Genomic DNA, 117454 nt, shown 5'->3' with positions numbered 1-117454 from the left:
GCCCAATTTCCGATCTTATAAGATTCATTGTTGGAGTATTTGCAATTCTAGTAATGCAAATCGGAGGTTTACCAAGTGAGTGTGCGAGGAGTTACCGAGGGAGTGATATATGCAAGCTAAAAGATCTAGCGAAGGAGCTATAGCTCTAGCAAGGATAGATAGCTTCGGCAAGGCCGAGCTATAGCTCAGGTAAGAGAGAGCTATAGCTCGCTGCTGTTCGCTGGTTGCTGCAAGGCCGAGCTATAGCTCGGATACGAGAGAGCTATAGCTCGCTGGCCATTTGCTTGCGACAGGGGCGAGCAAGAGCTCGAGCGATAGCTCGCACGCTAGCTCGCTGCCTTAGTTGCTCGCTGCTAGGCCGAGCGATAGCTCGCTCGACTGCGAGCGAGAGCTCGGTCGATCAGTTTGCTTTTGGGCGGTGGGCTTGCGTGGGCTAAAAGACCTAATTTCTTGGCTTATTCTTTACTCCATTATTCTCATATAAATACCCTCATACCCCAAATCAATATACGTTATTTTTCATTATTGAAAATTATCTTAAACACACAAACACAAACCTACCTTTGAGATCTGAACAGTTCTTGAGTAATTCCACGCTTCGGGTTCGGGTACACGAATTACGAAGGAGAGTTGCGTTAAACTTGGGGGGCGTGCGTCATCAGGAAACCTGTACCGGTGGTGGCGTATTTCACTTCTAAGGCAGTGGATTATGTTCCATGGCGCAACTGTGAGTTTGAGATCAAGTATTTTTCCCTTTCATCTTCTTTGTTTGTCTTTGGAATCGACAGGTATTTTACCAACAATTTAGAAGCGAAATAGTATTAATTTATTATATTGTTGATTCCTATTCAATTTGGGAAAAAGTATTATTTGGATGAAGAATTTGTATCAAGATTATGTCTTATTAGAGGTGTAATTGACGAAGCTATCAACAAGATTGTAATTTGTTAGGGACAATTGAGTTGATTGTTTGATTTCGGATATTGAATTGGACTTGAAGTATTATGCCATAATGATGCAATTGACTCTTTATATTGGAGTTGAACTAGGTTTCATGAAAACATGCCGAGTTAAGCGAATTGCCAATAAGTTGGAAGATTTAATTTTTATTGATTAAGCAAAAGATTAATGGCACTCAACTGAATAAATTTGATGAGGATTTAATTCTTTGGAATTATCAAGGGAATCAAAGTGGTGCGGCGGTGAGTTGAGGAAATATCATCAATTTTTGATAAGTCAACTATGTCGCATTGATGATTGGATATCATGATTGTCAATTCATGAAATTTAATAGTTGAAGTCCCTGCATCAAGTGGATTAATTTCTAGTTTGTTTAAGCTGAAGGTTGAGTTAACTGACTCTGTTAGTCCGGTGGGTATTGCGATATTGAAGACGTTGCTGCTAGATGTTTCGGAATATAATCTTTAGCTAGGCTCGTCAATAGCTGTGGAACATGCACAAAATCAGATAAGTCCTTCTCAAATAATTATTTTCTAACTTTACATAATATGGTGTCAATTATTATGTGCCCTTGCTAAATATGCATAATTTTATTATTATGAGCTATTCCAATGCAATGTGGGGATGAGATGAGTTAGATCTTGTAACTGACTAGTATGTTAGTTTTACTCTTGTAATTGAGTGGTATTGAGGAGGAAGATCTCCGTAACAGACGTTTATCTGTGGCTATTTGCTTGTTGGTTTGCAAGTAATTTATTTCTGCTAATGTATGTTCTGTCCAATGGTAATTTATTTATTTTCATGATTGGACTTTAATGTGTTTTGTCCTAGTAGATTAGGGATGACATGTATTCTATCTTACGATAGTGTTTTGTTGACCTTATTCCTAATCATGGACATGTTTCGCTGAGCACGGAGTATGTGATAAGCTTGTAAGTGTTCCTTTTTTTTAGATTAAAAAGGGGGACTTAGAATTATTGTTTCTTTTAATTCTTGTGATCTTATTTAGCTTTGTTCACGAACTTGAAATGTACTTAATTTGCTAAAGGTTTAGCAATTATTTCTCTTGTTGATAGTCTAGATGAGACCAGGTTGATTTTTGTGCTTATTAGCAGAATGAAAAGGCTTGACTCAGCAAAGCTAGAATGGTCGTGCAAGTTTAAAGTGTAAGTGCCCCACGTGAGGTAAGGATGGGAATCAACATTCCATATGTCTTTAAATTTATTAATATTCAGTGAATGTTAGTATTGTGGGGGGTTGCAGATATGTTTCAGTTGTTTATTTGTTTAAGTAACTAGTTCACCCAAGAATTTGGTTGATACTCCCTTATTTGTTACCCGATGCATGATTATTCTCATGTGGTATCTGTGATGTGGGGGTTTCCAATAATGAAGAATTGATTTCTATATATGTTTCACGTAAAGCAAGAAGGCTTGTGGGACTGTGGGTGATATGTATACTGAATATGTGCTATGTTTATCATGCATGACCTTGATATGCTAAATCCTGTGAAATGTCTTAAGTATATGATTTCCTATGACATGGCATGTTAGTTTTGCACGTTCATAGAATTTGTTCCTGTTCCTAAGCTTTATTCTGAAACTGATGAGTTCATCACCTAAGGTGTATTTGATTAAAGCTTGAACTAGTTTTGTATCATCTTGGTTTTACTTTCTTGATCGAAAGTTGTATGTAGATGGTTTGTCGTGTGGTATGTTTTCATGTAGTGGTGGATAAAAAAAAAATCATGAAACCATATGAATACGCCTTGATTAACTAGTTGTGGAAAGAAGCATGTTAATGCGAGTTTGCGCTCCTTTGAGTTTATATGCTTGAGAAGAGTATATCTTGCCTTGCTATTAGAAATCCATCTGTTGTAAGTATCTTTCAAGGTGAGTTGAAAGGAGGTTGATTGGAAATGAGTTGAAGGTAAGATACTGTGATGTCAGGATGTATTCTGTAAGTTTGGTGCTGACCCATCTTTGTGACTCACATGGTTTGTTCTAAGCTTGTCTGTTTTGCAGTAAGGTTGCTTAAGCTTCCTAGCATGATTGATTGTAAATCAAGGGTGTGTATTTAAAATGCATGAACAGGGGACAACTTAGAAGATGAGTTTTTCTTGGCATGTGTGTTGAATTTCTTGATGCATGTGTGATGCTACGATGGTTCGCATTGATCGAGTTCATATGCTAGAATGATCATAAGTTGTTAACTTCACATGCATGTTGTTTATTGAGATAAAGATGTATATGCGTCTCAAAGCCAAGAAACAAGTACAAGATAATGAGATAAGCAGAATGGTTCTAGGCAGTAAGCCAATGAACTAGTAAAGGTACGCATTAATCTCAATTTTGTGATGTAGAGAAAGTGTTTTGGTAAATTATATTCATCATGCTTAAGCCAGAGTTATTTTTATGATTTGGCCTTGATGTTTGATTCAAATGTGCTAATGTTTTTGCAATCTAAATGATGAACAAAATTATTCTTGGCGTGAAGTGGTTTTGTTGTGAACTACATTGTTCATTCTGTTTGTCAAGAGAAAAATTACTCAATTATTGCTTGAGTTTCGATTAGTACAGGGATGAAGGTTAAAGTGAGAAAGATTCTCAAGTACCTGTCCAGTAAGTTAGACGATGATTGAATGAACAACAATGATTAGTTGAACCTCTTCAGTGTATGGTTTTTACATGATGAAAGGTGATGCTCTATTTCTAGTGAGCTGCAAAACAAATTGGTGTACACTATCCATTATGAAGCAAAGGTTCATAAGATTGGATGACGTGTGTCAAGAAAATGATTGTTGCAAAAATTAATCTCTGGAAGTTTGTCCATTGTGGGGGTAAGTTAATCCTCATGTATGTTCTCTACATTATTTTTCACAAGTGTCTATGTATGTTGTCAGGAACTACAGATGTAGTGACAGAGTTAGACAGATCATGTGGAGGTGATACTCATGTTAGAGTATGTGAAAGCAAAGAAGAATCAAGCAGGTCCTTATACAAGGATGAAGCACAGGTAAGTGCTTGATTGTCTAAGGGAAGATAGTTAAGATCCTGTGGGGTATTTTAAATTATTCCAGAGACAAAGATTTAAAAAAGATGAGTCTACGTTTGGAAGTGATCTGGCTTGATAACCCTCTAATTTATATGGTTATGAGATGCTTTGGTAGACTTGTTTCTTGATGTTTACAGGTTGAGCTTTAAGTGCTCTTAATATGTCCATAACCCAGGTTGGGTAGTCAATTGAGCCAGCTTACATGGACACACCGAAGTGTTTTAATTTGTTGAACTTTTGTTCACCTGAATGGGTCTAGAGCCTTGTTTTGGTTGATTCATTGTTGAATTTACACCATTTATGTTTATTGAATCTATAACTATTTTCAGTGGTTTGTTGATCAGGTGGATTCATTAAGGTTGAGCGTGGCTCTTAATGTCATTTGTCCAGTTATTCTTTGAGCAGGGATTGATAATGGTTCTTAAGTGGATTTAAGACCATTAGCCCAGTAGCTCTTAGAGTAGGATTGATAATGACACCGAAGATGGGAGGTTGAGCATCGCTTGCTCTTAATACTACTAGCCCGGTTGCTTGAGAGTAGGGAACGATAGTGATCCTTAAATGAATTAGAATCACTAGCCCAGTTATTACTCGAGTAGGGAACGATAGTGGTACCGAATGACTGAGGTTGGGAGTATCCCTTAATGCATCTAGCCTAAGAGCTCGTTGAGCAGTGGATTGATAGATGCACCGACGAGTTGACATGGTTGAACTTTTCGTTCTTAATGTTCTTATTCCATTGCATAGAAAATCTTGGGTTTGCGAGGTGCTTGAATGTGTTTTAAGCCTGCATGGAAATACCCTAGATGTGCTGGGAATGTGTTTATACACAGACGGAACACCTACGTGAGTACGAGGGGTGGCCTCCTTCAAGGGAAAATGTGGTGTAGTTTTCCTGAAGTACTCATGAGAGCCCAAGGTGTTGGCCAAGATTGGCGGAATTACTCAAGTTCAAAAGGTGAAGTATGTGATACATGTTCCTTCCTCGCTCCTGGGAGTTCGAACCTTTGGATACTCACCAGAAGAGTGTTGAATACATGTGTCACTAAGGCGTTAGTTCAAACCTTATGGATACTAGTGCTTAAGTACCTAACCTTTCATTTTACTGTTCAGATTTCATGATCTCATGTCCGTTTTGCATTAGTGGGGGATTGTTGGAGTATTTGCAATTCTAGTAATGCAAATCGGAGGTTTACCAAGTGAGTGTGCGAGGAGTTACCGAGGGAGTGATATATGCAAGCTAAAAGATCTAGCGAAGGAGCTATAGCTCTAGCAAGGATAGATAGCTTCGGCAAGGCCGAGCTATAGCTCAGGTAAGAGAGAGCTATAGCTCGCTGCTGTTCGTTGGTCGCTGCAAGGCCGAGCTATAGCTCGGATACGAGAGAGCTATAGCTCGCTGGCCATTTGCTTGCGACAGGGGCGAGCGAGAGCTCGAGCGATAGCTTGTACGCTAGCTCGCTGCCTTAGTTGCTCGCTGCTAGGCCGAGCGATAGCTCGCTCGACTGCGAGCGAGAGCTCAGTCGATCAGTTTGCTTTTGGGCGATGGGCTTGTGTGGGCTAAAAGACCTAATTTCTTGGCTTATTCTTTACTCCATTATTCTCATATAAATACCCTCATACCCCAAAATCAATATACGTTATTTTTCATTATTGAAAATTATCTTAAACACACAAACACAAACCTACCTTTGAGATCTGAACAGTTCTTGAGTAATTCCACGCTTCGGGTTCGGGTACACGAATTACGAAGGAGAGTTGCGTTAAACTTGGGGGGCGTGCGTCATCAGGAAACCTGTACCGGTGGTGGCGTATTTCGCTTCTAAGGCAGTGGATTATGTTCCATGGCGCAACTGTGAGTTTGAGATCAAGTATTTTTCCCTTTCATCTTCTTTGTCTGTCTTTGGAATCGACAGGTATTTTACCAACATTCATGTCTGTTAAAATGAAGTAAACAACTTGGAATGATGTAAAAATCATGGATAAAGGAATTGTAAGCATGGAAGAATGTATTTGTAGCGCCGGGTCTAAGAACTCTCTAATGGATTTCATTATGCACAACATGATCACGATTGGGAATATCGCCCCGTCAAATGAAATCACCCATATTTTTTTCCCGACCTTGGTGATCGCTGCTAAGTCCGTGTTCGCCCCCGCCAAAAACATGAAAAACATGAACCCTATGATCCCGATATTTTTTATTAGAAATTTTGTGATATCCGGTATGACATACTTTTCAAAGGTCTCGTAGCGACCTAGGAACAATGGTCCGAGGAGTATGCCCGCCTACACACACAAACATATTTAGAGTTACTATTTTTATAGAAAAAAAAAAGTACAGTACCTATTATGATTTTTAATCTAAGGAAGTCATATTACAATGATATATACATAATTTAATCCTAAATGTCAAAATAGTACTATCCTATTAAATGAAAATAATTAATTTATTCATCATCATAAAAATACAACTTAAGATAAATGAACAAGACATACCAAAACATCAGACACGACTTTAGTTTGCTTGAGAGGCTTGAAAAGAAAGCGCAAAATATTGCTGAAAACAAGAACTATTGATATTTGTAAAAGGATAACGGTGAAGGAGGATTCAAAAGGATTATTTTTGCCTTGAAATATTGAGAAGACATTATTTGCATCAACTCCTAAGCAAATTGTCTCATCAACTCTGCCTCGATAATCTATCGCAGTAGTTTTATTTAGCTCGTTTTGATTTTGGTCCATTACAATCACTTTAAAAACAAAAAAACCAAAAGTATGATCCCACTCACAAATAGTTTTTGGAGCATAAATAAATCATTTTTATTTATTTATTGATTGATTTTTGGGGAAAGAAGGAGAGTTAGAGAATATGATTGTTTCCTTGTGCTCTTTTCTTTCCCTTTTTTTTTTTTTTTTTTTTTTTTTTTTTGTTTATCCTTTTGTTTTACATGAACTCGTGTAAATCTCTTTATAATCCTCTTAATTCAAAAAGGGGGAAATTAGGGAGTAACAGTGAATATGATTGACTGTGTTATTAGGATAACACAATATTAACCTATTTTTAGACATCTAAATTTAAGTTTAAAGTATCACATTAATAGGTACATTTCTAATTAAACTAATAGGTGACATTTAAACTCATCTCAAAGTAATTACATGCATTATCACAATCATGATAACTACTAACATGGAACACAATATCAATCTAATTATAGATACCGTGTACAGTTGTACTAGTTTTATTAATTTTGATTATTATCCTTGATCTAATGTCGTAATTATTTATTAATTGCGCAAATAACGTTTAGTCAATGTAAGTCTCTCCCTTGAATAGTTTATCTACTGCCTCTTCTTTTCTTTTTTTCAATGTTTTGGATTTTTATTTGGGCTTCTTAAAACAAAAAATTAACCATCTTTATCTATTTTTATTAGTTATGAAAAAATTTAAACTACTAATTAACATTACCTTAAAAAGTGTAGCAAGTATTCATAAACGAAGGAAGTATATAGATAATCTTATATTTTGTTTTTTTATTAGAAGGACCACATTATACCTCAACACTTCTGATCAGCTAATCTAACGATACAAGTCAACACTGTAAATTATGAATAGTCTACAAGTTACAAACATGCTAGCTAGCTTTACAAGAATAATGAGTCTTTGACCATGTCATTATGCAATAAAAAAAATTTAAAACCATGACCAGAATTAAAGTACTTCGTATATAAGCAGTGGAGTCACGTACGTATAAATGAATGAATAAAAAAATAATAGGGGTAATAGAGTAGTTATTTCTAAGTTTGACCGAGCAGTTTGGTGGAGAATGGATCTTGAGGTTACAAGTTTGAGACCCACCAACTACAATTGTTTGGGAGTACAAGGTTTCCTTAATTTCTTACCTCCTCCCTATACTCTCAAGCGTTAATCTACAGAGCTGGATTGATTTAACCTATGAGAGGTGTCGCTTCACTAGAGTCCTTCATCTTACCGCAAATTTTTAGTTGGTCTCGCGAGCAGTCATAGTTGGCTGGTCCCGCACTATAAAAATGAACATTTGCTAGAAACAAAATGATCATAAACTAGAAAAAAAAAATGAACATTTGCTAGTATTGCGCGGAGAATCGGTGTGACGACGATGATAACGGCGATGGCGGCGGATTATTGCGATTCTTTTCGCCGGCGAGATAGTGTAGCTGGTGGTGCGAGTATTAAAGCTTTTGCTTCTTATTCAACGACGGAAGAAGGGGAGGATTCGAAGAAAGTTTCTAATGGCGAAGCTGGTGATGACAGAATTGATGATGGCGATGAGAATAATGATAGTGAAAGGAATAATTTTGAGAATGGTAATGGTGAAGGTGAAGCTAAGGTTGTTAATGGCGGTGGAGCTCAGGATTTTGAAATCGCGATTCAGTACTCGTATTGGTAATGTTAGTTTGAAAATGAACATTTATTTATTAAGAATGAACATCATACTGCATGAAAATGAACATTTAATTTGAGAAATACAAAATTATTGTAAAATATGTTCAGTTAGAAAATGTTCATTTTTATTATAGTAAACTGGATTAAACCCCGTGCAATGCACGATTGTTAAATAAATCTAATGACAATAAATTTTACCAAAAAAATGAATATAAATATTATAAATAGACTTAGTAGTAAAAAGTATGAAATATTGTGATAGAAATTAATTAAACATATAATAGTTATAATGGGCAATTTGATATTTAAGGACATTTATTTTAGATTTTATACAAACTAAAAGTCATAATTTAATTACAATAAGTTTTTTTTAGTAAGTGGTTTTGGAGGGAAAACTTTTTATAATATTTTGCCAAGTGTTCTCTAAATTTCGCCTTTAGTATATTGTAATTGATTGATGTTTATTTCTGAGCGAGGGACTATAAATATCTACCTAGTCTCGAAACTAGCCTTCAACTACTATCATCTTACCTTCTAAAAAAAATAAAAATAAAAGGTTAATATGTCTAAGTTTGCGTATCCGGTAGACATATTAAGCCCAGCCCACAACAGCCCACTTTCTTTATTTATTTATTTTTATTTTTTTTTTGAGTAAACGCTAGTACGCTACAGCCCACTTTATTGGGTTAAAAGCGATTTGGCAAATGTTAAGGTTAACATTATTCCCAGATTAGAAGGAATTAGCTCTATCATATCCCCTCTGTGTAATTGCAAGTTCGAATCTTGTTTGCTATATACTCAACAAAATAATGTACAATTCAAATTGTATTCCCATAGTACTCTTTATTCACATATACAGTATCTCTTATTTGTGAGCTATATTGCCTACATTAGTTTTATTTTATTGAATAGCTTTTGTTGGTCTAATAATGATTACATTTTTATTACAGCCATTGTAATTTTGCCATTAATTATTATCAATAATTTTAACAAAGTTGAGATCTGGTCTATAAAATTTAAATAGAAGTTTATATAACTAAAATTATGTACGCATAAAATCCGACACTACATTTTGGGGTTATCAATTATAGTACAATTTACAAACCAAGAAAGCTAAGATAAGTTTTTTTTTTTTTCAATGACATTCTTTGAAAGAAAAAAAAAATCTAACAGAAAATTTAATCTACGTACTAACAACCCCATGATAGATTCTGGATTTCTTAACATTTGTTGTTGCACTATCAATACAGATCCTCCTAGGGTATCAACATTCATTGAAATCAAAAAATCGCCTATTAATCCTAATTCGAGATTATCACTCCATTCTGATAGACCATCTAATAAAATGGAATCAATTCCATTTTTTCTTCCCACAATCCAAAGATCTATTGGAATGCTATTATTCAACAATTGTAAAGTCGAAACCGTATGAAGACCATTGTTGACAAAAATTTCCTTGAACTCTACTTTATCATTCCACTCATTTTGTACCTCAAAACAAGCTACCACTCCATCATCCATCTTTCTTTCCAACTTATTATACCCTCTATCTTCACTTGGCAAGAGTCGAAAAACAATCAACGACACATTAGGATGTTCTGCCATGCGGCCCGCCAATGAAAGGGCCTCGCGAGCATCACGCCCACCAAGGAATAGCATGACAAATTGGCAATGTTTCCGAACAAATATTGGACTTGAATTTGTCCCCCATATATCATCATTTTTACATGCCAATATTCCCACAGAGCACGGTGCATTAGATAGTATATTCGCATTAGACGATTGTACCCCTGGCCTTAGTTCAGTTGAAAACTCACTCTCATCTTTAATACTTTTTTTATGGAAAGGTAAAATTATAAACTTAACCTTGTACAACAAGGCCATTTCACATATATCTTGGTACATTGTACGACTAGGGGTAACACTTGTAAAACTTCTCATAGTAATGATATTTGCACGAGCCTCTGCGTAGTGCTTGATGGCATTATGAATGATCTGGTTGTTGTTGTCCCAATAGACGTCGGTATTCTTCGAGTGGTCGATAAGCATCGGGGTGCCTCGGCCTAAGAGTTCGATGAGGTAGAGAGTGAAAACCTTAAATGGGTTGCTTGAAGTTGGATTAACAAAGTCTAAAAGGCTAAATAGGGTAGCCACACTTTCTTGGTCGTAAATGCATGCTAGGATTCGAAGTTCGGAGCCTTGCATTGTGTGTTCAATGGTTCTTTGTATGTTGATCAAGTATGACTTTTTTGGATCATACATGTAGTTAATTATTGGGCAGGATACGGCTGTCACTAAAGTTGACAAAATCACGATCAATGAGAAAGATGATGTTTTTAGGATCTGCACAAACATAGTTTGATCAGTAATAACATAACAGTATAACATAAAAAATAAAAAATAAAAACAAGTGGCCTAAGATGAGATTTAATCATGAAAGCGTACCTCTAAATCCAGCCAGTGAAGACAGAGAAAATAATCAGTTTGACCTTTAAAGCTAAGCATGATGCTTAAAACAAACGAATCTTTATACGACATCTCCATAAATCGGGCCAACATAGCCATTGTAACAAGCTTGGCAAAAATAACAAACAAAAACACTAGAAAGATGGGAACTAAGTCAGTCCAATCTGAAATCATTGCAAACACGTCCGTGTGAAGTCCAACAGAAGCATATGCAAAAGGCATAAGAATGTCATTCATGACAACCTCTGTTTTTTGCTTAATGGCTGCACCCATTGGGGGCCCATTAGGCATAGCGAGCCCAAGCCAAATAGGCCCATTTCCAATTGCGGCCCCAATAAAATCCGTGAGAAACCCAATAACAAAAACTGTTAACAAAGTAGCAACGATATAACTTTGGTCCACAGATTTACCCTCAGGAGTTCGCTTATTAATCCATTTTACTGCTTGTGGTAGGGCAATTAATAATAAGGTGATAATTATAAAAATAGATGACATGAAATACCATAAATAATGCTCACGTATTGCTCCTTGCTTCATTGCTTCAAAAACAACAACCATAAATAACCCAAAGAAATCACTTAGTACCGAGATTGTTAAGGCAAGACGTCCAATTTCGGAGCTCATAAGCTTGATGTCTGTTAGAATGAAGTGAATAACTTGGAATGATGTGAAAATCAGACATGAAGGAATAGTCATGGAAATTATATTATATTTTAGTATTGTTGGATTAAAGCCAACTTCGATGAATCTCATCACTAATGCCGTGGTCGCGAAGGGGAAAAACACCCCGAGAAATGTAATCACCCATATCTTTTTTCCAGCCTTGAGCATCTCTACTAGGTTCATGTTCATTCCCCCAAAAAAACAGAAAAACATGAACCCTATGATCCCAATATTTTATATTACATATTTCGATTTATCTGGAGTCACGTGCTTTGCAAATGTTTCGTACCGACCTAAGAACGATGGTCCAAGGAGTATGCCCGCCTACACACACAAACATATTTATGTAGCTTTTATAGGAAATAATCCCTTGACATTTCCATTATTGGAAAGGTGTATAAATACAAAGGTTACACAAAACACTAAGCTATGATTAAGGAGTGTGAACAGACAAATAATAAATGCAAAGGGAGAAGGGGAGTGAACCTAGAGAATATACACCAAGAAAATACACAAGTATTTACATAGTCTAATACACCCCCGCAGTCGTAGCGGTAGGTTTATGAACGCTTAGACTGTTTCGGAAATCTTCGAAAAGAACTTGAGGGAGACCCTTGGTGAAGATGTCCGCTACTTGGTAACGTGAGGGAACATGAAGAACACGAACTTGACCAAGGGCAACTTTTTCGCGAACAAAGTGAATGTCCATCTCAATGTGCTTGGTTCGTTGATGTTGAACCGGGTTGCCGGAGAGATAAACGGCACTAACATTGTCACAATAAACAACCGTGGCTTTCTTGATGGGGCAATGAAGTTCAAGAAGAAGATTGCGTAGCCAGCAAGACTCGGCTACAACATTAGCAACACCACGGTATTCGGCCTCCGCACTTGACTTGGAGAGAGTGGGTTGACGCTTGGCCGACCATGAGATTAAGTTATCACCTAGAAACACGCAATACCCCGAAGTTGAACGGCGAGTATCGGGGCAGCCACCCCAATCCGCGTCCGAGTAAGAAATTAGGCCGGAAATATGGGATGTGTACAAGTGCAGCCCGTGAGAAAGAGTGCCTTGGAGGTACCGTAATATGCGACGGAGAGCGTGCATATGTTCCTGTCGAGGGTCGTGCATATACAAGCAAATTTGCTGCACGGCATAGGAGATATCTGGGCGTGTGAAGGTGAGATATTGAAGGGCTCCGGCAAGGCTTCGGTATAGAGAAGGGTCGTCAACTGGGGGCCCGGATGTGGAGCTTAATTTTGCTTTAGTGTCGATCGGGGTGGCGGAAGATTTACATGAAGACATATTAGCACGAGAAATAATATCCGCAGCATAAGATTTTTGAGAAAGAAAGAGCCCTCCGGAATGTCGAGTCACCGAAATACCAAGAAAAGAACTCAATGGGCCGAGGTCGGTCATGGCAAATTCGGAGCTAAGCTTGGTCATGATGGACTGGTGAAGAGTGTCAGAAGAGGTGGTGAGCACAATGTCGTCGACATATAGAAGAATGTATGCTAAGTCCTTGCCATGAGAATAAATAAATAAGGAGTTATCGGACTTGCTATGAGAAAAACCAATGGTAGCCACAAAAGAAGCAAACCGATGATACCATGCCCGAGGAGCCTGTTTGAGACCATAAAGAGCCCTTTTTAGAAGGCAAACATGACCCGGATGATCTTTGTCACGAAGACCAGGTGGTTGGTGCATGTAAACTGTTTCCGAAATATCACCATTTAAGAAAGCATTTTTGACGTCCATTTGATGAATGGACCAAGACTTGGAGAGAGCTATGCTGAGGACGGTGCGAATGGTTGCCGGTTTGACAACTGGACTAAATGTTTCATCACAGTCGATGCCAACCTGTTGATTCCTGCCATTAACCACAAGACGGGCTTTGTGCCTCTCAAAAACACCATTAGCATTCTTTTTATGTTTAAAAAGCCACATACAAGGAATCACATTGACATTGGGGGGGCGGGGCACCAACTCCCATGTCTTAGTTTTAATAAGAGCGTTAAATTCATCCATCATGGCATTTTTCCAATTCGGGTCGGAAAGGGCAATTTCTGGATTTCGGGGCAAAGGGGAAGGAGTAGTTTGGCAATTTAAATCAAAAATGACTTTAGGCTTAAATATGCCACTAGAACTACGAGTTTGGACTTGCAAAGGTGGGGGAGGGGGCCTGTTGGGGCGTTGGGCCGCTGGAGAGATGGCGGGAGTGGGCTCAGGGCGGGAATGGGCTGGAGAAGTTGGGCCGCTGGAGGGTGAGGTTGGAATAGAACCAAACATTAGGGGAGTTTGGTGGATTCGGTTGGGCCGAGTTGGAGAGGAGCCCATTTGAGGAGAAGGAGGAGGTCTGTTTGGTGAGCCGAAAATGGGAGTAGTGTGGGCTGGCGTGGAGTGGGCCGCAGAAGTAGGAGAGAGAGTTTGAGTTTGGGCTGGAGGTTGAGAAGTGGGCTGATTGTAGATTTGATGGAGAAGAGAAGGGGAAAGTCCCATCATTTAGGAAATCATAATCAGTGGGTTTTGGGGTGTGAATTTTGGCAAATGGAAATTGAGTTTCGTCAAAAATCACATGACGAGAGATAATGATTTTTCGAGTAGAGATGTCGTAGCATTTGTATCCACGATGATTAGGGGGATATCCTAAGAAAACACATGGTGTAGACCGAGATTGGAGTTTGTTGATAGTAGTGGAGGGTAGAAGAGGGTAGCATAGACACCCAAAAAACGAAGGTGAGAGTAAGATGGATTTTGTTGGTAGAGAATTTTTGTGGGTGAGTCATATGCAAGAAGTTTGGTGGGTAGGATGTTATGTAGATATGTAGCCATTTGGAGAGCATGGTGCCAAAAAGAAGGAGGGACGGAGGAATGAGCAAGAAGAGTACGTATCATATTGTTGATAGTACGGATTTTTCTCTCGGCCTTCCCATTTTGAGGAGAAGTGTGAGGACAAGAGAAGCGAAACACCATTCCATTAGAGGCACAAAATTTTCGAAAAGGATCATTATCATATTCACCACCATTGTCACATTGGAAACATTTCACATCACGTTCAAATTGAGTATGAGCAAATGCATTTAATTGTAGAAAGAGATCATGCACTTGAGATTTTCGAGCAATAGGAAAAGTCCAAAGAAAATTAGTGAAATCATCCAAGAAAAGCACATAATAATGATGTCCGGCACTACTAAGTTTAGGAGAAGTCCATATGTCACTATGCAAAATGTCAAATGGCAAAGTAGTGCATGAAGTAGAAGAATAAAAAGGAAGTTTCACATGTTTTCCAAAAATACAAGAAGAGCACACATTAGATTGTGAAATCCTATTACACTCAATAAAATTAGTCTTCTTGAGGGAACTCAAAACTTGTGTCCCGGGGTGGCCAAGACGTTCATGCCACAAAGAGGAGGAGAGGGCGGCAAGGGCGGTGGGAGAGGAGTGGAGGTTGGCGGTGTTGTAGAAGGGGTAAAGTTCCCCCGAGCTATCACATCTCATACGGGTTGTCCCCGTCCGAAGGTCCTTCACACAAAAACCAAACGGATCAAATTCTATGGAAACATTATTATCACTAGTGAATTTTCGGACAGAAATCAGATTTTTTATGAGGTTAGGAGCATGAATGACATTTTTTAAGGTGAAGGGAGGGAGGGAAGTATGCCCATAGCCACGAATTGGAATACCACTACCATTGCCAACAATAATATTTTGATGATTTTTGCTCAAATTAAGATAAGACGAGAGGTTACCTTGGTGCGATGTCATGTGAGAGGTAGCCCCGGTGTCCATATACCAATTTTCATCGGGAGGAGTGAGAGTGAGAGTATGAAGAGCAGCTTCAACATATGTGGGAGCATATCCAACTGAAGATGGGGCTTGAGCGGAGAAGGCTTGCTGCTGTCCATGTTGAGGTCGAGGCCCAAGAATCCCACTTTGTTGAGGTCTGGGCCCAGCAGAAGGACGAGCCCAAGGAGTAGTTGGGTAAGGGCAAGGAGGCATGGCCCAAGGAGGAGAAGCCCAACCACTCCAAGGGGGAAACTTCCAGGCAGGGGAGGTGCCCCACTGCTAGGCCGACGACGGTGGCTGCTGTTGTTGTGGTTGTTGCGAGCCGCGGCTGCCACCACGACCTTTCCCCTGGCGGCCACCGTTACCACGACCCCTGTTCTGACCACCGCGGCCACCACCGCGGTTGTTGTTTCTTGAATTGGAGCGCTGATTATGGGAAGGAGAAGAGTGAGGGTCGTGCATTTGAGAGGAATTTCCCGCAGCCATTAACGCAGAACCTACAGCATTTGCCTCGTTAGATGCTTGATTTGCTTGCCTCGATTCTTCTAAAAGGAGCATAGAACGAGCCTTTTGAAAAGAAACAGGGGGGTCGGATTGTTGGAGAAGAGCAGCGATGTTATCGTAAGCCTTTGGAAGACCACGAACAAGGGTTATAACAAGGCGGTGATCGGAAACTTTAGCCCCAACATTGGCAAGTTGATCCGGAAGCATTTTAATATGTTGACAATAGGCAGACATATTAGAGAAATTGTTCAAATCGACTTGGGAGAATTCGGTTTCGAGTTGGACAGCCCTGTTGGTTTGATTATCCTGAAAAACGTCCTTCAACCTTCCCCACGCAGCAGCAGCGGTTGAATTAGGGACGAGAATTGTGTTGAGCAAGTCGTTGGATATAGTGCTATATATCCATTGGAGCACAATTGCGTCTAGGCGACGCCAAAGGTTGGAATCGGTGGACTCAAGAGCAGAGGCAGCGGCTTCTTGGTCAGAGGGGGGGAGGATGTGTTCAAGAACTTGGTGTGCTCGAGCGTTAATTTTGAAAAGTTCAACCCAAGAAATGTATTGGGCACGATCCATTTGAAGGGTAATGGGGATAACACTTTTGATGTTGTTTACAGTGAAAGCGGGGTGTAAAGCGGAAGCTTTTGGAGCTTTGGGTGAGTCACCCATGGTGATCAATACACGGCTAGAGAGAGAGAGAAGGGGGGAGAGAAGATAGAGGGACCTAGCCTGATACCATATAGGAAATAATCCCTTGACATTTCCATTATTGGAAAGGTGTATAAATACAAAGGTTACACAAAACACTAAGCTATGATTAAGGAGTGTGAACAGACAAATAATAAATGCAAAGGGAGAAGGGGAGTGAACCTAGAGAATATACACCTAGAAAATACACAAGTATTTACATAGTCTAATAGCTTTTACTTAATTAGTATTCATAATCACAAATTCATAATGAAAAATAAATACATACCCTTTCTCTTTACTCTTTTTTTTTTAATTATTATTATTACAATACTTTTTTTAATCGGTCATTTTCAATTAGTTGCAGCACTTTCTTAAATGGAAATACCTTACGCTACTTTATTTATTACCTAACATGGTCCTACACTCCCACTCCTACTTCACTCATACTTTTTTTTAAAAAAAAATTAATTAATAACTATAGACTAAAAGACACACCAGTCATGACACGTGTCTTCTCCTAGTGTGTCTTTAAGGGTTTTTTTTTTTTTTTTTTTGGGGGGGGGGGGGGGAAACACTAATTAAGTAAAGTTTTGATGAGGTAAAAAAAATTGACTAATAGGTCAATTTCCTTAATTGTTAAAAATTAATTTATTCTCTAAATCTTTACTTTTAGAAAGAATTAAAAAATCAATCACAACACTAGGAAAAATATCATAGATTATAATACAATCCATAATAATAATAAATAATATTATAAATTAGTTTTCCAAGCTAATTACCTTAATAATCAATAACTACATACGAGTAATAAACATTAACCAGTAACTACATGATAAATTGATTGATTACTTATAATTTATTTTATTTTATTTTATTTTTAATATTTAGTGTCCTTTAGGACTTCTTTCAAAAAAAAAATACCAATATTCGTTTTTCAAAAAAAAAAAACCGATATTCAATTAGAGTTCATAACAAGAGAAAGGTTGAATAAAGAAATAATACATTATTCGGAAAATACGGATTGATATTGTAAATGGCTTGATTTGAGATAAAATAATAACGTGATTTTACTAGTGAGTACAAAGGGAATTGAATTATTTCGCGAGATAGATATATAGCTTTAAAAATTTATTTAATTGACAAGAAAATAATGACACCACACTAAAATACATAAATATAATTATATGATCAAATGCATAAAAGCTAATTGGATCTTCCATGATTATATCAATAAATATTTTGGTAGTTTATTTCACAATATTATTAGACAATTTTCTTACACTAATTTTTTTTACATTAACTAAAATAGTGTAGAATTGCTAAATTGATAATAATACTAAAAATCACCGTGCGTGTCATGGGACCTAACCTAGTACTACGTATTAAATTATTCACCCATTATCACCTTTTTTTTAAAAAAAAAAAAGATAATTCTCTTTGATAACACTCAAATTCTTTTTTCTCTTTGGTAAAATGAGAAATATTGTTATTATCATTGGTAATCTTTATTGTATTACATTAAATTATTCATAGCATTACCACTCATTTTTTTTTAATAAACTTTTAACTATATTTAAGAGTTTTCCTTTAATAACTTTTTTATAAACCCTGTCGCCCCCACCCACCCGGCCAATCTCGAACCCCCCTCCCCATGCTGGTTGCCTAGCTTCTCCATCCGGCACGACTTCCCATCCCAACCCTTGCCGACTACCCTCCACCCTCCCATTTCCCCCACCCCAACTCCCACCCCCTCCTGTTCCCCACCCTGAAAACGGCCCCCTCACCAAAAACGACCCCCTTTATATTAAGAAGGTTAAATTCGTCATAACCATAAAAAGTAAGATAAGTAAACAAGACTTACCAATACATCAGACACGACTCTCGTTTGCTTGAGAGGCTTCAAGAGAATTCGTAAAATGTTGCTTAAAACAAGAACTAATGATATTTGTAAAAGGATAATGGTGAAGGAGGATTCAAAAGGATTATTTCTGCCTTGAAATATTGAGAAGACATCATCTTGTTTACGGTCTCCTTGACAAATTGTCTCAACAGTACGACCTCGATAATCTATTGAAGCAGATTTATTTAGCTCATTTTGACTTTGCTCCATAACAACTCTACTTTAAAATGTCAACAATTCGGATAAAATTTAATTTATTCCAATCTCATTTTATGGCTACAATAATAACCCATTTGTGTACCACAACAATTTAGCTTAATCTTTTCTTTCCCCTTTCATCTTTTGTTTTTTTTTTTTTTTTTGTTTTACACATATTCATATACTCGTGTGAATCTCTTTACAACCATCCTCACTCAAAAGGGGATTCATTTTAAGAAATAAAAGTAATTAAGATTGTTTTTGTTTGTTTCTTTTTTTTCTTTTTCAGAAATAGAATATGGTTGATTTTGTTTATAAGATAACACAACATTAACCTATTTTTAGACATCTAAATTTAAGTTTAAAGTATTACATTTATAGGTACAGTTCTAGTTAAACTAGGTGGAATTGATATTCATGTTGAAAAATTACATGCATCATCACAATCATGATAATTAGTCACAGCATGCAAACACAACATCAACCTAACTTTAGGTACCGTGTACAGTTGTACTAGTTTTATTAGTTTCGATTATATATAATTTATCCTCTTTACAATTTATTTATCCTTTATTGTAAAAAAGAATTTCTATATTGGCATATAAATCATACTTTATCCGTGTTTAAATAAGTGTTATACTTACTAAATCCGAAAATATTTTAATAAGTGTTACACTTTATTTTTTAGTAGAAAGTTACATTAAAATATTATATCTCTCTTTTTTCATAGTCTCCACCCAAATCCATTATTACTTTTTTTATTATATATTTCCTCTCACATTCATTACTTTTCAATAAACTATTAACCCCATTATCTTTCTTTTATAATTTTTTAATACTCTCTAATTACCTCACTTACCTCTTATTTAATTTAAATCAATTAAATTGTCTAAAACTATGTGTCGGTCAAACTGTAAGACTTATTAAAACAAGGGGGGAATCAACAAAGTTCATATACTCCCTCCATTTTTAAATACTTGCTCCACTTTTCTTTTTCGGGCGTTTTTAAATACTTGCTCCATTTCCTTATTTGAAATGTTTTTACAATATTTAATTCATTACTCTCACCTAGTGGACCCAACATAAATTATATTTTATTAATTTCATATTCAAACTCCTCCAATTCTCTCCACTATTTTTGGTTTTTACAAATTTTTATTCTTCCACCTACCACACTACCTCTATATTTTATTACTTTCTCCAAATTTTTCAACTCCGCGCATGGAGAAATAGAACAAGTATTTAAAAACGGCACAAATTCTTAAATGAACCTGGTTCACACTAATTTATTGTGAACCACTAGTATTAGAGAAAATATGTTTGTTTTATTAATAAAAAGAAAAAAAAAAGGTCACTATAATAAAAACAAGATCACTATGTTAAAATAAAAGTCATTTTGGTAATATATAGGCTATAAGAGGTTAATTTTTTTAATAAAATACTTTATATACTGGTTAATATGAATCATAAAGGTCACTATGTTCAAATTAGGGTCATAACATCGTATTCAAATTCACAATAATATTAAACGTTATACAAGTTTTAATAAAGGTTATTATGTTAAAATTAAGGTTACTAGGTTAAAAATAAGGGTCACTATGTTCAATATAATGTCAGTTGCGTGTGTATAAATCTTGCATCCACAATAATATTATTATGGACCAGGTCCATGCAAGTCTTTCCGTAAAAACGGAGGAAATATGTCATAAAATGATGGGGAAAATTTCTCGTATAAAAAAGGCAATGAATGAATAAAAAGTAGTCGAAATGGGTGGAAGAGCAGTAAATAGAAAGTAAGCGTATCCGGTGGGTATATTAAGCCCAGGTCAGTGCTCACTTTATTAGGATGCAGCGATTTTGCAGCGCAGCCACAGCCCTAGTCTTTGCTTCCCCCCACGCTTATTTATTGCTTCCCAAATCAATGCCTCCGTTCAAAAAAAAAAAATAAAAAAAATCAATGCCTCTTCATTCTTCATGCATGTCCACCTTTAATTTATTTCTTAAGTTAAGGGGAACTTTGCACAATTGACTCTAAGAGTGTAAGACTTTACTCCATATAATACGGTATGAATAAATTACAGATGTTAGAAATTGATGGATCCATTGACTTTATTATATTCGAAACTAAATTTGATTCGACTTAAGTTAAGGGAATTTTGCATAATTGACTCTAAGAGTGTAAAGACTTTACTCCGTATAATACAGTATGAATAAATCACAGATGTTACAAATTGATGGATCATTAACCTTGTTATATTCGAAACTAAATTCGATTCGAATTTAGTACGAAGTATGTCTCAAATTTGAAATAAAATCAAAGTCGATTAGTCATGTAAATGATACATTGATCTTAATACACTCTGATCAACCAATATTGTAGGTTGAAGCCGGTTTACATTGTTGGATCTCTTCCTTCCTTCACAACTAATTTCCTAGTCTAAAAGTTAAGCTAACACGCATTAATTTAGTATACAACAAAATGTCCAATATAATTGCATATTTCTATCAGCTAGTATAGATTTAATCAACTAATTTATGGTACATATTATGTTACGACATTGCCCTACAGATTCCACTGATGAGATAGAGTTTCTGTTTGTGCTGACTCATAATAAAAATAAAAATTGAATTAAAATATGGTCTAATTAAGTTAATGGCAGCATCTGTTGAAGCAAAGTTGCCACCACTGTTGAATGAATGTTGGGAAACAATATGATGAGCTAAATCTTTATGAAATTCATATCATATCTATTTTACTGTAATTATATTACATATTGCACTACATTATTAGTATTTCCTTTGTTCGTAAATAATTTTTGTATTTCTTTTTAAGATATCCATAAAATGTAGATATTACCATGCGAATTTTATTTATTTTTATACGAGTATAAGATAAGAGGTTTGCTACACTCATTTGATGAAAACTCCTCCACAAACTCAATCTATTACTATTACATTTTTCACCTCGATCACTTTACCAAATTTCTTCATATACTACGACTACTTACATGTTAAAATCTAACAAGAAGATTATTCGAGGAGAATTTGGACAAATGAAGTACTCCATAGTCTATAATCTATATGAAAGAATTTATAGAAGGTGCGACGACTTCAACTCATCAATTCATCATCCCATATTTTTATTATCTTCTGCTACCTTTGTCCCCATACAATATTTACACGCTATGCACCCTAAAGTAGTACATAATTTTTATAGATGGCCCTCTTCTTAGATCTTGAATCTATCCCAACCGTACACGTGGAATTTATCACCACTAATACCAGCCTTACAGTTGCTTTCTACCTGTGGCATGTCCCCATATTACGTGGGTATAGTCATTACTTAACTAAAATTATTTGAAAGTCATGATTTGGCATATAATCCATCTTCATTTCCTCAATTGTATGCCCATCATATCTCTTGTCAACTATTTTTGGTACTACATTTTTTGTTTTTTCTTTTTTTTAAGAATTTTTTTTTTTTTTTGAAGACATTTTTTATAAGAAATTAGGTGTACAAGTAGAGTGTGAGTTTGTGACTTCTACTTAAAAAGTCTTTTGCTTAACAAACACGGAATTTATATTACATAATAGAAAGTTAAAGGTCGATCACACCCTTACTCAATATGTACTCGAGTCTAATAATGATAGAGGGTGTTGCTTATTAAGGATATTTTGCTCCTTGGCTTGTTAGTTAACAAATTAGTTAAGCAATAGACTTTTCCCTAATTATACATTCATCTACCTTTCTTTTTTTTTTAGCAGAAGGGTAGCTCTTGGTCATTAATTACTTATTTTAATTTATCTAGACATTTAAAACTTGAATAAGACAAGCGACAATGGAGTATTAATGAAAAGGAGAGGGAATAGGATGGGTCCCATGAGAAAGAGAAAACCAAATTGTAAATTGAGTCTAGCTAGAACATGACAAAATAAAACCCTAATTTCAATCAATGTATTTAATTTCATGAAACTTAGCTTGATAATTTTATAATCCATAAGTATATGTTTCTAATTTAAGAATGTTCAATTAGCTAGGGTTTTTTTTTTTTCCTCATTTAACTAGCTAGTGTATTAGTAATCTCTTCGACCTTGAATCACAAATCACAACTCAACTTTCAAACTCCTTACTTGGAGATATAGAAATAATAGTATAACACACACATATAAAAATTAAGTTAAATAGAGTGATTCACATGTGCACTATATTTGATTGGTGAAGGCAATATGAAATATCATATCCATCAATTTTAGTTGTCAATATTGTATTAGTGGCCAGGTCAAAAACCACTATTACTAAAACATTGCTAGTGAACTAAAATCAGGATCTTCAACAAGGTAGTTGATTTATGAAATAAAAACATTCATAGCTTTTTTTATTTATTTTATTTTTTTTGACAGGATTTTAGCTTGATATAGAACAAATAGATGAGAGTGTGTGTATATATATATATATATATATATATATATATATATATATATATATATATATATATATATATATATATATATTTCTATTAATTTTTTTTTCATTTTTGTACTAAATTAATCTAAAACCCAGAAACTTGTTGGCTTGATCGGTTTTTTTTTTTTTTAAAATATATTTTTTTTATGCAAAGCATGATGATAAATTAGTTAGATTAGTAATAGTTTTAACTTGTTTCACATGTATTGAGGTTGAATTAGTTAAATAAGTAATGCAATCTTGTAGTCTTTATTTTAAAATCTTATAAAATAGAGCATAGGAAACATTCTTTGTTGGTATCATGTTTTTCATATCCTTTTAGGAACTCCTGGCTAATTTATTTATTTATACTACCTCCGTTTTTTATTAGTTGACACGTTTTGACTTTAACACTATTTACACACCTCCCTTTGACAATGTTTTGTGATATGTAAGGAAAAATATAATCAAGTGGGATCTTGTTAGATTCATCACAATGTATATTTTCATAATATCAACTTTTTTATGATTTTTGCTTATCGATAATTAAAGATATTAATGATTTAATTTGTGCATTGACAAACGTGACTAAAGAAACGTGTCAATTAAAAAGAAACGGAGTAAGTATGCAACAATCATGTTTTGATCCCAATCCTTTTTGAAATTATTTTATTAATGTTTGTTTCAAATTCACTTGTTGGTCGATTTTCCTTTCTTTGACTACCGATATAAGTTCGTACTTTACCCCAATTCAACCATTTATATATCGAATTTTTGTACAAAAAGTACCAATAATTATATAATAATAAATGTTAATTGATACATTAAAATATACCTTTAACAAGATCATGTACAAAAAAAAAATAGTCTAAAAAATCAAAACTTCATGTAATTGAAAAGTTGATCTTGAATACATGGGAAGAGTAAAAATAATACGCCCCAAAAATAGGCATAATCTTCATTTTTTTTTTCCAAAGTAAAATATAACCTCATGCACATAAAAACTCTTAATTTCCATACACAAATGGTCAAATAATATTGTCTTTTTATTACTATCACAAGCATGCAAAAAACTCTTAATTTCCATACACAAATGGTCAAATAATATTGTCTTTTTATTACTATCACAAGCATGCAAAAAACTCTTAATTTCCATACACAAAACTAGACATATAAAGAGTCATACAAAAAGTGAAAAAAGAAAAGGTAAAATAGAGTGTAATTAAGCATGCATACCAAGTTAAACTCGTGCTAAAAGAGATATCGTACCCGTGAGTGAAAAGAATGAATACAGAGTTTCATAGTAAGAAGAACCCGTGAAACTCAGGATAGATAGCGCCACTACTTTTTTTTTTTTTTTAAAATTTAATACTTTCGTGATTTTTCCATTTTTCATACTCCGTAAATAAGTTTAAATGATACACACTTTCGAGTAATTTAAAACGGAAAAAGTATAATAAAAAGTAATACAATCTTAATTAATGGCGCTATCCCTCCTGAGCTTTACAGATTCTTCCATACTTTCTTGAAAGATATATGGGAGATAAGAAAGAGATTTCTCTCGTTTCTTTCTTTCAATTCCTTCCCTTTTTCAAGTAGAAAGAGAAGAATTAGGTATGACTTTTTGTGGGGGATAATGGGGAAGAGGTGGGGAAAGGGAGTGTATTTATAAGGGTAAGCTCAGGAGGTTATGAATGTAAATTTGCCACTACTAATTGTTGGGATTTTGTGCGTGGGAAAATAGCGTGGAGCCACTAGAAAGATTTTATGTTTACATTCCCGTTTACCACTAGTGTTATTATCACTATTTAATTTACTATCACACGATTAAATTGAAACGAGAGTTGTTGTAATTTTACAAGATGTATGTCTATAGTTCAAGTTTTGGAAACAATTTGGAAAGGTTGCTTAGGAGAGTTTTTTTTTTTTTCGGGCATTCGACACCTGATTTCCTTACGGTGGATACTAGATTCAATATTTTCAACTTATATATCTCACGTACATATATATGGTGGATAATGAATTACTCTTGGTTTATTCATTTTCTAAACACGTATAAAATACTCTATATTCTCAGGCCATTACAAATTAATTGATCAATCAATTTTAATTAAATTAATCGGATTCCAATTATTTATCAAAAAAGAAAAAAAAATAATCTCAATTAAAAAATTAATTTTTTTTTAAAAACTAAACTGCTATACTGCATATTAAATTTGTTGACATCCACAAGATCAAGACAGCTATTCATTCTCGCGATAGAATACGAGTATTGCATGCATGAATCCAAAGAATTCTCTGATTTCATGAACTAGCTAGATATATTTTAGTATTCCTGGTTTTGGGGAATAGAAAAGGGGGAATTTCAAAAAGAAAATAGTAAGCAGGTAAAATAGAATTGATTCGCCTGCCGACTACGCTACGTACGTGAGTGTGTGTGTCTGCTAAATCTAGGAATACGGGGATTTTGAGTAGGATTGTGTTTGTGGGTGTATTCAAACTAACTCACACTCACTCACTTACTCACTCACTCCTACTAGTTAGTACTTGTGCCACTACATTATTATTACCATTTTTTGGCCCCGGCTTTTGCTTCACTGTTGTTTGCTTAAAATCTTTTAAAGCTACCATTTCCTCTTCTCATTATCCTAATTTTACTCATCTTGTCGGATCTACTAGTACTATACTCTATTTATTTACTTGTATAATATCTATGTCATCAAGGATTGCCATTATTTCATGCCCATTTTTATTTATTATCTAGTTGTATATGTCATGGAGGAATGCCATTATTTCATGCCCATTTTTATTTATTATGTCATTTTTTTTGGTAGCAATAAATCATCCTCCAAATCCTTCAAAGGTCGTAGTCCCATAGACGCATTGTTGAAGTATAAATTAAACTTCCCAAAACAACTCATGTACTATAAGTGTCCCGCATTGAAAAAAGAAGATAGAGCTGAACATTTTATAGGGCTAAAGCCTAAAGGGTTATCCCTTCTATTGCCATATGGTTTTGGAATAGAATCTTCTTTGGACTTGTGAAGTAGACTCTGACTCTCACTTTTGACTTGCAGGTGCGAACCAAACCCATATTTAACACTATTTAATTCTCAATTCCTAATGCTAGCGTAGATTCACATATGAATTCCCTTTCATGATATATTGTTCAAAGAAATAGAATTAACTCACACGTGAGTAGGTAAAAAGAGAATGACTAACACATAAGATTGATGAAGTACGTTACTCCACCTATCACCAATTGAGTTAAGGAGGGAATAATCTTACTGAGAACTTATATGTAGGGTTGAACATGATCTGGTTTGGTGCGGTTTGATTCCAAACCAAACCAAACTGCAAAATACGATTTGGTCAATATTTCAAACCAAACCAAAACATATTAGTATTGAAATCGAACCGAACCAAACCGTAATATTGCGTACTTACCGTATAGTTTTTTTTTTATTTATCATGTTTTTTATATTTTATTTTATTTTTTATAATACATAATAATTAATTTTTTATTTAAAAATTATACAAATATTAAAATACGGTTTATTGGTTTACGGTAAAACCAAACCAAACCGTAAACCGTATTTACAAAAAAATCGAAACCAAACTATAATTTTATAAACCGTAAAACAAACCAAACCACTAAAATACAGTTTTATCTGATTTGGTTACGATTAAGACCAAACTGTGTACAGCCCTACTTATACGTAGTCATTTTTATCCTTTACTATATAACCTTGTGCTTAATTAGTCATTTTTATCATGGTATTAAAGCAGATAATTTTGGCTAAGTATCAGCACCGTACCCATCAAGAGAGGGCCCAATGATATAAAGAATGCAACAACAATATTGTGATTGCATTGCTTCAAGTAAGGGCCAAATACGAGTACTGAGTACATGATTAAATTAGTATAGTAATTCAAGTGAAGAATAACTCATTAATAAAATACTCATCTTAGTTCGTTTCTCCAACTTTTACATGATTATAGCTTGCATAAATTGAGGGATTTCCCATAGTTTTTTAATTGGTCAATTGGGTCAAAGTCTTAATTATAGAAAGCTGTTGAAAGCAATGCATATTTTATGATATAAAAATGAGAAATCGACCAAATGTAAGAAAGTTAATCAAGTATAAGTGTACGTAACGTAGTAATGCATATGACGGTGTTCCCCTTTGTGGAATTTTCACTCCACAAAACCATAAAAGTTGAGAGGATCAAACTTACCAAATAAAGATCATTTTCTTTTAATTACTTTAATTAAGTTCTATATAATTTATAATTAAACGTTGGTTGGACAAAACTATGGTTACATCATTAACAAAAATTTTTGCTCTTTAACCTCCCAACATCACTACGTGATTTATACTTTATGGAGTCTTGTACTGTATTTTGTCAAAACATTCATCATTACTTTTTTACTTACAATTTTTCTTTATTAGTCGGCAAACCATTCATTTGAAAGTATATTTAATTATTATTAAACCCTACGACGTACTCATATTATTCGCCTCAAATCTTTTATATTCTTGTCTAAATCTTTGACTCTAGGTATTGCTTCGTATAATTTATTTTTGAAATAAAGGTAATGAAAACGAAAAACATTAGAAGACCCTTGTTACAAAGGAAATTTAATGTGAAAATAACTCATATTAATTGTATACGGATTACAGACTATATATCATCAACTCATTCCTTTAATTTTTTACGCCTCTACATGTATAATTTTATCGATGATATATTTTTAAAAAATTTACTCTTACATGCCCCACAAAACAACCCCACTTGCTAGGAAATTCTCTATAATTCTATATCTAATAGCTTAAGTTTTCAATGATTCAATTCTAATAGCGTCGTTGATATTAAATTATGTTTGGTATCCTCTTACTCCCTCCGTCCCTAAATAATAGTTTCTTATTGATAAATTTTAGTTCCAAAATGTTCACCCCATTTGCTTTTTCCAACAACCATTAATATTAATTTTTTTACCAAAATTCCCTCCAATTTGCAACAATATTTGTGCAAATTTAACTTTCCCATGTAAATTTACTTTTATTACTTTCTCTCTCTACTTTTTTGAATACACAATGTCAATTTACCTTTTCAATGTATTTTTACTATTCTTATTTGTGTATATTAATTCCCGTGAAAAATGCCCATAAAGGACTATCAAAAAGGGACGGAGGAAGTAATTAATACTAAAATACTTCATTATTGTTATTAAACTGGCATCATCTAAACACAAATTAATACCAATAGACATTATTATAGTCATTAAAGACTCAAGCTATTGGAGTAAAAGCTAAGAAATCTTCCCACTTATAAGTCACTAACTAGTCATTTCCTTACAAAGGAAAAGTCACTAGTCGTTTTTTTTGACAACAAAGTCACTAGTCGTTACTCATTAATTGACTCAATTTTATGTTTTTGTATTTTTTTACTTAAAAAATGAAATATAAAAAACTACGAAGTACTTTGAATTAAGGAATGAAGATATAGTATGGAATATAAAAATCTTTTTGATAACACATACAATCATTTCAAGTATTTGCTTGATCTAGGAGATATGGTACTTAATATTTTTGGAGTCAAACCTCAAAAGTTTGTGAAACAAGTCAATAAGGTCATTGGAGGATGTATCTCTTGAAATAGTTGATTAATAACTTTTTGACTTAATAATAAGATCTGAAAATGACAATATTTTTCCAAGTTAGTGTTAGTTATATATCTAAATCATTATTATATGACAAATTAACAAGGTGTCTTATGATTAACTGGCTTTTCTTGCCGACTTAAGGTCAGCCTAACCAAGAGTCCAAGAGTATGAATGTATCACACTTAGATCATTTTTCTAATTTTATTTTATGATAGTTTGAAGAATCTTTTTGTAGTGACAGATTATTCGAGAATAACCTTCAATGAGAACAATTAAATAGGTACGGATCGGATTATTAGCCAAATTTTTATTTTATAACCAAATACTACTCCACAATGCACATTATATGCTTAGGGCACTTGGTCCAATTAGGTTGTTTTTGTACTATAAGTTCCTAATGTTCTTTCTCCGATGGTCAAACTGTAAAACACTAATTGTTTTTACTAGTAGTAATTTATATGTTAAAGATGCAAATATATAGTTATGTTTATTATATTTGTATAAACTTCTCTTTAAAAAAATTATATAAAACTTTTAATAGTGTTGATTTAATCAATGTGAGACAACTCACTTGTGAGTGAGTTTACTCATACTATATTTTCAACTTGTTTAATTTTGTGCTCAAACGAAGGTGTACATCAAATACATGTATTTATTCCCTTAACAAGCCCGATTGCATCAAATATATGTACTATTAGCCCTTCTTTGAAATGCTTAATCATTCCTTCATAATTCATAGTCATGATTTATCAATAATGCATGTCTAGCAAAAATAATATAGAAAAGACATATAATTAAAAATATCTTAACTGCTTGTTTTAATAGATACTCATACATAAATAATTTTCACACTCGAGCAATACAAAGGCCTATGCAGGGGCGGTTTTGGCCCGGTGCGAGGTGGTCGACGGAACAGGGCCCCCAAATTTAAGGGGCCCCAAAATCTGGATATATACATTTTTTGTTCTTTAGAGTTATGTATATGAATGGTTGGAGTAGTGGTGAGTGTAAGTTATAGTTTTCTTGACATCACAAGTTCGAGTCTCTTCCTCAACACTTTTTTTTTTTTAAAAAAAAACCTTTATAAATTCATTCACCTCAAACTCTCCGCCCACAATTTCGGTAATCAGCTACATCATAATTACCTTTTCCATTCTTAAACCTTTCATATTCAATTCCAATTTAATTTCCCTCCTTCAATTATTCAATTTTCCTTTTCTAATTTCTACAATATCTTTCAATTACCAAGATTAATACGTAGTACTAACAGTTTTTATCTTTAATTTTTCAATTTTTATCAATTAATCTACAAAAATCCTTTATCTTCCAAATTCATTTCACTCTTATTAATTTTTATTTCTAATAGAAAAATATTCAATTTGTTTTACGAGTATTACGAGGGCCTCATTTTTGAGAAGTTGCACAGGGCCTCTAACGCGTTGCGCCATTGTAGCCCCGACACTGGGCCTATGATAACCTAGATGAACAAAGACTTGACAATATAGACATCAACCCATACATTAGCTTACCTAGGATGTATATACTTGGCGATGATGGCACAAATTTGGTCTTTTTGTAGTAACAAAGGTAAACTCGAATACTCGATGGTAACACACAAGTCTGATGTACGCTCTGCATACATTATTTAGACTGATGATATATAATGAATCTAGTGAATAATTTCAAAAATACAAATGATCGACATATTTTCTTGCACGCCTATTACTTCAATTAGTATGAATTTAGATATCGAATTAACCTCTTGATTATATACAATTTTTTTTTTAAGAGAAACAGAAGCATATATTACGTGGATCTTCTACATTCCACAGCCAACGAAAACCATGAGCATAAGAAGTTACATCTCACCAACGAAGGTGGAGGATGTACTGGGAAGTAACCTCATTCATATCCCCAACCAAAAGCCAAGGAGTAGAAGAGGGTGGAGGATTGCTTTGTAAGGAGTTCCAAAATGCATGTCTCTGAGTAGCTACACTGGGTGCATGCATACCAGTGATAAGCACTTCAGGTTGATGATTGTGAAACTTGAACAAAGAGTGAAACTTCTCCTCAGAATCAGTATATAACAGCAAATTAAGGGTTGATTTCCAAAAAACACAAATACCCCCTTTCAACCCAACAGAAGGTATGACCCTATGATCATAAAACCCTAGCTTTGGGTCTGAACTGAACTGAACTTATTAGAACTGAACTGAACTGAACTTATTAGAGCTGAACTGAACTGAACTTAGAGCTGAACTGAACTGAACTGAACTTTATTAGAGCTGAACTAAACTGAACTGAACTGAACTTTATTGGAGCTGAACTAAACTGAACTGAACTGAACTTTATTAGAGCTGAACTAAACTGAACTGAACTTATTAGAGCTGAACTGAACTGAACTGAATATTTTATAAGAGAAGAAAATTAGGAGCTGAACTGAACTGAACTTATTAGAGTTGAACTGAACTGAATTTATTAGAGCTGAATTGAACTGAATTGAAAATAATTATATGAGAACAGGCCCTTCATCTTCAAATCTGAAGCTTTGCCAGACCCACACTTAGTTTCAAGTAAGATTAAAATATCTGGCTTGTGATTATTAACTAAATCCCATGCATGAGGCAAAAAATCATCATTATTCACCCCCCTCACATTCCAAACAATCTACTTCATTTTAATTAAAGGTAAGGGTTTTTGGAGAGATAATCTAGGAATATCATGAGGGAGGGCATTCTGAGGGAGAAAGAACTCCTCCCAATCCCTCCAATGAGTCTAATGACCTAACCCATGTACATTCTCTCTCATTCTAATTCTCTCCCCTACCCTGCTATTCAAGAGATTAATGATGATGAAAGCACCCTCTTATCTTCTATTCCCGATCTGGCTGAAGTCAAGTCAAATTTGTTTCATATGGATCCAATTAAAAGTCCTGGTCCTGATGTTTTGCAGCCTCTTTTCTTTCAGAAGTTTTGGGATGAAATAGGAACTCACATTCATGTTTTCATTTCACAAATTTTTAGAGAATGTTGCATTCTAAGTGATGTTAATCATTCTTACATTTCTTTGATTCCAAAAAAGGATAATCCCATGTCTATGTCTGATTTCAGACCTATAGGATTATGTAACACAATTTACAAACTTGTTACCAAAATCCTTTCCTCTAGATTTAGGAGTATGTTTCCTAGAATCATCATCCCCTTGCAATCTAGTTTCATCAAAGGAAAATGCATGGAAGATAACATTATCCTTATTAAGGAGGTTGCACATTTATTTCATAAATGTAAGAAGGGTAAGAATGTCATGGCCCTAAAGTTAGACTTGACAAAAGCTTGTGATTGTTTGGAATGGTCTTTCATTCAAGATACTCTTCAGCATCATAAGTTTCCCCAAGCAACAATTGATTTGATCATGCATTGCATTACCTCTACTTCTATTTCAGTTTTATGGAATGGTGAGGTAACTGAAAGTTTTAAACCTTCTAGAGGCATAAGACAAGGAGATCCTCTTTCCTCTTACATTTTTGTCCTATGTATGGAAAGACTTTCCTTGTTAATTAAAGATAGTGTTGGTAAAGGGAAGTGGAAGCCTCTTAAAATTTCCAAAAACTATGGAGATTATATACAGAATAGTTATTAAAGATTGATTCTTTTTATGCTAAAACACAATAACATTTCAAAAATAATGATAGGTAAAATGACCATTATACCCCTATTGTAGTCACTAGAAGCATTGTTGACAACAATGATTAAAATGATGGGTCACACACTACACACATATAGTTTGGAAGAAACCAAGTAACCAACCAAAAAATATTGTTGTGGAGGGGTCATATTCTAATCTACTAGTAATTTTTCTATAGTACTACTAAATACACTATGTTACTACGTGGGGGTGTTGGGGGGGAAGAAAGCTAAGGTAGCTCTGACTCATAGGAATTGGAATGCCTCGGCACTTGGACCCCTCATTAGCTCTCTAACCAATCAATGACCATTTTTTTTTTCATCCCAATTTTTCTCCTCTCTTTCTTTCAATTCCTTCAACTATATACAGATACATCAGTCTGCCATAAAATGTAAGATTCAACATTGAATATCTATTGATGCAGATCATGCAGTATGTCATATGCTGCAGGGATAAAAAAAATATAATTGTGACTGACCCTAAAGTTTTAGGACAGTTCTTACTTCTTATTAGAGGACCCCCACCACCCAAAAAACATAAAAATTTTGACCCACACCCTTAATTATTAAGGACTATCACAAGATTGATCACAACCTTCTTAGACTCTAAATGAGTTTGGTTTCGTGTTCCCTTTACATTGGAATTGGTTGTTTTTACCATAAGGAGAAGGGGTCAAATGGGTTGGAGTCGTTGCAGATTAACCTAGTTCAGCTTTGCAAGTGTTCTTTAGTGTTTACGGTATAATTAAGCGTACATGTTGTGTACGCAGGTTGGTGGACATTTAGATTATTTAAATTACAGGCTCTCCAACTAAATGAACAAGTATACTGTAAACTCAAGTATAAATGTATGTACAAGTATGTTGTCACACTTGTCACAAATGAGAAGAGAAAGAATATAGATTTTCCATCCCTAGCTATTTGAATAATTAAATGTTTGACCTCGTCAGCTCGAGTGGTAAGGTTAAACTCTAACTACTAGCTACAAAGTACCAACCAAGCAATATATTATACAGTTTTTTTTTTTTTTTTTTTTTTTGTTCATCAACTCCTGAGTATTAGCAGAATAGCAGATGCTTTTGACTATTTTGTGAAGATGAGTTTGTTCCGAAAAAGATAGTCATAGCGTTTGCCACATATTTTGGACCCATACTATTATATTTTGTTTTGTGCAGCTTTTTCTCTTACAACTATTCTCTGAAGATGAATATGTGACTCCTGACTTACTGAGCAACTAGCAGTGATTCTTGAATTTTGCTGTTGGAATTTCTATGTGCAACATATGATGGCTTAATTATCTTAACAATTTCATTCACTTTCAATGGAGATTCACTTCTTTTATATCTACACAGTTATTATCAAATCTATCATGTTAGAGATAATTACATTTTCTTTTTATGACATTTACGTACTTAAATTAAATTATTTATATTGATAAAAAAAAAATTGCTTTTACTTATTTAAACTCATGAAAGTACACATTAAACCAAATATGGACTATAAAGGCCTGTTCTGATTTACTGAAAACAACTGAACTAAACTGAACTGAGCTGAGTTGAGATGAATTGTTTAAGGAAATTAGGAATTGAACTGCACTAAACTGAAATTAAGCTGAAAGGGCTTGTTCTCTTCAGCTTAATTTCAGTTCGGTTCAGCTTCAATCAATTCAGTTTAGTTTAGTTCTTAATTTCCTTATCTCATAAAATATTCATTTCAGTTCAGTTTAGTACATTTCAGCTCTAATCAGTTCAGTCAGCTTCAATCAGTTCAATTCAGCTCAATAAATCAGAACAGACCCTAAATATAGATGATCAAAATTTTTATATTAAACTTTGATCAAGTGAATGTTATATTTAGACAGTAGCTCCAAATTTTTTTTAATTGAAAAAAAAGAAAAAAAAACTACCATTAAAAAGGAAATAAATCATGGTCCACTCATTATATATTTATGTTCTCTTCATGTTACTTGTTCACCCACTAGTATACACATAACGTTAGAAGCGGATCACTTGAGAATTTGTGATAATTGGTGCAATGGTGCTACTGTTCAACTTCTAATTATAACATGCGACTCTCATTTTCGGATCTTCAATGTTGAATTAATTGTTGATTGGTTGACCATATTAACTTTTTTTCAATCAAGATCATCACTATTCGCTCAATTAAACCATTTTTTTTTTAATTAGGTGATAAATAATTTCATACAAGCTAAGTAAATAAAAAAAACGAAGATTCTTTAGAACGGATCAAATTTCGACAAATTTAATAGCTAGGGTGTACTTGTGGAAGTACTAGGTAATATAGCATGTGAAACTTTGGCTCATGAATGACAATGCATGAACAAAATTCCAAAAGTCATTTAAAAAAAAAACAGATTCACTAGTATGAACCAAATCCTCTAGCATAAAATTAGTAGTATTCGACCCTGTCCTTCATAAACTTGCGGGAAACCGAAATGGATAGCATTTTAATTAATTGACATGCCAAAATTTGATGTGACTCTTATTTGAGCTACTAATGTCAATCACATGATACAAATATACTTCGTACAATTTATGATTTTGAAACTGGGGTGGTTGCACTATTAGCATACTAAGAAAACGAATGCCTTTTGTGCTAGAATAATTGGAAACTTGGAAGGACTTGTAGTCTTGTACATAATTTAGGGGACGTTTGGTTCAAACAATGGTATGAGTTTGGAATGAGGAATAGTGGTACAGAGTTGGAATTTGATACTTGATTTCATGTGTTTGATTTTTATCTGGAAATGATAATTTTCCTTTTAATTTTAAACCTAAAGGTATGGGTATGAGCCATACCTACCTTCCCTCTTGGGTTTCAAAAACCCATACCTTGGGTTTTTGAGGTATGGATTTAAAAAATGAAATTTCTAGAAACAAATACAAGGTATGGGTTTTGGATTTTGGTCATTACAATCCCATACCTTATACCTAATGTGCTTGAACCAAACACCCCCTTAATAAGTTTCGTTGAATGAAAGGTACACTAAAAGTAAGATTATATGATTTCACGAGAAGTTTCTAATCCTACAAGACTAGATTAAGACGGAGATGCACAAAATATTGGAATAATTGCACGGTAATCTGTATAAATTTGACCGATATGGATTGAAGTTGAGTTCCTTGCAACCATTGTGTCTCACAAAGTATTGGTCTCATGGTAAATTTGCAATTTCTCATTCAGATCCTCAACTACCTAATTTTGTGTCATTTTTCACACTAATCTTATTTAAAAATATTATACTACGTAAAAATAATAAAAGCAAAAGTTCTGACTATACGAAGTATTGTTTGATTTTTCATTACCTTTTCCTTAACCCTTAAAACTTGGCTATTATAATTTCGATTAGAGTAGTAGCAATGCAGTTTCAGTTTGTGCATATATCAATGGGCTGGCCCAATTTTAAAGAGGATACGAAGGAGATAGTGAGACTATTGGTCTATCATCTAAAAGGCCCAATAATGGCCCAAAGAAAGGCCCAATTAGATAGCAGATGGATATTGGACTTGCGTTGACTAAAAAAAAAATCCAAGTGGAACAAATGGCCAATAGAATGTTGAAGCTGAGATAACTCATGTATGATGATAATTTTTGCTAAACACGTGTGGCTCACATAAATTGACAATCTTTAGTGATTTATATTATCACAATTTATTATTGTCAAATTTATAGAGTAAAACTTTACAAACTCTATTCCCAGATATTAAATCATATTTTTAGTCAAAGAATTTAATTCTTAAACTTTACGAGTAATTCATAAGTTCATAACCTATTTTCATGAATACAAATTAATATTCTGTGTAAAAAAAGTGATTTATAAAAATTTTGAGTAAACAAAGTAAAAGCATAAAAATGTATAGATTTCTTTCTTTTATTGTGTTTTTTGAGAGAGAAAACAATAAAGAAGGTAAAAATATAAAATACACATTAATGTTTATAGTTACATAGTTAAAAGTTGAGCCGAATAGTTTAATTGATATCTACAAGCTTAAAATATATGATCAATATTTTGTAAAGATAAGGTAGAATCTAATTTTGTTACTTCATATATCATTTGCATTTCAATCTTTGTGTGGCCGGGTTACTTGTAAGGATTAGTTATTCAGGGGTTACTTAATCAGTCAATGGTTACTTGTTTAAGAGTTATTTAAGGCTTGTTTACATTTACCGAGCTAAACTAAATTGAACTAATTGGAACTGAACTGAACTGAATTGAACTAAAGTGAACTGAAATTAAACTGAAGTAAACAAGCCCTTAGTCGGCCAGGACTTACTTACAAGGGTTACTTATAAGTTATAACCCCGACCATATGGTATGGTCAGATACTCAGACGTATATAAAGAAGCTAATCACTAAACGCACTACATGACCTATTATTAAGCTAAAACGACTATAAGTCGGGAACAACTCTTTTTTTTTCTTTCAAGGGGGAACAACTCTCTTATCAACTGATTCAGTTTTTTTTTATTGATAGTTAGTTAATTTACTTTTAAAACGGAATATAAGAACAAAAGGATGTGCTAAACCTTAATAATTCCTGGTTTGTGTCCTGTAAATTAGCTAACAGTAGCAGTGAGCCAGTGATATGTGGAGTAAACTGAAGAACACCAAACTTCAATGGCTTCTCTATCTCTTTGTTTAAAACCATACAGATTTTTTCCCATCAAATTTTCTCTCTCTCAAAATTTTAAAACCCCAGAAAATTACAATAACATAATCAATTATAGTAATAATGACCCTATTAATTTCAATGTTAAAGGTAAAGATTTGAAGCCCATAATTATCACCGGCAATCCTCCCACTTTCATCTCTGCTCCTGATCGTCGAATTGTCGCCGGTTCGTTTTCTCTCTCTTATTTGTTTTTTGCAATTTTATTTCATAATTTTTTGCTATAATTATTTGATTTTTGAGATGATTTTTGGGTATATTTTGTAAAATTATGATAATTGGCTAGTGGGTTTTTTTTTTTTTTTTTTTTTTTTATTTAAATTTTTTATTAGTATTATTTTTTTTTTATTGTAAAGTGGGAATTTGTGGGAAAATTCTGAATTTTTAAGAGGATGCATATAATTATATGGTTAAAAATTCTGTAAAAAAAGTGTTTAACATTGGAAATGATTACAGATTAGGAGCTTAGTTGTATACTTGTATGTGATAGTTATTTCTTGTTAAAAGTGGTAAAATGATTTTAAGTTTGAAGCTTTAATTTTTGTTGTCATTGAAATCTTGTGAATTGTGTAGTGGGGGATTTGCATGGAGATTTGTCTAAGGCAAGATGGGCGCTCAACATGGCCGGAGTCTTGAGTTCAGATGGTCGAGACATGTGGACTGGCGGCGAGACGGTATGCTCTAATACCGCGTCCTTGTTTGTATAATTCCATGGGAGACGATGGATTGATGGATAATCATGATGAATTGTAATATGTGAATATCTATATGTTACACCTTTCTAGATTTATAATACAATAGTTTTTCATCCAATTTAAAAAAAAAAAAAAAAAAAAAAAAAAACACAATAGTTTTCCATACAAACAGTTTGTGTCCTTGTAATTGCCTTCCAGTTGCAAGGATTGATATTGTCACTGCCAATTTACGGTGTTTCCAGCATTGTGATCAAGGCATGAAGGCGTGTCTTAGTTATTAGTGTTGAGTGTTGATTCATTTGTCTAGTGGTTATCTGATTCAGACTCATTGATTGTTGGTTCATCTGTCTAGTGTTTACGCTGCCATTATATGTACATCTGCATCTATACCTATGTCAGCGAATTGAGTACTTGATATGGTTGGTTAGGAAGAGTATTGGGAATGTTGTTTCTGACATTGTGTATATATAATAGATTTGTTAATTGTTCAATTAGTGTTAATCGTTGATTGTTAATTCATCTGTCTAGTGTTTACACAGCTATTATATGTACTTGCATCTTTTCAGTGCAAGATAATGTGATAAGTATCTATACTTATGTCAGAGTTGAGTACTTGATATGGTTGGATAGGAAGAGTTTTGGGAATGTTGTTTCTGACATTGTGTATATATACGATAGATTTGTTAATTGTTCAACCTTTACGCGACTTCTTGATTTGTGTGAGAGGCAGCTTAGCAGCATATGTGTTGTAGGGAAGTGCCTTACACATCTAGCCCAAATGAAGGCGTTAAAATGGGCTTTGTGCTCCAAGTTACAGTATAATTTATATATTGTAATTTGATGGTCTGGGAAGCCCAATTTTGAGTCTAAATGGGTCACTTATACTAGCTTTGCTTATCATGAAATAGGTGTTGATACAGCTTGGAGATATACTTGATCGAGGGGAGGATGAAATAGCTATCTTGTCATTGTTGCGGTCTCTTGATATTCAGGCGAGAGTGGAAGGAGGAGCTGTCTTCCAGGTATGTGTGTGTGTTTGGATGTGACTGTTGATTTATAAGCCATGGTGTCATGGTGATATGTTTATTTATCTTTGTTTATTAGTGAGATCATGAAATGTCCTTCTGATGTTAAAACCAACCTTTTATGACCTTCATATACCTCTATTTTTTTTTTTTTTTTTTTTTTTTTTTTTTTTTTTTTTTTTTATCATTGTTCACCCTCATACAACATGAATTCCTAGCTTCCCTCTTTTTCCTGCTTTGAAGATGCCATTGTTACAGGTTTAGCCAGTTCATAAATTGATTTTGTTATAATTATTTTGTTGAAACCTTTCTTTATTCCTTGAATAGGTCAATGGAAATCACGAAACCATGAACATAGAAGGTGATTATAGATACGTTGATTCTGGGGGATTTGAAGAGTGCATGGATTTCCTAGAGTACCTGAATGAGTGTAATCACAATTGGGATGAAGCTTTTATTGGTTGGAATGCTGTTTCAGAGAGACGGAAAGAAGATCGTCAAAAATACCAAAATAACTTTGATCCATGGAGTCTAATTAAGGTATTGGGACTTTTTGTTCTGCTTGATATTACAAATCAATTCCCACTTTGTTATGCTAATGCATCTATTATTTGCCGAGTTTGGCATTTCTGATGAAGTTTCAGCAGGCAGTCTCATGGTCTTTATTCATGCTGTGTTTTTTGACGATAGTCTTGTAATAATACACATGTATTAGGACAGAAGCAGAGAGGAATTATTGCCCGGTCAGTCCTCCTTCAACCAGGAGGCCGACTTGCTCGTGAATTAGCACGGCATCCCATTGTCCTTAAAGTTAATGATTGGGTCTTTTGTCATGGAGGACTTCTTCCTCACCATGGTGCGTACTATGAACTCATCCTTTAAATGCTTTTGTTTTGGCGGTTTTTTTAAAGTTTTGATGTTTGACTCTCAACTCATTTAAAAAGAATTTGGTTATTTAGTTGGTTATGGCATAGAGAGGATGAACAAAGAGGTTTCCCATTGGATGAGAGTGGAGCATGACAATGATGAAGATACTACATCCCCTCTTCCTTTCATTGCCACCAGGGGATATGATAGTGTTGTTTGGAATCGCTTATACTCAAGAGATACTTCAGATTTGGCTGACTATGAAATAAACCAGGCAAGAATTTTCTGCTTTCTAAGTTGCATGTATAGATATGTTCAAAACTTCCCTGTTTTATCAAAACCCAAGAATGATGCAGATACCTTCCGGAAATTGAATGCAGCATTCCGATTAACATTTTTTTTTTTTTTTTTTGGTTTTAAGATACATGAAATGCTTGAAGAAACTTTACGGGCTCTTGGTGCTAAAGCAATGGTGGTGGGTCATACCCCTCAGATTGATGGGGTGAATTGGTATGTGCTTAAATTGATAGCATGCAGTATACCTGGGGTGGCTTCCTAATTATATTGCACAGTTGTAATGCCTTCATGAACTCACTCTCAAAATTTCATATATTGTATGGATTTGTAGTGAATACAATTGTAGCATATGGCGCGTTGATGTAGGAATGTCTAGTGGAGTTCTTAATTCAAGACCAGAGGTAAAGTTTCTACTTTGTAGCTTTGTGCTAAAAAAAAAAAAATCGCGAAAGTTCAAATAATAACTCCTTGTGTTCATTGGAAATCTTAGTCTATTTTTTTGGATATATTTGGGTTAGGATTTAGGTTCCATTTTTTTAAGTGTTTGTGTAGTTTTTTTTAGGGTGTCTTACATGTCAATATTTCTGTTAGGTTTTGGAAATCAACGGCGACAAAGCAAGAGCAATTAGAAGCCATGGTGATGCGTCCAATGAATTACAGGTTCTCAGCTACTTATAAAACAAAAGAAAAAGTAACTGGGATGGAAGCAATATGATTAATTTGGCCAATCTTGTAAATATTGAGCCAATATGTTTGTTTGTTGATAATAATGGTTGTGTGTTTATTGCTCATTTCATTAAAAGATCACAATTTTGTTGCTATGTTGATTGTTTTTTTTTTTTGATGCAAACGGTGGGTCAAGCCCAATTTATTAAAAGCAACAGGAATTAAGCAACAAGTCGTGGCCAAGCAACACCGACCACATCCTCCCTAAGAAGATTATTTATCTCGACCGGAGGCGAGTCGAAATAAATCACCCTCTCTTCGTGGATGACTCCCAAATTGGCAAGTCGATCCGCTACTCTATTCCCCTCCCTAAAACAATGAACCAAGCTAAAACAATTACAAAAAATTTTAATTAAACTACGGCAAGCAGTGAGAATGTGAACACATTCTCCTCCTTGAATTGCAACATTGCAAATAGCCTCCAAACAAGCCTTGTTGTCCATCTGCAGAATTAGCTTGGTTATGCCTAGTCCTGCTGCCATATTCAATCCTATCTCAGCTGCCATAAGCTCTGCCTTGTAAGAGTTGCATATACCGAAGTTTGCTGTGAAGCATCGAACGAACCTGCCACTGCTATCACGCAATACTCCTCCCCCACCAGGAGTACCCTTGGCAGCCCCATCAGTGTTAAGACACACCCAATCCATAGGGGGAGCCATCCAACGAATAAGAACTTCACTTTTTTGTTGCTTGCTGCTGCTGCGAGAGTGCAAAGGATTGCTGCTATTAAGTGCTTTCCAAGTGGCTTCAGTTTGGGACCTTATAAAGGTACCCATGTCAACAGGAATGTTAGTAGAACTACCATGTTCTTGACAGTTTCTCCATCTCCAGATCCACCACAAAGCTGTAGCAAAGCAAGTAGGCCACTTTTCAGAATGAATAAGTTCTTCTCCTTTCAAGTTTCTGATGAGCCAGTGTTGTAAATTCCCAGTGAAAAAAGAGGGATACAGGGCAGTCCCTCCAACACTAGCCCAAATACTCCTAGCAGAAGGGCAATCTCGAAGCAAATGTAAGAGAGTTTCGTCTGCATCTTGATTACATTGATTGCATCTTGGGTCATCAGTGAGATGCCTAAGTTTTTTGTTAGCATTGCTTAGGACTCGATCATGTAATAACAGCCACAAAAAGACCCTAATACGTTGTTGTACAGGGGCATGCCAAGCTAAGTCCCACTTATTGTCAGTAGGCTGCAATTCTTCTTCTGTCATAATGCGTACAGCGTATTTAATTGAGAATTTCCCAGACTTAGAGCCTTTCCAGTACCTAAGATCACCTAGATTCGGATCTACAACCACCTTATGACTTGAAATTTTTTTCAAAATTGTAGCAGGGAGGATGTCAGCAATGAGATCCCATCTCCAACCCGAGTTTGCATCCCAAAGTTCTTCAACAATTGCTCCTTCTATAGCAACTGGAATAGGCCCAATCGCCACTTCCCTAAGAGGAACATCACTCACCCAACAATGATCCCAAAAAAGAGTTGAACGCCCATTACCAATAGCCACTGCCGAGCCTTTCTTCAGCCAAGTAACATTGTCAGTGATCCCACGCCAAACATTAGACATATTTTGCGTTGGAACGAACATATCAATATCGCACCTACCTTTGCAATACTTGTGACGAAGCACCCTAGACCATAGAGCGTTTGGTTCCGTGAGAACTCTCCAACCAAGCTTTGTAAGAAAAGCGGAATTGGATTGTCTTGCAGAACGGATGCCAATCCCTCCTTTCTCACGGGGTAATTGTAAAGTCTCCCATGAAAGAAGATGGATACGGTTTTTTTCCTCATCCCCTCCCCAAATAAATCTACGAGCTTTTTGATCAATACTATCACATATAGAACGAGGGATTTTTGCAGATTGCATTGAATAATTAGCCATAGTTGAAACCGTAGATTTGGCTAAGGTAATGCGACCAGCAAGGGATAAATACTTGGTCTTCCATCCAGTCAATCTCCTATCAATCTTCTCACACAAATGAGCAAAGGTCTGCTTAGTGACTCTACTTGTTAATGTCGGCATCCCTAAGTAAAGCCCAAGGTCCTCCGTAACCTCCATGCCAAGATCCCCACTTATACTGTTCTGCTTTTCAGCACTGATGTTGTGAGAAAAAAATACTCGAGATTTTGACAAGCTAACCCTTTGCCCCGAGGCTGTACAGAAACGGTCGAGACATTTCTTGATAATCACTGCTTGCTCAGATGAGGCTTCAGCAAATAAAATTAGATCGTCCGCAAAAAATAAGTTTGATAATTGCGGCCCTCCTCTGCTTGCATAAATTGGTTTCCATTGTTTAGCCACAATAGACTCCTCGATCACTTGGTTCAATCTCTCCATGCACATTACGAAAAGATAGGGAGATAAAGGATCTCCCTGCCTTATGCCACGAGAAGGAAGAAAAGCATCGGTTTTTTCCCCATTCCATAATACACTCATAGATGGGGAGCAAACACATTCCATGATTACATTGATCAAATTGGGTGGGAAATTCATCTCCATCAAGGTATCTCGTATAAAAGACCACCTAAGACGATCATATGCTTTCTCAAAGTCGATCTTTATCGTCATATAACCTTTGCCACCCTGTTTTCTTTTCATAGTATGCAAAACTTCTTGTACAATTACTATATTATCAGTAATTTGGCGACCAGGAACGAAGCTAGATTGAGAGTTTGCAATTAATTTTGGCAGCAGGGGTTTAATCCGATTTACAATCGCTTTTGTGATGATTTTGTACGCGACATTGCAGAGCCCTATAGGCCTGAATTGGGCTGCTGTTTCGGGGTTATCAACCTTTGGAAGGAGCACAATATAGGTCTCATTCAAGGTAGCAGGCAGCCCCTTTCCTTCTAGCACAGCATGAACAAGAGCATATAGATTCGGAGCCACTGTGTTCCAATGCTTTTGGTAAAAAAGCGCTTGGAAACCGTCGGGACCAGGGGCTTTCAAGGCACCCATATTCTTTACCACGAACTCAATATCACAGTTGGTGAAAGGTCTGCAAAGAGAGTTCCACTCAGAAGTTGAAAATTCAGAAAAAACCCCTGAAGGTAAATCATGAGAACTACTCTCCCCTTCATCAGCATACAACTTCGTGAAGTAAGACACTACTTGGTTCTTAACTTGGTTTTGATCATGAATCCACTGACCCTCTTCATTCTTGATAGCCACTATCTTATTTCTCCATCTCCTAATCACTGTACTTAAGTGAAAGAATGTAGTATTCCTGTCTCCATGTTGTAACCAGTCAATTCTTGCTTTTTGATACCAAAGGAGCTCTTCCTGACTAAGAACCAAGTCAAGCTCCCTGCGAAGTTTAGCTTCAAGTTTCAAAAGACCTGACTTCCTCCCACTAGCAAGATCAGCTTGTATTCCCTCAATCCGAGCCATGAGAGATCTTTTTTCCCTGAAAATATTGTGGAAAACTTCTTTGTTCCACTCTTGCAAATCAGCAGATAACGACTTAAGCACAGCCATGAGAGGTTCCTCAGATTTCCACTTTGGGTCTAAAAAATCTGAGAATTTTTCGTGTGAAAGCCACACAGCTTGAAAACGAAAAGGGCGATTTATAGACTCTAATGGAGCAAAACCGTTAGAAGAAATAAGTAAAGGGCAATGGTCAGATTGAATTGCCGGCAAATGCTTAACTCTTGCTTTCTCAAATTTTAATCCCCATTCTGCATTACATAAAGTTCTGTCCAATCTAGCACTCTTCCTAGTTTCAATGGAATTACCACGCGCCCAAGTATGACCAGGACCCGAAAATTCAACCTCAATAAGTTGATTTTGTTCAACCCAATGGTTAAACCTTTCACTCCTCCTCGTTGTATCAGGACAACTAGAGTTCCTCTCCCAACCATAACGAGTGTCGTTAAAATCCCCAGCCAAAAGCCACGGTTTATTGTTATTTTTGGCAAAGTCCGAGAGTTTACTCCAAAGCTCATGCCTTTTCGAGGGGTCAGGGCTTGCATAAACTGTAGTCAAGTACCACGGCTCTTCCCCCCTTCTAGTGATTAGCATAGTAATGTATTGATTATGTTTGACCATAGGATCAATAGAGACCGCCTCCGGCTTCCAATACACCCAAATGCCTCCACTAAAACCTTGAGCATCAACACGCGTGTGTCCATTGTAACCTAGCATCGAGGCTACTTTTTGAGCATGATCTCCTCCCATATGAGTCTCCACCAGAGCAAAGACTAAAGGTTTATTAATGCGAATAAGTTCTCGTAAAGCTACCAGAAACTCACGGCTACCCGCTCCTTGAACATTCCAGACCATACAAGTTATGGGGAATGTATTATTATCAGCTAGTTGTGTATTATTCATAGGGAACATGGAATTAGGAGCTATTGAATTATAAGCCTCAGAAATATGCTTAAAGGCTTGTCTAACCTTCCATGGTAACTGCAACGTTACCACCAGTTCCAGAGTCTCTGGCCTCGACACTGTCCATGAGTGTATCTCCATCTCGAGTTGATGGGTCAGGGGGCTCGCTATTCCCAAATACGGCTCCGTGGGAGTCGTTACGCAAATGATCTTCTCCGGAGGGATGCATAGAGTGACTGTATTCGGGAGAATTAGAGACATGAGTAAGGGAAACAGGGGGGTTGCTTGGGGAAATTGGCTTGTGAGAGAGATTCTGAGGTGGAATATGGTAAGCTTGGATGGCGGCTTGAGTTGTGCTTGAGTTTTCTTTGCCTTGCGTAATAAGGGAAGTATTCAATACTGGAGAGATACTTGACAGTTCATTAGTCCTATCTTGGAGAATATTTTTAGGAACAGAATTATCTTTTTTCCTATATTCCTTTCCTTGCTTCAAAATCCCTTGAAAATTCCCATTAGCAGAGGATTTGGATGTATTTTTGCCTAAATTGAAGGCAAAATATTTGGGTTGATTATTCTGTGATTGAGAAGATTTACCCAAATCAACTGTTTCCACATAATTCTCAATCATATCCAAATTTGAATCATCTTGAATATCTTCAGATTCCTTGTTTAACTCTACTTCCCCCTGATCATGCTCATTCAAAATTTTGAAACGAGATCCTCCTTTGTCAACAAGTTGACTTTGACCCTCCTGTTGACCTTTTCCTGGTGGTTGTCTCCCTCCTGATGGTTGTTTGACCACCCTTTTGCGAGGCGGTGGCTTCTTCACTAGCATCCAGTCCCCATAGTCCTGCACCTCCACAGTAGATTTGACCTGTTCTCGAGGAGTTGGCACCAATCCAGTCCCTGGATTATCACCATCAATAGCAGCCTCTTTCATTGGACACTTACCTCCTTGGTGGCCAATTTTTCCACAATCAAAACATATCATACGAAGGCCTTCATATTGAACTCTCCATATTTTCCCCTTGAGCCAGAATTTAGAAAGGAGAGGTTTAGAGAGATCAAGCTCAATACTAAGCCTTGTGAATTGACCCCTTTGAGCCATTGCATTGTTATTATCAATGCGGACTACCTTCCCTATCTGGCTTCCAATTTTATGCAAGACCTCCTTATCAAAATATTCAACAGCTAGGTGAGGTATACGAACCCAAGCTGTTAAGAACCGAATTGGAGAGTCATCCGGAATGAAATTAGGGATCCATTTACGAATGGTAAGATAATTATCATCTAGCATCCAAGGCCCTTGTGTGAGGACATGATTGTAATCTCCTAAGTTCGAGAAACGAGCAATGAAAAAATCATGACCAATATCAGTTAGAACTAAACCTCCTGATAACTCCCATTTCTTCTTCAGTCGTTTCATAAGAGACATGTAACCTATTTTGCTATCATACATTTTTATGATCAATGTATGTTGCCAAGGTTTGCGAATCCGTTTCTTTTCTTCTTTATACAGCAGGATAACAGGGCATTTGGGGTCATCCAATCCATCTGGAGGAGGTTCATCATCATCTGAAACATCCTCCTCATCCTCGTGACTTGCAGAATGGATATGGTTGCCATGAAGGTTGTTAGTGGCTACCATGTCTCGAAATGAGAAGGTTGCTTGAACATTGTGAATGTTCGATGAGTTTGGAAGCAGGGGAAATTCCTCTGAACGTGTTACCTCCTTACTAATGTTGTTATTTTCTTTATTGAAAATCAAATGGGTGATTTTCCGTTTGGGTTTTTTATTAGATCTAGTAATATGATCTTGTTCTTCAGGGGAAATGACAGGAATTTGTGATTTTTCCGCCATATTGAATTTCAAGCAAATTAAAGAAAAAAGATAAGATCGAGATGACAATATGACTTAAAAATTGGGTTATAAGATCCACCGAAGTGGGTAGCCTTAACCGGATGTGTATGTTACAGGAAAGCCCGAAGGCCATTCCCGATCCTGTCAGGGGAGATGCCAACCATCTCTCCTTTCTACGAACACAAAATTTGGACCATTTCTCGATTTGTGAGTTAATTGTGAATGTTGATTGTTGATGAACGAAAACAATTATACTATCACTTAATATAAATTGTCGTGGTTAACTCAACATATGCAAAATCCATCATCATAGCAAACAATATTATCACATACTTTCTCCGTTTTGTTTTTAGTTGACACAAATTAACTTTTACATTATTTACAAACTACAATTTGACTAGCTTTCGTGATTTATAGAAACATAGTCAAGTGGGATTCTGTTTGAATCATCTCAATATATATTTATTAATAGTCACTTTTAATAATTTACAATACCGAGAGTTAGAGATATTAATCGTTAAAATAGTGTGTTGGCAAGCGCGATAAAAGGAAGGTGTCAACTAAATTAAAACGGAGGTAGAATATAACATGAAAATATAATGTGGCAAACAAATCTAAATTACATAGTTCCTCCGTTTCTATTTATTTGATAAAAATCCCTAAAATGGAAATAATATAATGTGGATTCTAACATTTTAAGTTGTATTCCTCCGTCATTTGATCCTTAAATCTCTTCTCGTGACTCCAAATCTATGTATTTTACTACGTATTATTTCTTTCTTTTCACATTCTAATATCTAATTCTAAATGCAAACCATTCTTACGCCGTATAAAATTCTCCAAACTTTTTTTGATCCAATATAATGTTGCTTGTATTGGATAAAAAAATCTCCAAACTTTTGGTGTAAGATGATACTTGTATGTTGCTTACTGTAAAAAATATATAGTTTGCTATGACTTGTTTAATTATTTGATTTATTATCTTATTAGGACTTCCCTCATTTGCACCATTAGTTTGCTATAACTCATTTTAATTAGTTGATTTTTTTTAAAAAAATTCTTATTAGGGTGTCCCTCATTTGCACCATTTGTTTGCTACAACTCTTTTTTTTTTTTTTTTTGGTTTTTTGTATTTTATTAGGGTTCCCCACATTTGCACCATTAATAAAATAAATAAATGCAAGTTATCACAAAATTTCATATGTAGTTGGTTATACCATGTGGCCGGAATTACATGGATAGGAGTTACTCGATTAGGGATTATCCGATCAGTGTTTTAATTTATGTCAACCGGCCATAGATATTTTTTTGAAAGGAAGACTTGTGGAGTTTGAGTTCAGTATTTCCGACCAAATTAACAACTATGAACTACAAGTCTATACTTATTAAGTGTTTAATCAATTGTTTAACCTTGTAAACTCCGCAATTCCCAAAGGTTGATTCCTAAACTGCCACCATTTTTTCTCTCCTCTGCTACTACTTACTATCTCTCTTCCACTTCTCACACTCTCTCAATCATGGCCTCTTCTCTAATTCTACCTTCAGTCTCGCTGAAGAAGACCCCATTAAACTACTCTCAATCCCTTAAAACCCAAAAGTTTTCAAGCTTCTTTGGGTTTAAAAATGGCGGCAATCTACGAATTAAGCCTCACGGAACTAGGGTTTTTATGAGCGTTTCTACTGGATCCCCTTCTCAAACTGCTGTTGATGACGCTTTATTCTCCGATTACAAGCCTTCTTGCGCTTTCCTCTTTCCTGGGCAGGTGATTGTTCTTTGCAATTTTTTTTTTTTTTTTTAATCTTTGATTTCGCTTAATTCATTTAAAATTTGATGTTTTCTTGTGAGAATTCAGAGAATTGATGTATTAGTAGGTTAAATTGGTATATAAACTTGAGATTATTGATCCGCATTGTAGAATTATAATTGATTAATTGCATCTTCAAGTGTGGAAATAATCAAATAACGGGTTTGTGTTAATTTGGGGGATGGCATTGTTTTCAGGGAGCTCAAGCCTTAGGAATGGGTGCAGAGGCTCAGAATGTGCCTGCAGCTGCTGCCTTGTTTAAGAAAGCTAATGACATTATGGGGTATGCTTAATTGTGATGCTTTTTTCTGCATTAATTTTTTTTCCGGGGCGGAGGCCGAGGTCGAGGCCGGGCTTTGGTTTGCAGTGTTTATCTTTGTTGGTTGAGTTGAGAGTTGTTGTGTGTATGCTTTAATTGAATTATTTCTGGTCCTTATCATTTGTAGCTTTGATCTTTTGGAGATATGCATCAATGGACCAAAGGAAAAGCTCAATACAACTGTCTTAAGTCAGGTATATTCAGAAAAATGAAGTGTATTTTCTGCAACTTTATGAATATATGGCTTAAAATTACTATTTTTTTTTTTTTTTTGTTTTTTTGATGCAGTATATTGTTATATGATAATCTTTGCCTTTATATGTAGAATTGAGCTAAAGCTAACAAGCTTATCTTAGTGGTATATAGTTCTTCCATGGATCTTATTGTAAATACTGCCAAGTATTCTGTATCCGTAATATATACATCCTATGAAAAAACATCTGCTTTATAACTTCCATCACCCTCAAGAAAATGCTAAATGTTCCATGGCAAATTGTATTAGATCTTTGTTTATTGTTAACTACGAAGTACTAACAGCTATTATTTTCTCCTCTTGATCATGAAAACCGAATTTATGTATCTGATTTCAGTTTAAGTTTCTGACCAACTAGAGGTGTTATTTATATATTTTATATATGAATTATACTACGACTGCCCACTCCAAAAAGGGGACATTATTCAATCCTATGTTTTACATGTACAGCCAGCTCTTTATGTTACAAGTTTAGCTGCTGTTGAGATATTGCGTGCTCGTGAGGGAGGCCAACAAATAATTGATTCTGTGGATGTGACATGTGGTTTAAGTTTGGGAGAATACACAGCTCTCGCATTTGCAGGAGCTTTCAGGTGTGTCAAGTTACACTATGTATTTCTCTTCCTATTGTCTGTTGCTTGATACTTATTAGCAATTGATCTTCTAATAATCCTTATAAAGCTTGCCCCTTAATCTAGAGATAAAGCCACGGAATATCCATGTTATTTGATGGAAAATGTTGGTCATAGTTACGTGTTTTTGGATCTTGTTACATCAACTTTATTCTCCCTATGTGTTCCTGCAAGGCCATTGGCTTTTGGTGTTTTGATAACTTAAACATTGCTTTTGCCCCTTTCAAGAGATAGAGAATTGCAAGAATGAAATTAATTACGAGTCTTATCTTCCAAATGTTACGCCCTACATCAGTTGAAATTAGCTCCATGGGAAAAGAAAGGGGGGGGGGGGCTGCTTTGAATCAATAATTATATACTAAAAGACACACCAGTAATGACACATGTCAGCTTCTTGTTTTTCCTTAGTATTTTTTCAAAAAAAATAATTTAATGGAAAATTTATTTAAAGAAATTATTTGTCAAATTTAATTATTATACAAATAGCAATGATATTTACCTTTTTTAATATATTGACATTCAATTACTATGGAAAATATAATATTTGTATAATATTATTAAAAAATACAATCTTCTACTATAAGTTTCTGTGTGGCAAACATAATATTTGTTTCAAGGATACAATTGAGACAGACAAAAATTAATGACTAAAAACAAGATATTACAATATATGATCACATCCTCTCCCTTTTTTTATTCTTCTTTCGATGGTTTTTTAGGAATTTATTTTGTTTTTTTTTTATTCATATAATAAATTTTAATCTATATATATTTAGCTAATATAGATTTTCTTATATGGTTGAAACATTATAATGTCAATTAAGCATGATATTCCATGTTTCATTATGTCAAATACTTTGTTTTTGTCAATGATAATTTAGACAATTTATGTAGTATATTCTTTCAATTAAATATAACATTAATCGATAACAAATAATAATAACAATAATAACCGTGCATGGCACGGGAACTAATCTAGTATTCTTAATTTCCTAGTTACTCTGCACTTTAGGAGTTTAGGACATGGAACTATAGTTCTTCTCTTAAACTTCCAAAACCCTTAATACTTTTTTTACTTGCATCACCCTGCCAATATTCCTGGACTTTTAAAATAATTTTAAGTTACTGAATGAGATTAGATCAAATCCAATGTATTGAGGTTCTGCTAACTATTATATAACTGTGTTTCATTTGGTTTGTTAATCTTCTAGTCATTTCGGCCTTTTTTTTAAGACAATTATAACTTGCTTTCTCTCCTTAGCTATTATCCCTAGCTAGTATTCTGGTCTGGCTCCCACCTAAAAATAATCGACAACATTTATGTATTAGTTAATCTCTGTGCACAATTCTTGAATAATGTGAACTTTGTAAATAGATGATGATGTCATTCTCAAACAGTTGTTAATGCAAATCACGTATCCTTGTGGATCCGTCCTTTTAGCAGCCACAAAATGCTTATAGTTGAGGTTGAAGTTGCTAGCCTTTGGGATGTTGTTTAGAGATAGCAGTTTTGCAGTTCTAATGAATAGCATGCAAGAGCAGATAGTTGAGTTGCAAGGACTCTGGTCTTAAGTGTGACAATAAATGTCTTTAAGGGAGTAGTGATGTACAAAAAGTAGTACAATGGTTAAAAATATTATTGGAAAGCCCAAAATTTGGTACCTGATTTCAGGTAAAATTTCAAGAAGGACAAGACTTTAAGGTGAAGTGTTATCAGGAGTGGTTGTCTTAGAGGTCTTATTAAGATGGTCCATTCTTCAAAGTTTATGAATTTAACGATTACATTAAACTGCATATCTTCTGTAGCATAACTCTTTAGCAATAAAAATTGTACCTAAAACAGTTTTTTGAGCACTAAGTTGGTTTTGTAGAGTGAGTACTAAATATTTCTATGCTTGCTCCATAAGAATTCTGTACTCACTTGTGTTTGCCTTCATTAATTACTGAAGCTTCGAGGATGGCCTGAAGCTAGTTAAGCTAAGGGGTGAAGCTATGCAGGTAAATGATACAAAATTAGCTTAATATACATGCTTTGTATGTTTGAAGATGAAATCATCACTGATGTATGGTTCTACCATATTTCTATTTACAGGCAGCCTCTGATGCTGCACAAGGTGCAATGGTCAGTGTCATTGGCCTGGATGCTGAGAAGGTTCAAACTTTGTGTGATGCTGCAAATGAAGAAGTTTCAGAAGACGAAAGAGTTGAAATTGCGAATTTTCTTTGCCCTGTAAACATCTTTCAGACCCATGTTTTATGCAAAGTCAATTGATCTCCCTAAATGTAAAAAGTTATTAAATGAATCTACTTGGGCAGGGAAACTATGCAGTGTCTGGAGGTGTAAAAGGAATTGAGGCAGTAGAAGCCAAGGCAAAATCCTTCAAAGCTCGGATGACGGTATTATTTTGTGACTCATAATGTGCAGTTGTGGCAAAACTAGCAAAATCCTGTATGAACAATTTTTTTTTTTAAAAAAAAAAATATTCATCTACAACCTTCATTCAGGTACGATTGGCAGTGGGTGGTGCTTTCCACACCAGATTCATGGAACCAGCAGTTTCTAGATTAGAAGCTGCATTGGCCACAACACAGATCAGGACACCACGGATTCCTGTCATATCAAATGTCGACGTTAAGCCCCATGCGGACCCGGATACAATCAAGAAGATATTGGCACGACAGGTAAACTTATCGAAACCATTTTAAAAATTTATTCTCGATTAACTTCTTTTATATTGCAGCAGTGCAGTACTTTGTCTAGAAATTGTTGCCAAAAAAATTCTTATCCAGAGACTGACAACACCTGCGTGTGATAGGCTACATCTCCTGTTCAATGGGAATCAACATTGAAAACTCTCCTGGACAAAGGCTTGAACAAGAGCTACGAATTAGGACCCGGAAAGGTACGCATTTGGTTATGCTGGTAATGCCATATAAATGAAGCCTTGCTTACCTATCCAATATGTTAACTAACATACATTTTATCTTCATTTGTTGTTTCACTTCTGTACGTAAATCAGGTTATTGCCGGCATTATGAAGAGAATCAGCAAAACAGCTGAGATTGAGAACATCAGTGCATGAAAGAACTGAAGTATCGCACAAATTACTTTGTAGCTTATACGTATTCTTAGACATAGATTCATTTGTTTTTTTTTTGATGCAAAGGTGGGAAAACCCGAAACAAGAAACAAAAATTAAACAACTAACCGGGGCGAGGTAACCCCAACTAAGTCCTCCCAAAGAAGGTTTCTTATCTCGATAGGAGGAATATCGAAATAAGTCACCCTTTCCTCGAGGACTACTCCTAAATTAGCCAAGCGATCGGCTACTTTATTACCCTCTCTATAGCAATGATTAACTACAACATTACAAAAATATTTAAAAAGATTTCGACAGTTGTTCAAGATGTGATAACACTCGCTTCCTTGATGTTGTGCTTCCTTGAGCGCTTCAATGCATGCTTGGTTGTCCATTTGAATAACTAGCTTCTCGATGCCTTGATCCACAGCCATTTGTAAGCCAATCTCCACAGCCAAGAGTTCAGCCCTGTAAGAGTTGCAAACACCGCCCTAGCTGCAAACCCCTGCATAAACTGCCCAGCAGCATCTCTGATGAGGCCCCCCCCCCACCAGCTTGGCCTGGTGTTCCCTTTGCTGCACCGTCTGTGTTAAGGGAAAACCAGGTGGCTGGTGGTGCAATCCACCGCACCAAAATTTCATGTTTAGTGCGTTTGCCTCGAGTATCTCCAAGAACAGGGTCAGCACATATAGCATTCCAAGTTTCTTCAACTCTAGCCTTGATGAAGGTGTCTGTATCAATAGGGATGTCATCTCCCCTTCCAAAAACCAAGTTTCTTCCGTACTTGTTTGTGCTTTGCATGGAAAGGCTAAACCAAGTGATCGAAGAAGCAGTGCTACTTCATAGATGGAAACCGATATATGCAAGTCAAGGTGGGCCGGCCTTATCGAACCTATTTTTCGCAGACGATTTAATCCTTTTTACTGAAGCGTCTCCGGAGCAAGCCACTGTTGTCAAGGACTGCTTAGAAAGATTTTGCCGAGCATCTGGACAAAGAGTAAGCCTGCCAAAATCGAGAGTATACTATTCTCGAAATGTCTCTGCCTCTACACAGAGTGATATAAATGCAATACTTGGGATGGATAGTACTGAAGACTTAGGGTTCTACTTAGGTATGCCAACAATTTCAAGTCGGGTGACGAGGGAAACTTTTTCCCATTTATGTGAGAAGGTTGACCGTAGACTTTCAGGGTGGAAAACCAAATACCTCTCTTTAGCGGGAAGGATAACTTTGGCCAAATCCACGCTATCTACTTTGGCTAATTATTCAATGCAAACCGCGAAGATCCCTCGATCCGTTTGTGATGACATTGATAAGAAAACGCGAAGATTCATTTGGGGTGGAACCGAGGAAAAAAGAAGTGTGCATTTGCTGTCATGGGATACTCTACAGCTCCCTAGAGACCAAGGTGGCTTAGGTATAAGGTCGGCAAGACAATCCAACTCGGCTTTCTTAACCAAGCTCGGTTGGAGAGTCCTCACTGAACCGAATTCTTTATGGGCCCGAGTGCTGCGATTTAAGTATTGTCATGGGCGTTGTGACATTGATATGTTCACTCCAAATTTGAATATGTCAAATGTTTGGAGGGGGATAACTGAAAATGCCGAGTGGTTAAAGGAGGGCTCTAAAGTTGCTGTTGGTAATGGTCAAACAACCCTCTTTTGGGATCATTGTTGGGCATCAGATGAACCTTTGAGAGATGTAGCCAATGCTCCCATACCCTCTGAGTTAGATGGTGCTATTGTTCAAGAAATGTGGGATCCTGCCTTAGGATGGAAGTGGGATACCTTTGCCCACCTGCTACCCAATTCTTCCCTGCAATTAATCGCTGCTCACAATTTAATTGAAGATCCAGAGGCAGGGGATCTGAGATTCTGGAAGGGATCGAACAAAGGCAAATTCTCAGTCAAGTATGCTCTCCGAATCATGAAAGCTCAAGATCACATAGGAAAACATCCAAAATGGGATCTGGCTTGGAAAGCGCCTGTACAACAAAGGGTAAGAAGTTTCCTCTGGCTTTGCTTGCATAATCGTGTTCTATGTAATGCAAATAGATTCAAGAGGCAATTAACTGATGACCCTCGCTGCAAGATATGCTCTGATAATTTAGATGAAACAGTAGAACATATGCTCAGGGATTGTTCTAAGGCTCGTAGCATCTGGTTGAGTATAGGTAGCTCTGCACTCTCTCCTACATTCTTTTCTGGAAGTTTTGAAGAGTGGTTCATTCATAATATGGATAGCTTGGATGAAAATCAATCGGATAAGTGGCAGACCTGCTTTGCAACTACCCTTTGGTGGATTTGGCGATGGCGAAATAGCACGGTTTTTGGAAGACATAGATTCATTTGTAAGAGTAGATTGCAAATTTTTTTTAGCAATAGTCATTATCATGATTTCGTGTTCAGATTTAATTTAAAGCTGCTATGAACTTGTAATAAGCGATTATTTTTAGTGCATCAAAAACTCAGTACTCATAATATATTGTCGAGTTAAGCCTATAATTATCAGAAACATAAAATGTACTCCAATTCAGACGATCAATTTACAAAACCAAATCAAACAGAAAACTCCAAAGATCATAGCACAATGCACACACAGATCAAGCAGTAGAATGGGGCGGCTGGCGGAGGCGTTGGAGTTGATGAACCCATCGGTCCTCCGGCAATTCACTAACCCAATCAGGAGGCATTCCAGGGAAGGAAATACCACGCATAGCTTCCATCACTCTCACTGCATTCTCCGATGACAACGGGGCATTTCTCCGGCTCTCATCTTCCTCAATTGCTCTCCTCATCGCACTATCTAAGTCCACTCCCATTCTCTGCTCATCCTCTTCTTCAACTTCAGCTTCACTTTCTCTCTCCTCCTCATCTTCGCTCAGATTCAGCGTTCTCACCCCATTCTCAGCGGCAGCAGAGTAATCATGGCCGTTGCTTAAGCTGCTGTGTTGATTAACTGCGTCATTCGGATCATGATATCCGTTGATATTCAGATTATTCAAATCGCCATCTTCGTTGCCGTCAATTGAAGAGATTGGTTGGTAGTAATCGGCGATTTCGTCGGAGTTTGTGTCGGAATCGCTGTCTCCGGCGTTGTCTGCAAACGACGTCGTTAGGTCAACGGAAAATAAATAAATACTATTTATAATCGAGAAAATTGAAATGTGAAATCACCTGCAATGAAATCGGTTCTGGAATTGGATGCAGCATTCATCGTTGTGTTGTATTTTTTCCAGATGAAATTGGAAATGGTACGATCGTACAAAGATAAAAGCCTGGAAATAATGTTACGACGTCGTTTTTCAATTCTGAAACTTATTTTGTGAGATATAAAATATTCCAAAGTTGCAAGTAATATGAAACTGGTAAATTAAACCCAAATTGAAATTAACAAAAAAAATTACAAAATTTGCACCAGCCGGGAATCGAACCCGGGTCTGTACCGTGGCAGGGTACTATTCTACCACTAGACCACTGGTGCTTGTTAATGATTGTTGACGTTAAATTTTTAAAAACTTTAAGAAAATTGACACAAAACACCCTTACCTTATCTTAGTTTAATAATGTCATTTATGCCGATCTTTCCTAAGCAATTAGAGTTATTAGACTATTAGCTTAGTCACCCTACTCAACTACCAACCGAAAAGATCTTAATCTAGTGGTTAAGGTTAAAAGTCTGTGTACGATGTTACATGTTCAAATTCCTGCACCACCATTTGTTATATGTACAACAGCCTTTGTGGTTTTATCGCACTTAAAGAATCTTATTCACCTTTTAAGAGTATTATCGTACATCCATTGTAAATTTACTTTAACAATATGACAAAAAATGTCAAGGGAGTAGTATTTTCAATTAGATAAATGGAATTCTACCTTAGAACTAAAAAATTAAATTAAATTCAACTTACAATAAATTAAATTTGTCCATCTTTAATCTTTATCAAAATTTATTGGTAGATAATTGTTCTTTTTTTTTTTTTTTTTTTTTTTTTTTTTTTTTGAATAGTAGATAATTGGGCTTTGTATGAATCTAATATATATATATATAAAGGGGAGTTTTTTCCCGAGTTTTTAGAGAGCCACGTAGGATCTAATTTTCTCAACGCGCCATGTAGGATTATAAATCTGAGTAGTAGCCAATTAAATAAGAGATTATTAATTTCTTTTAGAATTAAATAATTCAAATGCCAAATAAGCAAAATTGGCGAATGAGATTTTTAAGTTTAAATTAATTAAATATTATCTTTTAATATTAGGGCTTTTATCTAAATATATAACAAATTTTATCTCATAAATACAAAAAAAAAAAAAAAATCAAAAAACCGTGCATCGCACCGTAGAGCTGTCAATTCGGGTAAATGGGTCGGGTTTGAGTCGGGTTTGTGTGGGTCAGGTCAATACGGGTTAATGTCAGGACCTATGTGGGTCGGGTTCGGGTTGGGTCATGCTTGAGTCGGATCACGTCGGGTCATACATCTTTTCGGGTCGGGTTTAGGTCGGGTCAATAAAAGGTCGGGTTACATTCGGGTCGGGTGAAAAACAAGTCGGGTTAAATTCGGGTTTTTACGGGTTTAAAAGAGTTAGGGTCGTGTTCGAGTCGGGTTCGGTTCAAGTCAATTATTTTCGGGTTATAATCAAGTCGGGTCATTATCGGGTTTGAGTCGGGTTCGGTTCAAGTCAATAATTTGCGGGGTCATAATAAAGTCGGGTCATTTCCAAGTCGGGTCATTATCGGGTTCTATTCAAGTCAATAATTTGCGGGTTATAATTAAGTCGGGTCATTCTCGGGTTCGGGTCGGGTTCGGTTCAAGTCAAAAACTTGCGGGTTATAATCGGGTCGTTTCCAAGTCGGGTCATTCTTGGGTTCAAGTCGGGTTTAGTTAATAATTTGCGGGTTACAATCAAGTTGGGTCATTTAAACTTGTCTGGTCATTCTCGAGTTGAAATTGGCAAGTTAATAATTTGCGGGTTATAATCATGTCGGGTCATTTCCAAGTCGGTCTCGGGTGTGGTTCAAGTCAAAAATTTTCGAGTTATAATTAGATCGATCCTTTTCAAGTCTTTTTATTCTCGGGTTTTAATAATCAAGTCGGGTCATGTTCGAATTCGGGTATCAAATATTGGATTAATATGGGTTTAAGTTTGATATCAGGTCGGGTCATATTGGGTCCAGTTACATTTTTTTTATTTTTTTTAATTTATTTAAAACTCCAAATTAAATTACGTAATTTAAAATATTTTCTAAAAAAAAAATATTAAATAGACAAGTGAATAATAAAATTTGAATTCCCTTAAAAAGATAATAATAATAAAAAAAAGATAAGTCAAGTAAGATGAGAAAGACCTGTTATTGTCTGGGTCTCGTGTATTTTTTATTTTTTTGTTTAAATTTTTTTTTTTGGCTGCTGTCCTGTTCAGTTTTTCTTTGACGAGGATTATGTAAGAGATAAGTCAAGTAAGATGAGAAAGGCCACTTTTGTTTTATAATTGGAATCCATGTTAATAAATTGAAAAAAAAAGCCTAAAACTCAATAGCCAATACGGAGAACTCTTTTTATCCTAAAAATTCCTAAATCCTAAAATTCGGGTTAGTAATAGGTCGAGTTTAAATTCGGGTCGGGTCAATAACAAGTCGGGTAGAATTTGGGTCGGGTCAATAACAAGTCGGGTTGATTTCGGGTCGGGTTTGTAACAGGTCGGGTTTAAATTCGAGTCGGGTTAGGAACGGGTCGGGTTAGTAACAGGTCGGGTTGAATTCGGGTTTTGACGGGTTAAATCGGGTTTGGGTCATTCTCGGGTTCGAGTCGGGTTCGGTTCAGGTCAATAATTTACGGGTCACATTCGGGTCGGGTCCTCTCTAGGTCGGTTCATGGTCGGGTTCGGGTCTCAAATACTCGGGTCAACTCGGGTCTAGGGTTGGTTTCAGGTCGGGTTAGGTCGGTTTTGGGTCACCATTTTTTTCGGGTTCAGACGGGTTAGGGTTAGGGTCGGGTTAGGGTCCGTATTTCGAGTCGGGTCAACTTTTAACAGCTCTAATCGCACGAGTTTTTAGAGAGCCACGTACGATCTAATTTTCTTAGCGCGCCATATAGGATTATAAATCTTAGTAATAGCCAATTAAATAAGAGATTATTAATTTCTTTTAGAATAAAATAATTTAAATGCCACGTAAGCAAAATTGGCGAATGAGATTTTTTAAATTTAAATTAATTAAATATTAAATATTATCTTTTAATATTAGGAATTTTATCTAAATATATAACAAATTTTAACTCATAAATACAAAAAGAAAAAAAGTAACAAAATAATCAAACAAACCGTGCATCGCACGGGCTTCATCTAGTATATATATATAAATGGATAATAATATACGAAGTACATTTTCAAGCCTTTATCGGTTTGATTTAATTCAAATATCTTCAAATAGTAACTAATAATATAGAAATGAAATCATTCAATGGCACAAGTGCATAAAATATGTAACATGATTAGCACACAAAATTAAGGGTTATATTCATTCATCAAAGAGTTCAGATCAAACACAATTTACAATCATTTCTCCTCAAATTCCCACTAAAAAATCCTAAACAAACGCATCACTTTCCGGGAACAAAGTTGGTGGCGTAGGACCAAGCATTGTTGTTAACTGGGTCCGCAAGGTGGTCAGCAAGGTTCTCCAAAGGACCCTTTCCAGTAACAATAGCTTGAACAAAGAATCCGAACATAGAAAACATAGCCAACCTACCATTCTTAATCTCCTTAACCTTCAACTCGGCGAAAGCTTCCGGGTCATCAGCCAAGCCCAATGGGTCAAAGCTACCACCGGGGTAAAGTGGGTCAACAACCTCACCAAGAGGCCCACCAGCAACACGGTAACCCTCAACAGCACCCATCAAAATAACCTGGCAAGCCCAAATGGCTAGGATACTTTGAGCATGGATCAAACTTGGGTTACCCAAGTAATCAAGCCCACCTTCGCTAAAGATTTGTGAGCCAGCTTTGAACCAAACAGCCTCACCAAACTTAACACCATTACGGGCCAAAAGCTCGGGGAAAACACAGCCCAATGCGCCCAACATGGCCCACCTACAGTGGATCACTTCAAGCTCACGGTTCTTAGCAAAAGTCTCTGGGTCAGCTGAAAGCCCAGCAGTGTCCCAACCATAATCACCAGGGAATTCACCAGTGAGGTATGATGGGGCCTCACCGGAGAATGGGCCCAAGTACTTAACACGGTCTGGGCCGTACCATGGGCTGCCTGATGAAACAGTTTTGGGCTTTCCGGCAGTCTTCCTCATGGTGATCCTTCCCTCTCCGAGGATTTCGGAGGCGGTTGGGCCGAGCTTTACGGCCTTTCCGGCTAGGGAAGGGGAGGATAGAGCCATTGTGGAGGATGCCATTGTAAAAGGAGAAACACAGGAGAAAGTAGGAATTAGAAGTGATAATAATGGAGTGGGGTTTGATGGAGATTGTAGTGATGAAGTAAGGTTATATAGAAGAAATGAGGGTATCTACTTATCTAAGGGATATCTTTATCTGAATTCTTATTTGCTAGGGAAGATTTTGGTAGTGTATTACTTGGCAATGTTTGAGCCACCAAGTTGTAGATTTTTTTTAAGCCTTTGATAGATGAGTTTTGTAGGGTCATGGACATGTGGTTGATTTATGGTTTGCTTTATTCTTGTTTGGATATTATGATATCTGTTTTTGTTGTTCTTGTTGCACGATCATCGTTTGAAACTACCGGGCCGGGACCATGAGTTGGCAATGGGAGTGGTGGAATTAAAAAAAATAAGCAATCGAAAGAAATGTCTTGTTTGGTAATACGTAAGGGCCTGTTTTGATTTACTGAATTCAGCTAAACTGAACTTATTGGAGCTGACCTTAATATTTTATGAGAGAAGGAAATTAAGAAGTGAAATGAACTGAAGTGAAAATAAGCTAAAGAGAACAAACCCTTAAGTGGTTAATATTGCGGATTGTATTAAATGATACTTTAAGTAACTCTTTAGATTAACTATGTTCAAAAATTAAAATAGCTTATTACAAGAATTGCTCAAACAACTTTTACAAAAAGTTGAACTGAGCAGCTTTTTCAATCAGCTTAATAAACTCCAAATATATCTTAATACGGAGCATTGGCTAAAATCTCGTCATACATCACTTACCATTAGGGGTGTTCATAAATCGGTCCAGACCGAAAAAATGGACCGAACCACCCCGGACTGCCCCCGGACCGGACTGAATTCAGGTCTTAAAAATTACTTTTTCGGTCCGATTCGGTCCAAAACCCTATTAAAATCGGTCTTGGACCGAACCGATATTTTTATTAAAAACATGCGTGAAACCTTAAATAATGGTTAAGATTATCCTTAATAAACTTAGAAAACTTTAAATTTATAAGTTTTTTTGTACTAAATATACAAAAAAAAGACGTTAATATGTAGATTTTCCTTTACTTTTTTCGAGTTTTCCATAAAATTATTAAAAAAATTCTTAAATCGGTCCAAACCAGTTCGGTCCGAGTTTTGGACCAATTCTTTCGATCCGGTCCGGATTTTGTCTTAACTTAATCGGTCCGGTCTTCAGTTCTTAAAATTCTAATTTTCGGTGTTCGGTCCGGTCCGATCATGGACCGATAAACAGCCCTATTTACCATACAAGAACTGAATGTCTATTGACACTGTTCTAAACATGTTAGAGACTTGGCACGAAAACACAAAATTAGTTCTTAAAATTTAAATCAATTTGCCTAACCTCAACACATGTATCAATATTACATGCCCTAATCCACGACCCGCATTTCTAAAAAGATCATGTTCTCTTCATGATCTCAAAAGTTAATTTTGCTTTTAATACTTACTTTATTTCACGTTAGTGGTATATCACTAATTCACTAGCCTTGTAAAGCTGTATTGTAGATTAATTGGATTGTACGGATAATGGAATGGGAAAAAAAATATCAAAAAATGTTGGGGGCAAAACAGAAAAAAAATAATCAAAGTTGCACCAGCCGGGAATCGAACCCGGGTCTGTACCGTGGCAGGGTACTATTCTATCAGTAGACCATTGGTGCTCATTGATCATAGATTACTTCTTTATATTCTTATTGATAGTAATTACAAAGTTATCTGATGCTGCAAATTGCGTATCCCCTAAAAGAAACGAGTCCACAAGATTGATAAGGTGAAGAGATTTACCGAAGAAAGGAAAAGGAGAAGAGAAAATGGTGATTAGCAGTAGCAGTGCATTCAGATCTTCAATGAGCTCATTTTTATTACCCGCGAAAGTGACGAAACTATCATTAGGCAGCAGAATTACCCTGCTTCCACTTTCTAATGTTGCTGCTGTTTCTTCTCATGTTACTTATCCTATCAAGTAATGTTCTTATTTATGCATTTTTAAAAATTTTAAACTTTCATTAATATATAGTATATGACTGATAGTTGATAACTAAGAAAAGATTATGATTGGATCCTACACAATTCATTCTATGAATTCTACAATTTGAACTTGCTAATTTATGAGATTGGATGCTGTTTAGTACTAAATTCATGATCTAACATGCGTGGGATGAATACTTCATTCTCGATTCTTTGAGTATTTTACAAAAGCCTTTCATTTGATTCTCTTCGATATAAGCTTGATATTTCAAGGTTGTTATGGGCTGTTAGTAGAACGATTAGTTCTAAATCATCAACAGTATTTAAGTTACTACCTGGTGTTTCAGTTGATCAAAGTGATGAATTACATACGGAGTAATAATTTATCTGATGATTGTGATTATATTCATAGGTCAGAGATGTCACTTTGTGTTGGAACACATCTTATAGCTCATCCAAACAAGGTATATGTTGTTTTCTTAAGACTGTTACTGCTTTTCATTTTTCCTGCGGCATTATTTTCTTTGTATTACATCCAAGTGTTGTATAGACTATGTAAGGGACTTGATAGTTCTGCTGATGATTAACTGTGTTCAATTATTTTTGCCTGTGTAGATCGAAAGGGGAGGAGAAGATGCTTTCTTCATAAGCAGCCACGGCGGTGGAGCTATAGCTGTTGCAGATGGAGTGTCTGGGTATGCAGTATGCAACTATGCATAACTCCTTACTCTTTATTAGTTGATACTGCCTGAATATTATATACTTTGTGTTGCGACTGCTGTCATTTAACTTAATTACCTGTGGCAGGTGGGCAGAACGAGATGTTGATCCTGCATTGTTTTCTAGGGAGCTGATGGCCCATGCATCATCAATGGTGGATGACACAGAGGTAGTCACGGTTTCTATAAAAAAAAAAAAGTTAGGCCTGTAGCATGTCAATTAATTAGACGGAGAAGAAAACACAAAGGGAAACACATAGTTCCGATTGAATAATTAGCTCAACCAATTCACATTATTCAATCCCCTGCTATGTATGCCATTTCTTCCTTAGTTTAAGCCTATCAAGGCATGTAGTATTGTCCAACTAACCAAGGTGTCTATTTGTATGCCAACAGGTGAATTATGATCCTCAGGTTTTGTTGAAAAAGGCGCATGCTGCTACCACTTCAATGGGTTCAGCAACAGTGTAGGTTAACTCTCTAGTGAATACACACACAATGCACAAAAAATACTACGTATTTCAATTTGATTGTCTGATCTGTCACTTAACATGCAGAATTGTTGCTATGATGGAAGAAAATGGGACTCTTAAGATTGCAAATGTTGGAGATTGTGGACTACGTGTTATTCGCAAAGGTGGTTACTGATACTAAAACTGCTAATCTGAACTGAATCTACATCTTCTGTCCACTTTCTATGTTCTGCATTTGTGTCAATCCTCCTTTTTGATTCATGATATAACGAAGGCTACACCCCTTAGAGTAAAAGTATATATTGAGAATCTGTCTTAGTGAATGACATACAAGTGGTACATAAGATGTGGGACAGAATTAAGATGAATTGGTTCTTCTGAAGTTCTGATTATGTTTTCGTGTTAACAAATACCGGGGGTTAGTGATTCTGCAGGACAAATAATGTTCTCAACGTGCACTCAAGAGCATTACTTTGATTGTCCTTATCAGTTGAGCTCAGAAACTTCAGGTCAAACATACCTAGATGCAATGGTAAGAAAATGTTAGGCCTGTTTTACTTTCCAAACATCTTTTACTCAAACTACTGTCAAACATTAATCCCTTTTTGTAATTTATATCTTTCACACTTAATTAATAGTTTTCATTCTTAATTGCTTAAATATAAACAGGTGAGCAGTGTAAAATTGGAGGAGGGAGACATTGTAGTAATGGGATCTGATGGGCTTTTCGACAATGTTTATGACAGAGAAATTGCATCAACTGTTGCAAGCAACAGCAACGTTGCAGAAGCCGGTACTTCCTCCTGCTATAAAATTTACTGTAAATATGATGTTTCTCAGAATTAATAATCTTGAACGAGTCCTAACTTAGTAAGATTTTTTTATGCTAGCCAAGGCATTAGCTAGGCTAGCTAGAGATCACTCAATGGACATCAGTTTCGACTCTCCTTATTCATCAGAAGCTCGAACCAAGGTAAAACCATCCTAGTAAGAATGTTGTTCGTTCCTCTTAAGTTGTTTATTACACCATACACTTGGTTAACTTATTCAATATAATCGGTGTTGTAGGGTATTGATGTGCCAGATTGGAAGAAGTTGCTAGGAATGAAGCTAACAGGCATTGATTACATATCTTTAGTCAAATCATCTCTTATTTATACTTTCTTGTGTGATGCTTATAGATTGACTGAAATTTGTGGTCATTAAGCAGGGGGGAAATTGGATGATATCACCGTCGTTGTTGGTGAAGTTGTAAAGCTCGCTGAAAGTTCCTCGGATATGGTTCAGACTTCAGATTAACAAGTAAATCAAAGCTTCCCTGTTCTTCAGGTTAAGTGGTTGAGCTGATAGCAGTGATGGATCCAGAAAATCTAAAATGGGAATGTACATTAAATATCAAGCTAGAAATTCCTCTGTTTTCAAAACTTATCTTTACCTTATTTGTATTATTTAGATAACTTTGAGAATGCAAAAGCAAATACAAAATCAATCAAAATGAAACAAATTGTTTTTGTCCAAACACTAAACAATTAAATACTTCCTTAAGTGTTTAGGTCGAAATATAAATACTTCCTTCTCCGTTTCTTTTTAGTTACAATATTTGCTACAAATTTTTAAACAAGCATAGGACAATACAATAACTTCCTCATATTTTCATTACTTTAGTTATGCATTACCAATTTTGTTGATGAAAGCCCCAAGGTCAGAAGCAGCTGAACCTCCGTCAACAATTGCCTTTCTAAAAGTGTCTCGTAACTCAGTTGCTCTTATAACCATCTCCTTTCGATCACCATTTTCCGGGTCCATAAATTTTCTAACAAGTCGTGCTATTTCCTGCCTTGAAACTAATTTTCCCGCGTCATTATTTATCATTCTCCATCCAATCTTCAAATCATTCACAATGAACTTGCTGTTGAGAGTTTGATCCCAAAATATAGGACAAGTGAGCATAGGAACACCAGCATATATACCTTCTGAAGTCGAATTCCACCCACAATGCGTCCAAAATCCTCCTGTAGAAGGATGACACAACACTCTTAATTGATCACACCAAGGTACTAAAATTCCGAGTTGATCACTAATGTCTCCATCTTTGAATCTTGAATTATCACCACGAGTTACCCACATGAATTTGACACGACTCTCCTTAATGCCCGCGACAATCTCTTGGATTTGGTCATTTGAGGCTGAAAGAAAGCTTCCTTGAGAAATGTACAACACTGAGCCTCTTGGTTGAGAATCCAACCACTTGAAGTAGTACTCCTCGTTTTTAGAATCTCCGACTAATTCACTACTAAGGTTGAAGTATGGTATCATTGGACCAATGTTATAAATTCGAATAGGAAATTTTGATTCAAGGCAATCTATCACTTGCTCTTCAAATTCATAGATAGATGTGGACAGAATATATTGTGCATTGCCCATAACAGCAACTGCTTCGAGTACACGGTGTAACGTCTTCCTGCCATCTCCATGGTAGAATGTTGGCAAATCCGCAATAGTTGTTGAAGGCAGGCCCGGAATATAGTCCACAATCTCATCTCCTCTTTCTAGTTTATACAAAATGTTCAAGTTAGGCCTCTAATGTTGAAAACTTGAAAGAACATTAGTATATATTTTGCTGTTAAGTTTGAGCTCCCAACTAATCCAAGTATTGAGAGAGTATTTTGGTGGCTTCAACTCATCTCATATTAATCTTGTCAAGTGAGGGTACTTACGGTATGCAATATTATTCTTAGAGCCGTTATAATAAACAAAACTTATAAGACACAAAACAATAACAGCAAAAGTTACTTCAATTTTAGACATACTTTATCTAACATAGACGATGTAAAAGAAAAAATTAGAACTAAAGTTACCTGATACATGAACGGGAAAATGACCATGTTGGATCAACAAGTCGAAGTGAGAAATAACAGATAAGAAGGAAGCCGAGAACGTAACAAGCTTTGCCACCGGAATATTCCTACGATTCCCAACACCGACAATCCAATACAACATCATGTCATAAACAATAGCTGTTGGTGGCGGTTCGAGTCGGTCTAGGAGGCGCTGGAAGGGGTCCTGAAGCTTGGTCAGTACAGCTTCTATGAACCCAGGAAAATCACCAGATCGGCCTATTTCAGAAGGTATGACTTGAGGAAGCGAAGCGAACCGGAAGTTAGCCGGTGGTTGTGGGAACTCAGAGCTGAGGAAGCCAAGCCATTCTTCAGTGACAACAAAAGTGATGAGGAAATCATTGGATTTTGTAAGGATAAGCTTACATAAGTTAAGCATGGGGTTTACGTGGCCTCTGCCGGGGTACGGCAACGCCACCATGTGGCGGATTTTGTTGGCGGAGTTGTTCATACTACGAATAATGAGAGGCTCTACCCAATTTGCGATGAATAAATAATGAGAGGCTCTAACCAACTTTCAAAGATGCATCTCATGCCTAAACTTGTGCAATTTATGAATCAATAACGCACATGTAAGGACCGGCTCACCCAGTACACTGATGGATAATATAATAGGCAAAATTGGTAGTGTAGTCCCACTTACTACGACCAGTCACTATGATTGAAGTTGAGAACAATAAGCCCATAATGGTAGTTAGTTGAGCTCGTTTGACAAAGAATTAAAGAACTTCACCCACCCTCTTTGCCCTCATAAGCATGTACGAGTAACCTGTTTCATCCACGGATCCACCCTCTTCGCCCTCCTCATAAGCATGTGCAAGTAACCTGCTTTCCTGGAAGGTAAGGAGAAGTGGTTGTAACCGTTGTATAGTAGTGGCTGGGGAGGGGGAAGGCTGTGGCAGTGCGTGAAGCTTACATAAGTTTGATTAGTCTAAAACCAGTTAGACAATTCTCTACAGCCTACAGTCTCTACCAGATCCATAGCAAAGGAAAGGAGTCCAACAAAATCAAAATCCAACATCCGTGTTAACTACACTTCTGCAGCCTGCTTGTCCTGTAAACTTGAGTTTTAGTCTAGGAGCACATATGTCAAACTGTAGTATGTTGCTTAAGGTGTAAATTGGAGCTTCACGAGCAAAAGCCAAGGTTTAAGTTTAGGTCTTGACAAACTCTGAGCCCAAGACAAGCTAGATTAAGATATACTCACGTAGAACAGAGTCTATATATGCTCAAAAAGGTTACGCACCACAACAAATGACCTACATTTATCATATTAGGTGCCCAACAAAATTCAAAATTAGTGCCATTCAAACGATAACAAAGATGATGGATGTATGACACAAATGATTTAAGAGGACTAAATGGCAGTACATAAAAGTATAAAACAACTCAATTTGTCTAGTTTAACAAAACTGGAAGAAATCAACTTCTATCCTCAATACTTGACAGGGGTAAGAATTTCTAGTTGGGAACCAAGCTTCTCCTCAGTTGCCTTCTCAGCCTTCACCCTCAATTTATTGAGCTGCTTCTTCCTTTCGTAAACAACCTTGGACCTCTCCTTTCTCTTCTCCTCAAGCTCCTGCAAGTAAAAACAATGGTCAGCCGAAAAATACCAACACAGCAAGTTAAGACATATTGAGTTCATAGTTCCAGACTTCAAGAACAGATGAGATCAAATATCACAGCCAGGTTTCCATCATAGCAAAAAGTCATGCTTGCATAAAATTTTCAACTTCAAGCAGACAAGTTCCTAAATTAGAGAATGCGTAAATTGAAACAATGCCCCATTAGTAGCATCAGCAGATTGAACAGGCGCAAATAATCAATTCAAATACATACTTCATCTGATGAAAACATATTACTTGAGACCATATGCTTGAGCAAATGCAAAGAGTTGCAGAAAATAGAATTTTAAGCATCAGCTAAATTATTATAATTATAATGAAAAATGGTCAAACAACAATGAAAAGACCAATGGATTTAAACCAGAACATACACATGCTGAGAAAACTAGAATTTTCAGAGCATAATAGGACTATTAAAAAATAATGAATGTAGTCCACAATAGAAACTAATAAAAGTCTCCGTATCAACCAAGTATAATGAAGCACCATAATTATACCATGATAAATATCAAAGCATAAGTTAAAACAATTTAAATGAGGTTCAACAGGTAAATAAGTAAAGATAAACAACTACAAGCTAATAGAAAGGATAATCGTACCCTGATGGTGTCGTAGTGGTTCCAGCCGACTTCCTTTGATAGACGGCCAAGCAAGCAGTATTTGTGACCCTTTTGAAGCCTCAAAACCCTGAATTATCCAACAAGTGATACAGTCAATATTTAGGGAACCCAAAATCGACACAGCAAAATCAGATTAAGAACTGTAATCAACAATATCAAGAATAATCCAACTCACTTAAGAGCATCAGGAACAACCACCCTCTTGATTTTGTCATAAGGTGGGGGAACTCCCTCATACACCTTCAACCTTGCCAATGCAGCAGCTCCCCTCTTTGTCTTGTGAGGAATCATACTACACAAGCAAATTCACAATAAATACTATTTGCCACAACGATGATCACTAAACACAATATCAAACTCTAATCACAGCACACCAAAATTCAAAGCCATTCTCCATAACAAAAGCTAAACAAACAAAAAAAATTGAAAGCAACTAACCTTAGAACCATACGAGTGTATTAATCTCCAAGAAAATCCAAACATATTTCATCTCACAATTTAATCTTTTTCTTCTATTTTTCAAGTAATAAAAGCTTTTTGATAAGGTGGCAAGAAAACAAATTTATCAATTTGGGAGAATAACCTGGGCAAGCTTTAAATCTACAACAAACAAAATAATAGCCGTATTAAATTCATTCAACAAAATTCCCCATCTTTCACTCAAAAGGAACATTAGGATATAGTCGCTTCATCAAAAACAGGCAGAATTAAGTACTACATCTACAAAATCAAATCACAATCCAATTTTCAAGCATAAATTAAGTTAAAAATCTCAAAATTTTCATTAACATACTACATTTCTCAAACATAGAAGCTTTCCTATATTATCATGTATCAATCAATACCAAATAAAATAGATCGAAAAACAGAAAATCCAGAATCCAAAATAAAGAGAAAAGAAAAAAATACCCTCGAACAGTACGCCAGAAAATCTTAGAAGGAGCACGGAAATGAATAGGACCATGAGAAGGTTTAGTGTTCATCCTCTTACGAAGAAAACGAAGATACTTCATCTTCTGCCTAACAAGACCACCAGAAAGTGCGATCTCTTCGCAACGAACCACAACAACGCGTTGCCCAGTAAGAAGCTCCTTTGCAACAATGGAGGCTAGACGCCCCAACATGTGGTGTCTGGCATCGACAACCACTCTCTTCGCCATTACTCCTGAACCTGATACTGCAATCAAAATTCACGGTTATCATATCGAACAAGATCAAAGATCATCAAATTATCATCAAATTTACAGAAATTCGAACAAGATGGAGAGAGAGTGTGTTACCCATGGCTGCTGCAGCAGAGAAATGGGGAAATTAGGGTTTTCGTTTTCGACTAAAATTGAAATAGGGGTTTTATTTTTGATCGGAGGGTTAGGGTTTGTTGTTATACTTTGGGTTTTATCAAAATGGCCTTCTGTTTGGTATAGTGGGCCGCTATTTGGGCTTTTGTATTGGAAAAATACAATTTTATACCTACACCCCACGACAGGTAACACTGCCTGCAACCCCATCTTTTCACGTGTCTTACCCGCGCACCCTTTTTATTTATGAATTTGATGTAAATTTTTATAACATGCTCATTTCTGAATTGGTAAATATTCATTTATGTATCATTAGATGTTCATTTTATAACAAGGAGTCTTTTTGTTCAAATTATTATATTTTTAGAATTAAATATTAAGAATTTTCTATAAATATAAATAAAAATGAAGCAAATCTATAAATATTACTTAAGTAACAATCGCTGACATCATTACTTTTTTCAAATTGTACACATGTCAGCTTCTCATTCATTTATTTCCCGCCTAAACTTTTTTTTCGTTTTAGGTTTTTTTAAAAAAAATAAAAACTAACTATTGATTGCAAAGTAGTTTAATACAGTACATTAAACTTTTTAGTTTTCAATGCTTTTTCTTTTAAAAAATCTTAAGGAAAACAAATATTAACCTTTTATATATGTGATTACTCCATCTAATTACAAACTTTGCAAAATTTTATTGCAGACATGAATTTTCTTTTGTTTATATTATTTTTATTTTTATAGTTTGGTTTATGTTAATAATATCGTATGTAATACAAAGATTTTACGTATTTTGACTGATATGTATTTAAAGTTTACACAATTATAAATTCTTTTATTATATCCGTGTATCGCATGGGAGTTAATCTAGTTATTTTATAAAGTTTACACGTTCAAATAATTTTTATTATAAGAATAATTGCATCATCCAATGTTCATTTTTGTTTATTCGTGTTTCAACGGATGTTCATTTTAGTAATATCAAATGTTAATTTTAAGAGGTATGTGTAAGTTTCATAGTAGTAAGATGTTTGCAAATATATACGTCTTAGAATATTATTTATTTAAATAAAACGCTATTAAAGAATAATTTTCAACATAAAATTAATTTAATTTAATTACAATAATATTGTTACATGTAATTGTTTCATAAACATGAAAGTGAACAAAATGTACATATGTGTCTTGTTAGATGAACATTTTTTGTTACATTTGGTAATATATATATATATATATATATATATATATATATATATATATATATATATATATATATATATATATATATATATATATATATATATATATATATCGCCTTCAACTTAATAAAAGATTGATCAAGTTTTCAAAAAATATTATATGTGGATGAAATACCATAATATTATACAATATTTTAAAATAGAATCAACAAAGGTCTATGATGAATGAACATTAACATTATGTGATTTATTTTTGAACATTTTTTAACATGTAATGAACATACATTAAAATATATGTGAATATACATATATCTAAATGAACATCTATGTATCAAATTCGAAAAAACATATATCAATATTAGAGTTAAAATGTATGTAGTATAATATTATAATATTTAAATGACGCTCATGAGCATATATTAATTTAATATAAAGTTCACATGTATTATTATAGTCTATATGGATATGTTCGGTATGAGAATGAACATGTGCGTATTTAAATTCAAATGAACATTAGTTTAAATACTAGTAAACATTCATTATTATGTGAATGATCATAACCAAAACCAGGGTAATCCTCTCTCAAGACGGAACCCTATAGTATATCTAAGGAAAGAATGTAAATGATCAAATACTAATACCATAATGAACATCTATCAAAATGAAAATGAACATTTACCGAAAAGTCATTTTCAATATAAGCTAATTTAAATCTCTGTAATTCTACGAAAATTCAACTAATTCAGAAAATTAGCATACTTTACACTCAATTTTCAATGGAAAACAATTTCATAATTCCTTATGATTTTTACATATGTAACAAAAAATTTGTAAATTCCTTGATAAAATTAACTAAAAATTGAAACAATGCATAAAATATAGTAGATTTTAATCATTTTAGCATATATATAAGTGTAATCATAGCAGATTATGTTTCAGAACATATAATCACAAATTAATATTGTTAATCTTTTTCACTAAAACAACTTTGCAAGCAATATCTAGAGTTTAAGTAGTGAGAAAACTTACATTACTTCAGAATTTTTCTCTGGAGTACTCTTCTTCGAAATATGGACTGTGACAAAGACACGAAACTAGGCGGGAAAAATCTTAAAGTAGTAGGGCACGTGTCCAACATCAAGGGTGGGCTGTTGAAAAGTTGCTTGTTCTTGGCCGTTGGATAACATGCAACTAATGTCACATCAACTGTCACTGTTCACTTGGGTATAAATTCACAAAGATGAACAAATCCGCTCATTTAATTCTCAAAATATTTTGAAATAATTCCCAAGCTGTTATTTCGATTGAGTGACCCAGAATTTCGCATTGAAGGATCAGATTTTCACAAAAATTAAATACACAAGGAGTAATAATTATCAGTCATAACTGTTGCTAGCTATTCCATCTATTTTTTTTTTTTTTTAATTTGCATCAGTTTGACTGGCACATTTACCGAGATGCAACTTTAACCATTAATATCTTTAATTGTGTTAGTAAAAATTATAACTAAATTATATTATGAAACTAGACATTATGACTAATTTAATGATATATTATATATATAACATTTATTTATTTTATAGAGGTGAAAAAATTAAGTCAACCATGATATGTGAATAGTGCAAAAATTAAAATGATGCAATTAAAAAATAAACGGAGGGAGTATTTCGTTACGTGTTTTGACGAGGAATTGGAACCTAAAGAGGTAAAACAACCCTTACTACTTTCGTATCGTTTTTGTTGGTATGTGCCATTTATAGTAAATTTAGCAATATTTTTGCCTTAAATTTCATTATTCCTAGATCTAGAAAACACTCAGATGTGGATAAAGCCGATGAAGCTGACCCATTTACACCCTTATCCTCAGCGCAAGAACAGGAAGCTTACTACCGGCATAAATTTCTTGCCAAGTTTGAGAAGGCCTTACGTCCTAATAATCCTGATATTTTAGAAGACGTTGAAATTGTCGAAGTAAAGCCTATAAAAGTTTGTTACCATTTACATAGTGTTTCAGAATTTTTAGATCAGTACGGTACTAATCTCGGCAAAATAGGTGTTAAGAGTACAAGAATGCCGAGAACGAAGCGCGCTAGTTACCCACCACAAGAGGTTGAAAGTGTTGAACGGCGTCCTGGTAAAGAACCAGTGACGCAACCAGAGTCGATCGCCAGCTTCAAATGTTAGAGAAGAGGATATCTTATCTTTCGAGAGGATTGTTGAGGGTTCAAAAGAAGATGAGGAACAGAGTGTAGATAATGATTAAGAGGGTGACGAGAAAAGTGAGGAAGAAGAAGAAGAAGAAGAAGAAGAAGAAGAGGAAGAGGAAGAGGAAAAGGAAGAAGAAGAAGAAGAAGAAGAAGAAGAAGAAGAAGAAGAAGAAGAAGAAGAAGAAGGTGAAGGTGGTGAGGAAATGGACGATGACGATGAAAAGACTGAAAATGATAACAGAGAGAATGCTACCACTGCCAGCAGTGTAATTGAAGAAGAGAAATTGGATGAAGGGTATGACTCGGAGAGCCCCTTCGTTTGCCACAGGTTTACAAACTTGTGAACATTGTAGTTGACCCTCTATGGCTCAAGGTTGCTACTGAGAAGGAATATTGTCGGCTTGCACAACATTTTTTCAATCTTCCTGGCGGCTATGAATTTATATTGCCTAAGGAAGGGCAAACAGCTTTGGACTTCCTTGACGATCATATCGTAGTGTATGCAAAGCAATTTGAATTCGGTCAGTGGTTTCCGTTACATCATTTTGTTGAAAAGATATTTAGGGCTTGGAATGTATGTGTTGCACAACTGACGTCTCCCACGATTTGAAACGTCATGTCTCTTGTTTGAGTTATGATTTTTATGGACTTTCCTCTTACATTGAATTTGTTTCGGAGGCTACACTGGATAAAAAAAGATAGTCAATCGCCGCTGTTCCGGGTGTAGCTTCTGAGCCTAGCTGGGTGTCTGGCCTGGACGTTGGTCGGGATTCACCTACACAGTAACGATGGTTATGCCCTCGAGGGTGGATTCGAGGAACCCCCCTCTGATGGTTAAGTCAGTATGGTATTTTGTGGATAGTAATAAGTGGTGAAATGTATGTGTCCAACCTCTTTTTCGTTGTCTTTGAGTTTCTATTTATAATTGTTCTATTCTTGATGTTGCGGGCTGAAGCCTAATGAGGCCAGCCCTGGTGTTGAGCCCTTGGGAGATTGTCCCTAACTCTGAGATGGAGCCCTTTGGAGTCGGCCATGAAGCTGAGCCCCTATGAGATTTTGCCTGGCCTTGGACCAGACTAGCATGAATTCACTCCTCCCTAGTGGTGTTGGGAGCATGGAGCAACTCAACGGGGGCTACTCTGTACAACTAGCTCCTCAACAGGTGGTCTGAGGCACTTAGGCCAGGTCTTGCAGTTTGGAGACGTTCTTTTGCCCAAAGGTTAGGAGCATGGGAAGAGCTCTGCCGAAGCTATCCCATACAGCCGGGATTTTGGTCGTTATGTACGGCTCCTGACAAATATACAGTATGGCCAAAATTGACAAGTTGTAAGAAATGGATGAATCAGTTTTAATTTTTGAGTGTTCCTTATGATTATAAAGTTCGCAGAACTTTCTATCCCCCTCACAACATGTTTGATATGATTAAAGGTAGAAAGTTAGGTAAACTAGAAGAATATGCATTTAAGTTCTTTGACTGTGCATTAGTAAATGTCGGTAAGAAAAATAAAGTTGTTCTGGAGGTGTGGCTGTCCAATTGTTATTATATTATGAGCAACACCCCTTTTTCACATGTCGCTATCTGCAGAACTGACGAATTTGATATGGACTTTTCGTACACTAAAACTTTGTAAATTTTTCATAGCTCGTTATTGTGTTATTGTCCATTTCATTTTGTATAATGTATGATTAAAAATGTGTGTGACATTATTTGCTTTGCTCATATGTTGTCCTTTATGGCGTTCTAATAAGATCATTTGCCTGCAGGGATCAACAAGTAAGATTTTGTTCGACTGGGGTTACATCCTGACGGTTGAGTGAAGCACCAGTGTTCGCCAAACCCCAAGGAGTCCTTCGATACTTTACCGGTTTTTGCTTCCAGAACGTCGAAAGGGAAAAAGAAAACCAAACGCGACATGCCTTCCGGTGATCAGAGAAGCACGCATCCCAAGTAGAGATGTTAGTGGGGGCGGGTCAAGTAGGAGACCCGCCCTCATCCCTGCCCCAGTAGGGCTGGAATGGTTCTTGGTTTGGCGGGTGATGGGGAGAGGATAGGGATAAAAATCATACCCGCCATGGGTGATGGAGCGAGGGTGTATTTTACGTTGTACCCGCCCCATCCCCGCCTCGATCCACCCGCCCCACTTCGTACCTACCTCATCCCCACCTCACACCCACATCTATATATTTTTAAAAATAAAATTATATACTTTTATACTATTTTATTAAAAAAAAAATATTTTTTAAAAAATAGTAGATATAATAATTTGTAATACACTAATATTATAACTATAAAAGTGTGTAATATTAACAATAATTTTTATCAAAGTTATGCAGACCAAGCTGAGACGAAAGTGAAGAAAGCCGACAAGGACCGTAAGGCTACTGCTCTCGAGCTCAAGCAAAGCCAGGTCCAAATGAAACTTTTAGAGAAGCAGGTTGCTGACAACTCACAGCTGAAGAAGCTTCTAGACTAGAACAAGCTAACAACCAAAATTGCCAATCTAGAGAAGAGCTTTTTGAGCTTGAAAGCTGAGAAAGCAAAAAAGGGAAAAAATACGGAGGCCCATCGTCAAAAGCCCGATATCAAACACCAAGCCGTCAACCGCTTCTTGAGATAAATCTGTCACAAGGGTGCTAAATTTTATACCAATTTATCACATGTGTTAATTTTTATACCAATCTGTAATAAGGGTGTTAATTTTTATACCAATTTGGTCAATTGACCAGTTTAAGTTTAGGTCTTAACAAACTCTGAGCCCAAGACAAGCTAGATTAAGATTTACTCACGTAGAACAGAGTCTATATATGCTTAAAAAGGTACGCACCACAACAAATGAACTACATTCATCATATTAGGTGCCCAACAAAATTCAAAATTAGTGCCAAAGCAAACGATAACTAAGATGATGGATGTATGACACAAATGATTTAAGAGGACTGAATGGCAATACATAAAACAACTCAATTTGTCTAGTTTAACAAAATCGGAAGCAACCAACTTCTATCCTCAATACTTGACTGGGGCAAGAATTTCTAGTTGGGAACCAAGCTTCTCCTCAGTTGCCTTCTCGGCCTTCACCCTCAATTTGTTGAGCTGCTTCTTCCTTTCGTAAACAACCTTGGACCTCTCCTTTCTCTTCTCCTCAAGCTCCTGCAAGTCAAAACAATGGTAAGCAGAAAATTACCAACACAGCAAGTTAAGACAGATTTAGTTCATAGTTCCAGACCTCAAGAACAGATGAGATCAAATATCACAGCCAGGTTTCCATCATAGCAAAAAGTCATGCTTGCATAAAATTTTCAGATCATAATAGGACTATTATGAACTAATGAATGTAGTCCACAATAGAAACTAATTAAAGTCAATGTATCAACCAAGTATAATGAAGCAGCACCAAAATTATAACATGATAGATATCAAAGCATAAGATAAAACAATTTAAATGAGGTTCAACAAGTAAATAAGTAAATATAAAACAATTTCAACGAGGTTCAACAAGTAAATAAGTAAAGATAAACAACGACAAAAGCTAATAAAAAGGATAAGCGTACCCTGATGGTGTCGTAGTGGTTCCAGCCGACTTCCTTTGATAGACGGCCAAGCAAGCAGTATTTGTGACCCTTTTGAAGCCTCAACACCCTGAATTACCCCAACAAATGATACGGTCAATACTTACAGAACCCAAAATTGACACAGCAAAATCAAATTAAGAACTGCAATCAACAATATCAAGAATAATCCAACTCACTTAAGAGCATCAGGAACAACCACCCTCTTGATTTTGTCATAAGGTGGGGGAACTCCTTCATACACTTTCAACCTTGCCAATGCAGCGGCTCCTCTCTTTGTCTTGTGAGGAATCATACTACACAAGCAAATTCACAATAAATACGTTTATCACAACAATGATCACTACACAATATGAAACTCTAATCACGGCACACCAAATTCAAAACTAATTTCTATAACAACAGCTAAACAAAAAAAAAAAAAAAATCAAAAGCAACTAAAAAGCCAAAACATAAAAACCCCTAGAACCATAAGAGTGTACGGAGTATTAATCTAGAAGAAAATCCAAACACATTTCATCTCACAATATAATCTTTTTCTTCTAATTTTCAAGTAATTAGAGCTTTTCGATAAGGTGGCAAGAAAACAAATATATCACACTAAGCAAAAAAGATCAAATCACAATCCAATTTTCAAGCATAAATTAAGTTAAAAATCTCAAAATTTTCATTAACATACGACATTTCTCAAACATAGAAGCTATCCTATATTATCATGTATCAATCAATACCAAATAAAATAGATCGAAAAACAGAAAATCCAGAATCCAAAATAAAGAGAAAAGAAAAAAATACCCTCGAACAGTACGCCAGAAAATCTTAGAAGGAGCACGGAAATGAATAGGACCATGAGAAGGTTTAGTGTTCATCCTCTTACGAAGAAAACGAAGATACTTCATCTTCTGCCTAACAAGACCACCAGAAAGTGCGATCTCTTCGCAACGAACCACAACAACGCGTTGCCCAGTAAGAAGCTCCTTTGCAACAATGGAGGCTAGACGCCCCAACATGTGGTGTCTGGCATCGACAACCACTCTCTTCGCCATTACTCCTGAACCTGATACTGCAATCAAAATTCACGGTTATCATATCGAACAAGATCAAAGATCATCAAATTATCATCAAATTTACAGAAATTCGAACAAGATGGAGAGAGAGTGTGTTACCCATGGCTGCTGCAGCAGAGAAATGGGGAAATTAGGGTTTTCGTTTTCGACTAAAATTGAAATAGGGGTTTTATTTTTGATCGGAGGGTTAGGGTTTGTTGTTATACTTTGGGTTTTATCAAAATGGCCTTCTGTTTGGTATAGTGGGCCGCTATTTGGGCTTTTGTATTGGGAAAATGCAGTTTGGATATCACTATTATAATTACTGGCCCGACCCGTGAAATTGACCGATACCGATATGATTTAGCGGAATTTTGACCCATTAAAAAACTTAGCCGACCCGATTAGATTGACTCCATAAGTCCATATAAGAAGTGTACCCAATATCAAACCAATCCAAAAATTAGAGGTGATCAATGGGTGGGCCGGGCTGGGTTTGGGCCAGAACAAAATCCAAAATAAGTCCATTCCTCGGGCTGGGTTGGGTCGGGCTAAGCTTTGGGCCAGAATATATGTACCCAAACCCACTTAAACTACCGGGACAATGCGGGCTTTTCGGGCGGGGCCAAAAAAATGAACTAAAAATGCATAGAATTGACTTTCCAAACCCGCCCAAATTATTTAATTAATGGGGCCGGGTCGGGTCGGACCAGTGGGTCGGGCTCGACTGAATCAGGTCTATTAAAATGACTTGACTCGAAATTGAAACAATCCGAATAAGCCTCTAACACATTAGTCATTATTTATTTGACTCCTTTACACCCTGCGAAGTATTTTATTTTATCAACTACAAAAGTATGTGTTTAAGGTATTAAGCTATTTAATCCTGGTTCAATTATTAAACCCATGAGGCCATGACTTGTTTTATTTGAGTTGTTTCTTTATTAGTGACCATTTAATCCAACTCGTTAACAAATTCGTGACTTGGAAAATATATGTTAGCTATAATGGAAAAAATATTTTAGATGATATAATATTGTTGAGAAGATTTGAAAACAAATCAAATCAAAAAGAAAAAGATAGAGGGAAATTTTTTGACCATGTCATTTCCTGATCTCTCCTATAGTATATATCTATTGGGTAATTATTGATGATTATGTCCTTTATTTGTTATTAATTTATGTTATCAAATATTGAAAGAATATTTTTTGAATAAAAAAGGTGGAGTGGATGTGAGTCATGTGAGCCATTGTTGTCAAAAATATTTGGAATGTTATTTCTCTCTTTCCTTCATATGAGTACTTTTCCACCTATTACATGTGCATTTATTTATTTCATTAAGTGGACCTTAACAATTAAGTTTAAATCTAACAAGACCTAAAACTATAAAATTCAATAGATTAATAACCGGCTAATCATTGCAAAAATTTTACACTACAAATTAAAATGCAAAAGGTGACAATAAACCAATATAATGTATAATATTAAGGATATGTTCTATTCACCTTATTTTCTTTTATTTCGGGTCTAATAAGTTCAGTTAAGTTCAGATAAGTTTAGTACAGGAAAAATAAGTTTTAATAAAGATTGTCCAAGTTTGAGTTACAACTAAAATAAGTTTTAATATGGCCTAACAAGTTCAAATAAGATCAGATAAGCCTAATAGAGTACTCTTCTTTCTTTTACCATCATTCTAGCATTGTTATCAACTCACTTTTAAAAAATGATTTTGAAAGCCAATGAATTTTTCAACATAAAAATGCATTTGATTGGTACAAATATTATTATGAATAACAATACCGACCCTTAAACCCTTTAGTATTGTAATGTGCATTGATCAACATCTACAATATATCATAGCTTTTGGAAGCTTAAACAATGATATAACTCAAGTATAAGACACTTACAAATTGTACTTCATACTTACCAAAATCCTAATCTTATAGCATAATATAGACCAAATTTGATTTGTAACTTATCACATGGTAGACATACATGGTAAGTTTTTTGACCATGATGATTGATGAGGACATTCATTTTTGCGAACATTAAAAAGGTTTGTAAAAGCAAAATTCCCCAATAAGGTCGGAAAATGCCATATGCAATAGGATAATGGAGGTCAAAAAGGTATGATTGAGGCAGGACGTCTGGTCCACCGTCCACAAATCATAGTAATAAAAATCTATTGGAGATTATGCCCAAAAAGTGCTGATTTTTCCATAAAGTAAGAATTGTACAAATATAAATTACACATCAGCAGAAAAAAGTTTATTAATAATGCTAAAATATCTTTTTCTGATGAAGATATTTCAATTTCTTGTAGACTATAATTTTATACTTTTATCAGATACCCTCTTCACAAAACGACCCTGCAAGACCAAAAAAAAAAACACCAACCAATATTAATTGTAACAAATATACTAAGATTGTATGTGAAATGAAGTGAAGATTTCATGAAAAATGTTCAAAATTATATGATGAGGAACATTAATAATGTACCTTAAGTCGAGGTCTTTTGTCTGCATTGAGTTTGCGGACTTCATATCTTATTTTCTTAGAGAATAGTCTATTTTGACGTTTTTCTTTGTATCGAAGCACACTTGTTTCTCTTCTTGATTTTTCATCTTCTAAATTTGGCACCTCTCCCATCTATATTATGTGAAATGGTTAGTATAAAGTATCGTTAATGTGTCTAATAGTGTTAAGTCATCAATGAACATCTTTCTGGTTTTCATGTGTGTGTTCAATACAACAAAAAGGAAGATAAATTAAGCAAATACTTATGGGATAAAGTATTTCCATAACAAATGAAACTTAACTAACATGCACGGCGTACTTGATTATAACTAGCTAGCAAGTATGATGATGCTAGCTAAGTTATTGTTTTTCCACAATTGATCATGGCGTCTTTACGATATTTTCATTCCATTTCTAAATATAAAACAACACGAAACATGAGAATATTTCATATATACTTGCATTAAAAATCGCATAAAAGATAAGAAATACTAACATAATAATCTTTCGAGACAAATAAAGTAGGATGATGATGAGCTTGAAGAGAACCACGATTGGACCAAGCTTCAAGTACTTCTTCATAATTCAAGTTGAGATTCAAACTTGGTTTTTTATCCTCCATTACATTTTCATCCCAAAATCCATAAACACTCCCACAATCTTCAACATTCACATGACTGCTAAAACCTTCGCTTTTCACATGACTATTAACATCATCATTAACACTACTAATACTATAATTATTAAAGCTCTCATTTTTAATCTCTTGATCATTTGGGAGCAATAATTCCTCACTTTCCCAACTAGAACTCAAAAAATCCCACGCAAAATAATCATGTTCCTCATAATTATTCACCACAATTTGATCTTCTTCTTGTTCTTCAATTTTTGCTTCAATATTATTGATCCCCAAAAACCCTTTAATTTCTTCTAAACTCCCATAATTTTCAGGTGCTAATTGTTGCTCTTCTTTTTTGGGATTCTTTAGAAAAGAACTCAACCTCATTTCTCTACTTCTCTTCGTTTTTGAAGGAAAATGTCCTCAAAAATGGGAGTGATATAGTATAAGTATAAAAATATCTTGAAGAAAGTCAATTAAAGTTGGATGGTTACGTGGCAGCTTATCTTCTATTGATTGGCTAATAGATGGGCATACTGTTAAAGTTGGATGGTTACGTGGCAGCTTATCTTCTATTGATTGGCTAATAGATGGGCATACTGTGTAGTGATTGGTTGAGATATGACAGCATGGAGGAGCTGTCAGTGGGCCCACAAAAAAGACTCTTAGTGGGCCTCCATTTAAGTGTTGGCCCTTTTTGCAATAAAAGTGATGGTAAAAATAATAATGTACAAAATTACTAAAAACTTAAACGTGAGTAAATTGAAGCCCAAGCCCATCAGACGACACGAGTCACTAAGTCAGTGTTAACTCAGTTGTCATGTTGTCCTTGGAAACAAGACCCAAATGTACCATTTTTTTTTAATGAGGATTGTCCCTTTTTTTTATGCTAAAAGATTAGACGCCCAATCAACGGAGTTGTAAGAAGTTTTACCTTAAAAAAGATTTTTTATTTTTTCTAAAAAAAGTACAAAGATAAATTTGTGGGCTGTAATAATCTTATGTCTGTAAGTTTGTTCAATTTCCCTTTAATTTATTTATATTATTCATAAAGAGCAATAGTGCAAATAATTAGTGACTAATTTATCCCAATACATAATCAACCATCCATATATGATATATTGATATATCTATTTGAGCTTACCTTCGATTCAATTAGCATGAAAATATAAACTTATAAACATCTATACCATTTTTCTCCTTATCTTTAATGTGGGATTGTGGGACAACTTATGTGGGTTCTATGTGTTTTTATTTTTATGCTTTGGCTAGCAATGTCTTTATGGATTTTAAACACTACTCACCCATGAAAATTGTTCAAGAATAAGGTTTAGATATTATAGCCTCTCACCTAACTAGCGGACTCAAATACCATGTTAAATTCATTAAGTATCAAGTAATGGTCCAAATCTCACATTCATTAGTGATTTTTTTTTTTATTTTTTTTTATTTTTAATTTTTTATTTAGAGAGCCACGAGGGTGAGTGATGAGAATCAATCACAGGATCTCCTGAAATCGAGAGGGAAGCTATAACCAGTTGAACCATTAATAAGTCTCATAGCCATCAGTGATAAATTAGCTTTAGACAACTTTACAGGTACGAAAGAGGTTTCAGTCAAAAACCAATTAATGAAAGAAATAAGTATTAAGTTTATAAATTGGTCTATTAGCTCTCTATTTTGATGTAGGTAATGTGTTCTTCACAAAATAGTGAAAACTAAGGGCTTGTTCTCTTCAATTTAATTTCAGTTCAGTTCAATTTCTAATTTCTTCTCTCATAAACAATTCATTTCAGCTCAGTTCAATTCAGTTCATTTTAGTAAATCAGAACATGCTCTAAAAGGGGGATAAATAGGTAAGCTATTTGTGTTATCTAATACGAAGTACAAGTAATACTTCTAGAGTGTCCTTGCTAGATTAAGGTGTTAGTAGAATTTTAACAATAAACTGTGATGAAATTTTACTATAAATATTGGAAGTTTGCTCTGTGATGCTTTGTCTTTTATATTGCCTACACTCTATTTTGATCACCTTTAGTGTATGTAATAAAGCAAAATCATAGCCACGTGCGATCTTGTTGAATGCATCTCAACAAAATTTCAAATTGAAAAATTCTTACCCTTTAAAATTATAGATATTAATAAATGATTTAAATACCATGATTTAAATTATTGATATTAATAAATGATTTTAATCTATACTTTATATATTAAAAAGCGTTCCTAAAACAGAATATGTTCCACGTGTCACCTCACTTTCACATGTATTAGGTTTGTATCTAAAAAATGCTTATAACAAGAATTGAACTCAAGACCAACAAGTTTTAAGTTAAGAGTCTTACCATCTTAGCCAATTATTAATTGTATTTTTTTATCCAACAAAATTATAGTTAACTTAGATAAGTTAATTTGTGTCTTATTATACTATTTGTTTCCATTATGTAATGATTGAGTTCGACAGCTAAAAAATATTTATAGCAAAACTTAAACTCAAAACCAACAAGTCTTACTACTAAACAGTTGAATTTGATTAGCAAATTAATCAAGTACAAACTAGCAACCCGGGACATCGCCTGTACCACACACTAGTTATAGATATTAAAAAATGCTAACCCTAGAAATACCTTAACTTAGATAACTAGGAATTAGGAAACAATATAAAAGATAACTACCAAATACTCCACAAAATATATCCTCAAAATGTATTATTGATTCATTGCAATTTTGCAATGCATCTATTTCTAAGAAAAGGAAGTACATAAAATTAATACCGTTCCTACCACCCATTATGCAAAACAAGTTGCTATGATGTAATTCTTTTAGAGATTGGGCCATTGGAGACTTTTTGGTTGAGATGCTTTTTCAAATATTTTAATAATTTCATATTCAAGTTTGATTCTGTTCAACTAAAGTGACGAGATAGTTATTATTTTATTTTATCAGGTTTCATATAAATTCAATCCGTCAAATTTTAAATTTTTTTGATGTTATAAAACTACGCACTAAGATAAATGACACGAATCTAATAACAACATGATTATGTTGTTTATTATTGCGAAGTTTTAATCATTCTTTTTTTTTTTTTTTTTTTTTTAACACTACTGGTATGACCATATGGCCACTATATTACTCCGTATGAGATAGAGGCAGTAACTATAATTTTCAAAAGAACTTGATATTATTGAATATTGATTCATTACAACCTCTTGATATTAACAACTTGATGCAGAGTCAAATTTTTGCATCGCGATGAGGGAAGCCATACATCTTCACACGGAGCAAATTTAATTTAAAATCATTATATTGGGTTATTTTCAAACTTTAGTCGACTTATTCTCATAATCTTAACCCAAAAATCTTCTAATTAGCTAAGGTCAAAAACTCTTTTATGCGTAACATGAGTTTTCACGTGACAAAGACTTGAAATATAAAAGACTCGTACCTACAGTATTACAAGAAATTGATCCAATAATTGAGGTAGATTATGACCTAAAATGTTCAATTTATGTATTAATGCCGACTTATTAGAAATTGAAAAAAGTATAATTATATGTGACAATTTCAGATTGCTTGTTCACTTTACATAATATCTTGATAGTAAAACTATAGTACTCTATAGTAAACTAGTAATGTACAATAAGAGGTAAGTGTGTAACATGACACTCCGTAACATATAACTCCACATACTCAAGAATAATAGTAATATAATTTGGATTACATCTAGAACTGTCAAAAGCTGATCCAACCTGAAATACCGACCCTAACCCGACCTATTAACCGACCCGTCTGAATCCGAAAAAAATGGTGACCCGAACCCGACCTGAAACCAACCCTAAACCCGAGTATTTGATACCCGAACCCGAACATTAACCGACCTAAAGACGACCCGACCCGAATGTAACCCGTAAATTATTGACCTGAACCGAACCCGACCTGAACCGAAATTGACCCAAACCTGTTTTACCCCGTCAAAACCCGAATTCAACCCAACCTGTTCCTAACCCGACCTGAATTCAACCTGACCTGTTCCTAACCCGACCTGAATTCAACCCGACCTGTTCCTAACCCGACCTGAATTCAACCCGACCTGTTCCTAACCCGACCCGAATTTAACCCGACCTGCTACAAACCCGACTCGAATTTCAACCCGACCTATTACAAACCTGACCCGAATCAACCCGACTTGTTATTGACCCGACCCAAATTCAACCCGACTTGTTATTGAATCAATATGTATAGGTCGTTATCTCTTGTTGGTATTGGAACGGAAATTGAATCCTAAATCTATTCCTTCAATATTTCACTTTGAATTTTAAGAGGTTAGTTTCACAAAATGTTTTTAGGGACGAATTTCAGGGACGAAACATGTTTTCCGCAAATTATTGACTTGAATCGAACCCGAGAATGACCCGACTTGGAAATGACCCGACTTGATTATAACCCGCAAATTATTGACTTGAACCGAACCCGACTTGAACCCGAGAATGACCCAACCTGATTATAACTCGTAAATAATTAACTTGAATCGAACCCGAGAACGACCCTAACTTGTTTAAACCCGTAAAGACCCGAATTAAACCTGACATATTTTTCACCTGACCCGAATGTAACCCGACCTTTTACTAACCCGACCCAAACCCGATAAGATGTATGACCCAACCCGAACCCGACCCACATATGTTATGATATTAACCCGTATTGACCCAACCCGACCCGACCCACACTAACTCGGCTTAAACCCGACCCGTTTACTCAAATTGACAGCTCTAATTACATCATAATCTTCAAGACATATACTTATTACTTAATCAAGTACTGATTTTATAATTTAATACTTGTATGAGTGAATGTCAACATCATGTAAATGTACATACACTTGGCCATTAGATACAAAAATTTCATTGCATGTCTCCATCTCTCGTAAAATTTGTTATATACACCCGGGTGTATCGTACACCCAACTAACCTAAGGTTAAAATGAGAATAAATACTCATAGGTGTACGTTACACCCAGGTGTATATAACAACCTCTTATGAACTTCGTTTTATTAATTGTCCTTAGTTCTGCTAGTGTATTTTTTTTTTTTTTTTAATAATGGCTGGACTGATGTGACCTTATGATACACACGGTCTCCTTTAGTCCTTTTGCTTTTAAGCTGATTATATGCAACCCGGCTTGATTACGCCGGGTTTGGACCATTAGCTTTTGGCCCAATTTTGATATTCACTTTTAGTCTTACAAAAGCCCATTAACTGGTTTTGGATTCACGACCTTTTTGTCTCGAAACAGGGCCCAACCCGATGACAAAGCTGACAAATTAACCCTGTATCACTTGATCTTGTTGTATTGCAGCATTCCCAGTCTATAATTTACTTATTCTACGAAGTATAATAACATACAAGTATTAAAAGTGTTCCTACAAGATTGAATGATGTGCCACGTGATAACTTTTGTTTATACACATATTAAAGTTTAGTACGTATAAGGTTTGAGCTCACGACCAGTAATAAGTAATTTATTAGTCTTACCATTGATATTGTAAATGTAATTTGCTGATTTGAAAGTGTGAAAATTCTTTTATTTAGGAGGAAAAGTACAAGCTATTTAATTCTTTGACCATTGACTATTCCAAGCTGATCTTGGCCCGAGCCTTGACCTGTACTGAACTCGTAACTTGGATGAATTGATTAGGTCCGGCTATTCCGGCTCGGCGGCCAGCTCTAGTAAATTGGTAAAGGAGAGCATGTGAACTTAACACGTACAGAAACAGCCGGCTTAGCCATGAGCTTCACTTAAATTTTTAAACAGTGGAGATGGAGAATTTGATGACTCATTGACTCTTACTAATTCTACATTACATGGAAAATTCCTATAAAACCCATGTTACTCTACAATCAGTCCACATGCAATTGCTTAATATTGACTCTTATAATAAATCATACATTCATATGTTCTAACTTGTACACTTTCCCTTTCAAACCAACTGCAACGCCTGCAACTTTTTTATAATTACAAATTTGCATTGTTATCTTAACACTATTTTAATTGATTCTATTAAATATTAATCCTTTGATTATACGTTGTATGCACGTTTGCCTGCCTTTAGGAAGATGTAAAGGCATGAGAAAAAGTCAAGGATCGCCCTACTTCACACAACAACAAAAAATTAAAAAATTAAAAAAAAAAAAGATTTGGGGAAAAGATAAAAGAAATAGCTAAACTTTTAACAAGTACTTCTAATGCACTTAATTTTTTGATTGCAAGAAAATTGGGGGGGGGGGGGGGGGGGGGGGGAATTTATGTCCATAGGGACTTTCTTTTCAGAGGGTCCTGAATTACATTGCCAGTAGAAGCAGCAAAATCATTAAGGTACTGCTGGAGATTACTGAAGTTGTTACTAGTTGCTAATAGAAGCGATTTATTGTCTGGAAATTCTATCTGATTTTGAAGTAATGTTGTCGTCGGGTCTTGATGCATTTGGATGCTTAATATTTCTGCTTGAGCCATTGCTAGTTGCATTTGTAGCTGTGAAACTTGGTTTTGTAGGAATGAAATTGCACCTACACACCCGTAAACCGGGTCCCTAACCCTTGCATTTGCTTCGTATACCAAACTGCTCACTGTATCTGCTCTCTGCTGAACTGGAAGTTCCTGAATTTTTCAAAGAAAATAACAAATGCTTAGGATAAAAGATAACATAAACAAGAATCATTTTAATTGGTGCGACAATAATCTTCCAAAAAAATATGTTTCTTGAGCCTTTTGTACTAGTATTGTTCTTTTTTAATTAGCGCAGAAAGGGAGGGGGTGTCAAACCTGCAACATTTTGCTGACATTGCTTGCGCCGAAGACCTTATGGACGAGCGCAAACCTTTGAGGATCATCAGGAGGGAAGTAAGGAGCAAAGATGCAATCTTTTGCGCAACGGCGTCTCAACAACTTGCATGACGCACAAGGTGAACTTCCAGTTCCACCCATGCTTATAGGAGCTTAACCTTTGATAAAGAAATTAAAAATAGAAGTCTAAAGCAGGACAGATGATGAGGTTTGATGGAAAAAAAATAAGACAGGGATATGATATAGAAGCAAAATGAGCCTGGGTAACATATATTTATAGTACTTAATTAAAGAGGAGACTGTATTATAGTCCAAGAGTTGAATGGATCCCACTTAATTATATTAAAATAAAGTTCAAACTAAGAAACAGAGTTTATTAAAGACAAATTAGAAATTTAGAATATCAAGGAAAATGTATACAGAAAGGAGAGCTTGATTAAACGTACAACAACCCTCAATGGAAGGATACTGCTGAGGTTGAGGCAGTCAGGCAGGAATCCTTATGTAAACATTTAAGACCAATTTTATCGATACAACGGTTGCACCACATATTAGAACAATTCTCTTACGTAGTATAAAATTATAAGGGGGACATAAATCAGATTATTTCATTGATTAAGGAGGGTTTGATAGTACTGCATAGGATTAATAAACTGTATTTCTCCATACATTACATGCAAGATTAGCAAGGGTAAAAAGGTCAATTAGCATATATAATAGAAGCCCACCGCCTAGGCGCGTGATAGGTTGGCATCCATGCAATTGTTTCAATTTCACGTTCCCATTTGACTAGTTTTATTCTTCCTTCCTTAACTACTCTCATACACGTGAAAAAATGGAATAAAAAGTACAGCTTAAAAACACAGTAAGAGGTGTAATTAATGAAACAGAGCAACTGGGTCTTAACAAATTTAAAACACATAATTAACTAATAATTAAGCAGGTAGCTAGCTTAGTCACAATTAAGAGTGAAAGATGGGATCGACGTGAATGTTTGTTGGCAGACATTCACATCTTCACGTCAAACACAATCACGTATCACAATGTTATTTATGCTCTCTATCAAAGATCTTTGCCATCAGACCAACATTATAGAAGCTAACACATTGTCAAAAATTGTGGGTATTTGGGTCCTTCGGGATAAGATTCTATAGTTTATTTCATTATTCAAAACGAGGTAGTCATTGTTTTATAAGCAACTACAAAATAAATCGAAGAATATCTAGAATTTATGTGTCAATATAGAAGTGTCACTATTTGGATTCATCACAACTAACAAAAGCTTTTTATAATTATTGTCCACTACTTAATTTTGTAATTGAATAAACAAATAAATAAACAAGGAGGTATAGTAAAATAAACTTAAAGACTCTAATAAAGAAAACAACTTACATGTTCGTAATTGAATTTATCATCATTTAATTTAAATCCCAACTTACTCCGTACAACAACATATTGGTGATATTTTATGTACTAGTATAAATTTTTTCTAAGGTGCAAGTGTACCAAATTTGTTCTGCTAGAGACATGGTTGTGTTATCGCTTCATACACACCCCTCTTCTCCCCTAACTTGGTACAGAAAGGTCAGAAACAATTGTGTAATCACTTCATACATACCCACCTTCACCCCCCCCCCCCCCCAACTTACCCTTGAAAATTACATCATATTAGTCATAAAATTTTTCTAGGATGCAAGCGTACCAAGCTTGTGCATGTCGAAGACAGTTGTGTTATCGCTTCCTACATACCCCTCTTCTCCCCTACCTTGGTACGGAACAGGTCATGGGCTCATGGCAGTATACCATATCAATTCACAAGTGTGTTTTTTTGCTGGCATTTGTATATTTTTTCCTTCTGGGAAGATACAAAACAATTCCCAATTTCATGAACTACTTTCAAAGAGTAATTATATTTAACTTGAAAAAAAAAAATTAGAATCGGTCAACAATAACCACTCAATGTGGATTATTGGCAATACATGGTGCAAGTATAGAAAGTCTGGATAAATGTTAGCCCTAACCAACAATCAGACACGTTTTATACAAGTGTTTCAATACAAATGCATGAGAATCAGAAATGCCCTCCAAGTTTACTTGACTATCTAGCAAATTTCTTGATAAATGGTAACATATTGTTGTTATACAGTATTATTTCATTTGCAGTATTAATTTAGACTTTGGAAAATACTAGAGTTCTTCAAGTTCAAAACAAATAAGTTTTCACCAAAAAATTGCAAGACTCGGAGAAGTTGATGATAAAGCCTCTGATTTTCTCTATAATTAATTGGAATAAATCCATAATTATATATTCATATTCACAAGCTAGTACAAGATATTACTCACGTAGACCATTCAACGAGATTGAACACTAAACTAAGGTCCAAGGATTATTAAATTAAAATGTCACTACAATAAGATTATACTCGTAATATTATAAACATACCAACAAAGTTGTAGAACCCTAAGACCTACTCACAATGCAGCATTAAATGCAGTTCACATGATTCCAAGCTTTCTAATCTTTTGTCCCAAGAAAAACAACACTCATTCCACAATGGTCATTGTACATTGAAATGTCTCAATTCTAATTATACTCAAGAATTAATGCAGGCATACAAAATAATGAAAACATTCATATAGAATAGCTATTGAAAAGATAACCGGAAATCTTGGTATATCCTGACCTGATATAGATTATGAGAAATTTGACAATTTATAGCACAGAATATTTGCACAAGTATAAGCTGTAGTAAAAACATCAATGTAACTAAGTTGGATTAAACTCATCCTATATAAAATAACTGTAGCGTCTATTAATGTTTGTCATGTAAAGTTTGGTAAATTGCTTAACTAAATTGGATCATAAGTCTAAATAATGCTTTATCTTGTATCCCATCTTATATACTTCGTATTACTTTCATCACATCACAAGACTTAATATCATATACTATTGAATAATGTAGATAGATAGTGTGGCATAATCATAGATAACGAGGCACAAGATGAAACATGTGATAGGATTAGAGGATCAAATGTAAAATCTAGTCACATAATTTGGAGCTTATAATATGGGTAGGTTTTAAACCATGAGCAATTTTTCAAAAAAAACACCTTTTCTTAAATAGATGTATAATTACATGGTAATAAGGATGTATTTGTGTAGACTAAAATCTATTGTAGGTCAAATCAATCTATATTGCAAGCCAAGCCATTGGAATGAGAGGGAAGAAATAAGTGGTTATCCATCTCCAAGAATTGAAATCGAAGTAATATTTGAACGTATGACTTCAAGGTCACAACTCACAAGTTGCAACCCCTACTAACTACACCAACTACTACTTAATTGGTCAAACCATCACTTCATTACAAATGTAACAAGTATACTTCATATGTTCTTCCATTTGATGTATATTGGAAAAAAGAAAATTCACAATACTTCATTCTAAGTACTTAAACCCAATTTGACAAATGCTCTTTTGATGTATGCATATTGCAAAAAATTCAAATCAAAACATATTGCTAGCCATGTCATTTGATGTACGCTTCAAATGGCTAATCAAATGCCATGAAATGCGTGTTCCTTAACTTATTAGAGGTAAGTGTACCTGAAATTTCAGGTCTAAGTTTTCAACCCCCTAAGCTCTAGGAAGAAGAGAAAAAAGGGAAAAACAGGTTTAGAACCTTGTAAAGTTAGCTTGTCTTAAGTGTATTATTTATTCATTGAACAAGGTAAAAAGAAAAACAGACATCTCTCACTACATAAGAGAAGAAGAATCCATGATAGGTCCAATGCACGCATTTAATGCACTTTGGTGATATGGAAGATTCGATTCTTGAAAATTGATTACTTAAACATTTTCTAATTGATGCAAAAATTACGAGTACAAGCAATGTGTACAATAAAATTACTCACCACTGGAAAACTTGAAAGCCAACTCACCTCAACAGTCCAACTGCTTAACCAGAGTTTGTCAACAGGTTCCCAATGAAAGCATATCCTAATTCAAACCACAAACTGCATCAACTGCATATTAAATAAAAATTCGGTATCAAGCAAAACAACTGTGCACATGGTTGCTGAAAATTAAATATTTCTTTTTTCCAAATTAGATTAGATTTTTCTCAAATCAGAATGAGATTTAACATGTTACCATGTTGAGTGTTAGTTCTTAAATTCTAAATGCAACATAACATAAAATCTTTTGGACCTGTTTCAGATGAATTTATGGATACTTATTTACAACTGAGACATATTTAGGTGATTTCTGAAGTAAGAAAGGGTGATAATGTGAGAATAGAGCAAGGCATAATCTTAAATCGGATGTATGCAACATAATCTTAAATCTAAATGATAGAGAGGTTGTTTCTAGTTAACCCTTGGTGCAATGTGCAGCTGTTGTCTACAACTTCAAAATTAATGAGAAGTGCGAGCGCTGGGCAGTTTAATGAGCTAGATAGATCAGTCCATTATAATCCAATAGTCAACGAACAATACACCATCGACTTCATTGGAAATGAGCTGGTTATATGAAAATGCATACCGTACACAATTTCTAAGATAAACATCTAAACCACTGTTCTGGCCGACAAACATATATGTTGATTATAATAGAAGACTAAGTTGGAAGGACCTGTTCTGCAATAACTGAAATCAGGAAATTCCTCTGGGCTTCTACTGACTTTTGAGAAGTAACAAGTTACGCACATTCTGCTGCTTGATCCCATCTCTAAAGCTTATGCTTGCAGTACATTTTGCTTCATTAGAAAGTGAAGACTGTTTAATGCACAAAGTTTTCTTTTTCATGTACTCTGTGGCTTGCCCCTGAACTGATTAAACACCAAATAAGTTACTTTAAGTGTTATAAATAAGTGTTTAAAAAAAAAACAGTGTTATAAATGGTACAGGCAGACAAACTACAAACCTGCAATTCTGTTGGTTGTATATGACCAAACAATACTCTAACTAAATAACAGCGTTCAGACAGGCCCTTAACTAACTAAATTATAGTACTATTGTAATTAATTATATTTGTTATTAAGCAACCAGCCTGAAACTACACAACAACAAAGAAATCCTACATAATCTCATCCTAAATAAACACATATGATCATTATTACTATCTATATTGGTCAGTATGAACTATTGCCCTGGTCTGGCACATCTTATTCTAGGCATATCAATGCACAAAGATTCAAAGAATAACAAATTCTGGCTCAAAGACCAATCAAACCAAACTTCACATATAGGGCACTGCAATTCATGAAATTTGTTTCAATGATTTTGAGTGAAACAATGAAAATTTATGGACCAATGAAGAATATAATAATCTGAAGAAGGCCTAGCTATCAACCAGCTCCCACGAAAGAACTCCTTTAAGTTCATAAGAAAAATATTTCAGCAGATTCTAGTTTCTAGCAGACATAATTAATTACCTTTTGTGTTACTGATAAAACGAGGTGCCAAAAGCAACCAAAAAGACCCAAGAAAACAATATAACACACGGCCGCGTGTGTACACATACATTCATATGCATGCATATATGTACACACATATATCAACTACAAATGAAAACCTATAATTCAAAATTTGACAATATGGTAAAGGAAATAAAAAATACTAGTACATGAAGCCTCATTAGAGCCACATTTAGAATTTTAGATGCCGATAGTCTCGTTTCTCAGTGCACAAAAGACTACATTTTATCCTCTAGAATCCTCATTCACTGAGGAAATCCATTCTTTTCTTACCTTTGGCAAAAGCATTAAATCCAATTAAAAAAAAAATGGGCAAAAGCAGAACCCTAGGCACTGGGGAAGGAATATTCTGGCCCCCACAAGACAATCAAGATATTTGATAATGGACCAGTTTATTTCTCCCTTCAATGTTATTGTGCTTTGGCTGTAGGACTTAAAAGTTGGCAATAAGCTTTCCATAATCTAAAGTCAAGCATGTGTTGAAAATTCCATGCGTGATGTATTGTTCCATGTCGGAAGATTGGTAGAAAAGTGACTAGCATTTAAGGTTTGTGGGTTACTCCTCTTACCATATGATTTTAGGTTAGCACATTACTTGGCTTAAGTGCTAGTAGTCTCTCTTCCTATTATGGGCCTTCACCAAGGCCTAACAGCATATCCTTGATTTGTGGTAACCATAGCCTCATAATAATTATTAGTGATGATAGTGGAACTTCATTAGGTCCAAATGGCCAAGGAAAAGCCACATAGAAGATAATAGGCGATTAGCCCATTGTATGGCCTGATTGAGCCATGAGCTGTATAGGCTGACTTGGGGGATACTTTACGCTCTAAAATCAATTTCCAATATAAGAGAAGATCTATGACCCATAGTGGCATAGTCTTTAGCCATTGAGATTATGGCACCATGCAGTACAAGGAACAAATGACAGCCACCAACATAGAACAATATTGGTACAGGCCATCAGACCACCAGGCACCAGATGTTCCTATGACTTAAGCTGTTGCTATATAAGTATATAACATTGCCAAATCACAGAACTTGTTGCACAAACAGGTACAACTGTATGAAAACTATACTAAAGGGCATATGCTATTTGCCTATTTGATTGAAGGTTATCTAGTATGAAGCCCAAGGCCCTTCCACTTGAAAAAGAGAGTTATTAACTACAGGTTTTTCTGCTAAATGGAACCCAGGAGCTCAGGGAGACTAACTTATGTTTTCTTCTAATAAGACTTCAAAGTCAGGAAAAATGTTGTGTGTGATCTTCTGTTTAGAGTCTAAAATTCGCTTTCCCTGGCAATGAACAGTGATAGGCACCATAAACCAAGTACATAATTAGACTGTGGCGTGTACCTTAATCTAATATTACAGGGGATCCCTTGGGCTGTGGAGCTTTATTCTAAGTGTTCAGGAGATATGTTCTGGACTGCTGAATTAAGAGCTCTACATATTTGCTCTGCAAACCTTGTAACAATCAAAGGACCGGAGAGCTTCTAAGATAACAACTTTAACAAGGGCTATATTTTTAATATTTTAGATATCTAGTAATAACAAAAGGGGACACTAAATGGTACAATGATCAAGCAAAAAAGAGAAAAGGTATATAGTGCAGCAGATTTGCACCCAAAATAAAATGTCATGTGCATGAAGTTAAACCAAGGACAATCAATCATATTACTTTATAAAGTTCTCTATCAGTGTGAAGAAGCTTAATATTTGGCCCTATCTCACGGTATCAGACTATCAGGGGTATGGACTACAGAGAATTAAAACAATATATGGGATTGCAGAAAGCCAGAGGATACACCAATGAGCCAATTGTTAGTTGTCTATACAGAAGAGGGATCTCAAACCCCAAGTTGTTGGTGGGTAGAAGCATTCATTCACAAGCTTAGTCACTATACACAAATCAATTGAAAAATAAACAACAAACCGTCCATCAGGATTAGCAATGGGGCCCATGCCAACAAAAAATCAAGCATGACAATACCAAATATGAAACAACACATGAGCATATATGAAGCTTACCAGAATGGCAAGTAGATAATCTGATGGCAGTGTCCTTAAGCCTCTGTATTCTATTGATGGTACTCGCACTTTCAGAGAGATTGTCACAATTGAATCCACTTTTGACATTAAGACTCAAAAGAGCATATTCACATGCCTATTAAGAACCAGAAAAATCGAAAAAGATCAAAAATATGGCTGATGATCAGGTATTATTAATCAATGACATATTTAGGTAGTTTCTATTGGATATTATAAGTAGAGGCGTAGAGCATTTAATACAGGCTATACTGCTAGAGTTATCAAATACCGAGCCAAGCCATACCCAACCCAATCCAACCCGCCTGAGTAGATAGCTCTAGATAAAGCTAATAAACCAACACTGTGAAATTATGTTCTTTGCTAAATTAGATTATACAAAGTATCATGATGCTCACCGAGGGTAGGTGTACAAGTAAAACATAAAATTGACTAATGTACAACACTACAACCTGAAATATATGTGGTGACCAAAACGTCAAAAAAAAAAAAAATCGAGTACTCTATGTATTAAATTAATACTCAAACACTTGCTGAATGGAAGCTCACCAGTGAATTTTTGTTGCTCATAAATGCATAATAAACAGGTACTTTTATTATTAGAAAGTTAAATTATACTTCACCTCAAACCCGGGAAGGGGAGAGTGGCCGAGTGGTTAAAAGCGACAGACTGTAAATCTGTTGAAGTTTTTCTACGCAGGTTTCAGTAGAGCGTATGATGTCGATGGCCCGAGGTAGAGCACTCAATGGGCTAGGGTGGCCCCCATTTCGCCTTACCAACCCCAGGGAAACTCCGAATACAGGCCTAGATCGTTTGTACAGACAGACTTTTTGGTTACCGCAGGCACCGAATGAAATGAGTGGAGATCTTCCTTCCTCCTTGCTAATTACCAAGAACTTCGTTGCCACTAGTGGCGAAGAAAAATTCTCCTAGGTTTGGGCCACCTCCGATGTCGATCTGCAGTAAATAGTTTGTTTTCGAAAGTAGTTTTCCGAGGTAGGTTCTATTTTAACCTAGAGCGATTTTACAAGAGCTATCCGAGTCCACTATTCTTATTTCCACACATTTAAGGCAAATAAATCATAACTAGTCAATCGAAAGGCAGTCTTAAAGCTATCAATCAGATACAGGCATACAGCCACTGCACACCAAACTATGGGTGCATTTAATCCAATTTGCAGTGTACAAGTAGCAGTAAAAAAAAGGCATCATAATCATTTTATAAACCATCAGAATTGTAGAATTCTCAATTTAGAGAAATCACCTTTGCAGTGACTGAGTAAAAATCATTGTTAAAGGCATCTTCAGCAAAATTCATCCATTCACTGCATAAAACTAGCAGCTCCGGATGACTAATTGTTGACGAATCACGCATAACTAAACCCTCATATCTCACAGCCAAGCAACTCTACATTCACAACAACATAAATCTCGTAATTTGATGAAATTTAACATAATCATTCATATTATGTCAAAATTAACGATTTCAAAACTAGCATTTAGAACAACTCAGCATCAAATCATCATCAAAACATACAAATCAAAATTCAACAACAATGAAACTGAAAAATAAAAATTATAAACAAAATTGTGAAGAAAATTCAGAAAAAAGAAAGAGAAACCTCAACGTCACCAACGATCGCAAAAGCACGAACTAGAAAATCGAGAATCAATAACTTTTGTTCGACTGATCTTCCTGAAGCTTCGCGGATGACAATGGGAGATTCTGACCTAAGAAATTCTTTCAATCTACTTCGAAAATCGAGCAATAACTTCACGTCCTTTGATGATAGAATCAACTCCAGAATTCGCAGCGTAGAATCATCAAATCTGCAACCAAAATTCAGAAAGAAAAAAAAATAGTGTAAGATGATTGTTGCAATAGAATGATTACGAACAAATTGATCAATAATATTGTTCTATAAACTGTAATGTTGAAAGAGGAAGACCTTCTGAGTTTGAATTGGGAGAAGAAGAGAGAGAGTTGGTGGTTAGGGAGGGAAATATCCGCCATTTTTGGAGAGAAGGAAATGAAATGCAGCCAAATTGTGAGTTGTGAAATTGGTTGCAGTTGATATAAGTATGTTTTGGTGCTGTGCAAATTGTGCATGACAGCATGAGTGCGTTCGCAAGGAATTTTAATAATCGGCCTAGGTAAAAAAAAATGGGCTTATTTGTTTGGACTTATGATGAACACATTGATTTGATGAGCTTTAGGTTTCTCATTTTATGGTCTTAATTGATTTTATTATTTATTTATTTTTTTGGGTGAAATGGTCTTAATTAATTGATGTGGTAGTTTGATATGTTAGATTGTTAGCTGGTTCGCTATATGGGTTCAAAGTATATTGATCAAGATTTTCCAAATATGCTTGTAATTATATTATCTTAAGAAATGTATTTGTTGCGTTACCAAAAAATGAGAAGGTATTTCTAGTATTACTTTGTTTGACTCGCATCTTTGCGTAAGGTTGGATAATTTCAATTTAGGGCCAATAATAACATGCAATGCCACTACCCCCTATACTATTGTTGCCTCCTCAAAAAACCTCCTTATACTAAACTTTTGTTACCAAAATCATAATTATCACATTTAGGGTAAATTTTTATACAAGAATTCGAAGCTTGTTTGGTCAAATCGATTCACTACAAATATCTCCCCTCAAACTCTATCGTATGTTATTCATATCCCCTAAGGGTTTAAAGCATCATTAAAGAGACGCATGCACAACCTGGTATATATAGTATGCCAATAAGTCAATAACCCTTGAAAAATACTTAGAGTTTTAGTTAAATTGCTAAAAATAATCAGGCTTACACATAGGAAAATGCATCGTGCATTCCGCATTCATGCTTGTCAGATGACAATCTTTTGAAAATGATGCACATGATTAGTATGTCTCTCATATTTTGCTTGGGACAATAAGGGCCAATTTCAGTTCAGTTCAGTCCAGTCCCTAATTTTCTTCTCTCATAAACAATTTAGTTCGACTCATTTCAATTCAATTCCAATCAGATCAGCTCAGTAAATCAGAACAGACCCTAACAGTTTCATTAGTTCATACTAGGGCTGTGCACCGGTCCAAAACCGGACCGGACCGGAACCCGGAATTGATTTTTTTGGGGACCGAGACTGGACCGTATTTAACCGGTCGGGTTCCGGTCTAGACCTGTTTACGGTTACATTATTTTTTTATTTTATTTTTCATTTTAGTATCTTAAATATTTACATACATTTTTAACGTCTTGTTTTTGTTTGCGTGCTTTCCTATTTTGCACCTAGAATTTATAAATTGCAAGTTTTGTACCTAAATTTTTTAGAAATTTAAACATAAAATTAAAAATTTTCACCCAAAAAATTACAAAAATACACTTTTCGGTCCGGACCGGACCGAAAACCCGGAATCCCCAATTTGAGAGGACCGAAGACCGGACCGGAATCAACCGATCTGGTCCGGTCCTATCCAATTCCGGTCCGATCCCAGTCAATTTTCTGGTCCAGATCCATTTCTGCACACCCCTAGTTCATACCAAGTTATACCAAATTCATGTTGGTCCGACCCATATCCAGTATGTCCTAAAAGGCTAAAACAACTCATCAAACAAGACGCAAGAGAGACGGTTAAACTCAAGAGCCAAATTTTCTCTCTGGTCACTTGATCAGAAGGGCGAAGAGCCACAACGGGGCAGAGGTCGGTGAAGCATAAACAGAGATGGCCGGAAGACAGCCGCACTCACGAGCTCCACCACCGTCGCATATGACTGTGCATCACCGTGAAATCCAAGGCCTCCTTCTCGACCAGAAAGAAATGTCAGTAATGCACGCGACTCTCAAGCAAGAACTCGCCGCCGCCGATCAAGAGCTCCGAAAACTATCTGCCGCCGCTCGAAAATTCAGGGAGGAGAGAGAATCTCAAATCAAGGAGCTTTACGAAAAGTCTCTCAAATTAGAGACCGAGGTTCGCGCCATTGAGGCCCTAAATTCTGAGCATACCCAAGTTATTGGTGATATTCAGAAATTGACTGAGAGTAAGATTCAGCTTACTGCTCAATTAAAGGTTCTTGATACTGAATTGTCTAGGGTTAAGATGGATGCTTCTCAGGTGCCTGAGATTCAGGCTGATGTTGATAAAATGGAGCAAGAACTTCAGAAAGGAAGGTAATTTAATCTTGATTTCTCATTGAATTTCGTTTATTGCTTTCTAATTTCATCTATAAAGTTGATTGATTCTTGTGAAATTGGAATTGTATATGGGATTTTGTTTATTTTAAAGAATTTGCATGTGAGTGTGTGAGATTTTTAATGTATTGTGTTTTAATTGAAAAGGGTTTGTTAGCAATGCTGTGAAATTGGGCTTATGTTTGCGAATTTTGATCTGAAGTCCTCGAGACTTTAACCAACTAAGTTAGTTGAAATTCACTTGATTGTGGGATTGTTTTGGTTTGACTATGATGTTTTAGTTGGCTGCACTTTAGAAAAGTTATGTGGGTTATATTAGTGGGTTCTTTACTATAAAAGAATTGCATTTATGAGATTGTAAAGTGTTTTAAGTATTATGCTCTAGTTGAAAAAAAAAAAGTTTATGTTGAGAATTTCATGATTCATGAAGTTAGGTTTTGTTCGAGTTAAGGTTTGGGATTTTCTAAAATAATTTTTCTTGTTGTGGTCAAATATTGGGGACATAAACAGAGCTGCAGTAGTATACGAAAAGAAGACTAGGGCAGCTAATCTTGAACTGAATGAAGCAATGGACAGGAAAATGAACTCTCTGCCACACGATATTGAGATGCTACGTGCTGAGCTTGCTAATGCTGAGAAACGAGCAAGGGCGGCTGCTGCTGCTTCAAATCCAGGCATGCAGTTCCTCACATTTCCTTTGAAGAGTGTCCTACCCGTGCAATCTGTGCACTGTAATTAAATGCTGCAAAGTTCCACAAGTAGTATTTACATGTTCTGATAATTTCTGTATGTGTGTTTCATGTACAGATCTTGGATACACGGGAAACTATGAGAGTCGTAGTATGGCATACGGAAGAGGTCCTTATTCTGTTCAGTATTCCATGCATCAGGTATGCCATCATTAACAATCATGCCTATGAAGCTGTGTTCATTTTGATTATCAGTTTGCCCAAGCTACTTTAGGAGATAGCTGAATGATGTTATGTCACATTGGAAGGACTTGAAAATAATAATAGTTGTATCGTCAGGAATACTTTCAGAAAGAAACTATCAGTTTGCAAAATCATTGGTTAGTGCCTTGATGGAGTTTATTCATGATAAATTTGGTTAGATTAATGTATAGGAATTAATTCGGTTTAGGTGAACAAAAATCCTAATTGTGCTTTTGAGGTAGGATCTGTAAGAGACTAAGAGTAATCAGAGTGCTTATAAAATACTGTTATTGGTTAATGGACTACCAAAAACTGAGTCAATTAACTGTCCACAGATAATGTCATTGAGTGGAATAGTGGAGTTAGAATGCCACAATACCGGAAGGCCCGTTATTCTAGCTTTGTTTATTTTCACCAAAATATTGGTGAAAAAGTTCGATTAAGGGTCAAGAAGCTTGTAGTTTGGGTAACTTAGATAAATGCTACCAAGTTCATTTTATAAAACTATTAAGCTCAAATAAGTTGTAAGTTTAAAGAAGGACAGATAAGTTTTATTGGTTCATATGAGGAAATTTTTTTACTCGGCTGAATAGAATAAATCAGTCCCCTATGTTACTTGGAGAAGGGTATGGATATTTCGCTCTTATAACAAGGACAGATAAGTTTTATTGACTCTGTAATGTCAACATAGTGGCTTTATAAGTTGCCTCTTTTTTTTTTTCTTTTCCCTGTCAGCTCCTATTTTTGTATGATGGCAGGAGAGAGAAAGGTTGAAAGGTGAGAGGAAGAACCTACAACCGCAAATCGTAAACTAGTGAACTACAACCAGCTACAGCTTTAATGAAGCACAAAAAGTAAACTAGTGGGTTAGACGCCGGAAAAGGATAAGCAGCGATGAGAGAATAGGGGTAATGTTCAGCTCGATTTGGGTGCTAAGCTTTAGAGAGAAAAGGGAACCCCACAAGAAAATGGACGATGAAAGTGTCAAGTGGATTTGGGTAATAATCATGTGGGTGAAATGGTTGTGTTAGGGACTTTGAAGGATTCTAAGGATCCTTAGACTGAGCCAAACCTAGTTCATTTCTTCATGGTTCTTTTGATATTGAGATAGAGTTGCAATTTAGGCACCCCGATATATTAGGGAAGACATTGGTAATTATGTGTTTTTTTTTTTTTTTTTGGGGGGGGGGGAGTTTAGTGGGTTGTTTAACTTACAATCGTTATTGTTGTTGTGATTAATGTGTCTTTGCCAAAAAAAATGCAGTCCTGAATCTGATTCTAGTAGACAATATCATTGAAAACTCACTGTGGCAATGTGAGTAGCATTATTATGGGAAAGATTCCTGTGACTGACTGACCGGTCCATCTCAATGAGGGGAAAGCCTTGAATCCATGACATATGTTTCCTTTCCCATTGTGTTTAGGGTATAAAGTTGCTTATTTGTGAATAAGCTTTTTTCGCTAATGCCTCAACACTGAACAGTGCAAAATTTGATGATTCTGAAACAGCATGTTTGGAGTAAAGCATAAGTCATGTCTTCTTAAATTTTGTAGCATAAGCAAATTCGAAAGTTACCTGAAAAACTACCCCCAAAGTATTGCATTTGCAACGTCGCTTGAGGGTGTTTTGTATCTTTTACTTGACGAGTTAATGACTTTCATAAGTTTTTTTTTTTTCTTTGGCTGGCAATGATTTGAGGGCTCTAAGGCATTTTATTTTTATTCATGATAAACATCATCTGAAGTCACAGTCTGTGTTCTATTTCAGGGACAACTAATGGCGGACAGTGCCTCCTTGGCTCTGTATGGACATCCTGGTAGTCATGATCCATTTGATGCACAACAGCCCCATGTACGGAAGGGATAATTCCATTTGGCGACTTGCCTTCTCATTTGTTTGAAGGCTAACTGCAAACATTAACTACAAAAAATGAGTAAATGACCTTGTAAACAGATTTAAGCCGAAACTGGGAATATAGGTAGTAAGTCACACACCCTCGACCTTTCAACTTGGGCGAGAACAAACTTTTTGCTCCAATGATGGAAGCTGCCAGCCTGCCTCCATTTGGTTTACTCGTGGATGTACAGTAACTTTCTCTGTCGTCAATTGTCATGCACTCCATTATATTCAAATAATCAGCAATTAAACAAGTCCGAGTAATTTTGTAATTGAAGGTATAATCTGTTGATACGCTTTACATGTTTAGATTCCCATTGGAAAAGCATGGAAGAAATCGTTCTAAATGTGAAAATGTTTATATTGTTGCGTGAATTTGTTTATTTACCCAACTAATGGATCAAGGAGACCTCTGAGGTTCTGTCCATTTTATTATACAAAATGGCTAAATGGAAAACAATTTAACTTACTCTGTCCCTCGCTCACTCTTAATTATAACCCTGCTTCATCACCCTTCGTAATACATTTCAAATTTACAACTTTAGTGACCATAGAAATCGGAAACTGTTTTTGGTATCTTAACTTGACTAATGGTTTTTAGTGATTCTTATACTGTAAATTCAATTTGGGTCACGAAATCTGGACAGACAATATACTCGATTTCAATTTTATGGATAGAAATTTAGTTTTACATAACTAAGTTTGGAGGGAATCAGACACTATTTAAATTGAATGTCTAGCCAAGGGCTATTGCGCAATTGGTATGTAGTTAAATTGTTAATTTTGTTATGGTGTACATACTTTGTAGGTTCAAACAATTCAATTAACTGATACCACCACCCACTTTATAAGAACCACCTAAACTACAATCGAAGAGAACCAACTAAACTGTTAATGGAAGTAAAAGCAATGAGATGCATTGAAAGGAAGCCAAAATGTACTATAGTTAATTGATATCAACCTTTTATTGTAGTCAGTTATACAATGATTATTAAACAAAGTTCTACAGTTTAGATTCAGCACAAAGCTAACTCCAAAAGTAAAATTCTTGTGCTTTTATGCCTATTACGCTTTTGTTAAAGAAGTTTGGCAACCAAAGAGCACGTCTGAAAGCAGCTAGACGACACCAAGCAAACTCCAAAACACGATTGCATTAGACCTGCCAAGTCTTCAAGCCCATCACTCCATTATCTTCCATATGCTTTGCGGCAGATAGATGTTACTTTGTATCTCAAGTTGTTATTACCAGTTACTTAAAATAGCACTCAAACCAACAATAATTTGACAAGAGAACAACTAAGAAGGCCACTCAACCTATAACTATGTAGTGTATGTACTATCAAGACACGAACATCAACAATACTTGAACAACAAAACATGAAAAATCAAATATGGACAGATGTATAGTTTGGAGGTTGATCTCTTGAATTTGATCCAATTTCAACTCAAAACCAACAAATACAATTCAAGGGCCAACTGAATGTCACTGCAAGCTCTCAGTTCAACATATTTTTTTTCCAATTTCACTTGTCATCTGTAAGAATTTGCTATCTAGTCCTATCAATCTTACCAAAAACTTGAAATTAGTTTCCAGCAAAATATAAAACTAACAGTGACACCAAAACATTCCCCACGTATCAAGCAAAATCAACAACTGTGCTCACAAACCTTAGATTCAACTCAAAAATGCAATCTAAGTCTTCACTATAAGCTAAAGATGAAAAGAAAATCCACTAGCTAAATTTTCTAAACAAAGATATGCAGTCTCAATAAAGCAGCACTCACCTGAAAGTTCAACTACCATAGCAGCAATTTTGAGATTTATCCACTTGCCTCTATAAAAGACAGTCACACAGTTCAAATCAATCCCAACCCTAGAAAAAAAACCCCTCGAAGTAAACTACTAAAGGAGTAAAGGGGCATTGCTCAAAGCAAGTGAACAACCTACCTCTTTATCTCCTTTTGGGAACAACCCCGCAGCGAGACTACAATAAAATTCCTCAAGACAACATTTTTTCTTAGTACATAATATGCTCGAGAAATTCTCAGTATGGGCGAGAACGATTTCCACCATGAGAATGCCTATCTGGACCTCCATAGTCTCTTCGACGATCTCCACCTCCATAACCACCTCTACCACCGCCTCTATAGTACAGAAGAAAACATTACAATAAGGACACATTTTTACAGCATACAAAAAACCATATAATCAAGAGAATACATACAATAACGAGAGAGAAGCAAAAGCAATAACTGATCACACAGGCAAGAAATATATTCGTCCACAAGATGCTAGCACTCTAGCAGCACATTCTAAATAAGCCTAACAAAAACTTATTTCAAGCACCCTTTGACTGAGTGAATAACTCAGCACATGTCATTCAAGAGGCTGTAAACAAAAATATGTAATTAGCAAACAGCAAGAATGTCATTATGCATAAACAAAACACTTTAAAACACTCTCTTAATTAAAGTATTGCTAATATTCTCACATATTTAAAAAATAATAGATTATCCCTAATCTTCAACAAAATTGAACAGAATGAAATGGGCTCCCCAAAAAATAACAAAAGCATACAGGCACTAACAAACAAAATGTAAGGTGGGAATTGATGACCCCATCAAAACGCAACCTTTTGTATTAAGTTGGGACCCAAATCCCACCTAATTTTCAATCACTATCAATAGTTTTATAGGGTAAAGAAGAAAGATCTTCATATGGTCTTTATTGATTTAGAGAAGGCATATGACAAGGTGCCAAGAGAGATACTTTGGTGGGCAATGTTGAAGAAAGGTATCCCACGAAGGTATGTAGACCTAGTTAAGGATATGTATCGGGATGTGTCAACAAATGTGAGGACATGCGGAGGGTTGACAAAAGATTTCCCTATTACAATCGGATTGCATCAAGGGTCTGCATTAAGCCCTTTTCTTTTTGCAACGGTTCTAGACGAATTAACTAGACCAATTCAAGATGAGGTTCCATGGTGTATGCTGTTCGCAGATGATATCGTTTTGGTGGATGAGACTAAGGATGGGGTTAATGTCAAGTTGGAGCAATGGAGGCAAAGGTTGGAATCTAGAGGGTTTAAGCTAAGTCGGAGTAAGACTGAATATTTGGTATGTCGTTTTGGCACTCAGAGGGGGACAAGCAATGAAGTGGTGAGTTTGGATGGAAAGGATTTGACCATGAGTGAATGGTTTAAGTACCTAGGGTCGATCATCCAGAAGAATGGTGACATTGATCAAGACGTGACCCACAGGATTAAGTCAGGGTGGCTTAAATGGAGAGCGGCCACGGGAGTGCTATGCGACCGCAGCATTCCCTTAAAGTTGAAGGGAAAATTCTACAGGACTGCCATAAGACCAGTGTTGCTCTATGGTACAGAATGTTGGGCTTCTAAGAAAGAGCATATTAAAAAGATGGAGGTTACGGAAATGCGCATGTTAAGGTGGATGTGTGGAAACACTTTAAGAGATAGAATCAGAAATGAGGTTATTCGCAAGAAAGTAGGTGTGGCGGGCATTGTAGATAAATTAAGGGAAAATCGTCTGCGTTGGTTTGGACATGTAAGACGGAGACCCGAGGGTGCACCGGTGCGAAGAGTGGAAGAGTGGGACCATGGAGGGATTAAACGAGGAAGAGGGAGACCAAAGATGACTTGGTTGGAAGGAGTGAGGAAGGATATGAAGTGCATGGATTTACGTGAGGATGAAGTTTTGGATCGTAAGGGATGGAGGAGAAAGATTTATGTTGATGACTACACGGAATAATCAAATTTGGTTCATGTTAGCCGACCCCACTTTTGGGATTAAGGCTTTGATTGATTGATTGATTGATTATCAATAGCAAACACAAGAGGATCCCACTTAGAAATACAAGTCAAATCACCAATAGCATATTAGCATGGTAAAATTGAGCAAAGAAAAATACCCAAAAGATTGAGGTGCCCTTGGAGCAGACTTCTCTGCCATTGTAACATTGATCTTGTGCCCTCTGATATCATAGCCTATACAAAAGAAATCATATCAAGTAACTAATAAATCAAACTCGGAGATAGATTAAATGAGACATTGACTCCCAAGAGTCCCAACATACCGTTAAAAAATCCCCTAGCAGAATGAGCTGCTGATGGGTCCTCATATGACAAAACACCATCACCCTTGTTCTTTCCACTATCATCTGTGTACAGTTTTATACTGTACGGCCACTGATCCTTGTAGCCCCTCTTTTGCTTGATTCTTGCAACCTGAATACCAAACAAGATGTTAACTATTAGAACCACCAATTCTATAAAATTTGGATTTAACATGCTCATTCTGTCCCAGGCTACTATTCAGCTATCTCTTATACATGTATATAGATACATGAAATCCAAACCAGAGGCAAAGAACATATTAAATGCCATCAAAACTCATCACATTTACAGTATCATATTCGATCCATCATTCTAACCCCCGATATTATCTCTGATTCCGCTAAAAGAATATTGACAATGTATAACATCAACATGAAAAACACTTCCTCCTGAAACTAAAGATTATGTTTGTAAAAAAAACCCATGAACTTGTAGAAACACCAAGAGAAAATTCTGCATCAGAAAATTAAGGAAGCAGAAAATTCAACAGAGATTTTTTGGATAAAGAGCTGTGTGAATAGTTGCCCATACAGTATATGATTGATACATAAAAGAAAAGGAGGGGAATACACCAGAAGGAGAATGTGTTCAAATCTAGCAGAAAAGTGAGGGGCGAGAGCAATTAGTACTCTAATTTATAGCAGAACTAGCAAATAGTCAAATACCAGACAAAATTCGGAATAAAAAAAGAAAATTAAAAAACAAGCAAAGGAACATTTAAACTATAGAGAACAACAGTAACAAATCTTACAATTCCAATGCTTCCAAAAAGTTCTCTAAGTTCTTCAATAGCGACATCCGGTGGCAAATTCGAGATATAAATCCTGGAGTTGTCACATGAATCGCCGCAGTTTTCATCACATTGCTTCACTTTAGGAGGTTCGGCAGAAGTAGGAGCATCGCCACCATAACCACCACTAGACTGTCTTTGACCACCACCGTAGCCACCACTAGGGGGTCCACCACGGCCAGCACCACGATAATCTCCAGAAGCATCACCACCGTAGCCACCTGCTGGTGCTCCATATGATGGAGGATAGGAACCAGGCCCACCAGTATAACTTGTAGGAGGAGGGACAGCAGAATCATTCCCATAGACAGGGTTTGCGCCATAAGGGCTCGGTACAGCTCCAACATAAGAAGGTGCAGCTGGGGGAGCCTGGCCATATCCACTGTCATTCCTACCTTGACCATCACCATAAGAACCACCTCTGCTACCTCCACTTCTTCCACCTTCATAATTGTTATCCCTACCTCCACCCCTTCCACCGTCATAATCCCTACCCCTATCCCCTCTATCACTTCCATATCCTCCACTGCCTCCTCTATTGTAGCCACCACCTCCACCCCCACCTCTACGGTCACCGCCGCCACCGCCAGCACCCGCAGGAGCAGGTTCCCCACATTTGTTACAAGAAGTTCTTCTAGCAAAGTTCAAATTCCCACAACTACACAAAATTTTAAGTTTCAATTGCTAAACTTCTAAAATTACGAAATTAACTTTTGTAAAACAAAGATTAAAACATAATTTCAGTCCAGCAAAATAAATACAGAAAAAAGAGATTTTTTTTATCCACCCTCAACAAGATCAATTATAACAAAAACATCCAAACGTAAACACTCCTCCACAACTCAAAGTATATACTCCGCATATCACCAATTTCAGCAGCTAGCCAGATTAATTATGTACAGCTTGGAATACTTAAGCACGGTGTCATCAAATAACAAGAAAAGGAACAAAATCCAAGATATATACATATAAACAAAGCAGCTTTACTAGGCATACTGCTGGATAAAGATCGAACTTTCGCACCAATACAAATTATACTTACAGGCTCACACTCTACCGGGTCCTATAACTAAATTTACCATGTAATAACTTGAAATCACTAATTTGCATAATAATATCTTGTATGCATATTTCAAAACAAAGAAATAAAAATTACCCAGGATTAGGACAAGGCCAATCGCCATCTCTTCCACTTCCTCCACGGCCACCGCCGCCGCCACCACCGCCGCCTCTTCCTCCTCCACGACTGCCTCGGTCTCCTCCTTGATATCCACCACCTTCAAACAACACAATCACAAAATTACACACATTACAAGAACAGCAACATTAACCCAAACAATTATCTAATCAACAAAAGAATCGAAAAAATAATAGATTATGAGAAAGATCAAATAAAATACCTCGACTATCAGAATTACCGCCATATCCACCACCACCACCTCTACCACCGCCACCATAACCTCCTCCAGCACCACCGCCACCACCTCTACCTCCGCCATATCCACCACCTCTGTCACCGCCATATCCGCCACCTCTGTCACCGCCTCCGTAGCTTCCGCCGCCATAACTACCGCCGTATCCGCCTCCGGAAGGAGGAGGATTGGATTCACCGCCACCGCCGTACATCGTGAGACGAGATCTAGGGTTTAGTTAAAATAGAAACTAGAGAGAGAAAATTAGGGAGAAGTTAGAGAGAGAAAGAGAAAAGAAGCGGAAATTGGTAATAGTTGGAGAAGGAGGCGATTATAGGATGTTGTAGTTCTAGGGTAAGAGAGAATGATAAATGAGTCGAGTCAGCGTTTTTTTTGGGTTTAAACATAATTTCCAGTTTAGACCAGCCAAGTTAAGAGAATTCTACAGATATTTTTGGTCCTTTGTTCTTGAACTTTCCATTTTCGTTTTCATTTTTCATCAACATGCCTTTCTGTCCACAAATACAGGTTTTTTTTTTTTTAAGGTACAAAATTAAATGAGTTAGGTCTATTTATTTTCATCTATCTTTAAAATGGATATTAATCTGTAGAAAGTAAAAAATAAAATTAAAAAATAATAATTTTAATTAATGAATAATGTATTATGGAGTGAAAGTTGCAACACTAATATATACGTAGGTCTTCAAAAAAAAAAAACTAATACAAATACTCAAAGTCAATCGTAATTAAGTTCGTGATTCTAATGAAGGAAAATGTAATGAGAGTCTTTAAGGTTAAACATTATTTGCAAATTGTTTTGTTATTCTCAAATATTTATAGCAAGTTGTTCTCTCTTACATTACGGGACTCTTTATTTCACCTCAATTCATGTGTAACTTTCAACACTAAAATATGGGTATGACATATGCATAAAACACTGTAACACTTCATTTTTGGTCAATATCATGTAAAATTTTCACAAAATAGTCAAATCTGCCACTTAGAGTCTTAGACGTACCGATGTCAACCGATTCCGAGTAACACAGGCCCTCACCCCGTCCCCAATTTCATAGAAAATGGAGAAAAAACTATTCATAAAAAAGTAATTATCAAAACTTGAGAATAATACTGGAAGAACGCATATTGTCAAGATCCAATGAAGTCATCCTTTCATCATGTTCAGCACTGCAGTGATTTATACAGGGTGAAAGAAATCAGAAATAACCATGTACAACAGTCGTTCTAAGCTTGGACAGAAAAACATGCAACCAACTCAGATAAATAACCCAGCCTAAACAGCAAAGGAAAGGGGGAGCCTAAACAGTCATTTTAAGCTTGCTCTCCTTTAACAAAATCTCTAGGAAGCAGTTATATAGAAACAGATGAAAATTGCTGCTTGCCATAGTTCTGAGTTTTGGAGCTACATAATCATATCAGAAATACTGCCATGTACAAAAGAATCAAGTACATTGAAGAAGGCACTTGGAGAAAACCTCCGTATGCACTCCGGAGTTGAACAGAAAATCTACAATTATAAACAGATGGATCAACAGTAGTAACCAGACCTAACCCTCCAAATTCACAGCCATCAGGGCTTTGATCATGCTGCTGATAATAGCTATTGAAAGCATAAGAAATGTTCCCAGGCCAAGTAAGATTATAACACGAGCCCCCAAGAGAGAGGGCACTGCAATCTGCATTGGAACATGCATCTAAGGCACTTGCTGTAACGTTACTAAGATCTTTGTTGTCATTCACAACACACCATTTGGCAGAGAGATACTCCACATTCTGAGCATTTACGAGGCTTCTTGAGCCTTGGCCAAAATCAACGTTGTATTTAGCTTGTCCGTCAAAAGTAAAAATTCCCCAGTGTCTCTCAAAACCACCATCAACAATGCTTTTTTGATCCTCGTCTAAGAGACTGAGAATGTATGCTTCTTTTGGTGGTTTATGGGGCCTCAATGGAGTCCCTGACTTCTTACGAAGATGGCTCAACAAGCCTTTCATGAATGTTTCAGCTGTGGAGGAATTGGCATTAACCACTCCGTCTGTGGGCCATCCAATCTGGTCAATGATGATATCCATTAGGGGAAAGCCAGCACCTGATATTGCAGCTACCAAAGTATCATAGCTCAAGTCAAAGCTATTGTCATAGACCTTTTTTCCATCTTTATGAGGGTGAGAAGTTTCCTTAAAGAGGGAGAAATGAAGGGAGATGTTTTTATTCTGTTGGAAAAGGTGAAAGGGAGATATGCTTGACATAAATGGTGAGTTATGTTTAGAGAGAAACGCAAGCAGCTGGATCATGGTCTTGTTGAGATCAGACCTAAAGTGCCCATTAGAAGGCAACCCAGATTCTGTTTGAAAGGCATCATAACTACATGGAACGACCACCTTTACCTGGTCTGCTATGTTTGCCTTAGTTAAGGCAGCTTGAATGTTCATGGAAGCACCAACAACATAAGGAACATACTGCCCACCATAAGATTGCAGAAATGGACTGTCCCCAACAGCAATGTACCTGTCAGCGATCAGTCAATAAGGACAGCAATTCACTCACATAAAGAGGAAACATAAAGAAAAAGAACATAACACTCCGATTTATAAAATCTTAAGCAGCTAATCAATTGGTGGGAATACACAGTACACATTGATTTGGTCTAGCACAAACTAAGCCAGAGAACCTAAAGAGAAGCATCATTGAAATTTTGAGAAATCAAGATGTCTTAGCAGTTGCCATCTACAGGTACCAGCATCCACTTCTCTCTTTAAAGTTTAAAATGCCACTAGTCTTATTATGTTTATCGATAAATTAAGTTGCAAAGCCTAATAATGTTTCCTCCTAGTAAAACTGTCCAGCAAAGTGCAAAATCAACAGTAATCTACTTTTACAAAGTGAACAATTAATGATCTTTAAAGCAAACACTATATGTAACATGTTGTCAATCCAATGCTTCTATCTAGGACCCTGCCTAGGATGCACCAAGAGTTTGAAGATAATGAGTGCCAGTGGATAATAAATCTTAGAAGCTGGTCATGGATAAATTGTGTTTGGATTGCATCATAAGACCTTGTAATTCCTGCCTTCTGCCCTTGCATGATGCATAGTAATTTGAGTTTAAACAAGTTCAAAAAGACTTTGTATTCGCTATTCAAGCAGTAGTTTATTCTTTTTTGGGACAGAGTCGAGCACTACTGCACTAGTTCAGTCGGTAACTTGTATGTTTTACATTGTCAAACAGATAATAACCTCTATGAATCTTTGCAGGTGAGGGTGAGACTATATCTGAAGTCTGAACCCAATCCATGCCCTCAACCCAGCTGCGACATTACACTCAGTAGAGGTATGGATAAACAGAATGGTGCCCTTACAAAGTACGCCATCATTTGAGACTCTGGAGTCTGGATAGATTTTATTCAAGTAGCATATATATATTAACACAACTAGTGTCATCATAATTCAACATCACAAGTCTAGTGATCACAAAATGAGAAAACACGGTGTGCCCAATCGTCCACACTTCTTTTATCAGCCAAGTAATAGTTAGAGTGTGGCCATGGTTATGGCACGGGATACAAAGAAAAGACATTTATAGCAATCTATGAGGCACTACTAATGCACATGGGTACGTGATTAAACCAATAAAAACCAACATCGTAGTTGCAACAAATTCACACACACCGTGACACTGCCACATGTGATATAATTACCATTCCAAACCATAGCAATGCTTCTTCATTTTTTTAAGGAACAATAGGTGGGGGAGTCATGAAGCATTATATGTGGTTGGAAGAATGCACACCAACCAAGTTGAAAGATGACTTAAATTACAGTTACAATATGTCATCACTACAACACGCCATTACTATGTGCTATGTTACTCGGACTCTTTATTTCACCTCACGTACCCGTGTCGGACCCTCGACACTCGGACATGGGTGGGACACTTGGACACTTCATTTTAGTTCAAAATCATTGAATTTTTTCAAGAAATAGCCGGGTCGGACACTTGGACACGTATCCGTGTCGGACATGGGTACCCGAGTCCAAGTAACATAGACTATGTGCCTTGTATCAATGCTGGAAATGGAGGAGGAATAGGGATGAGAGAAAATCCCACATAGGCAAAACGAGGTTTCATCCTAAAACCAACCTTACAATGTACAACAAGTCGACAACATACTCACACTTGTACCCAATTTTTTAAAAAAATAAATAAATAAATAAAACGCGTCTAAACAGGAAAGAAAATTACCACATTACTTAGTCCTCAATTATTAATTAATCATTCATCTGAGTATCTATCTAATTAAGTGGTTTGCAATGCCATCTAGCTGTCACTCACTTAAAACACTACAATTGCATTTTGCATTACATCCAATCCCATTTTTTCGCCAATTTAAGCTCATCTTCCACCCAAAATGAACATGGAATCCACAAATTCTGCAAAAAATTCTGAGCAAAATACAACACTAAAGAACATAATCTAACAAGAAACAGAACATTGACAAAACACAAATTCACATAAATTATCAAAACCCATGAATTATTTCTTCAATTAAACAACATAAATCTCAAATTTGCAACAACAAAAACCCAAAAAGGAAAATAAAGCAAGAAATAGAAAGAAAGAACATACTGAATTCGAACTTTAGGGGAAGAATCTGATAGATAGCGAGTAAGATTATCATGAACCCAACTCTGAGCATTCTTCAAAGAAGAATTTAACCTGGGTAACAATGAATTTGGAATACCCAAAATGACCTCAATTTTGGAGCCTTGTAGAGCTTGAAGAACAAAAGGGTCAGCTTCATATAGCCTAACTTTTGTGACATTGTTAGATTTAAGAAGTTGCACGACTTTCAAAGGTGGAAGTGGGTGTGATGAGTTTCTTCCCCAATTTACTCCAATGGCTTCTACTCCAACGGCGAGTGTTGCTATTAGTAGCACTTTTGCCACAAAATCCAGGTAGTTCTGGTTGTAATGAAGTAGAGCCATAGAGAGAAACAGTGGATTTTTTAACTTAATCATTAATGTATTCATTTTTTTGGAATTTTGGCAGGTGTTTTTTTATTAAAAAAGGGGTGTGAGCTTTTTTTTTTTTTTTTTTTTTTTTATGTGTGTGGTGTGATTTTTTTAATGCTAATAAAGGTGTGGCCGTGTGGGTGTGACCGTGTGACTTTGGTCCGATTGTTTTTGAATTTTGTTACACTTTGGCCCTATTCTTTTGAGCTTCTGAACAGAGCAGAGCAAAACATATTGAAGCAGAGTCGAGCCGAGCAGAACAATTTTTTTTATTATTATTATTATTATTATTATTATCATTATTATTATCGTTATTATTACTACTACTACTATTATTATTACTATTATTAATATTATCGCATTATTATTATAATCATTAAATATTATTATTAAATATTAATTATTATTATAATAATAATTATTATTAAATATTATTTAATAATTATTTTTATTATTAAATATTATTTAATTATTATTTTTATTATTATTATTAAAAATTAATAATTAGTGTTATATTTAAATATTAGTTATTATCTTTAAATATTAATTTTTGTTATAAAAAATCAATTATTATTATTATTATTATTATCATTTTTTTGAGAAAATATTATTACCATTATTATTATTATTATTACTATTATTATTATTATTATTATTAACTATTAATTATTATTCATATTATAATTATTAAATATTAATTATTTATTATTATTATTATTAAATATTAATTATATATTATTGTTATTATTAAATATTAATTTTTCATATTATTATTATTATTAAATATTAATTTATTATTATTATTATTAAATATTAATTATTATTATTAAAATAATTCAATATTAATTATTATTATTATTAAATATTAATTATTATTATTAATAAATATTAATTATTTATTATTATTATTATTAAATATTAATTATTATTATAATAATTCAATATTAAGTATTATTTTTAAGTAGAGTAGAGCAAAGCAGGTTGAAACAGAGCATAGCAGCTCTAAAGAATGGGGTCTTTGTCTTACTTTGCCCGGGTAGGCGCTCAAGCATTTTAGCAATAGCCGGTTTAGCAAAAGTGGTTTCAACAACATCAATTATGACTTAGGGTTTGTTCACATTTACTGAGCTGAACTAAATTGAATTGATTGAAGCTGAACTGAACTGAACTGAACTAAAACTGAGCTCAGTTGAAATGAATATTTTATGAGAGAGGGAAATTAGGAACTGAAATGAACTGATTGGAGCTGAACTGAACCGAAATTAAGCTAAAGTGAACAGGCCCTTAGGCCCTATTCTCATCAGATTATTTTCAGTTCAATTCTAATACGTTCAGTTCAGTTCAACTCTAATAAGTTTAGTTCAGTTCAGTTCAGCTCTAATAAGTTCAGTTCAGTTCAGTCAATGAGAACAAATCCTTAGGTGTATGGGTGTCATCCATACTCTTTAATTTTATTTTATTTTTCCTTTGGTGAAGCCGAGGGGCAAGCGGTGTCATCCATACTATGAACTACTATAAATTTAGGTACATGAAATAAAAATAAATGACATTAGAGTTGAAAAACAATACATGACTATATCCTCTAAGGCTCTACTCTATATATTTCTCACACCGAAGCCCATATAATTCATGAATAGGACATAGATTATCATATGTGATACTTCGTATAAAAAAATACATTTCATCGGCAATTTATTACAACAAATCTATAATTTGGGTTGTGTGCTACACCCAAGGTCATAGCCTATTGCACCCGCTTAAGGTTGTATTCTTGGTGCACCCAAATTATAGCTGGTGTAACTTAAACTAATTTTACCTTTAATAATTTACTGAAATCTTAATCGAATTGGATTTAAATAAACGAATTCTAATTCGGATTAAACTCAACTTTTCAAAATGGTTTTTAATTCGGATTGCATTGAATTTAGTCTAAATTTCAAATTCAAACCAAACGCCAAACATACATCTCTGTTGTCAATCGAACGCCAAACATACCCCCTATTGTTTTTATTTGTTAATAAGAATATTCAAGACAAAGCCACTATATAGATTATATATATAGTGCAAAAAAATTGAAGCATTGCACTAAAAAAAAAGTACGATACTACTTTTTTAGTACTTATTTCCTCCCTTATCCCTACATGTCTACTTTCATTTTGGGGAGGTTTAAAGTTATATGTCTATTTCTATTTAAATAATTTACCTTTTGACACTATTTCCTCTTTTTGTTAAGTTGTTATCACTTTTCTTTTGTTGTTTTTGTATTTTTGAGTTTTGACATTATTTTTCAACACTTTCTCTTTCCATCTCTTACCAACTGCTACCTTTTATTTCTCTCTATCTCTCTTACTTCACAAACATATTTATATTTCTCAATCATTGGGTTTTTAGGACTCTCTAAGTTCATTAATTCCCGTGAAAAATAGGAAGTAGCATATAGATAAAGGACGGAGGGAGTATCTTTTTTAAAAAATAAATTCCACATGAGAATATCTTGAATATTTTATAAGCATATCATATTAATCTTTTATGTAATTACAGAGTCAGTTAACTACAATTCTCCAAATGCCAAATTCTCAAATCTCATTGGTTTTTTTTTTTTTTTTTTTTTTTTTTTTTTTTTTTGGCAATAAACTCCAATATAATAACTTCTACTTCTCCATTTTTTCTAATAACTTCCACATCTCCTATTGTTTTTCTCTCTAAATACACATGTTATGTATATACCGTGCGTTAGCACGGATACAATCTAGTTTATGAAATTACGAAGTATTAAAGTTATCTTATCTAATTGTAATATAATATGATGGGGTAAGTCATTTTCTTGCCCTTCTAATTCACTACAGTATTGTAGATTTGTAGTACAAGCAAAGAGTGTTACTAAGGTCTTTCACAAACCTTTATGTAAACAAATTTTGTTTATTAAATAACAATTTCTTTTACAATTTACTTATCAAATGAAATTTTGGTTAATACAAAGTATTTATTTACGAAAATGCTACTATCTTTGTCCCAGAATACTTGACATAATTTTTTGTTTTCGTCCGTCCCAGTATACTTGACACGTTATTCCCTCCTTTTTTTTTTAAATGCCTCATTGGGGATTTTGGGACAATTTACTAAACATGCCTTGACCAATGTTTGTAAATTATACAAATGAGTACTTGTTAGAATCGTCTCAATGAGTATATAATTAGGGCCTGTTCTCTTCAGCTTAATTCAGTTCAGTTCAGTTCAGCTCAGCTCCAATCAGTTCATTTCAGTTCTTAATTTCCTTCTCTCATAAACAATTCATTTCAGTTCAATTCAGCTCATAATTTTCTTCTCACATAAACAATTCATTTCAATTCAATTTAGCTCTAATCAGTTCAGTTCAATAAATTAGAACATACCCTTAATATTTAACATGCGTGTCAGGAGTACTAAATATAAAATGAGACCACTAATAAAAAATATTTTTTCATATTTTCTCTCTCCTCACCTACTTTAGTCGCATCCCACTTGTTACTTTCTTGCAATATACAAA

The 117454-nt window shown here is 35.4% G+C and overlaps 15 protein-coding genes, 2 non-coding genes and 1 pseudogene across 28 annotated transcripts; 4 read left to right on the top strand and 14 right to left on the bottom strand.

Annotated features, from left to right (window-relative positions):
* Window positions 1-5895: 5895 nt before the first annotated feature.
* LOC145572752 (cation/H(+) antiporter 24-like) lies at window positions 5896-6753 on the bottom strand. The gene is made up of 2 exons (XM_081631722.1): window positions 6508-6753; window positions 5896-6297 (listed from the first exon to the last, which is right to left on the bottom strand). Exons 1-2 carry the CDS (start codon window positions 6751-6753, stop codon window positions 5896-5898), a joined length of 648 nt encoding a protein of 215 aa, XP_081487848.1.
* A 2667-nt stretch (window positions 6754-9420) lies between these two features.
* On the bottom strand, window positions 9421-11746 carry LOC145572751 (cation/H(+) antiporter 24 pseudogene; annotated as a pseudogene).
* A 25102-nt stretch (window positions 11747-36848) lies between these two features.
* On the top strand, window positions 36849-40827 carry LOC145571533 (shewanella-like protein phosphatase 1). Of its 2 annotated transcripts, none has more exons than XM_081630568.1 (9): window positions 36849-37290; window positions 37696-37796; window positions 38726-38839; window positions 39170-39382; window positions 39533-39698; window positions 39802-39983; window positions 40131-40219; window positions 40338-40407; window positions 40598-40827. In XM_081630568.1, exons 1-9 carry the CDS (start codon window positions 37071-37073, stop codon window positions 40682-40684), a joined length of 1242 nt encoding a protein of 413 aa, XP_081486694.1. In that variant the 5' UTR covers window positions 36849-37070; the 3' UTR covers window positions 40685-40827. The 2 variants fall into 2 exon arrangements, with proteins under 2 accessions (XP_081486694.1, XP_081486695.1); XM_081630569.1 differs by having other exon boundaries at window positions 36852-37290; window positions 39563-39698.
* A 6148-nt stretch (window positions 40828-46975) lies between these two features.
* Window positions 46976-47104, bottom strand: LOC145573587 (U6atac minor spliceosomal RNA). Its single transcript, XR_014097571.1, has one exon. It is a non-coding gene; the product is annotated as a U6atac minor spliceosomal RNA (small nuclear RNA).
* A 1205-nt stretch (window positions 47105-48309) lies between these two features.
* On the top strand, window positions 48310-53327 carry LOC145569982 (uncharacterized). Its single transcript, XM_081628957.1, has 10 exons — window positions 48310-48684; window positions 48924-49009; window positions 49173-49239; window positions 49749-49891; window positions 51880-51928; window positions 52023-52160; window positions 52247-52327; window positions 52436-52612; window positions 52747-52833; window positions 52951-53327. Exons 1-10 carry the CDS (start codon window positions 48439-48441, stop codon window positions 53011-53013), a joined length of 1137 nt encoding a protein of 378 aa, XP_081485083.1. The 5' UTR covers window positions 48310-48438; the 3' UTR covers window positions 53014-53327.
* A 2139-nt stretch (window positions 53328-55466) lies between these two features.
* On the bottom strand, window positions 55467-56261 carry LOC145569983 (uncharacterized). The gene is made up of 2 exons (XM_081628958.1): window positions 56188-56261; window positions 55467-56110 (listed from the first exon to the last, which is right to left on the bottom strand). The coding sequence occupies exons 1-2, from the start codon at window positions 56225-56227 to the stop codon at window positions 55614-55616; spliced, it is 537 nt and encodes a 178-aa protein (XP_081485084.1). The 5' UTR covers window positions 56228-56261; the 3' UTR covers window positions 55467-55613.
* A 162-nt stretch (window positions 56262-56423) lies between these two features.
* On the bottom strand, window positions 56424-56494 carry TRNAG-GCC (transfer RNA glycine (anticodon GCC)). The gene has a single exon. It is a non-coding gene; the product is annotated as a tRNA-Gly (tRNA).
* Window positions 56495-59501: 3007 nt separating this feature from the next.
* LOC145569981 (chlorophyll a-b binding protein, chloroplastic) lies at window positions 59502-60486 on the bottom strand. The gene has a single exon (XM_081628956.1). It carries the CDS (start codon window positions 60411-60413, stop codon window positions 59610-59612), a length of 804 nt encoding a protein of 267 aa, XP_081485082.1. The 5' UTR covers window positions 60414-60486; the 3' UTR covers window positions 59502-59609.
* Window positions 60487-62133: 1647 nt separating this feature from the next.
* LOC145569979 (putative protein phosphatase 2C 26) lies at window positions 62134-65016 on the top strand. The gene is made up of 11 exons (XM_081628954.1): window positions 62134-62391; window positions 62809-62860; window positions 63012-63091; window positions 63204-63285; window positions 63512-63582; window positions 63673-63752; window positions 64023-64120; window positions 64258-64381; window positions 64479-64561; window positions 64657-64705; window positions 64799-65016. Exons 1-11 carry the CDS (start codon window positions 62240-62242, stop codon window positions 64885-64887), a joined length of 960 nt encoding a protein of 319 aa, XP_081485080.1. The 5' UTR covers window positions 62134-62239; the 3' UTR covers window positions 64888-65016.
* On the bottom strand, window positions 65004-67183 carry LOC145569978 (UDP-glycosyltransferase 87A1-like). The gene is made up of 2 exons (XM_081628953.1): window positions 66447-67183; window positions 65004-66137 (listed from the first exon to the last, which is right to left on the bottom strand). Exons 1-2 carry the CDS (start codon window positions 66934-66936, stop codon window positions 65254-65256), a joined length of 1374 nt encoding a protein of 457 aa, XP_081485079.1. The 5' UTR covers window positions 66937-67183; the 3' UTR covers window positions 65004-65253.
* A 526-nt stretch (window positions 67184-67709) lies between these two features.
* On the bottom strand, window positions 67710-70129 carry LOC145569980 (large ribosomal subunit protein uL13w-like). The gene is made up of 5 exons (XM_081628955.1): window positions 70011-70129; window positions 69640-69907; window positions 68906-69022; window positions 68710-68797; window positions 67710-68064 (listed from the first exon to the last, which is right to left on the bottom strand). The coding sequence occupies exons 1-5, from the start codon at window positions 70012-70014 to the stop codon at window positions 67921-67923; spliced, it is 621 nt and encodes a 206-aa protein (XP_081485081.1). The 5' UTR covers window positions 70015-70129; the 3' UTR covers window positions 67710-67920.
* A 6184-nt stretch (window positions 70130-76313) lies between these two features.
* Window positions 76314-78288, bottom strand: LOC145569977 (large ribosomal subunit protein uL13w-like). The gene is made up of 5 exons (XM_081628952.1): window positions 78170-78288; window positions 77799-78066; window positions 77183-77299; window positions 76986-77073; window positions 76314-76584 (listed from the first exon to the last, which is right to left on the bottom strand). The coding sequence occupies exons 1-5, from the start codon at window positions 78171-78173 to the stop codon at window positions 76441-76443; spliced, it is 621 nt and encodes a 206-aa protein (XP_081485078.1). The 5' UTR covers window positions 78174-78288; the 3' UTR covers window positions 76314-76440.
* Window positions 78289-79959: 1671 nt separating this feature from the next.
* LOC145571532 (uncharacterized) lies at window positions 79960-81610 on the bottom strand. Of its 2 annotated transcripts, XM_081630567.1 has the most exons (3): window positions 81063-81610; window positions 80549-80698; window positions 79960-80418 (listed from the first exon to the last, which is right to left on the bottom strand). In XM_081630567.1, exons 1-3 carry the CDS (start codon window positions 81570-81572, stop codon window positions 80374-80376), a joined length of 705 nt encoding a protein of 234 aa, XP_081486693.1. In that variant the 5' UTR covers window positions 81573-81610; the 3' UTR covers window positions 79960-80373. The 2 variants fall into 2 exon arrangements, 1 of the variants encoding a protein (XP_081486693.1); XR_014096590.1 differs by lacking the exon at window positions 79960-80418 and having other exon boundaries at window positions 80482-80980.
* A 5872-nt stretch (window positions 81611-87482) lies between these two features.
* On the bottom strand, window positions 87483-89629 carry LOC145571530 (LOB domain-containing protein 12-like). Its single transcript, XM_081630565.1, has 2 exons — window positions 88003-89629; window positions 87483-87837 (listed from the first exon to the last, which is right to left on the bottom strand). Exons 1-2 carry the CDS (start codon window positions 88162-88164, stop codon window positions 87484-87486), a joined length of 516 nt encoding a protein of 171 aa, XP_081486691.1. The 5' UTR covers window positions 88165-89629; the 3' UTR covers window position 87483.
* A 2099-nt stretch (window positions 89630-91728) lies between these two features.
* LOC145571531 (protein DOUBLE-STRAND BREAK FORMATION-like) lies at window positions 91729-97721 on the bottom strand. Its single transcript, XM_081630566.1, has 6 exons — window positions 97499-97721; window positions 97172-97379; window positions 96814-96957; window positions 95531-95666; window positions 92655-92850; window positions 91729-92047 (listed from the first exon to the last, which is right to left on the bottom strand). Exons 1-5 carry the CDS (start codon window positions 97657-97659, stop codon window positions 92696-92698), a joined length of 804 nt encoding a protein of 267 aa, XP_081486692.1. The 5' UTR covers window positions 97660-97721; the 3' UTR covers window positions 91729-92047; window positions 92655-92695.
* A 1379-nt stretch (window positions 97722-99100) lies between these two features.
* LOC145571529 (protein FLX-like 1) lies at window positions 99101-102946 on the top strand. The gene is made up of 4 exons (XM_081630564.1): window positions 99101-99708; window positions 100240-100403; window positions 100537-100619; window positions 102430-102946. Exons 1-4 carry the CDS (start codon window positions 99263-99265, stop codon window positions 102526-102528), a joined length of 792 nt encoding a protein of 263 aa, XP_081486690.1. The 5' UTR covers window positions 99101-99262; the 3' UTR covers window positions 102529-102946.
* A 531-nt stretch (window positions 102947-103477) lies between these two features.
* Window positions 103478-109298, bottom strand: LOC145569975 (transcription initiation factor TFIID subunit 15b-like). Of its 10 annotated transcripts, none has more exons than XR_014096365.1 (8): window positions 108888-109298; window positions 108644-108764; window positions 107449-108145; window positions 106658-106808; window positions 106493-106568; window positions 104507-104703; window positions 104344-104393; window positions 103478-103759 (listed from the first exon to the last, which is right to left on the bottom strand). XR_014096365.1 is itself a non-coding variant. In XM_081628950.1 (6 exons), exons 1-6 carry the CDS (start codon window positions 109111-109113, stop codon window positions 104604-104606), a joined length of 1371 nt encoding a protein of 456 aa, XP_081485076.1. In that variant the 5' UTR covers window positions 109114-109298; the 3' UTR covers window positions 103478-104603. The 10 variants fall into 10 exon arrangements, 1 of the variants encoding a protein (XP_081485076.1); XR_014096364.1 differs by having other exon boundaries at window positions 103478-103749; XR_014096367.1 differs by having other exon boundaries at window positions 103478-103726.
* An 833-nt stretch (window positions 109299-110131) lies between these two features.
* On the bottom strand, window positions 110132-113930 carry LOC145571528 (glucan endo-1,3-beta-glucosidase 9-like). The gene is made up of 2 exons (XM_081630563.1): window positions 113543-113930; window positions 110132-111423 (listed from the first exon to the last, which is right to left on the bottom strand). The coding sequence occupies exons 1-2, from the start codon at window positions 113899-113901 to the stop codon at window positions 110328-110330; spliced, it is 1455 nt and encodes a 484-aa protein (XP_081486689.1). The 5' UTR covers window positions 113902-113930; the 3' UTR covers window positions 110132-110327.
* Between the last annotated feature and the right edge of the window lie 3524 nt (window positions 113931-117454).

This window comes from Chenopodium album, chromosome 12, assembly GCF_948465745.1.
Source record: "Chenopodium album chromosome 12, dcCheAlbu1.1, whole genome shotgun sequence".
NCBI lineage: Eukaryota > Viridiplantae > Streptophyta > Magnoliopsida > Caryophyllales > Amaranthaceae > Chenopodium > Chenopodium album.
Note: the sequence above shows the minus strand (reverse complement) of the source record. Positions and strands in the feature narration are given on the sequence as shown.

What these genes read in the sequence shown, in the direction of transcription:
- LOC145571529 (XM_081630564.1), top strand. Translation starts at nt 99,263, where the DNA reads ATGGCCGGAAGACAGCCGCACTCACGAGCTCCACCACCGTCGCATATG. An exon ending in CAAGAACTTCAGAAAGGAAG is followed by an intron (nt 99,709 to 100,239) that starts GTAATTTAATCT and finishes GGACATAAACAG; the next exon opens with AGCTGCAGTAGTATACGAAA. An exon ending in TTCAGTATTCCATGCATCAG is followed by an intron (nt 100,620 to 102,429) that starts GTATGCCATCAT and finishes GTTCTATTTCAG; the next exon opens with GGACAACTAATGGCGGACAG.
- LOC145569975 (XM_081628950.1), bottom strand. Translation starts at nt 109,113, where the DNA reads ATGTACGGCGGTGGCGGTGAATCCAATCCTCCTCCTTCCGGAGGCGGA. An exon ending in TGGCCTTGTCCTAATCCTGG is followed by an intron (nt 108,146 to 108,643) that starts GTAATTTTTATT and finishes AATTTTGTGTAG; the next exon opens with TTGTGGGAATTTGAACTTTG. An exon ending in AGGGCACCTCAATCTTTTGG is followed by an intron (nt 104,704 to 106,492) that starts GTATTTTTCTTT and finishes TCTGTACTATAG; the next exon opens with AGGCGGTGGTAGAGGTGGTT.
- LOC145571528 (XM_081630563.1), bottom strand. Translation starts at nt 113,901, where the DNA reads ATGGCTCTACTTCATTACAACCAGAACTACCTGGATTTTGTGGCAAAA. An exon ending in TCCCCTAAAGTTCGAATTCA is followed by an intron (nt 111,424 to 113,542) that starts GTATGTTCTTTC and finishes GATCGCTGACAG; the next exon opens with GTACATTGCTGTTGGGGACA.
- LOC145571533 (XM_081630568.1), top strand. Translation starts at nt 37,071, where the DNA reads ATGGCTTCTCTATCTCTTTGTTTAAAACCATACAGATTTTTTCCCATC. An exon ending in TGATCGTCGAATTGTCGCCG is followed by an intron (nt 37,291 to 37,695) that starts GTTCGTTTTCTC and finishes TGAATTGTGTAG; the next exon opens with TGGGGGATTTGCATGGAGAT. An exon ending in AAGGAGGAGCTGTCTTCCAG is followed by an intron (nt 38,840 to 39,169) that starts GTATGTGTGTGT and finishes TTCCTTGAATAG; the next exon opens with GTCAATGGAAATCACGAAAC.
- LOC145572752 (XM_081631722.1), bottom strand. Translation starts at nt 6,753, where the DNA reads ATGGACCAAAATCAAAACGAGCTAAATAAAACTACTGCGATAGATTAT. An exon ending in AAGTCGTGTCTGATGTTTTG is followed by an intron (nt 6,298 to 6,507) that starts GTATGTCTTGTT and finishes TTGTGTGTGTAG; the next exon opens with GCGGGCATACTCCTCGGACC.
- LOC145569979 (XM_081628954.1), top strand. Translation starts at nt 62,240, where the DNA reads ATGGTGATTAGCAGTAGCAGTGCATTCAGATCTTCAATGAGCTCATTT. An exon ending in CAATGGTGGATGACACAGAG is followed by an intron (nt 63,286 to 63,511) that starts GTAGTCACGGTT and finishes GTATGCCAACAG; the next exon opens with GTGAATTATGATCCTCAGGT. An exon ending in ACTACGTGTTATTCGCAAAG is followed by an intron (nt 63,753 to 64,022) that starts GTGGTTACTGAT and finishes GTGATTCTGCAG; the next exon opens with GACAAATAATGTTCTCAACG.
- LOC145571532 (XM_081630567.1), bottom strand. Translation starts at nt 81,572, where the DNA reads ATGAGGTTGAGTTCTTTTCTAAAGAATCCCAAAAAAGAAGAGCAACAA. An exon ending in TTGTCTCGAAAGATTATTAT is followed by an intron (nt 80,699 to 81,062) that starts GTTAGTATTTCT and finishes CACATAATATAG; the next exon opens with ATGGGAGAGGTGCCAAATTT. An exon ending in ACAAAAGACCTCGACTTAAG is followed by an intron (nt 80,419 to 80,548) that starts GTACATTATTAA and finishes TTGGTCTTGCAG; the next exon opens with GGTCGTTTTGTGAAGAGGGT.
- LOC145569983 (XM_081628958.1), bottom strand. Translation starts at nt 56,227, where the DNA reads ATGAATGCTGCATCCAATTCCAGAACCGATTTCATTGCAG. An exon ending in CAGAACCGATTTCATTGCAG is followed by an intron (nt 56,111 to 56,187) that starts GTGATTTCACAT and finishes CGTCGTTTGCAG; the next exon opens with ACAACGCCGGAGACAGCGAT.
- LOC145571531 (XM_081630566.1), bottom strand. Translation starts at nt 97,659, where the DNA reads ATGCACAATTTGCACAGCACCAAAACATACTTATATCAACTGCAACCA. An exon ending in CGATCGTTGGTGACGTTGAG is followed by an intron (nt 96,958 to 97,171) that starts GTTTCTCTTTCT and finishes TTGTGAATGTAG; the next exon opens with AGTTGCTTGGCTGTGAGATA. An exon ending in TTTACTCAGTCACTGCAAAG is followed by an intron (nt 95,667 to 96,813) that starts GTGATTTCTCTA and finishes GGTTCTTAATAG; the next exon opens with GCATGTGAATATGCTCTTTT.
- LOC145569978 (XM_081628953.1), bottom strand. Translation starts at nt 66,936, where the DNA reads ATGAACAACTCCGCCAACAAAATCCGCCACATGGTGGCGTTGCCGTAC. An exon ending in TTTTCCCGTTCATGTATCAG is followed by an intron (nt 66,138 to 66,446) that starts GTAACTTTAGTT and finishes TGTATAAACTAG; the next exon opens with AAAGAGGAGATGAGATTGTG.
- LOC145569977 (XM_081628952.1), bottom strand. An exon ending in GTTGTTCCTGATGCTCTTAA is followed by an intron (nt 77,074 to 77,182) that starts GTGAGTTGGATT and finishes GGGGTAATTCAG; the next exon opens with GGTGTTGAGGCTTCAAAAGG. An exon ending in ACCACTACGACACCATCAGG is followed by an intron (nt 76,585 to 76,985) that starts GTACGCTTATCC and finishes TTTGACTTGCAG; the next exon opens with GAGCTTGAGGAGAAGAGAAA.
- LOC145569980 (XM_081628955.1), bottom strand. An exon ending in GTTGTTCCTGATGCTCTTAA is followed by an intron (nt 68,798 to 68,905) that starts GTGAGTTGGATT and finishes TGGATAATTCAG; the next exon opens with GGTTTTGAGGCTTCAAAAGG. An exon ending in ACCACTACGACACCATCAGG is followed by an intron (nt 68,065 to 68,709) that starts GTACGATTATCC and finishes TTTTACTTGCAG; the next exon opens with GAGCTTGAGGAGAAGAGAAA.
- LOC145569981 (XM_081628956.1), bottom strand. Translation starts at nt 60,413, where the DNA reads ATGGCATCCTCCACAATGGCTCTATCCTCCCCTTCCCTAGCCGGAAAG.
- LOC145569982 (XM_081628957.1), top strand. Translation starts at nt 48,439, where the DNA reads ATGGCCTCTTCTCTAATTCTACCTTCAGTCTCGCTGAAGAAGACCCCA. An exon ending in ATACAACTGTCTTAAGTCAG is followed by an intron (nt 49,240 to 49,748) that starts GTATATTCAGAA and finishes TTACATGTACAG; the next exon opens with CCAGCTCTTTATGTTACAAG. An exon ending in ACGAATTAGGACCCGGAAAG is followed by an intron (nt 52,834 to 52,950) that starts GTACGCATTTGG and finishes TACGTAAATCAG; the next exon opens with GTTATTGCCGGCATTATGAA.
- LOC145571530 (XM_081630565.1), bottom strand. Translation starts at nt 88,164, where the DNA reads ATGGGTGGAACTGGAAGTTCACCTTGTGCGTCATGCAAGTTGTTGAGA. An exon ending in ATGTCAGCAAAATGTTGCAG is followed by an intron (nt 87,838 to 88,002) that starts GTTTGACACCCC and finishes TGAAAAATTCAG; the next exon opens with GAACTTCCAGTTCAGCAGAG.